Source organism: Macaca fascicularis, chromosome 1, assembly GCF_037993035.2.
Source record: "Macaca fascicularis isolate 582-1 chromosome 1, T2T-MFA8v1.1".
NCBI classification, from domain to species: Eukaryota; Metazoa; Chordata; class Mammalia; order Primates; family Cercopithecidae; genus Macaca; species Macaca fascicularis.
The window spans coordinates 198,417,602-198,523,581 of NC_088375.1; the positions used below are offsets into that span (position 1 = coordinate 198,417,602).

At 47.6% G+C, this 105,980-nt stretch overlaps 3 protein-coding genes and 2 non-coding genes across 33 annotated transcripts; all 5 read left to right on the forward strand.

Annotated features, from left to right (window-relative positions):
- The first annotated feature begins 22,260 nt into the window (after positions 1-22,260).
- On the forward strand, positions 22,261-38,681 carry CSF3R (colony stimulating factor 3 receptor). Of its 20 annotated transcripts, none has more exons than XR_012422505.1 (19): positions 22,261-22,366; positions 23,613-23,675; positions 25,048-25,141; positions 25,409-25,698; positions 29,114-29,410; positions 30,892-31,015; positions 31,157-31,344; positions 32,085-32,254; positions 32,380-32,533; positions 32,632-32,705; positions 33,142-33,355; positions 34,797-34,845; positions 34,938-35,126; positions 35,519-35,620; positions 36,556-36,702; positions 36,814-36,954; positions 37,125-37,218; positions 37,465-37,546; positions 37,947-38,681. XR_012422505.1 is itself a non-coding variant. In XM_065524953.2 (19 exons), exons 5-19 carry the CDS (start codon positions 25,635-25,637, stop codon positions 38,415-38,417), a joined length of 2,511 nt encoding a protein of 836 aa, XP_065381025.1. In that variant the 5' UTR covers positions 22,261-22,366; positions 23,613-23,675; positions 25,048-25,141; positions 25,231-25,362; positions 25,459-25,634; the 3' UTR covers positions 38,418-38,681. The 20 variants fall into 20 exon arrangements, 16 of the variants coding, with proteins under 16 accessions (XP_065381025.1, XP_073868082.1, XP_065381033.1 ...); XR_012422509.1 differs by having other exon boundaries at positions 37,468-37,546; XR_012422507.1 differs by having other exon boundaries at positions 25,615-25,698.
- Positions 38,682-41,045: 2,364 nt separating this feature from the next.
- MRPS15 (mitochondrial ribosomal protein S15) lies at positions 41,046-50,911 on the forward strand. Of its 5 annotated transcripts, none has more exons than XM_045374441.3 (8): positions 41,046-41,268; positions 41,570-41,609; positions 43,246-43,321; positions 44,085-44,133; positions 44,607-44,691; positions 48,036-48,094; positions 50,304-50,495; positions 50,760-50,911. In XM_045374441.3, exons 1-8 carry the CDS (start codon positions 41,149-41,151, stop codon positions 50,895-50,897), a joined length of 759 nt encoding a protein of 252 aa, XP_045230376.1. In that variant the 5' UTR covers positions 41,046-41,148; the 3' UTR covers positions 50,898-50,911. The 5 variants fall into 5 exon arrangements, with proteins under 5 accessions (XP_045230376.1, XP_073868246.1, XP_005544005.1 ...); XM_074012145.1 differs by having other exon boundaries at positions 41,046-41,266; positions 41,565-41,609; positions 44,085-44,198; XM_005543948.5 differs by having other exon boundaries at positions 41,046-41,266; positions 41,565-41,609.
- A 5,285-nt stretch (positions 50,912-56,196) lies between these two features.
- On the forward strand, positions 56,197-89,107 carry OSCP1 (organic solute carrier partner 1). Of its 6 annotated transcripts, XM_005543951.4 has the most exons (12): positions 56,197-56,387; positions 59,048-59,122; positions 62,535-62,564; positions 67,542-67,696; positions 73,979-74,146; positions 74,997-75,077; positions 82,935-83,038; positions 83,808-83,936; positions 84,475-84,544; positions 86,077-86,216; positions 87,650-87,713; positions 88,758-89,107. In XM_005543951.4, exons 2-12 carry the CDS (start codon positions 59,095-59,097, stop codon positions 88,872-88,874), a joined length of 1,086 nt encoding a protein of 361 aa, XP_005544008.1. In that variant the 5' UTR covers positions 56,197-56,387; positions 59,048-59,094; the 3' UTR covers positions 88,875-89,107. The 6 variants fall into 6 exon arrangements, 5 of the variants coding, with proteins under 5 accessions (XP_005544008.1, XP_005544009.1, XP_005544006.1 ...); XM_005543952.4 differs by lacking the exon at positions 62,535-62,564; XM_005543949.4 differs by lacking the exon at positions 59,048-59,122.
- On the forward strand, positions 88,432-88,560 carry LOC123571072 (small nucleolar RNA SNORA63). The gene has a single exon (XR_006695245.2). It is a non-coding gene; the product is annotated as a small nucleolar RNA SNORA63 (small nucleolar RNA).
- Positions 89,108-102,177: 13,070 nt separating the features above from the next.
- On the forward strand, positions 102,178-102,316 carry LOC141409388 (U4 spliceosomal RNA). Its single transcript, XR_012429873.1, has one exon. It is a non-coding gene; the product is annotated as a U4 spliceosomal RNA (small nuclear RNA).
- The last annotated feature ends 3,664 nt before the right edge of the window (positions 102,317-105,980 follow it).

Sequence of the window (105,980 nt, forward strand, 5' to 3'; positions counted from 1 at the left end):
TCCTCCTCCCTCCCCTGCCCCACGAGGTCAGAACCTGTGACCCCTGATTCCTCCCCTTCCATGCCCAGAAATAGCTCTTGCCTAAGTCACCTGCTCCTCACCAAAGGCTTTCTCTTTGTCTTTAACGTCCTTTGCTTCTCTTCAGAATTTTAAGAACTTATTTTACTAATGTGCTGAGGCCCAGAGGGGGCTGCGACTAGTTACTGGCTCCCTGGTACATTAACTGAAGGGCTGGGGCTCCACCAGACATTTGCACACAAGCCCTAAGTGAGTGAAGGGCAGAGCTAGGATTTGCACACAGGCAGTCTGACTCCAGAGCTGCAGCTCTCAATAGTATCCTACATGGCTTCCATTGACCATGCCGTTGTCATAATTTCGAAACACATGCCTGCTTCATTTTTTTCCCAAAAGGAGATGAAATAGCATTACAATGGGAAAGATTATTTCATTCAATGGATTCTTATAGCTCAAGAGAAAAAATGGCAATCTTAAGGGTTGCCATAGATGCTGTGATTAATCTGGAAATTTGGATTTGAGCTTCCTGGCCGCCAGTGTAAAAACTGAAACACTCTTACTATCAGAAAAGAGGAAGCAGATCAGTTCCCCCACAGGGACAAATATTTCCAGGAACAAATTCTGAAAGAAGCTTCTCACATGGGGCTTCCCGTCGGGACATGGTGTGACATCATAAAATCTTCTAAATCTTCTAAACAATTTGAAAACAAGAACAGATGGAGGATTTTCAGCATAAGCAGAGGGTAGGCACTATGTCAGGCAACCTTGGAGATAACAGACTCGGGGACCCCAGCATATGGACTGCCTGTTAGCTAGAGCTCAGAAAAGCTAGAATTTTCTCTACATGTTTCGGTTCTTGACTAGATTTAATCTTTTGAGAATAGACAACTGTAGTTGGTCTTCTGACAGCTTTCAAAGTACTGCCTGGGACAGGGTGAGGGGCTGCAGAGCCCCAGGCTATGGAAACAAGAGATGCTCCAAGAAGGGTAGTTCTGTCTGGAAAGGTGAGATGTCATGTACACATCCACTTATCAGATCTCTGTTAAAGGTCCCTTTGTGCCAGATGTTGCACTAGGTGGAGTGGAGACCAGCGAAATAAATAACACAGGATTCCGGCCAGGCGCAGTGGCTCACAGCTGTAATCCCAGCACTTTGGGAGGCCGAGGTGGGCGGATCACCTGAGGTCAGGAGTTCAAGACCAGCCTGGCCAACATGGGGAAACCACGTGTCTACTAAAAATACAAAAATTAGCAAGGCGTGGTGGCGCGTGCCTGTAATCCTGGCTACTCGGGAGGCTGAGGTGGGAGAATCACTGGAACCCAAGAGGCGGAGGTTGTAGTGAGCCAAGACCACGCCATTGGACTCCAGCCTAGGTGACTCTGTCTCAAAAAATAAAAATAAATAAAAAATAAAAAATAACAGGGTTCCTAACCTCAAAGAATTCAATCCTGAACAGAAAAAAAAAAAAAAAAAAAAAACATATTTTTTGAGCAGCTACTATGTGTAAGGCATCAAGCTGAGTACTTTGCATCTGGTATTTCATTTATTATTTATTATTTCTTTCTTTTTTTTTTTTTGAAACAGAGTCTCACTCTGTCACCTAGGCTGCAGTGCAGTGGTACAATCTCTGCTCACTGCAACCTCCACCTCCCAGGCTCAAGCAATTCTCATGCCTCAGCCTCCTGAGTAGCTGGGATTACAGGTGTGCACCTGTAATTAGCACACTCGGCTAATTTTTGTATTTTTAGTAAGAGATGGGGTTTCGTCATGTTGGCCAGGCTGGTCTCGAGCTCCTGAGCTCAAGTGATCTGCCCTCCTCGGCCTCCTAAAATGCTGGGATTACAGGAGACAGCCACCGCACCCAGCCCCACTTAATATTTCTAACAATCCTATATAATAAGCACTATTATTGCTACCCACAACATGCACCAGGCAGCAAACAAAGCCTCTCTGAAGGATAGCATCCCCAACTTAGGCACTCAAGATTGCCAAAGAATATACAGTTATCCCCTGGTATCCATGGGGAATTGGTTCCAGGACCACTACAGATACCAAAATCTGTGAATATTCAGGTCCCTCATCTTAAGTGATATAGTGGACTGGGCATGGTGGCTCACGCCTGTAATCCTAGCATTTTGGGAGGCCAACGTGAAAGGATGATTGAGCTCAGGGGCTCAAGACTAGACTGGACAACATCGTGAGACCCCCATCTCTAAAAAGAAATTAAAAATTAGCTGGATGTGGTGGTGTGCACCTGTGCCCCTGTAGTCCCAGCTATTTGGGAGGCTGAGGTGGGAGGATCACTTGAGCCTGGGAGGTAGAGGCTGCAGTGAGCAACTGGATTGTGCCACTGCACCTCAGCATGGGTGACAGAGTGAGACTCTGTCTCAAAACCAAACAAAACAAAAAGCCATAGTATTTGCATGTAACCTACATACACCCTCTCATATACTTTAAATTGTCTCTAGGTTACTTATAATACCTAATACAATGTGTACATATCACTTTGTTCTGATGGATTCAAAATAGTACTTGGCACACAGCAAATTCAAGTTTTGGTTTTGGAGACTTAGTGGAATTTTTTTCCAAGTATTTTCCATCCTCGATGGGTTAAATCCAAGATGCAGAACCCACAGATACAGAGGACCAACTATACGTGTAAATCCACAATTAAAAAAAAAAAACACCAATCGCACGAGAGACAATCCTTAGCAGAAACAATATACATTAGATACAGATCCCTAAGGATAACAGAAATTGTACTTATTATCATTACAGTAAATGAAATAACTATAATTGAAGTTTTTAAAGAAATAAAAAATGAAATCACAAAAGTGATCGTATCACAAGAGATAATTTTTTAAAAATAGATCTGGAAAAGAACAGCATAGAACTTTTAGAAATGAAATAACTTGTTGAAACCAAAAATTCAACAAATGGGTTAAACAGCATTTTAGACACAGTTGATGAGACAGAGTGAGCTGGAAGATTAATCTGAAGACATTATACAATTTTCAGCACAGAGACAAGCAAATGGAAAACATGAAAGAGAGGTTAAAAGCAATAGCAGGTAGAACAAGTCCCAGAAAGAGGATAGAGAGAGAAAGAGGGAGAGGCAATATTTGAAGAGATAATGGCTGAGAACTTTCCAGAACTGATGAAAGGCATGACTTCACAGACACTGGGAACGTAATATACATCTAACAACATAAATAAAAGGAAATCCACAGCTAATCACAGTGTGGTGAAACTGCATAACACCAAAGACAGAGATCTTAAAAGCAACCACATAGAAAAGACATGCCTCCCACAAAGGAAGGATAATTAGATGACAGCACACCTCTCAAAAGCAACAGTGAAAGCCAGAAGACAGGGACGAGCTTCAAAGTTCTGGGAGAAAATAACTGTCAACCTAGAATTGTGAACTTAGCAAAACCATCTTCCAAAGCTGATGGTGAAATGGAAACCTCTGGATTTTTTTATTTCAGAGAAAGAAAAGTAAAAAGCATTTACCAACAACAAATCTTTACTGAAGAATGTGCTACAAGAAAAAGGGAAATTACCCCAGAAGGAAAGACTGGCATGCAGAAAAGAATAGTAAGCAAAGAAATTGACAAACAGATAAATCTATACAAATATTATGTAAAATAGTGACAAGAGGTGGGAACAGTAAGGAAATATTTCAAAAACTGCACCAAAAAGAGAGTATGTAAACCTGTAGAGGAAGATCACAGCCAAAGGGTTCAAAGGTCCTTCTATTATTTAGGAAGGTGGTTGAGATACTAATAACCTGAGACTTCTTTAGGTATGCAGGATGGAATTTCAAAAGCAATCAATAGAATCTATCTATCTCAATAGAAATATAGAAGCAATCTATCTATTTCAATAGAAATATACAAGTAGGGTATATAAATTCCAAATCAATAAAGGAGGTAGAAAAGGATAGAGTAAGAAAATAAACAAACTCAATAAATCCAAAGGAAGGAAGAACAAGTAGGAAGAGAAAGAATAGGAGCAGAGGGAATAGAATAAGAAAGATAACAAAAATAACTCAAGATGTATCTATAATCACAATAAACTAAAAGTCTATGTGCGCTATTTAAAATACATATTGTTAGACTGGATTTTTAAAAATCCAGCTCTATGCTGCATATGGTGGCATATCTAAAACACTGAAACATAAGGAGATAGATTGAAGGACCACACAAACACTAATCAAAAGAAACTGGAGGTCGAATGCGGTGGCTTACACTAGTAATCCCAGCACTTTGGGAGGACGAGCTGGGAGAATTGCTTAAGGCCAGCAGTTTGAGGCCAGCCTGGGCAACATAGCAAGACCCCATCTCTACAATAAAAAATAATTAGCAGGCATAGTGGTGTGTGTCTATAGTTCCACCTACTCAGGAGGCTGAGGTGGAAGGGTTACTTGAGCCAAGAAGTTCGAAGCTGCAGTAAGCGATGATCACGCCACTACACTCTAGCCTGGGTGACAGAGCGAGCGAGATCCTGTCTCTAAAAAAAAATTAAGGAATTTTTAAAAAAAGAAAGCTGGGAGAGCTACACTAAAATCAGAAGAAAAACAGTCTTTAAGATGCAAAGCATCTTAAAAGGGATAGAAAAGTTAGCTTTTTCTGGAAAACACAACAATTCTTAATCTACATGTAAAGTAGCCTCAAAAATTAGAAATCAGCAGTTGATGAGACTGCAGGGAAAATACAAAACCCACTCTCATGGAGAGAGATTTGAATACTCACATCTCCATAACTGGCAGGTCAAGCAGACAGAAAATTAGTCAAACAGGATTTGAATAATATATAACAAGCAAAGTGGAATGGAAGCTTATGGAATGCTGCATCTAGAGACTAAACTTCTCAAGCACACATTTTTTAAAATTTTTTTTAATTTTTTTTTTTCTTAGAGACAGAGTCTCATTATGTCGCTCAGGCTGGAGTACAGTGGCACAATCATAAATCGCTGTAACCTTGAACCCTTGGGCTCAAGCAATCCTCCCACCTCAGCCTCTCGAGTGTCTGGGACTACAGGCACACACCACCATGCCCAGCTAATTTTTTTTTTTTTAGAGACAGGGTCTCACTATGTTTTTGTTTTTGTTTGTTTTTGAGACTGAGTCTCCCTCTGTCGCCCAGGCTGGAGTGCAATGGCGTGATCTTGGCTCACTGCAACCTCTGCCTCCTGGGTTCAAACAATTCTCCTGCCTCAGCCTTCCAAGTAGCTGGGATTACAGGCACACATCACCACGCCCGGCTCATTTTCACATTTTTAGTAGAGACGGGGTTTCACCAGACTGGTCTCGAACTCCTGACCTCATGATCTGCCCACCTCAGCCTCCCAAAGTGCTGAGATTACAGGCATGAGCCACCATGCTTGGCCAAGGTCTCACTATGTTGCCCAGGCTGGTCTCAAACTCCTAGTCTCATGGGATTCTCCCACCTCAGCTTCCCAAAATACTGAGATTATAAAAATTATTTTAATTGACCATGTGCTAGGTTATAAAGCAAGACTCAATTCCAAAGAATCATCATCACACACATCATTTTCTCTAACTGTGCTGCATTTAAATTAGAACTCAGTGAGAAACAGATAAATTTAAAATTCACATACATTTGAAAAGTTTAAAGCTTTCTTCTGAGTAATTCATAAGTCAAAGAAATAACTATATATTTTAAGGCACTTAGAGCAGAATGATAATGAAAACAGTGCTTATTGGCCAGACGTGGTGGCTCATGCCTGTAATCCCAGCACTCTGGAAGGCCGAGGTGGGCAGATCACCTGAGGTTGGGAGTTCAAGACCAGCCTGACCAACATGGAGAAAACCTGTCTCTACTAAAAATACAAAATTAGCCGGGCATGGTGGCGGACACCTGTAATCCCAGCTACTCAGGAGGCTGAGGCAAGAGAATCACTTGAACCCGGGAGGCAGAGGTTGCCGTGAGCTGAGATCACGCTACTGCACTGCAGCCTGGGCAATCACAGTGAAACTCCATCTCAAAAGACAAAAAAAAAAAAAAAGAAAGAGAGAAAGAAAACAGTGCTTATCAAAACAAAGAGAGCCAAAGCAGCACTTCTAATAAAATGTTGAACCTTGAAAGTTTAGCCCAAAAATTGATCAACGAAGCCCCAACTTAAGAGCTTATAAAAAGAACCATAAAATAAGTCCACAGGAAGTAATAATAAAGCTAAGAAGAAAAATTAATTATATCAAAGCAAAGATGCAGTAAAAAAAATGTACACACACAACAAAGTCAAAAATTGGTTTCTTGAAAAGGCTAATAAAAGACAGACCTCTGGCAAGATTGATGGAAAGTAAAAGACAGAAGTCACCAAAAACTCTTATTAAAAAATTTTGAGGCAACATATTTACAGATCCAGAAGATATTAGAAAGATAGAAAGTGAAATACTGTGATCAACTGTATATCAAGGCACAGACCATTCCAACTTAAAAAGCCCTTACAGAGAATAGAAAAAGACAGAGCACTCCCCAGCCCATTCCACGAGGACAGTATAACCTAGATTCCAAAATCTAACAAAGAGAGTGTGAGAAAGGAAAATTACAGGCCGATTTTACTCAGTAGCATAGACACCAAAGTCTTAAACAAGATAATAACAACTTGAATCCACCAGTACATAAAAATGACAGTATTTTATGGCTAAGTTGGGTGTACCCTAGAACTGCAAGGAAGTTTCAATATTATAAATCTATAAATGTACTCATCACATTAACAGACTACATGAGAAACACTACATTTTTTTCTTTTTAAAAGTTTTTTAAATTTTTTATTGTAAATTGACAACTTATAATTGTATATATTTATGGAGTACAAACTGATATTATGATTTATAAATATAATATGAAATAATTAAATCAAGCTAATTAACATATCCATCACCTCAAATACATATCATTTCTTGTAGTGAGAACATTGAAAATTTACTCACTTAATGTCAGGAGTTCAAGACCAGCCTGGCCAACATGGTGAAACCCCATCTCTATTAAAAATACAAAAATTAGCCGGACATGGTGGTGAGTGCCTGTAATCCCAGCTATTTGAGAGGCTGAGGCAGGAGAATCGCTTGAACCTGGGAGGCAGAGGTTGCAGTGAGCCAATTTTGTGCCACTGCACTCCAGCTTGGGCAACAGAGTGAGACTCTATCTCAAAAAAAAAAGAAAAGAAAAGAAAAAGAAAAACCCCAAAATCTACAAATAAAATGTTAGAATAAGAGATTAAACAATGTTACTGGATGTTAAAAACAACATAAGAGGAAAGGAGAAAGATACCTTTAATTAAAGCAATTATATTTAAGAGATGCATTTTTTTTTTTTTTTTTTGAGACGGAGTCTCGCTCTGTCGCCCAGGCTGGAGTGCAGTGGCCGGATCTCAGCTCACTGCAAGCTCCGCCTCCCGGATTTACGCCATTCTCCTGCCTCAGCCTCCCCAGTAGCTGGGTCTACAGGCGCCCGCCGCCTCGCCCGGCTAGTTTTTTGTATTTTTTAGTAGAGACGGGGTTTCACCATGTTAGCCAGGATGGTCTCGATCTCCTGACCTCGTGATCCGCCCGTCTCGGCCTCCCAAAGTGCTGGGATTACAGGCTTGAGCCACCGCGCCCGGCTAGATGCATTTTAAAAATACATATCATCTACAATTTCAAAAAAATAAAAATAAAAATAACAAAAGATACGTAAGACCTGGAAGGAAAGAATTATAAACCTTAAAGACACAGCTGGGCGCAATGGCTCACACCTGTAATCCCAGCACTTTGGGAGGACAAAGAAGGCGGATCACTTGAGCTCAGGAGTTGGAGACCAGCTTGGGCAACATAGTGAGACCTCATCTCTAAGCTGCAGTGAGCTATGATTATGCCACTACAGTCCAGCCTGGGCGACAGAGCAAACCCTATCTCAAAAAAAGAAAAAAGAGAGACAATAAATAATAACTTTTTAAAATCCTTCATGAATAAGGAGACTCAATATTTGGAGGTATCTATTTCCTCTAAATTGATCTATAAAATCAATGCAACTCCAATCAAAATCACAACAGAATTTGTGTGGATCCTGACAAGTTCATTCTAAAATACCTTAGGAGAGCAAAGGCACAAGAACAGGCAAAACTGGGGAGAAAAACAAGGTGGGATAGCATGCCCTATCAGATATCAAGACTTATAAATGTAATGTAACTGAGATAGAATGAGATTGACACAGGGATGATTAAGTAGACCAATGGAATAGAATGAAGAGCCTCAAAATGAGCCACAAATATATGGAAATGTGATATATGACACTGAGGTAGCATTGCAGATCACTGGGGAAAGGAAGAGCTATTCAATAAATGAACAGCTCAATATCTACACAGAAAAGCATAAAATTGAATCCTTTCCCCAAATCATAAGTGATATCTATTCCAGTTGGATTCAAAACTTAAGCAGGAAAGGCAAAATCTTTAAACTCATAAAAGAAAATATAGAAGAATATCTTTATGACCTCAGAACAGGAAAGGCTTCCTTCAACAAGATCAAAAGTACCAACCATAAAGAATATATTCATAAACTTAATTACGTTAAAACTAAGCAATTTTCTCTATCAAGACATAATAAAATGAAAAGGCACGCCACCAACTGGGAGAAGTTATTTGCAACACACACAGCTGACAGCCCAGCTGAAAACCTGAGCAGAAGACATGAACAAGAGCATTTCTCCGAAGCGGAACACAAAAGACCAATCAACACTTGAAAAGAAGATCAACTTCATTAATAATCTGAAAAATGCAAATTAAGACAACACGAGATATAATTTTACACCCACTAAGTTGGCAAAATGAAGAAGGCGCCGACACCACCAATGGCTGGCAAAGATCCGGATCAACAGGAACTTTTACACTCTGCTTGGTGGGAACATAAATAAGCATAAACAAACATCTTGGAAAACAAGATGGTAACATTTGTAAGCCTGAACATTTGATATTCTACTTGCCTAGCAATTCTTCTTCTAAAGAAATTCATGAACTTATGGCACCAGAAAAAAATGTACAAGAATGTCCCCAGTAACAAAAAATGAAAACCATCCCAACAGGCATTAACAGGAAATGGGTAAAACTATATTTTGGTATATAGTTTTGGTATAGGTACGCAGTGAATCATACAGAGAAGAAATATGAATAAGCTTCCATTACCCATCACAAGATGGCAGAAATGTAAGTCAGAATGAAAAAAACCAAGTTGCAAAACACTAGATACAGAATGATAGCATTTTTATAAAGTTCAAAAACAAATGTGATAATTATATGTTGCAATAGAAATGGAATGATAAACACAGAACTCAAGAGAGTTGCTGCCTCTGGGAGTGAGGACACAGGGAAGTAGAATAGGAAGGAGTTTACGAGTGGATGATACAAGTGACATTCTCGAACTATGCTTTCCGATATGGTAGCATTAGCCACATGTAGACATTTTGACTTAAATTTACATTAATTGGCCAGGCATGGTGACTCACATGTGTAATCCCAGCACTTTGGGAGGCCAAAGTGGGAGGATCACTTGAGTCAAGGAGTTCAAGACCAGTCTGGGCAACAGGGTGAAACCTCACCGCTACAAAAAATACAAAAAATTAGCTGGGCATGGAGGCACATGCCTGTAGTCCCAGCTACTGGGGAGGCTGAGGTAGGAGGATCAATTGATCCTGGGAGGTCAAGGTTGCAGTGAGCCATGATGGCGCCACTACACTCCAGCCTGGGAGACAGAGCTCAACCCTGTCTCAAAAAAATTAATTAATCAGTCAATTAATTACTCTAAATTAATTAAAATTAAATACAATTTAAAATTCAGGGGCAGGCATGGTGGCCCATGCCTGTAATCCCAGCACTTTGGGAGGCCAAGGCAGGAGGATTGCTTGAGCTCAGGAGTTCAAGACCAGCCTGGGCAAGACAGTGAGACCCCCCCATCTCTATTTTACAAATATAAAAATTTTTTTTTTTTTTTTTTTTTTTTTTTTGAGATGGAGTCTCGCTCTGTCACCCAGGCTGGAGTGCAGTGCCCAGATCTCAGCTCACTGCAAGCTCTGCCTCCCGGGTTTACGCCATTCTCCTGCCTCAGCCTCCCGAGTAGCTGGGACTACAGGCGCCTGCCACCTCGCCCGGCTAAGTTTTTGTATTTTTAGTAGAGACGGGGTTTCACCGTGTTAGCCAGGATGGTCTCGATCTCCTGACCTCGTGATCCGCCCGTCTCGGCCTCCCAAAGTGCTGGGATTACAGGCTTGAGCCACCGCGCCCGGCCAAATATAAAAATTTTTAAACAATTTAAAAAAAAAATAAAACTCAGTTCCTCAGACACGCTAACCACATTTCAAATGCTAGTCACACGTGGCTAGTGGCTACTGTATTGGACAGCACAGATTTATAGAATATTTCCATCATCACAGAAAGTTCTACTGGACAGCTCTGCTCTAGACCAGAGGATGGCAAACTTTTTTGTAAAGGGTCAGGTGGCAAATGTGTTAGTTTTATGGAACATAAGGTCTCTGTCACAACTACTCAACTCTGCAGCTTTGTACCTCCAAAACAGCCATAAACAAGGTGTAAATGAATGGGTGTGACTGTGCCACAACACCAGGCAGCGGGCGGGATTTGGCCTGCGGACCATAGTTTCTTGACCTTGTTCTAGAACTTAAGTTTGGTGATTGGTTGACAGATGACCATTTTGTTATTACATTTCATCGTTTTCAAGCATTCTTACATATCAAATGTTACATAATACATTTTAAAATCTATATCTATGACAATCTGAATAAGATCTGAAATCTGAATAAAATCTGTAGATTAGCTACCGTTGTAACAATGGTAACTTCCGTACTGTGGTCATATGTAAGATGATGTCCTTGTTTTTTAGGAAACACGCAACGGAAGAACTTGGAGTATAGGAGGATCACATATACAACTTACTCTCAAACAGTTCAGAAAACAATCTTTACCTGTGAAGGCGTGTATACACACACAGAAAGAGAGAAAGGAAATTTGATACAATGTTGATAACATTTTAAGAATTTGGGTGAGGGGTATACAGGAGTTTTCTCCCACGATTCTTGCAAATTTCGTATAAACCTCAGTTATGTCAAAATTAAGCACTTAAAATCATATGTGTATATAGTTATATACACTTATGGTAAGGTTAAAAATTGCAATTAGAATTTTATAATGGTCTATACATTATTCGTCAATAAAAAGTTTACCTTAAGAATCCAATCCAGGCCGGGCATGATGGTTCACACCTGTAATCCCAGCACTTTGGGAGGCCAAGTAGGAGGATTGTTTGAGTCCAGGAGTTTAAGACCAGCCTGGGCAACGTGGCCAGACTCCATCTCTACAAAAAAAAATTTTTTTAATTTAGCCAAGCATGGTGGTGTGTGCCTGAAGTCCCAGCTACTCAGGAGTCTGAGGTGGGAGGATCACTTGAGCCAGGGAGGTCGAAGTTGTAAGGAAGCATGTTTGTGCCACTGCACCCCAGCCTAGGCGACAGAATGAGACCCACTCCAAAAAGAAATACTCCAACCTGTGAAGCTCTGCTGGGCAGGGAGATGGATGGAGAGGACTGCACAAATCCTGGAGCACAGGTAAGAGAATCTTCAGTGAATTAATGCTGGGATCCCGGCGGGGGGGAAAAAAGGAAGGGAAGTGAGGAGGAGGTGATAGATGAGGAAATAGTGGGAGCAGAGCCTGGAGGCCTCTCTGAGTTTAGAGAGCAGGAGCTGTGGGGGTAAGGGGGTGAGAGATGGACAGAGGGAGGCCTATGGTCAAAGAGGAGGTGTTGGATGGAAGGTTCTAGAGGTTGAGCAGATCCAGGTGATGGCAAAGTCCCTGATGTAAACAAGATATTGTGTGTCTAAAATGGAAAAGCCCTTAGAGATAACCCAGTCAAGGAATTGAAAACCGGTGTGTGAGCACAGCACTCTTGTGGCCAGTACAGTTCCCCCAGATGGTGGCAGGATGGGAATAGAGAGAAAGACTATGAGGGGTACCCATGTCAAGAGACAGAGGCCGGCCAGGCACGGTGGCTCACGCCTGTAATCCCAGCACTTTGGGAGGCTGAAGCGGGTGGATCACCTGAGGTCAGGAGTTCAAGACCAGCCTGGCCAACATGCTGAAACCCCATCTCTACCAAAAATACAAAAATTAGCCAGGCGTGGTGGCAGGCGCCTGTAATCCCAGCTGCTTGGGAGGCTGAGGCAGAAGAATGGCATGAACCTGGGAGGCGGAGGTTGCAGTGAGCTGAGATCATGCCACTGTACTCCAGCCTGGGTGACAAGAGCAAAACTCCATCTGAAAAAAAAAGAAAAAAAGAGACAGAAGCCAAGTAACTGGAGGCCAGCAGGAGGGTGATGGGGAGCCATAGAAGGTGGTACAGCTTCACAGGGCAAGAGCCTTAAATGAGGGTACTGGAGTCACATCTGCATATAACACATCTGGAATCAAGAGGAAATCCAACCACATTTCTGGATCCTGTCATTTCTGGTTCCTGGAGTTTGGGAGAAGGAGTTGCCTGCATTCATAAGGGCTGCACAGAGAGAGTGTGGCATCCTTAGGGATGGCAGGCATTCAGAGGTCCTGTGAGAAAGTTTGCTTGTCACAGACCATTACAGCCTGGGGTTTTATTCACACACTACCCTAAGGTCCAAGTGCAGGACCTGATTGGTAATAGGTGCTCAAAATTTTTTACTGGATTAATGACTGGATGGGTGGATAGGTGAGTGCATGGGTGGTGGTTGGATGAATGGATGGATGGGTATGATGGGTAGATGGATAGATGGATAAGTGGTGGATGGATGGACATATAGACGGATGGATGCATGGATAATGAATGGATGAATTAGTGGGTGAATGGATGGATAGTTGGGTGGATGGATATATGGATGGACAGATGGATGCAGGGATGGTGGATGGATGGCTGAGTTGGTAGTTTTGATGGATGGATGGAAGGATAGATGGATGGGTAGATGGATAGATGCATGAATGGGTAGATGGGTGAATAAATGGGTGAGTGAGAGAATGAATAGAAAGAAGAGCTCATGGGGTATGGAGTGGGTGAATAAATAAGTGCATGAATCGAATAAACTGGACATTCCAGGAAACATATAATAGCCTGGGAGGTCAGAGAGGTGATAGAGATAACACATCCAGCCTCGCCTCAGCAGTCTAGACCACTCATAAGAACAGTATAACCACAAGGAGGTTGCAAAAGCCACCATCCCTCTGCTCCCTGGTGCCCCTAACCCAGAGGCTTATCTATGGGCAGGAACCCCCATCTGTGTCCCCTGGTTCCAGACTGCAGTGGCAGAGGACATGGGACCAAGGGAGCAGACTGGCTACCTCTGGGAACCCCTCTTCCTTCTCAGGATCCAGGTCAGACTCCCCAGGAAGTAGGGGAGAATGCAGGCCTTAGGCTCTGATTCCACAAGCTCTGAACCTGCCTTTGCCTCTCTCTGTCCTTACACAGGTCATTTGACTTATCTTGGCCACTCTTCCTGGCAAGAATTTTAGGAAAAATGGCCCTGTCTTCTCCCCTCCCCACTGCCCACCCAGTGCTGTGGGGACATAAACCAGCTGCCTGATGGGGAAGGGGGCCTCAGACCCTGGAAAGGTGGGTCTAGCTCCCTCACCCAAGGAAGCCCATGAATAGGGCAGAAGCTGGCCTGGCCTAGGGACTCTTTCCTGCACCCAACCCCATCCTCCAGTCACAGGGTTGTAGAGGGAATAGGTTTCCTCCGAGCCAAGATAAGCATCTGAGCTTTATCTCCTTTCAGTCTCTGATTCCCCATCACCCCGACCACCAGGACCATGCCCCTCCCCAGCCATACCATGGCAGGCCAGGCCCGGAGAGCAGAGATAAGGCCTGCCTGGCCAGAAGACCACAAGCAGGGGATAAGAAGGAGGGGAAGTCTTCTCTTCTGCCCACTCCAAGCTAGAATTCTGCTTCCTTCCCCAGAGGCAGGCCCCAAGAGAGCATCTGGGCAGCCATCCCAGCCTCTCTGCAGCCTGGGGAGACAGCCTGGGGTGTTTTGCCCACTGGTATTCAGTGTCAGCGATGTCCTCATTAATTCATTTCTCATTTGTGGGCACCACTCAAAGGCAGAAAATCCTGCTCAGCTGAGCACCAGGGAAGCAGGAGAATGCAGTGCTGGCTGCCCCGTGTTGGAAAAGACTCCTCCAGACTTCTCAGTAGGTAACTGGATGGGCCCCCTGTGGGCCCCAAGGCCTGAAAATCCAGGTCCAACATCCAAATTGTACAGCAACCTTTCATGAACACCTCCTCCATGTCAGGCCGCACGCTGGGTACTGAGGTAACGGATCCATCCAAGCCTTCACAGAGCATCCGGGAGCAACACCCAATGCAGTCTGGGAAATCTGGGAAGGCTTCATAGAAGAGGTGACATGCCAGCTGGATTTTGAGGGATGAAAGAGATTTCTTCAGACATACAAATAAGGGAAGGGCATTCCGAAGCAGAAGGAAACTATGGGAAAAGGACTAGAGCCATGAAAAAAGCAGCACATGATTAGCACATGATAACTGGAATGGTTGAAGTGCCAGGTTCATGAAGAGGAAGAGGGCCGGGTGCGGTGGCTCAGACCTCTAATCCCAGCACTTTGGGAAGCAAGTGGATCACCTGAGGTCAGGAGTTCCAAACTAGCCTGGCCAATATGGTGAAACCCCATCTCTACTAAAAATACAAAAATTAACTGGGCATAGTGCCAGGTTCTGTAATCCCAGCTACTTGACAGGCTGAGGCAGGAGAATCATTTGAACCCGGGAGGCGGAGACTGCAGTGAGCCGAGATCGCACCACTGCACTCCAGCCTGGGCGTCGCAGGAAGACTCCGTCTCAAAAAAAAAAAAAAAAAAGGCTGGGCACGGTGGCTTACGCCTGTAATCCCAGCACTTTGGAAGGCTGAGGTGGGCAGGTGGGAGGATCACGAGGTCAGGAGTTCAAGACCAGCCTGACCAACATGGTGAAACCCCATCTCTACTAAAAATACAAAAATTAGTCAGGCATGGTGGTGTACACCTGTAATCCCAGCTACTCAGGAAGCTGAAGCAGGAGAATCACTTGAACCCTGGAGGCGAAGGTTGCAGTGAGCCAAGATCATATTGTACTCCAGCCCGGGCATCGCAGGGAGACTCCCTCTCAAAAACAAAGGCTGGGCACGGTGGCTCACACCTGTAATCCCAGCACTTTGGTAGGCCGAGGCGGGCAGAGCACGAGGTCAGGAGATCGAGACCATCCTGGCTAACATGGTGAAGCCCCATCTCTACTAAAAATACAAAAAATTAGCCCCGTGTGGTGGCACATGCCTGTAGTCCCAGCTACTTGGGAGGCTGAGGCAGGAGAATCACTTGAACCCTGGAGGCAGAGGTTGCAGTGAGCCAAGGTTGCAGCACTGAACTCCAGCCTGGGCAGCAGAGCAAGACTCTGTCTCCAAAAAGATAAATAAATAAACACAAAATTACCCAGGCATGGTAGCACATGCCTGTAATCCCAGCTGCTCGGGAGGCTGAGGCAGGAGAATCGCTTGAACTCAGGAGGCGGAGGTTGCAGTGAGCCGAGATTGAGCCATTGCACTCCAGCCTGGGCAACAAGAACGAAACTCCGTCTCAAAAGAAAATAAAAAATTAATTATTTTTTTTTTAAATGAGGAAAAGGAGTTGGGAAAGGGAGTATCAAGAGATGAGACTCTTGGATCTACCCAGATAATCCAAGATAATCTCCTCATCCCAACCTTAATCACATTTTCAAAGTTCTTTTGACATGTAAGGTGATATATTCACAGGTTCCAGGGATTAGGACCTGGACAGAAAAGAGAGAGAGAGATGAGGCTCCACGGTGAAGAAGGACTCAGGGTCTGGTTTTGAAGGGCCTCAAAGGACATGAAGAAGACTTAGAACTTTAGCCCATGGACAGAGAGGAACCAATGGATGGATGATTTTCTTTTCTTTTTTTTTTTTGAAGGAGTTTCGCTTTTGTTGCCCACACTGGAGTGCAGTGGCACAGTCTTGGCTCACTGCAACCTCCGCCTCCCGGGTTCAAGTGACTTCCCTGCCTCAGCCTCCCCAGTAGCTGCGATTACAGGTGCCCGCCACCATGCCCAGCTAATTTTTGTATTTTTAGTAGAGACGGGGTTTCACCATGTTAGCCAGGTTGGTCTCAAACTCCTGACCTCAGGTGATCAGCCTGCCTTGGCCTCCCAAAGTGCTGGGATTACAGGCATGAGCCACCACGCCCAGCCAATTTTCAGTTGGGTGGTGACATACTGGAATTTGCAATTTGGAAGAAGCACTCCAGCTAAGTATAGCAAGGGTGGTATCCCAGGAATGAAGTCAGGGAGACCAGGACGAAGCCGAGACGTTATCCAAGGAGACAACAATGGTGGCCTGGCTTCCTGCAGGGGCTGTAAGGTGGGAGAGAAGGGGCAAATCCCACTGGAAGGAGCGACAGACCGGATGTAGGGGGTAACCGGCAGGGAGGTGTTCAGAACCAGTTCAAGTTTCTGGATTCACCAGGACAGAAAACCAGGTTTTCAGGAGAAAACATGGAGGAGCTCAGCTGGGAGGCGTGTTTAGTTTGGGGTGTGTGTGGAGCTTCAAGGGGAGCTGGGGGTCTATGAGGCAGGACTATGAGGTGCTGCTCAGGGTCATGCAGCATCAATGCTATCTGTGGGTCTAGAATGCAGGCCTTCCCTCCCCACCACCACCACCACTGCCATTCCCAGGCCTGGGCCACCTTCTACCTCTGTCATGGCACCCATTCCAGCCTCCGTGTCTTGGTTCTCACTGTCCCCCTGCCCAGCATACTTCCCTCCTCCATACAAGTCCCACCTATCCCTCCAGTTCCCACCTCATCCCAGGGGTTAGAGCAAAAGTCCAACGTCAGAGTGGATGAGGCCTAAAAGAGGGGTGGCGAGTGTGGCAGAAAATGCAAAGGCCTGATTTGGAGCCCAGTTCAGCCTCAAAATGGCTGTGGGACATGGGCAGGTCACATTCCCTCTCTGGGCCTCAGCCTCCCAGCCTTTCAGAGGTGAATAAGGAAAGATCCTTGAACTCACGGATCTGGAAAGCACCATAAGGTAAAACAACATCAGGACACTAAAGATATATCACAGGACACACTCTACAAATGAGGGGAAAGCTTATGAAAAAAGACTTAGTGGCCTGGCGCGGTGGCTCACACCTGTAATCCCAATACTTTGGGAGGCCGAGGCGGGCAGATTGCCTGAGGTCAGGAGTTCCAGACCAGCCTGGCCAACATGATGAAACCCCTTCTCTACTAAAAATACAAAAATTAGCCAGGCGCGGTGGCGGGCGCCTGTAATCCCAGCTACTTGGGAGGCTGAGACAGGAGAATCGCATGAACCCAGGAGGAGGAGGTTGTACTGAGCCAAGATCACACCACTGCACTCCAGCCTGGGCAAAAAGAATGAAACTCCATCTCAAAAAAAAGAAAGGGGCCGGGCACAGTGGCTCACGCCTGTAATCCCAGCACTTTGGGAGGCCGAGACGGGCGGATCACAAGGTCAGGAGATTGAGACCATCCTGGCTAACACGGTGAAACCCCGTCTCTACTAAAAATACAAAAAAAAAAATTAGCTGGGTGTGGTGGCGGGCGCCTGTGGTCCCAGCTACACAGGAGGCTGAGGCAGAAGAATGGCGTGAACCGGGGGGCGTAGCTTGCAGTGAGCAGAGATCCAACCACTGCACTCCAGCCTGGGTGACAGAGCGAGACTCCATCTCAAAAAAAAAAAAAAAGAAAGGAAAGAAACAAAAAGAAAAGAAAAAAAAGAGACTTAGTGGCATTTTCTCTGAGCCTTGAAGAATGAGTAGAATTTCAGCAAGTTGAGGTGGAGGTGAGGGAGGGCACTGGACGCAGAGAGAACAGCCTGAGCAAAGGCCAGGAGGCGGAAAGTTCAGGGTGGGTTCAGGGAAGAAGGAGTGTCCAGTTTCTTTCTAAGTCAACAGCTCAAGGGCTTTTTGTAAGCGGACTGCCCAAGCGGAGCAGCCTCCAGTAAACACCTGTTTGCACAATCGAGGTCACACACAGGGGCGCGTTTGCACAATGACCTGTTTGCACAATCTTAGCCGCCTGCTGTATTCCAGCCAACCCTGGCCCTGGCAACTGAGCACCATAGCCTCAACTTCCGGGCACTCACCCCAGCTTGCCTACCTGGCCCCCGCCCCGGCCCCTCTGGAACAAGCTGCTCCTTGACCTACCCAGAAGCCCCACACATCACAGGCAGTAACAGAAACAGAAACATCTCTGGCTCAGTAGCTAGGCTGCCGAGAATAGGGTTCCCTCATCAGCACTCCCTTACCGGGGGTTTCCAACACACAGAGGCCTTGTCTGATGGAGGAGGGGCGGGAGGCAGGACAGCTGGAGGAGGAAGTGTCCACAAAGCCGACACTGGGTGCGGGTAGAGGGGATGACTCCTCGTCTGTCTTGTGCTCTTCAATGCACCATAGTAAACACTTATTAAGCATTTACTGTGTGCCTAGCTGTGTTCCACAAACCTTACAGTCACTGATTTCTCTCAAGAATCCTATGAAGCCAATACTGTTAGCCCCATTTTACAGATGACAAAACCAAGGCTCAAAGAGATTAAACACTTGTTCGGAGTCACACAGGCAGCAAGTGGCAAAGCCAAGCAACCTGACTCCTCAGCTCATCGTCTTAACCTCAGTACACCCTAAAGAAAGCTCTTCCTTAAATCTAACTTTCGTTTCCTTAAATCTAACTTTTATTCCAGCTGCTGCAGCTCCGTTTCCTGGTGCGGGTCCTCAACAGAGAATGGAGCACAAAGGAGATCAGTAGAACCTCCCTCCTAAATATTGAATTATGCAGAAGGGAAAAAAGGAAAGCAACTTTATTGAACACCTACTGTGCGCTGGTTACCACACTAGGCATTGTATTTCTGATAGCTCATTTAATTATCACAAAATCCCTGGGAGGAGTTATTATCGTTGTGACAGATTAGGCAACAGAGGCTTGGAGAAGGTAAACACCATCTCCAAGGTTCTGCAGCCCAACAGATACGCATTGAGTATCCTTTGTGTGTCCAGCACTGTACTGAGGCTGGAGAGGCAGAGGTAAGAATACAGTTTCTACCCTCAAAGAGTTCACAGTATAATGGAGGAGGCAGGCGGCCAACAGCCTACCACAGTATTACAGGATTAATGGGGAGAAGGGCCCTTGATTCAGTTTGACTAAGGTGTGGAAGCCCAGAGGGGTGCTGAGCTCAGGCTGGATGCTCGAACTGGGTCAGGAACAGGACTCGGCCAGCGGGAGGTGACAGGCACTCCACAGAGGAAGGGCAGAGGGTCGTTCCAGAGCCTGGGGCAGGCAGGGAAATACTAGTGAATTTGGCATGACGGGCTGGATCTGAGGAAGCAGGGGCTGGTGAGGCAGGAGAGGGAGGCGAAGGTAACTTGCATGTCTGGTTGAGAAGTTAGGCTGCGATGACAGGCCTCTGAAGAAAGGCAGGGAAAGGAGAAGGATCACACGGCCATTGGCAAGGCTGAGATGGGAGCTCCATAAAGGCAGGAACTAAAACTGTGTCTCACCATTGTGTCACTGCACCTGCTCCAGGAGCAAGTTCTCTGAATGACAAACAAAAGGCCCATTCTTTCATTAAGAACTGACTGGGGCCAGGCGCGGTGGCTCATGCCTGTAATCCCAACACTTTGGGAGGCCGAGGCAGGCAGATCACTTGAGGTCAGGAGTTCGAGACCAGCCTGGCCAACATGGTGAAACCCCGTCTCTACTAAAAATACAAAAATTTAGTCGGGCATGGTGGTGCGTGCCTATAGTCCCAGCTACTCAGGAGGCTGAGGCAGGAGAATCACTTGAACCTGGGAAGCAGAGGTTGCAGTGAGCCGAGATCGTGCCACTGCACTCCATACTGGGTGACAGAGCGAGACTCCATCTCAAAAAAAACAAAAAACAAAAATAAAAAATAAATAAAAACTGACTGGAAGGCCAGGTACAGTGGCTCACGCCTGTAAAACCAGCACTTTGGGAGACTGAAGTGGGCAGATCACTTGAGGTCAGGAGTTCAAGACCAGCCTGGCCAACATGGCGAAACCCCATCTCTACTAAAACTATAAAAATTAGCCAGGCATGGTGGCAGGCACTTGTAATTCCAGCTACTTGGGAGGCTGAGGCATAAGAATCACTTGAACCTGGGAGGCAGAGGTTGCAGTGAGCCAAAATCGTGCCACTACATTCCAGCCTCGGTGACAAAGCGAGACTCCGTCTCAAAAAAAAAAAAAAAAAGAACTGACTAGACATGGGAAAGTGGAGAAGGGGTTGTAAGGAATGACTCCTGAGTCCCTGAGCTGCATGACTAGGGAGAGGAGGGGATGGTGGTTAATTCACCATGACAAGGTACGTGGGGATTAGAGACAGATTTGGTGAAGTGGGGGAAGATTCATCCAGTTGATCATTCATTCAACAAACACGCATGGAGGCCTTACTGTGTGGCAAGCAGTGTTCTAGACACTGGAGATAAAGTTTTGAACAAAACAGATAAAAAATGTTGCTCTTATGGAACTTTCAGTCTAGTGGGGATTGAGACAGCCAATATCAGATGGTGAAAAGGGATACGCGGGAGACAGAGATAGTGAGTGGGAGGGAAGGGGCTTGCAAATTTTGAAAAGGGTGCCCAGAGAAGGCCTCAATGAGAAAGGGACATTTAAGCAAAGACCTGAAGGGGAGGGACCAACCCATGTAGCTATTTGCAGGGGAAACAGTCCAGGCAAATGAAACAGCAAAGGCAAAGGCCCGGAGGCAAGAGATAGCATAACAAGTTCAAGAAGCAAAGAACACAGGGTAGCTGGAGCAAGGCAGCAAAGGGGAGAATAACAGGAGAGGGATCCAGGAGGTAATGGGGATACCAGGTTGTGTAGGGCCTTGTAGACCATTGAAAGGGCTTTGACTTTGACTCTGAATGAGACAGGAGCCATTGGAAAAGTTGGGACGAGGATGGCCTGATCAGACTTCTGTTTGATTGATATCGCACTGGCTGCTGAAGGAACTACAGACAGGTGAGGGAACGAGGATGAAATGGAAGCAGGAGAGCAGGGAGGGGGCTATTGCGATGATCTAGGCAAGAGATGAGGGTAGCTGGGAGCTAGCTAGTATTGGCTTCAGTTATATTTGTATTTTCCAATATATTATCATAAAAATATTTGAACGTAGAGCCAACTTGAACTTTACAGTGAATACCCAGGATTCTGGTTCTATTTTGAAAGAAGACAGTCCACGGGACTCACTGAGTGAGCAGAGCCTGTGGGGTATCTTGGGAGGGTTACAGTGGGCAGTCAGGTCATTTGACCTGGAACTAGAACTGCAGCCCTGGTCTGCAGCATCACACCAGACCCAGACGCCTAAAAATGATTATATGTTAAGGACAATCTGCTGGTCTGTTGGTACCTAATCTTTTTTGGGTTATGAATCCAATAAACTATGAGCAGTTTGAACCTTTCTCAGAAAATACAAGGAAAATTGTTTGTAGTTGCAGAGGAATCATGAATACAGACCAATAAAAGACATAAAATGTAGTCTATTTCACTCAATTACAAAATATTCAGTGTTGCAGAACCATTGTGGGTAAACATTACTAATTTTTAGTGAACATATGAGGACCCCGTGCCTCACCAAGACATCCTCCTGTCTTGCCCCCAGAATACCTGTTTCTCCATCTGCCTGGTCTATGGGCAATGTGCAGAATACGTAATGAAGAGGAGAGCAGTGAGTATTGGGTTATAAAATTCCCTGGAACCTGGAACACACCCTTCTGCCTACTGTGAAGACGTGGGCCCCAAGGCTAGAGCTGAAAAGAGGCTTGGGGCCGGGTGAGCCTTCCAGGCAGGGTCTGCCTCCAAGTGATGCTCCCCCAGGCTGGGGGGCATAGGGATGGAACCCAGCCAGGTGGGAGCCTGGGCCCTGCCCAGCCTCAAAGCTTCGAGCTCAGGAAATCCGGAGGCAGGGGAGGGGGACATCGTTGCCACATTCCCCAGCCCTTTAAGACCCCCAAGGCAGGAAGGCTGCCCGGGCCTCACCAGCTTCCCTCACAGGCTCCTTCCTGGGAGGAAGGGGCTGCCTGTGCCCTCGAAGGCGCAAGGGAGGGTAGGAGGGAGGCTCGGAAGGTGTTGCAATCCCCAGCCCCCGGGCCTGTCAGAGGCCGAGCCATTAACGACAGAGCTCGGGGAGAGAAGCTGGACTGCAGCTGGTTTCAGGAACTTCTTTTGACGAGGAGAAGAGAGACCAAGGAGATCAAGCAGGGTCCGGGCCAGAGGCTCCAACGTGAGTAGGGGATCCCTACAGAGGGGCTGAGCCTTGGGCTTGATGGAGAGCTGGAATCCTGGGGCCACTCCCCGCAGCTCTGCCAAGTGTTCATGTCCGGGGTCCTAGGCCTGGGGCCAAGGATTCGTCCTTTGGAACCCCAGCCCTGGACAGTGAGTCTCTTTTCACAGGATGCCCCTACTTTGGGGGGTATTGCACCAGGGAAGTCACTCACAGCCAAGTAGCTCCTTGGGGACACTGAGCTGGGCTGGGGACAGACATAATCATTCTCCCCTCCCCATGCCTCTGCCTCTCAGGACGTGTGTGTCTGAGTTCCAGCCGCGCAACCCCTCCCCGTCTGGGTCTCTATTTCACTCTCTGTTTCCATCTTTCCTCCTCAGCTTCTCCCTGGCTTGTTATTTCTCTGAGTTTCTCTGTCTCGCATATTTCCTGCTATCTCTTGAATCTTAAACTCTTGGTAACAGACCGCCTCCTGGGCTCCGGGCCTCCGAGTGCCCCCCACTCTCTGGGTCAGTGTACATCGGGCCCTTTTTCTGTGTCTCTCGACGCCTCTCTGGCCTCAGTCATCCTCTTGGTGGGTCTCTGTCATTTTGGTCTGTGCGGATTTCAGTCACCTCCTCACTCTGCCACTCTTTGTATCTCTCTCTCTCTTTTTCTCTATCTGCAGCACATCTGGAAGGGCCTCTCCCCTCTGTTTATTCCCAGCCCCCTCCTCCCTCCCCACCCTTCCCACGGTGAGAGTAGAAACAGCAAGGGGGCCAGGGGTGTGAACTGGGGAAGAGAGTGTGAGGGGAGAGGGTTGAGTGTGATGAGGGAGAAACAGAAGGAGGGGATGTGAGAGCAGCCAGCCCAGGAGGCATTAAGGTGTGCTGAGCCACGGGAGCGAGCACTTGCAGGGCCCAGAGGAGATGGCCAGTGATGGGAGGGCCAGGGGGCCAGGGAGCTAGGAAGAGGGGATCCAGAAATGGGGCTTTGGAACTGTGCAGTGTGGCACAGACAAAAGCAAGGTGGCAGTCCTGGGAGGTGTGACCACGCAGGCTGTGAGGAAGGCAGGGGTGAGGCGAGAACTGAACTGTGCTGGATTCCATGAGCTGCTGACTCGTTTTACGGCTCGTGAAAAGAACCTACGGTTGCTGAGTGCCAACTCCATGCCAGGCACAGTGCTAAGTGCCTTTACCATAATCATCTCATTTCATCCTCACAACAACCCTGAGGAGTGAGTGCTAATGTTCTTTCTTTTCCACAGATGGGGAAACTGAGGCTTGGCTCGGAAAGGTGAAGTAACTTGTCCAAGGTCACAAAGCAGCTGGTAAGTGGCAGAGCTGGAGATCAAGTCAGGTGACCTGAGTCTGAGCTGGGCTCCAAAGCTCTCTGTATATCGGCCCCCCAGAGAGTGAGACTGAACAGGCCCTAGGCCCACTCAACCAGGCTGGGGGATGTCTAGGGCTGCAGTGGAGGACCAGGGACTGAGGCCAAGCAGGGGGAGGATGCCGGGGCCTCTTGGGTTAGGTTGTCTACTCTGGACAGGAGCCAGTGGGGGTGGATATGGTGGTACTGCACGGGGCCCAGGCTAGGCCTGAAGCTGACCCTGGCTAGGGCAACAGGGCTGGGATATGATCAAAAGCACATAGAGATGAAAACCAATGTCCCAAAATCTGGGCCTTGGAGGCTAAATCTTCCCCGACCAGTGTTGGGGGGGATGGATAATCAAACTGGTATGCTGTAGTAAGAAGGTTACCAACCACCAATGGGTAGACAGATGCTCGGGATAGCTGTGCAGGTTTCGCACTGCACAAAACTGAGGAGTAACCAGAGCCGAAATCCAGGCTGTTCCCTAGTTGCCAGGTCCTAGTGTGGTGCTGCATCCGTCCCAAGGATGGGGTGTTTTCTTTCTGATTTGCACAAAGGAGACTTACAGGCTAGCAGTCACTGGGTATTCTGATACTGCACTATACACGAATAGACTGGGGGTTTGGGTAAGGCCCCTGAGAGCAAGAACAGCCTTGGTTATCTGGGCAGTTCTTATCCACACCTCTCTCTGGGAGGGAGAGAAAAGGATTCTCCTACCTTTCTCCCTGCTGAGCACGAGGGACCTGCTGGGACACCACCTGCGTGTATGTGTCCAGATATGTACATGCAAGCTGACCAACAATTCCCACTGATCTGCCACCAAGAGCACCAACTCGTGCTGGAGGATCAGGTGTTGGCCCCAAGACCCCAATGGGAGCAGGGTGAACATGAGGCTGGATACCCACCCAAGTGGTAGAAACCTCTGCATACTTCCTAAGACTGGAGCCAAGGCACCCTCCATCCAGGTGCTATGGCCGCGACCATATGATGCCTGACCCCAGAAGGCCACCAGAGGTCTGTGCCCAGAAGTGGGGGCATACTGGACCCCTCGGGTGCCCCACTTGATATTCTCTCAGCCCACATGGCTGAGGCAGCCAGCTTCCTGCAGGTGTAACCTGACAGCCCCTTGCCTCAGCTGCTCCATAGAGCTCTCCCTTTCATCCAGGGAGTGTGCCTGACAACACTGGCATGGCTTCCCCAGGAGAACCTGCCTAGTACTCATGCATGCCCAACCTGGATGTGCCAGGGAGTGAACACCCCAAGAGGCATCCCTTGACCAATGGGGGGCAGGGGTCAGTGGGTAAATCTTCCCATCTTCCCTCCCATCCAAGGGATAAATTGACCCTCCGGTGGACAGCTCTGAGAAGTGTTCTACATGGCTCTTGGGAAGGTTCCAGCAGGACAGAGCCCCAGTTGTCCATAGAGGTGACCAACATATGATGTAACCTTGTGTTGGCTTTCTCTCTGTCCCTGTTTCATTCTCCCCACTTCATCCTCTCCTTATCTGCTGCTAGGATCTTCTCAAAATAAACCACCAGCATGCAATTCCTCATCTCAGGTTCTGCTGAGGGGAGCCCGGCTTAGATAGCTGGGAAGGGTGAAGAATGCTGTTCCTCACTGCTCCTTTCCCTGCTCTTTCCTGGAAGGCAAGTATAGTAACAGTGGCTGTCACTGTCATTTCCTATGTTCCAGGCGCAGTGCAAAGCCCTTGACTTGCATCATTTTGTGTCTTCCTCCCAAAGTCCCATGAAGTATAGGCTGCTGTTACTTCCATTTTGCAAAGAAACTAAGGCTCAGAGAAGTCAAGCAACCTAGTCAAAGCTGCACAGTGACAGACAAGGATTAAGATCAGCTCTGACTCCAAAGCCCATGGTCTTAAACAAACCTCCTGCCTCCAGGTGAACATCAAGTTGGCACTATGGCAAGGCTGAGAACCTGCAGCCTGACTTGGGCTGCCCTGATCATCCTGCTGCTCCCCGGAAGTGAGTATGGCCAAGGATGAGGGCGCAGTGGGGAGGGGAAGTTACAAGGAGAGATATTGGGAATTTTCTTGCACTGCCACATGGCTACTGGGATTCCCAGAGAATCCCAAAAGACTCAAGACTGAGCCACAGATATGGGGTAGCTGGCATCCCACCCACAGACTTCCACAGGCAAACCACCACCCAAGAGGAATGGTGAGATGACCCGGGCTGGTCATCCTGGAAAAGGCCAGTGGGGAGCAGATCTTGTCCACAAATCTCTACCAAGCGGTCAGAAGGAACCCATGGGTCCTATGTAGCCTTGGTGGGCAGCAAAGGGATCAGGACGGAAGCTACAAGGGGACAGGTTTCATCCTGAAATAAAGAAGCCCAGGCAGAGCTTAGTTACCAACTATGGAAACTCTGTCTTGAGAGGTAGAGAACTTCTCATCCCCAGGGGTATGCAAGCTGAAGCCAGGATTGACAAAGATGCTGTGCAGCCGGGGTTGGCAAACTTTGTCTGACAGTAATGTTTAGGCTTTGCAGGCCACATACTGTCTCTGTTCCTTGTTTGTTTGTTTGTTTTTGAGACAGGGTCTGCCTCTGTTGCCTAGGCTGGAGTGCAGTGGCACAATCACAGCTCACTGCAGCCTCAACCTCCTGGGCTCAAGTGATTCTCCTGCCTCAGCCTCCAAGGTAGTACAGGGCATGCCACCACCCAGCTAACTTTTTTTGTATTTTTTGTAGAGATGTAGTTTTGCCATGCTGGTCTCGAACTCCTGGGTTCCAGTAATCCACCTGCCCTGACCTCCCAAAGTATGGGGATTATAAGCATGAGCCGCCATGCCCTGCCTATTGCATGTTTTTGTTTTTTCAGGGTTTTTTTTGTTTGTTTTTTTGAGATGGAGTCTCACTCTGTTGCCCAGGCTGAAGTACAGTAGCGCAATCTCGGCTCACTGCAACCTCTGCCTGCCGAGTTCAAGCGATTCTCCTGCCTCAGCCTCCCGAATAGCTGGGATTACAGGCGCCTGCCACCAGGCCTGGCTTATTTTTGTATTTTTAGTAGAGACAGGGTTTCACCATGTTGGCCGGGCTGGTCTCAAACTCCTGACCTCAGGTGATCCGCCCACCTCGGCCTCCCAAAGTGCTGGGATTACAGGCGTAAGCCACGGCACCCAGGCCTTTTGCATGTTTTTATTTGGTTTTTGTTTTGTTTGTTTTTAACTCTTTAAAAATGTAAGGAACATTCTTAGTTGTTAGGCCATACAAAACTAGGCCACTCAAGCTCTGCTGTAGAGGGCAGAGCATCAGGTAGAGTTTTGAAGCAAACGACCTGGTAAAGTTCCTTCCAGCCTGAAATCCTGAGTCTGTGAAGCAGTAGAAGCCCTTTGCGAGAATCATGAACTTGCTCTGTGACCCTGGGCAAACTGCTTCTCCTCTTAGGGTCTTCGCATCCCCATCAGTAAAACGGGCCTAAGAAAACCTGAGAGAGGACAGAAAGCATTACAGGCAAAGTGTATGTTTATTTGTTCGTTTATTTATCAAAAAAATATTCATCGACCGGGTGCGGTGGCTCACGCCTGTAATTCCAGCACTTTGGGAGGCTGAGGCGGGTGGATCACGAGGTCATGAGATCGAGACCAGCCTGGCCAGCATGGTGAAACCCCGTCTCTACTAAAAATACAAAAAAAAAATTAGCCAGGCATGGTGGTGCGTGCCTGTAGCCCCAGCTACTCGGGAAGCTGAGGCAGGAGAATCGCTTGAACCCGGGAGGCAGAGGTTGCAGTGAGCTGAGATTGCGCCACTGAACTCCAGCCTGGGTGACAGAGCAAAACTCCATCTCAAGATAATAAATATTCACCAAGGTCCTACTCTGTACTAGGCACTGGGAATACAGTAATAAGCAAACAGCCAAGGTGTGCTGGCCTCACCGAATTTATAGTCTAGCTGGAGTGACAGATAAGTAAATAATCATAAGACTCTATAATTATGAAGGATAAAAAGAGCTTTGAGGAAGCATAGGGACCTTGGCCTCCTCCAGTTCGTTAGTGCCTGGCCTGGTTTCTTCAAGATGCCTAAGCGTTAACCAGGTGAAACAGGGGTGGGAGAGAGAAAGAAGAGTCCCTCCAAAAAGAACAGCAGGCTGGGCACAGAGGCTCACATCTGTAGTCCCAGCACTTTGGGAGGCTGAGGCAGGAGGCCTGCTTAAGCCCAGGAGTTCAAGATTAGCCTGGCCAACATAGTGAAACCTCATCTCTACACACACACACACACAAAATCAAAAAATTAGCAAGGTATGCTGGCATGAACCTGTAGTCCCAGCTACTCAGGAGGCTGAGGTGGGAGAATCACTTGAGCCTAGGAGGTCAAGGGTGCAGTGAGCCATGATCGTGCCACTTCACTCCAGCCTGAGTGACAGAGCAAGACCTTGAAGAAAAAAAAGAAAAAGAAAACCAAAACAAAACAAAACAAACAAAAAAAAAAAAAAACAGCAGGTGCAAAGATCCAGAGATTAGAAAGATTATGGAGTTTTCAAAGAATAGCAAGAATGAGCCAGAATGGCTGGAGCTGAGAAACCGGTATAAGCTGGAACTGAGAGGGTCAGGCAGGGGCCAGGCCACAAGAGCTATGTCAAGGATTTGAGTCTATCCTAATGATGGCAGCACATACTCACATGCCAGACACTGCTCTAAATGCCTTCCATATGTTATCGCATGTAATCCTTCCAGCAACACTAAGGTAGGAACGATTTTTATCCCCATTTTACAGACGAGAAAACTGAGGCACAGAAAATCTCAGAAATATACCAGGATCATGTAATTAATAAGCAATAGAACCAGAATTTAAACCGAGGCAGTCTAGTCCCAACATCCACACTCATCCATCACACCATACTGCCTTTCAGAGCAATAATGTGCCATTGAAGTGCTGCGATGGAGATGGGGTAGCAGAATCAGATTTCAATTGTGAAAAGATTGCTGTGGTTATGGGTTCTTATCACTCTAATCACTGCTTGCACCATCCTTGGGGAGGGCATTGGGGAGTTAACAGTCTCCATCTGGTGGTGTGCTGGTGCTGGCTTGCCAACACTAATTGGGAACATCTCTTCCCAACTGCCCGATCAATGATGTCACTTCAGTAGGCTGAAATCAGCTACGGTGAAAATATTTACACCACGGAAAGGCACACGCTACAAACCAGGGTCTGCTTTTCTCTGCCAAGCTGGCTGATAAACAGTTAGCGGCACATCACTATCTCTGTCTTACCTCCGTAGCCTCTCGAAGTCTCCGTTCACATCCTTCTATTTCCAGCCCCCATGTCTTGAAGGGTGAGAAAGGAAGGTGAGGGCCCTGAGTCTAGGAGTACAAAGGCCTAGATTATAGCCCAGCTCTGCTAGGCAGAGGAGTCGTTCCTGGCCCATTCTCTTCCACCCCAGGTCTGGAGGAGTGCGGGCACATCAGTGTCTCAGCCCCCATCGTCCACCTGGGGGATCCCATCACAGCCTCCTGCATCATCAAGCAGAACTGCAGCCATCTGGACCTGGAGCCACAGATTCTGTGGAGACTGGGAGCAGAGCTTCAGCCCGGGGGCAGGCAGCAGCGTCTGTCTGATGGGAGCCAGCAATCTACCATCACCCTGCCCCACCTCAACCACACTCGGGCCTTTCTCTCCTGCTGCCTGAACTGGGGCAACAGCCTGCAGATCCTGGACCAGGTTGAGCTGCGCGCAGGCTGTAAGTCCCTCCAGCCATCCAACTACTCTGCCTCCAACACCCTCCTGCCAATACTAATAAGAATATTACCGGTCGGGCACGGTGGCTCACGCCTGTAATTCCAGCACTTTGGAAGGCCAAGGCGGGCGGATCACCTGAGGTCAGGAGTTCGTGACCAGCCTGGCCAACATAGCGAAACCCTGTCTCCACTAAAAATACAAAAAATTAGCTCGGCGTGGTGGCGGGCGCCTGTAATCCCAGCTACTCGGGAGGCTGAGGCAGAAGAATTGCTCGAACCCAGAAAGCGGAGGTTGCAATGAGCCGAGATCACGCCACTGCACTCCAGCCTGGGCAACAAAAGCGAAAATTGGTCTCAAAAAACAAAAGAATACTACCTATTGAGCTCTTATCTAATAAGCACTTTATGGGCATGGTATCAGGTAACAGTAGTACAAGTTGGTACTACTGTGTAGCCTCACTTTGCAGATGAGGAAACTGAGGGTCAGGGAAGGTACATGACTTGCCCTTGTCACACATTAATAAGGATGGAGGCAGTGTGGCTTTAAAGCCAGTGTGGTGACCACTACTCTACATAGCGCAAGTCCTCAGCCATCAGAGGGTGTCTCCAGGGAGAACATTCTCTACCAGCTGGGCTTGTCCCGGGCTTCTCCCCCACCCCAGTTTCAAACTTCCTTTCAAACTGAGCAAGATGGAGTTTGTGCCAAGTTGAGGCATAAGGAAAAAACAAAGACCAAGGTTCTTGTTTGAGAATCAGTAACGGGCCGGGCACAGTGGCTCACACCTGTAATCCCAGCACTTTGGGAGCCTGTGGTGGGTGGATCATTTGAGGTCAGGAGTTTGAGACCAGCCAGGCCAACGTGTAGAAACCCCGTCTCTATTAAAAATACAAAAATTAGCCAAGCGAGCCAAGATCGTGCCACTGCACTCCAGCCTGGGCCACAGAGTGAGACTCTGTCTCAAAAAAAAAAAAAAAAAAAAAGCATCAGTAATGGCCACTGCTAAAACTTATGTAGCATTTCCTGTATGTCAGGCACTGTTCTGAGCACTTCATGTAGAGTGAGTCATTTAGCCCTCATGATAACGCTAGGGGGTGGGATTTTACCATTATCCCCATTTTACAGATGAGGATGCTGAGGCACAGAGCAGTTAAATAACTTCAAGATCACAGGGCTAATGAATGGCAGGACCAGGATGAAAACCCAAACACTACACTGTCACTGACAAAGGGTCTGGAGTTGGGGGACTTGGAAGTGGGCCACCACTGGGCTGCTGGGGGTCTGTGAGGCTTGCCCCTGTGCATGCCTGCAACTTAGCTTCCCCCAGGGCTGCCCTTCCAGAGCCACTCTGCCTGGAGACGGGGGGCAGACAAGGTGACAACAGAGGAACCAAGCCAGGGCAAGGCAACACGGCTAGCTAGTCCCAGAGGGCACTTTCTCAGTGGTCCCACCCAAAGTCCTCACACTCTTCCCACCCACATGCAGACCCTCCAGCTGTACCCCGCAACCTCTCCTGCCTCATGAACCTCACAACCAGCAGCCTCATCTGCCAGTGGGAGCCAGGACCTGAGACCCACCTACCCACCAGCTTCACTCTGAAGAGCTTCAAGTAAGGAGGGGCCCCCACCCTGGTCCCCTCCCTTTGGATTCTGGGGTAGGGCATGGGTAGGATGTTGGGCATGCCTCTGGGAGGGAGAAGGGAGCCTCGCTTTCTTCCTCTGCTTGGCACCCAAGCCTGGACTATTGGCAGGAGCCGGGGCAACTGTCAGACCCAAGGGGATTCCATCATGGACTGCGTGCCCGAAGACGGGCAGAGCCACTGCTCCATCCCACGCAGACACCTGCTGTTGTACCAGAATATGGGCATCTGGGTGCAGGCGGAGAATGCGCTGGGGACCAGCATGTCCCCACAACTGTGCCTTGAGCCCATGGACGTCGGTGGGTGATGCAGGGGAGGGAGGGGGTCCCCAAAATGGGCAGACACTGAGAGGAAGGGAGAGGGAAACACAGAACCAGCAACAGACAAGAAGACACTGGAAGACCTAGAGACAGAGGCAGAGGAGAGGGACGGAGACAAAGAGAGGTGCAGCTGGAGACAGAGAAATGGTGACACAGACCCAGAGACAGGAAGAGACACAGAGGCAAGGAGGCACATTCAGTCATGCTTTCAGCTAAAGCACCCACTACGTGTTAGGCACTGCCCTAGGTACTGGGGATACAAAGCATCAAAAATCCTGCCCTCAGAATGTTAGATTCCAGTGGGGGAAAAAATAAGATAGAATTTCAGATGGCAATAAGCAAAAAGGAGAAATTAAAGGAGGGGAAGGGCATAGAGAGAGAGGGGAAGGGGAGCACTGGCTATTTCAATAGGTTTGTCAATAAAGGCCTCACTAAGAGGGTGACAATTGAGCAGATCCTTGAAGGAAATGAGGGAGCAAGCCCTGGATATCTGGAGGGAAAACATTTCAAGCAGAAGTAACAATCAGTGCAAAGGCCCTGGGGCAAGAGCAGATAACAGACACCTAGAGAGAAACAAAGACACAGAAAGAGGAACCACAGAAACCGGCCATTAGCAACGTGGACAGATGGTGAACCGCAGACAGGGAGACAAGAGGGAGCTAAAGCAGAGCCCTCTAGGGTGGGGCAGGGAGACTTTCTGACAGTCCCACTCCTTGCAGTGAAACTGGAGCCCCCCATGCTGCGGACCATGGACCCCAGCCCTGAAGCGGCCCCTCCCCAGGCAGGCTGCCTACAGTTGTGCTGGGAGCCATGGCAGCCAGCCCTGCACATAAATCAGAAGTGTGAGCTGCGCCATAAGCCACAGAGTGGAGAAGCCAGCTGGGCACTGGTGAGGCAGAGGGCAACCTGGAGAGCCTGAGGTGGTGGGGACAGGGGGTAGGGTAAGTTGGGCTTGAGCTGGCCCTAGAATGACCCAGCGATCCAAGGCTCAGGGTCATGTCCACCCCCAACCAGGTGGGCCCCCTGCCGTTGGAGGCCCTTCGGTATGAGCTCTGTGGGCTCCTCCCAGCCACGGCCTACACCCTGCAGATACGCTGCATCCGCTGGCCTCTGCCTGGCCACTGGAGCAACTGGAGTCCCAGCCTGGAGCTGAGAACTACTGAACGGGGTAAGGAGGTGATGAGAGGCTGGCAGCAGCCATTAGTATCCAGTCCAGGTTCCACGGCCTTCCCCAACTGGCACCCCCTCTTCTTGTTCCATCCACAGCCCCCGCTGTCAGACTGAACACATGGTGGCGGCAGAGGCAGCTGGACCCCCGGACAGTGCAGCTGTTCTGGAAGGTGACTCCCTTTGAAGGCCATCCCTCCACCTCGACACCTCCTCCAATCCAAACAGGCCCCTGCAAACCGAGGCTTAGGACTGCAACAGGTCTGGGAGGCGTGGATGCATTTATATGTGATTTGCATGCAATTTGCATGTGCCTAGGGAGCTGAGTTAGCTTTTGGAGAGACCACAACGCAGGTCACAGGGTACTTCAGTGAATAGTTAAGAGCCTGCTGTGTGCACCGACTTGTTTCTTCCTGCCCTCTGGTTTCTTCCTGCCCTCCTTCCTAGAACCTAGCACAAGGGGACAGAGGGAAAAGGGGAGGGGGATGAGAAGCCTGGCCCCAGCCTGGGGAGGCTCCGTTCGTATGATCCATCCACCCCACCTAGAGGCTTTCCTCGACTCAAGATGAACTGCACATCCCCTTCTCTTTTTCCTCCTGTGCCCCACAGCCAGTGCCCCTGGAGGAAGACAGCGGACAGATCCAAGGTTATGTGGTTTCTTGGAGACCCTCAGGCCAGGCTGGGGCCATCCTGCCCCTCTGCAACACCACAGAGCTCAGCTGCACCTTCCCCCTGCCTTCAGAAGCCCAGGAGGTGGCCCTTGTGGCCTATAACTCAGCCGGGACCTCCTGTCCCACCCCAGTGGTCTTCTCAGAGAGCAGAGGTAAAGGGGGCTGGGGGCCAGAAGAACACAGAGGTCAAGCGCATCAATTCGAAGGCTAGACTGCCTGGGTTCAAATCTAGTCCCCTTAGCCGGGGGTGGTGGCTCACACCTATAATCCCAGCACTTTGGGAGGCCGAGGTGGGCAGATCATCTGAGGTCAGGAGTTCAAGACCAGCCTGGCCAACATGGTGAAACCCCCATCTCTACTAAAAATACAAAAATTAGCCAGGCATGGTGGCAGGCACCTGTAATCCCAGCTACTCGGGAGGCTGAGGCAGCAGAATTGCTTGAACCTGGGAGGCGGAGGCTGCAACAAGCTGAGATTGCACCATTGCACTCTAGCCTGGGCAACAGAGGGAGACTCCGTCTCAAAAAAAAAAAAAAAAAAAAAAATCTAGTCCTATCACTTGCTAACAGTGTGACCTGAGCAAGTTACATCCCGTCCCCAGCCTCTGTTTACACATCCAGCAGATGGCGACGATAACAGCGCCTACTGAGGGGTGCTGTGGGGTGTACATGAGTTAAGACAAGTACCTGGCACAAAGTAACTGCTCTGCATGTGTCCGCTGTTGTTATTATCATTAGCCAGAACCAGGTTAAGCTCACACACACAGCCCATTCTGCCAAGAAAGCCAAGAGAGAAAGCCCCAAGCTTTTCCACCTGGAACATGGTCTATGAGTTCATTGCTCATTCTCAGGAGATCAGCTGCCACCACCCATTGCTTTCCCTAAACATGGGTCCTCGCCAGGTGGGACGAATAATCACAATAACAATAATCATAGCTAATATTCCCACTTACTAGCTGTGTGATCTTAGATAAGTTTCTTAACCTCTCTCAGTTTTCTCATTAATAAAATGGGAACAAGAGTAGTACTTCCTGGGTATAACTATTAGAGGACTCAGTGAATTAAAATATATCAAGGAATCCAGTACAGTGGCTCATGCCTGTAATCCCAGCACTTTGGGAGGCTGAGGCAGGCAGATCACCTGAGGTCAGGAGGTCAAGACCAGCCTGGCCAACATAGTGAAACCCCATCTCTACTAAAAACACAAAAATTAGCCAGGCATGGTGGCGGTTGCCTATAATCTCAGCTACTTGGGAGGCTGAGGCAGTAGAATCACTTGAACCCGGGAGGCAGAGGTTGCAATGAGCCAAGATGGCGCCACTGCACTTCAGCTTGGGTGACAGAGCAAGTCTCCGCGTAAAAATAAAATAAAATAGAAAAGAATAAAGTAAGGTAAAGTAAAAAGTAAACTAAAATAAAATATATCAAGGACTACGCCTGATACATACCAAGAACCATAGAGTGTTAGCTATTATCACTAACAAGAACTACTCTGTGCCAGGCACTATGCCGGGCTTGTTTTGTGCATCAAGTCATTTAATCTGCACTGAGACCCTATGAGGTAGGAACTTTTATCATCATTTCCACTTTACAGATGAGGAAACTGAGGCTCAGATGTTGACCTACCAAAGGTCACCCAGCCTGTAAGTAGCAAAGCCAGGATTTGAACCCAGGCTTCTGGCTCCAGGGCCTGCATTCTTTTCACCTTCATTCCACCATTTCCCACCGTCTCCAGGCCCAGCCCTGACCAGACTCCATGCCATGGCCCGAGACCCTCACAGCCTCTGGGTGGGCTGGGAGCCCCCCAGTCCATGGCCTCGGGGCTATGTGATTGAGTGGGGCCTGAGCCCCCCCAGCACGAGCAATAGCAACAAGACCTGGAGGATGGAACAGAACGGGAGCGCCACGGGGTTTCTGCTGCAGGGTAAGGCTGGCCTGGAAAGTTGGGCAGGGCCAGGGACAAAGGGAGGCAGTGCTTGTCTGACAATAGGCATGGGGCAACCTGAACTGCCCAAGAGACATGGATTCTCCAGCCTTTCTTGATCCTTCACTGTTCTCATTTCATATCCTCATAATCAGGAAGTTCTCCTATAGTCCAACCTGATCCTTTTTCTATAGCCCTGACCCTGCCACCCTTCTAGCTCTCTCTTCTACTTTTCTTCCCTAATTTTCATCAAATGATCTAAAGAAGATTGGCGGAGGTTAACCCTGAATCATGAGCCCAGGTTAGCCCTGACTAGAGGTCTGAGGCTAGCTCCGGATCATTAGCACAGGTTAGCTCCTAACAGGAATGCCTACCTCATTTTCTTTCTACAGAGAACATCAGGCCCTTTCAGCTCTATGAGATCACTGTGACTCCCTTGTACCAGGACGCCATGGGACCCTCCCAGCATGTCTATGCCTACTCCCAAGAAATGGGTTCGTCAACCATCAGGCCCCTTTCCAGAATCCTCTCCTCTCTCTCCCAAGGCTCTGCCTGGTCCCCAGCAATCAGCAGTATAGGGAACATTGCCTTCTTACCATACTTCCGGCCCTGGAGAGCATCTCTCCCAATCCCCTGGCTTAACACTGGATCCCTACAGCTGGACAGAAATCAGGTGCTGTGATAGAAATTGAGTAGAGAGTTGGCACAATTCAAGGAGCAAACCTGGCAAAAATCAATCCATTTCCCAGACAAAAATAAGGTGTTATATGTAACAGAAATTGGACAGAGGGGCCGGATGCAGTGGCTCACACCTGTAATCCTAACACTCTGAGAGGCCAGGGCAGGCAGATCCCCTGAGCTCAAGAGTTTGAGACCAGCCTGGGCAACCTTGTCTCTACAGAAAAATAAATAAATAAATCAACCAGCCAATCAACCAAAAATTAGCTGGGTGCAGTGGTGTGTGCCTGTAACCCCAGCTACTTGAGAGGCTGAGGTGGGAGGATCGGATTGCTTGAGCCCAGGAGGTCGAGGCTGTAGTGAGCCAAGATGGCACCACTGTACTCCAGCCTGGGTGACAGAGCGAGACCCTGTCTCAAAAACAAAAGCAAAAGAAATTGGACAGAGGACCTGGCATAAATTCGGAGAGTGAGTGGCAGAAATCAGAGAGTAAATCAGATGAAATCAGGCCTGGTAGAAATCAGAAAGTGAGGCTCCAGAGTCAAGCAGAGCCAGGTTCAAATCCTGGCTTAGATACTTATTAGCAGTAGGTGGAATCTGGATTAAATCCCTGGGAAAATGAGGCTTGGGCATGAGTCCCCTTGGACTCTTTTCTCACCCACCCCACAGTGCCTGAGAAGCTACAAGAAGTCCAATCGGGCTCTTGCTCTGCCCCACTCCCTTCAGCCCCTGCACCTCTCTCTTCCCACAGCCCCCCGCCATGCCCCAGAGCTGCATCTAAAGCACATTGGCAAGACCTGGGCACAGCTGGAGTGGGTGCCTGAGCCCCCTGAGCTGGGGAAGAGCCCCCTTACCCACTACACCATCTTCTGGACCAATGCTCAAAACCAGTCGTTCTGTGAGTCTATCCTCAGTTCCCCACAGCCCCAGAAGGCCCGGGAGGGGGTGCTCAGCCGCCATGGAGGCAGCTTCAGCATCCAGGCCTACACTGACCGTACACCCCTCCCAGCCACCATCCTGAATGCCTCTTCCCGTGGCTTTGTCCTCCATGGCCTGGAGCCCGCCAGTCTGTATCACATTCACCTCATGGCTGCCAGCCAGGCCGGCGCCACCAATGGTACAGTCCTCACCCTGATGACCTTGATCCCAGGTAAGGGGAGACGAGGGCTGGGCAGAGATGGCTATTGGAAGGGTACCCCACCCAAAGGATGCTGATTTTGAGAGTAGATGGGGACTGACTTTGAATCCCCTGGTCGGAGGGAGGAGACCCAGCCTTCCCCACATGCATTCTAACTTCTTCTGGCCCTGCCCTCACTGCAGAGGGATCCGAGCTACACATCCTCCTGGGCCTGTTCGGCCTCCTGCTCTTGCTCTCCTGCCTCTGTGGAACTGCCTGGCTCTGCTGCAGCCCCAGGTGAGTCCCTTTGAGAGACCTGAGATCCTGCCTCCCCCACCCACAGGGAACCTCAGGTCCAGGTGGGCCCATCTAAGTCCCTTCCAACCTTCCCAAACTTTAGGGCCCATGTCTGAGAGTCCCAGCCCCCAGCTTCTTCTCTCTGCACTAAGGGCAGCTGCATCTCTTCAGGTGGGATGGGTGGGACAAAGGATGGAAAGATTGGAGGGTATGTCTGACCCAGCCTCCCCCTGCCCTCCTCTCCAGCAGGAAGAATCCCCTCTGGCCAAGTGTCCCAGACCCAGCTCACAGCAGCCTGGGCTCCTGGGTGCCCACTATCATGGAAGAGGTGAGAATCCAGGAGGGAGCGGGAAATGAGGTGGGGATGTCAGCCCAGGCTCAGTGAAGGGACACCTTCTGAAGCCAAGTACTCAGGCCTTCCTGTCACTTCCGGCAACACCCCCTCCCTTTGGCGTGAAGCAGACCCAAGTTTGAATCCCAGCTCTGTCCATCTCAAAGCCTCAGCCACCTCCCTGTGATATGGAAAAACTGACCATGCTGAGCCTGAACGGTGCATGGCATGTGTCAGGCATGTGTGAGGAACATACCAGTGCTTTGCAAGTGGAACCCTTTGTGTTCCAGCAGTAACAGCAGGAATGTCCCCACAACTGCCTGGACCTAGACAGGGACGGTGGCTGGGGCAGACATCTGAAAGGAGCCGTGCCCTCACCCCACATCCTTGTGTGCAGGAGGCCTTCCAGCTGCCTGGCCTGGGCATGCCACCCATCACCAAGCTCACAGTGCTGGAGGAGGACGAGAAGAAGCCACTGCCCTGGGAGTCCCATAACAGCTCAGAGACCTGTGGCCTCCCCACTCTGGTCCAGACCTATGTGCTCCAGGGGGACCTAAGAGCAGCTTCCGCCCAGCCCCAATCCCAGTCTGGCACCAGCAATCAGGTCCTCTACGGGCAGCTGCTGGGCAGCCCCACAAGCCCAGGGCCAGGGCACTATCTCCGCTGCGACTCCACTCAGCCCCTCTTGGCGGGCCTCACCCCCAGCCCCAAGTCCTATGAGAACCTCTGGTTCCAGGCCAGCCCCCTGGGGACCCTGGTAACCCCAGCCCCAAGCCAGGAGGACGACTGTGTCTTTGGGCCACTGCTCGACTTCCCCCTCCTGCAGGGGATCCGAGTCCATGGGGTGGAGGGGCTGGAAAGCTTCTAGGGCTTCCTGGGGTTCCCTTCTTGGGCCTGCCTCTTAAAGGCCTGAGCTAGCTGGAGGAGAGGGGAGGGTCCAGAAGCCCATGACTAAAAACTACCCCAGCCCAGGTTCTCCCCATCTCCAGCCACCAGCATCCCCTCTCCCGCCAGTCTCCATAGGCTGGGCCTCCCAGGCAATCTTCATACTTTAAGGACCAGATCATGCTCCATCCGGCCCCACCCAATGGCCTTTTGTACTTGTTTCCTATAACTTCAGTATTGTAAACTAGCTTTTGGTTTGGAGTTTTTGTTATTGTTTATAGACACTCTTGGGTGTACCTGAGTCTCTGCTATTTATTTTTCAGGGCCCAGCAGTCAGGGGGAAACTTCTCAGAGTTGGTCCTTCCCCCCTCCCTCCCTGCCTTCCCCCCTCCCTCCCTGCCTTCCCCCCTCCCTTCCTTCCTCCCTTCCCCCTTCCCTTCCTTCCTCCCTTTTCCTTCTTTCCTCCCTTTCCCTTCCTTCCTTCCTTTCCCTTCCTTCCTTCTGCTAGCTCTCAGCATCTAGGCCCTATGCAAATGACTCAGCTCAGTTCACCCTCAGAGGGCTCCATTCTAGTGGTGGGGACTTGAAAACTGATCCTTAGTGCACAGTGGCATGGGTTACATGGGGGGAGTGACAGAGTGAGGTGGGACACGGTGAAGAGACTTTGGAAAAAACTAACCCCTGTTGGGGAAATATAATTTAAGACAAAATCCCCTGCCAATCCAGAAAACCTCTTCACAAGGGTAGAAAAGCAAGAAAACAGTATTATTGAATAAGCATTAAACCAGAATGTGATACACTGGTGATCCACTAAAGAGACTGCAAAGAGAGAAAAATCTTACCCTTTCATGTAGCCAAGTGAATACAATTTATTGTATCCATTTTCTCAAGATAAACAATAACTGGTCCTCAAGCAAGAGGACTTGGCGGCACCCACTCTAAATTTACCTGGTGGCCGGGCGCGGTGGCTCAAGCCTGTAATCCCAGCACTTTGGGAGGCCAAGATGGGCGGATCACGAGGTCAGGAGATCAAGACCATCCTGGCTAACACAGTGAAACCCCGTCTCTACTAAATATACAAAAAACTAGCCGGGCGAGGTGGCGGGCGCCTGTAGTCCCAGCTACTCGGGAGGCTGAGGCAGGAGAATGGCGGGAACCCGGGAGGCGGAGCTTGTAGTGAGCCGAGATCCGGCCACTGCACTCCAGCCTTGGCGACAGAGTGAGACTCCGTCTCAAAAAAAAAAAAAAAAAATTTTTACCTGGTAAGTGGGAAGCCACCTGTGTCTGCTAATTGCCTTTATCCAAAGGAAATATCTATTTCCCCTATCTTTATGACAAGGGGTAGGTTGCAACTAAGAGCTAGGCACCAACTGAAGTTAGGCTCCTACCCTCCCACAGGAACTAAGAGAGAGAGCACTATCCTCCTTAATTATTACATTTCAAAGAGTTGGCTCCCAGGTCCTTGAGAAAAACATTCCGGGGTTGTAAAACTGGCAAGAGGTTTATTTACCTTTTTATTTATTTTTGTTGTTGTTGTTGAGACGGAGTCTTGCTCTGTCGCCCAGGCTGGAGTGCAGTGGCCGGATCTCAGCTCATTGCAAGCTCCGCCTCCCGGGTTTACGCCATTCTCCTGCCTCAGCCTCCCAAGTAGCTGGGACTACAGGCACCCGCCACCTCGCCCGGCTAGTTTTTTGTATTTTTTAGTAGAGATGGGGTTTCACTGTGTTCGCCAGGATGGTCTCGATCTCCTGACCTTGTGATCCGCCCGTCTCGGCCTCCCAAAGTGCTGGGATTACAGGCTTGAGCCACCGCGCCCGGCCTATTTACCTTTTAAGCAGTAGAAAAAGTATTCACAATTACAAGTTTTCTAAAGTAAATGCTTTCAGAAAAGTGAGAAGAAGGAGTCTTTTCCCTTTTTGCTCCAGGGAAAATTAAATTCTCTTTTTCTTCTAATTTGTATTCACCCTTACACCACTGTTTCACAAATAACATCACCGTTAAGATTTACTAAATGCTCACTATATACCATGTGCTCTGCATACAACTGCCTCAGTTAATCCTCTCAACAACCTAAAGGAGAGATATTGTTATTACTACCCCTACAGGGCCCACAAAGGTTAAGTGACTTGCCCACAAGATCACACGTTGAGTAAATGGCCGAGTTAGGATTCCAGACCAGGGCTGTACGATTCCAAACTCAACGACTTTAGTCTCCAGGCTACCAGGCTGCCAGAGACACGGCTGAAATCCAGTATTAGTTCTTACAGGGTCCCATCCTTGACTAAGGGACTGAGGGGTGGGGTGGAGAAGGGATTGGGTTGGGGGTAGAAGGCTACCGCAGGCGCCATGGATCTCCCACAATAACCCCGGCCCGAGGGCCAGGAATGTACTGAGAGATTAAGGACGGGATGCATGCCCTCCAAAAAGTGGCATTTTAGAATTTATACAGCACCCCAACACACTGCTAAACGTGGGCACACAACCATCACGGCCCGATCACGCGCAGCGGGAACCCGGTCTCTGAGCTCCATCCCGTGTGTCGCGTCATCAGAGTCCCGCCGGCCAATCCATTCTCTCGGTCTTCGTCTGCTCCGGTATTGCAACTGCCTCCATTGATCGAGCCTGGGCCAGCATGGCGGCGCCCATGTAACCCGGCCCGCGCCGCAAAGGGAACGACGGCGGCAGCGCGGGCCCCGCGGGGGTTAGAGGTCATCATGCTCAGGGTCGCGTGGAGGGCGCTGAGTTTGATTCGGACCCAGGCGCCAGTCCTCGGGCTGCCGGGCGGTGGAAGCGCCAGGTTTCCTTTCAACCAGCGGGGCCTGCAGCCTCGAAGTGAGGAGCTGAGAAATGGGACGGCGGGCGTAGGGAAACAGGGTTCGGCGGCGATAGGGAATAAGGAAGGACAGCAGTAGGGGAGATGTACAGCGATCAGGATAAGGGGGAAAGGGCGGTTGTTGCGCAAGAGGTGAAACAAGGTGTGAGAGACAAGGAAGGGGTAGGGAAGAAATGGGGCAGCGGTTAGGCCCCGAAGCCCATAAACCGTGGCGGACGGACAATGCGAGAGGCCCAGAAAAGAATTGAGGGTGGACTATTTAAGGAGATGGGCCTCAGCCTTCTCTTTTCTGCGTAGGTCTCCTCCTCCAGGCCGCGCGCGGATATGTCATCCAGAACCCAGGTAGGAGTTCCTGAGGTGGGACTTGGGGCGGAAGAGAGACCTCCTGGAAGGCTGGGGTGGGTAAGGGGACCGATGTGGCGAGTTAGAGCCACTAGATGGGGTGAGCCAGAGGTCCTGAGCAAAAGACTCCACGTCTACCTTATACAAAGCCCTAGGCCTGCTGCCTGTATAGAGAGAGAGGTGTTAAGGGCGGGAGCAGGTGAATGAGTGAAAATGAGCTTGCCAGAGGGAGTGCATGGCTGGCACCACCCAGGCCTACCTAGAGTATGGCACTTTGTGTCTGCGCTTCTGAGATGCAGGATGTAGTTTCCCATTGCAACTCAGTATGTGTAGTAGTTAAGATCCTTCTTATTAGGTAAATGATATGGGGAGAGGTACTTCCTCTTTCTGATTCTTATTTCTAAAATGAGTGTGAAAGTATCGATTTGCAAGGATTGTTAGGATTCAGCGATAATACATGAAAAGCATCCTTAACACTGTGCTCAATTAAACATATTAGTAGTATATATTAGAATTTATTATCCGGGGCCGGATGCAGTGGCTTACGCCTGTAATCTCAACACTTTGGGAGGCCGAGGTGGGTGGATCACTTGAGTTCAGGAGTTCGAGACCAGCCTGGCCAACATGGTGAAACCTCCTCTCTACTAAAAATACAAAAAAAAAAAAAAAGCCGGGTGTGGTAGCGTGCGCCTTTAATCCCAGCTACTCAAGAGGCTGAGGCAGGAGAATCGCTTGAACCTGGGAGGTGGAGGTTGCAGTGAGCCGACCATGCCACTGCACTCCACCCTGGGTGACAGAGCGAGACTCCATCTCAAAAAACAAAAAAAGAAAAAGAAATTATTGGCTGGACATGGCCCCAACATTTTGGGAGGCCAAGGCTGGAGGATCACTTGAGGCCAGAAGTTCAAGACCAGCCTGAGCAACATAGCATGACCCAGTCTCTACAAAAAATAAAATAAGTAGAATTTATTGCTATTAATATGTTTGTGATATAATTTTTTTTTCTGCCTCCCTATCAGAACCAACTTGAGCTGTTACAGACAGAAGAGGCCCGTTAATGTTATTTGCATAGCAGGGTCTGACTGGAGAGGATAAGTCCATCCACCCTATGCCTCTTTCTCATCTCCAAGGGATAGCAGGGGTGCACACACCCAGACTGAGGTTCTCCTGTGATCTCTACCTGGTGCTTACATTTCAGGCATCGTACAGCTAGCTGCCTTTCCTCAACCCCCTTAATTCATTCATGCAGTCAGCCAGCAAGTGTTTGCTGAGTGCCTAGTCTAGGCTGAGCCATGGGTCAGACTATGGTGGATTCCAAAGGAGTCAAACTCTGTCCTGTCTGCAGGAGGACCCATCCTAGTGGGGGATCTGAGAACTGTAGAGCCAGATAGGTGTGTGAAAGGTGCAGGCACAGTGTAGGGTCTTGGGAAAAGCCACCTACTCCCAGCATGAAATATCAAAGCAGGTGCCCACAGAGTTTGCAGAGGAGAAGCTGAGCCCAGAGATATGCAGTGCTTTGCTTGAGACCCTGGATGTCCCTTCTGGAGTTGGAGAGTGGGTGAGAAGAGCCAGGTCTGGGAGGGTGGGCAGCGAGAGTTGACTCTGGGTGTTTTCTATCCCCATATTTATTTGACAGCCCAGCCTGGGCAGAATGATGACCCACCTCCTTCTACACTGCTCAAAGACTACCAGAATGTCCCTGGAATTGAGAAGTAAGCAGGAAGAAACCTAGTAGAGGAGGCAGGGGGCCTGGGAGGATTGTCGGGGAGTGGGAAAGACGGTGGCTTTGAAACTTGGCTTGCTGTAGCTGAAGCTTGATCTAGAAGGAGGCAGGGGCCCAGGTGTGGTGAGGGTGGGTGGTCAGCAAGGCAGATGGCACTCATGAAGCTCGGCTACTTGGGGGTTTTTTTGTACTCTGAACACCCTGTACCACTAGATTCCAAAGAGCTAACATACTTCACAGGTCTTTGTAGAAATCTCTTCTCTTGTTCCTCACAAAAGCTGTATGTCTCCATTTTATAAATTTTCAAGCTGCCCGGTGTCATACAGTTCTAAGGGGCAGAGCTAGAGTTTGAATCCAGGGCTGACTGACACCAAAGCCAGAGGCCCTCTGCTCAGCTCCTGTCCAGTGTGGTGGGAGCTCTTCAGTCCCTCCCACTGTGCAATTTAACTTGAAATGTCTCAAAACAGATCGAACCATGTTGTAGCTAAAATGGAAATCCTCTCCTTGGCCTCCCTATGATGAGACCGAAACAGTCGAGCTGACAGCCCCAATTTCTATAGTTTTCAGCCCAGCAAGCCAGATCCACACTGACTTTTAATTTCTGGGAAATGGCTCCCCACCTCCAGGGAGATTCATTTGCTACAGAAGGAATTTTTCAATCATCTTTGCTTTTCAAACTAAAATGAACCAGCATTGCTTTCCTCTCCCCTTCTCCCCCCTATGTCTGTCTCATTGCTGTGGTTTTTCCACAGGGTTGATGATGTCGTGAAAAGACTCTTGTCTTTGGAAATGGCCAACAAGGTGAGCAGCCTCTGCCAAGCCTCAGCCTCCCGCAGTCTTCTCCTCTGGGACTCCCTCCTACCCTGGTTAGCACCCCCCATCTCATGCTTCTCCAGTCACAGCACTTAGCCCATTGTCATTCTGTGTCCACTTGTCAATATCCCTAGACAGAGCATCTTCAGGGCAGGGACACTTTTGTTCCCCCACCATACCCCTAGCACCTGACAAACAGGTGCTCAGTGAATGAATGAATGAATGAGCAAGCTTTGGGGACATTCATGCAACAAGTCATTTCCCCTGTCAGTGGCTTTGGCTTTGGGCTCACCTGGATGTGGACAGCCATGTGGTTGGTCAAGGCCACAGTGAGCAGAGTGAAGTCAGGCCCTGAGCCTTATGGCCCTAGTTGCTATAACTGTAGCCAGGGTCCTTGAGGGGAAGAGGGCTAGTTCTTAGAGGGTGGGAGACTCCACAAATTTTCTTTGTCTCTTCAACAGAAGGAGATGCTAAAAATGAAGCGAGAACAGTTGATGAAGAAGATTGATGCAAACCCGGAGGACACCAGATCCCTGGAGGCTCGAAGTTGGTCGGGGACCCTTGGGGAGTAGGGGGTGTAGGGAAGCCTGCTAGCTGGGACCTGATCTAGGGCTCTTGTCTACAGCACATGCACATGGGCTTGGGAAAGGGAGAGATATGACCTAGGGCAATGAAAACGACCCTGTATCCCGAGCTCTGATGCTGAAGTCAATGCCCAGTTGGACCTTGTACCTCTGTGTGAGCTTGCGTAAGTCACCAACCCTCTCTCGGAGCACCTGCTTCCTCATCTGGAAATGGGGGAATAAGGGAGAGCAGAGCAGAGGTAATGTTACCCACCTCATGGCAGCACTGTGAGAGGCAGCCAGGGGATGTAAACACACCTTGGAAACTAAAGCTCACGATGTATGATAATAGTAAGACTAGACTGGGCGTGGTGGCTCACGCCTTTAATCCCAGCACTTTGGGAGGCCGAGGCAGGTGGATCACGAGGTCAGGAGATAAAGACCATCCTGGCTAACGGTGAAACCCATTCTCTACTAAAAATACAAAAAGTTGGCCGGGCGCGGTGGCTCAAGCCTGTAATCCCAGCACTTTGGGAGGCCGAGACGGGCGGATCACGAGGTCAGAAGATCGAGACCATCCTGGTTAACACGGTGAAACCTCGTCTCTACTAAAAAAAAATACAAAAAACTAGCCGGGCGAGGTGGCGGGCGCCTGTAGTCCCAGCTACTCCGGAGGCTGAGGCAGGAGAATGGCGTAAAAACCCGGAAGGCGGAGCTTGCAGTGAGCTGAGATCCGGCCACTGCACTCCAGCCTGGGCGACAGAGCGAGACTCCGTCTCAAAAAAAAAAAAAAAAAAAAATACAAAAAGTTGGCTGGGCGTGATGGCTCACGCCTGTAATCCCAGCACTTTGGGAGGCCGAGGCAAGCGGATCATGAGGTCAGGAGATCAATACCATCCTGGCTAATATAGTGAAACCCCGTCTCTACTAAAAATACAAAAAATTAGCCAGGCACTGTGGCAGGTGCCTGTAGTCCCAGCTACTCGGGAGGCTGAAGCAGGAGAATGGCCTGAACCCAGGAGGCGGAGCTTGCAGTGAGCCAAGATCATACCACTGCACTCCAGCCTGGGAGACAGAGCAAGACTCCATCTCAAATAAATAAACAAATATATAAATAAAATTTAAAAACAAAACAAAAAAAATACAAAAAATTAGCCAGGCATGGTGGCGGGCGCCTGTAGTCCCAGCTACCCAGGAGGCTGAAGGAGGAGAATGGCATGAATCCAGGAGGTAGAGCTTGCAGTAAGCCAAGATCTCGCCACCGCACTCCAGCCTGGGCAACAGAGCGAGACTCAGTCTCAAAAATATAAAAAAAATAATAGTAAGACTAACATTTACTGAACCCTCATGTGCCAGACAGACACCATTTTGCATTCCCAAGGGAATAATGTTCCTACTTTGGTTCAGGCTGGAACTGGCAGTAGTCCTCATTAGATGTGAGTGAAAAGCGCCACCATTTCCTTCTCTCGTTGGGTGCAGTTTCTCTTCATTGCCCACTGAGGTAGACTAGTGGACCTGCAGAGGGCCTGCCCACTTTCTTTCCTTTGCTATTGGCTTATATTACAGCCGCCTCCTCCTCTTCCACCCTCCTGCCTTCATTCTTTTCTTCTTCCTGTGCCAGGGATTAAAGTCTGGTGAGTTCATCTTGGATACTAAAACCCCACTGAGAACTGGACTCCAGGGTCCTCCAAAGCCCCTTTTGAGAAGATGAGTTTCAGTCCCCCTTGCCCTGCTGAAGCCCTGGGCTAGGGACCAGCTCAGCCACAAAAGGCCTGCTTATCTTTCCTCATCTGTTTCTTCATTATCACTACTGAAATCCCCAGGTTGGCAGGAACAAATGGCCTGGACTGGCAAGGTGGTTACTGGGGTCCTCTTTAAGCACAGGTTTTGATTCTTTTTTTTTGTTTTTGAGTCTGGGTCTCGCTCTGTCACTCAGGCTGGAATGCCGTGGCAGGCGTGAGCATGGCTCACTACAGCTCGACTTCTGGGGCTCAGCAATTCTCCTACCTCAGGCTCCCGAGTAGCTGGGACCAAAGACGTGCACGACCATGTCAAGCTAATTTTTATGGTTTTGGTAGAGACAGGATTTCCCCATATTGCCCAGGCTGATCTCAAACTCCTGAGCTCAAGCAGTTCACCCACGTCAGCCTCCCAAAGTGCTGGGATCATAGGCATGACCACCACACCAGGCCCACAGGCGTCACTTCTGCCTTTCCATTAATAGTCAGTTTTCTGAATGCCAGTTGCTTCTAGCATAGTGTCTGCTCTAGAGAACCCCTCAGGAACCAAGGCCCATCTTTCTGTGTTATTCCACTCTACACCTAAGTTGTTGTGATGGAGCCATGTGGTCAGAGTCAGGGTTCCCACTGCACTTTCTGCAGTGCTCCCAGAACTCAATATGTGTACTGGGAAGGGCCTGCTGTCGTGCAGCCTCTTTTGGGGCCAGCTTCTGCTTTTGCTCCCATCTTTGCAGTACAGGGGGTAAATTAAACAAGAGGATGCCTGAACGAAGGATATTCTGGGTTCTTGAGAGACAAGTGGGAGCTGATAATTCTGAAAATTCATTAGTCAAAGCATGGAGATAAAGGTGGCAGCAGGAAGGGGAGAGGCAAGGAGTAGACCCGTGACAGTTTTAGAATCTTATTTGCGCCAAAGTACTTTACTGCATTGGCTTGGACCTCTAGAACAATGTTGAATTGTTAACCATGATAGCATTGTATCCTAGTCTAATTCCTTAATTGAATGGCTAGTCTTACCATTAAGAATGCTATTTGCAGCTGGGCATGGTGGCGCACGCCTGTAATCCCATCACTTTGGGAGGCCGAGGCAGGTGGATCACTTGAATTCAGGAGTTTGAGACCAGCCTGGCCAACATGGTGAAACCCCGTCTCTACCAAAAATACAAAAGTTAGCCATGCCTGGTGGCGGGCGCCTGTAAGCTCAGCTGCTCTGGAGGCTGAGGCAAGAAAATCGCCTAAACCTGAGAGGCAGAGGTTGCAGTGAGTCGAGATCGCACCACTGCACTCCAGCCTGGGCAACACAGCGAGACTCCATCTCAAAAAAAAAAAAAAATGCTATTTGCTATGATTTTTGGATGATATCTTTATAATATTAAGGGATGTCCCTTCCTTGGATTTTGCTTTTTAAAGGAAAGGTAACATCTAAGATAAGCCTTTGAAATCTTGAAATTCAGAGTGCTTTGGGATTTATAGAGAGCTGTACAGAGCATTGGTGATTGTTATTCCTTGAGTTCTTAAAACGTAACCCAGGCCTGGGCCCTTCCTTCCTCTGTGCCCAACTCTCATCCTCTGTGGTTTGTGGTTTCAGTTGTTGCCTTGTCCGTCAAGATCCGCAGTTATGAAGAACACATGCAGAAACATCGAAAGGTAAACTCTGGGCGTCATTCGCAGTTAAACAGCAGCAGCCTGGGGGAAAGGGGTCTGGAGGGGAAGGGCTCTGGGTCCAGAGAAGGAGGCTTAGAAGCCAGTGGGCTGTAGCACCAGAGTGCCCACCCCTCAGCTCCTGTGGGAAAAATGCTTCCCTCCTGCCTTCAGAGGACTTGGAGCCTTACAAGACCATGCTGAGTGTCACCAGCGGTTAAGAACACAAACTTTAGAGCATGTTCACTATGTCTGGCACATGCTGAGTGCTCAGTAAATATTTGTTGAATGCATGAATGGAGTCAGATTGCCCTGGGTTCAAATCCCAGCTCTGCCACTTGCACTTAACTAGCTCTGTGATGTTAGCCAGGTCTCAGCCTCAGTTCTCTTTTCAGTAAGATGGAGATCATATGAATACCTGCTCACAGGATTGCAAGGATTATGTGAAATAATAGTAATAGGCCGGGCGCGGTGGCTCAAGCCTGTAATCCCAGCACTTTGGGAGGCCGAGACGGGCGGATCACGAGGTCAGGAGATCGAGACCATCCTGGCTAACATGGTGAAACCCCGTCTCTACTAAAATATACAAAAAACTAGCCGGGCGAGGTGGCGGGCGCCTGTAGTCCCAGCTACTCGGGAGGCTGAGGCAGGAGAATGGCGTGAACCCGGGAGGCGGAGCTTGCAGTGAGCTGAGATCCGGCCACTGCACTCCAGCCTGGGCGGCAGAGCAAGACTCCGTCTCAAAAAAAAAAAAAAAAAAAAAAAAGAAATAATAGTAATAGCCAATGTGATGCATATAAAGTCTTTAGGCCCTGTGCTAAATACTTCACATGCATGCATCTTCTTTGACTCTCATGACTGTCTTTCTTTCCCATCTTAATGAGGAAGAATCTAGTCATGGAGTGATTAAGTTATTCCTCAAGGTAGACCCGCTGGGAGGTGATGTGCTGAGACCTTGAAACAAGGCAGTTTTGCTCCGAGGCTCATATTCTTTTTTTTTTTTTTTGAGACGGAGCCGCGCTCTGTCACCCAGGCTGGAGTGTAGTGGTGCGATCTCGGCTCACTGCAACCTCCGCCTCCCAGGTTCAAGCAATTCTCCTGTCTCAGCCTCCTGAGTAGCTGGGACTACAGGCACGTGCTACCACGCCCAGCTAATTTTTTGTATTGTTAGTAGAGATAGAGTTTCACCTGTTAGCCAGAATAGTCCCGATCTCCTGACCTCATGATTTGCCCGCCTCAGCCTCCCAAAGTGCTGGGATTACAGGCGTGAGCCACCGTCCCCAGCCATATTCTTAACCATTGTACCATATCTCAGCACAGTGTCTGGCACAAAGCTGCTGTAATTAGGCAAATGTTGTTATTTTCTTTTTCTTTTTTTTTCTTTTTTTTTTTTGAGACCGAGTCTCACTCTGCCGCCCAGGTTGGAGTGCAGTGGCGCCATCTCGGCTCACTGCAAGCTCCGCCTCCCGGGTTCATGCCATTCTCCTGCCTCAACCTCCTGAGTAGCTGGAAGTACAGGCGCCCACCACCACGCCCGGCTAATTTTTTGTAGAGACGGGGTTTCACCGTGTTAGCCAGGATGGTCTCAATCTCCTGACCTCGTGATCCACCTGCCTCACCTCCCAAAGTGCTGGGATTACAGGCCTGAGCCACCGCGCCCGGCCAATGCTGTTATTTTTAATAAACACATGATTGTGAATACCGACTAGTCCAGCACCATGCCTGGCACTTCAGTGTTCCCTGGAGCCTGCTTCTTAGAGATCACAGTTTCGCTTATTTGGGGTGTGGAACAGCAGTCCTGTTGCAGAAGTCCCTCACAGGGCAGCAGCCAGCTGTGGGTAGGCATTTCCAGGAAGAGCACAAGGCCTTCCCTCCTCTCTACCCCAGCTGACAGTTTGCTAAGCTGTGGAGAGTCTGAGTGGGTGGTGTAGGAGAAAGAGCATGAGATTTGAAGTCAGACCAATAGATAGAGATTCAAGACCCTATCTCAGCACTCACAGTTCTAAGGACCTTTTGTGAATCAGATCACATCTTTAAACCTTTGTTTTCTCATCTGTAAAATGGGAATAACATGACAATACCTCCCTCAGAATTGCATTAATATTTGCATAAGATTACTGAGAAATTTCAATGAAATGATAAAATGACCATTGTTTGTTAATGTAAACAATAGTAACACTTATATAATACTAAAAGTAATGCGAATCTCTTACAGGACAAAGCCCACAAACGCTATCTGCTGATGAGCATTGACCAGAGGAAAAAGATGCTCAAAAACCTCCGTAACACCAACTATGATGTCTTTGAGAAGATCTGCAGGGAGCTGGGGATTGAGTACACCTTCCCTCCTCTGTATTACCGAAGAGCCCACCGCCGATTCGTGACCAAGAAGGCTCTGTGCATTCGGGTATGAGTCAGAATTGCTGCTTTGCTTGGCCCCACTCAGGAACTGGGATGGAGGAAGCAGACGGGAGGGGTCATCTGTTTCTGTTAGAGGCATGGAACTGGTCCCAGGCCCTGGAATGGATCCAGGGAGGTCACAGGAGGCCACCAACCCCATGGAGAAAGGCTGGGGTTACCATCTGGGGGAGATAGTTCCCACCCCACCTGTTCCAAGTCTGAGGTTTTGCACAGGATTACAAGGTCTTTTTCTGCCCCTTTTCACCCCCAGGTTTTCCAGGAGACTCAAAAGCTGAAGAAGGAAAAAAGAGCCTTAAAGGCTGCAGCAGCAGCCCAAAAACAAGCAAAGCAGAGGAGCCCAGACAGCCCTGCCAACACTGGACCAGAGACACTCAAAGACAGCCAATAAATTCTGTTTAATCATTTCTGTCTGTCTTGAAGAATGATAGGAGAGATGATGGGGCTCTTTTTGGCCTGAGGAGGAGGAGGAATTTATTCTTTCATTCAGCTCTGAGATCCCAGAGTTGTCTGAGGCAGAGTCCCTGCCTCACCCACCAGAGGACACACACTCATGACATGCTTCCCACATACTCATACAAACAAGTACCTGTCATCCAGGTGACGTGTGTCAGTGAGGCAAGACAGAGCACTTGACAGCAAAATGGAAGTGTGGCCGGCTGGGTGGGAAGAACTGCTGTAGGAGCTGCCTTCTGGACTGGGTCCTAAAGGATGAGTAGGAAGGAGTTCACTATATAGAGACAGAAAGGGAAGGCCTCCTGGGCAGAAGGAATTGCAAGTACAAAGGCAAGGAAGTCTAGAGAGACATGCTGTATTCAGAGAACGGGGAGAATGAGAAATAAACCTTGAAAGGTAAGCTGAAGCTGAGGTGTGAGAGGCTTTATATGGTAAGCTGAGAAGATTGTACACTGTCCACTAGGGAGTGAGGAGACAGTTCAAGTTTTAAAACTGAAGGAGTGATGGTAGTAACACATCTGTGTTTTAGATAGTTAAGCAACAGCTGTGTGGAAGGTAGGAGGAGAGATCACAGCAGTGTACTGGGGCTGGGGGATATCAGTGTTCACATAGAGAATCTGATCAAAACTACAAGTCCTATCCCCAGGAAACTGTACATATGCAAAGCATTGCTTATAAATTCTAGGGAGTTACGGATAACCTCTTCCCCATAAAGCCCATCCATTTATACCAGTTAAGTGCCAACGCCTTGAAGCCTGAGCATGCTTGGTATGTCTGAAGAACCTAAGGAAGACAGTGTGTCTAAAACAGAACAAAGAGAATAGAAGACATAAGATCAGAGGGGTGGGTAAATACCAGGTGATGTAGAGCTTTCTGGGTGTCTCAGCCTGCCATAACAAAATACTACAGGTGACTTCAGAGGATTTTTATCGAGTTCATTTTTTCACCGTTCTGGAGGCCGGGGATTCTAAGATCAGAGTACCAGCCAATTCAATTTCAGGTGAGGACTCTTCCTAGCTTGGAAAGGCCACCTTCTCAATGTCATCGCATGGCCTTTCCCTTGGTCCATGCACTGGGGAGAGCTCACCCTCTTACAAGGCCACTGATCCCGTCATGAGGGCTGTACTCATGACCTTATCTAACCCTAGTTAACTCTGAGAAGCCCCATCTCTAAATACTGTAACATTGGAGTTAGGGCTTCAACATATGAATTTGGTGGGGGACACATTCGGCCCATAACACTGGAGAAGTACGTTGGACCTCACTCTGGGAAGGGAAGCCACTGAGGAAAGCCAAAAGGAGAAAGGTGTGTTAAAGTGCTATCCAAAAAGTAGTTGGAAGATTAGATCTAGGACTCAGTAGAGAGGTCTGGACTGGTTTGCGAGTTGTTGGGTGGTTGAACCCATGGGTATAAGTGAAACTACAGGGATGGAGTATATAAGAAAAAAGGGCCATGTCTGGATGAGAAGGATGATCCCTGAGAGCTTAGCCTAAGAAGGAGCAGCTGAGCTGGAGGAGAAGGTGAAGTAGGGGTAGAACAGAGCCTGGGTGTCTGCAGAAGCAGAAATGAGAGGCTCAGAACTGAAGATCCACTATTCAGATATCACTTCCAGGAATTGTAGGGAAGGCCTTTAATGGGGCAGGACTTCCAAGTGGCCACGGCTGCTTGGAGGTACTGTGTCAGAGGGCCAGGTGCTAACAGTTAAGGGGGCTAGCCCAGGGAAAGGAAAGAAAAAGGAACACGTTTTAATGGATCAGGCCCTACTACAAAGGCATTTGTGTGTTTCTGTTGGTTTGGCTGGTTGTTTTTTTAGAGACAGGCTCTTGCTCTGTTGCCCCGACTGCAGTACAGTAGCGATCATAGTTCACTAACTTCAAATTCTTGGGCTCAAGCAATCCTCTTGCCTCCTCCTAAGTAGCCAGGACTATAGGTGTAAGCTAAGTGCGCTTGGCTAATTTTTTTATTTTTTGTAAAGACAGGGTCTCACTATGTTGCCCAGGTTACCCAAACTCCTGGCCTCAAGCAATCCTTGGCCTCCCAAATGCCTTGGCTTCCCAGAGTGCTGGGATTACAAGTGTGAGCCGCTGCATCTGGTCAAAAGGCATTGTTTTAACTGCTGCCTTAAGCACATTATCTAATATTCACAGCCACCTTTACTCTGCACGCTGGCTAATTATCCTCATTTTAGCCATGAGAGATGAGTCATGAGAGAACTGAGACTCAGAGAGGTTAGGTAACTTGTCCAAATTCCTATAGCTGGGAAGAGAAAGGTCTAGGATTCAAAGCTGGCTCTGTCTTTACTCCAGAGCCTATATCCTGTTCACTATACCACACTGCTTAGGGACCAAGAAAAAGGTCTGAGAAGCAAAGGGAAGAGTCTACACTATAGCAAACTCAAATGCTTTTAGGAGCAAGGCAGGTAACAAAAATGCATGAAGGCCTAACATGAAGTAATGATGCTAAGGTGTTTATTACATTCCTATCCTAGTTGTATTCCCTTTTATTTATTTATTTTTATTTTTTTGAGACAGAGTTTTTGCTCTATCCTCCAGCCTGGAGTGCAGTTGTGCAATCTCGGCTCACTGCAACCTCCCCATCCCACGTTCAAGCAATTCTCCTGCCTCAGCCTCCACAGTAGCTAGGTTTACAGGTGTGCGCCACCACACCTGGCAAAGTAGAGACGGTGTTTCACCATGTTAGCCAGGCTAGTCTTGAACTCCTGTCTTGAACTCCTGACCTCAAGTGATCCGCCGGCCTTGGCCTCCCAAAGTGCAGGGATTACAGGCGTGAGCCACTGCACCTGGCCTGTATTCCCTTTTAAAACAGAGCACAGAGCAGGCAAAATAACCAAATTAAACAAAGCCCTGGGCCGCCAGCAATGGGATACTGTATAATCCTGATGCTGAGATATCAGTTAAGGGAGGACCAAAAAGTATTCATGGTGAAGCAGTTTCAGTGAGGTTCAGGGAGCATAATACCAGTTGCAATGAGGTGGGGAGTGAGGATGTTAAGGAAGTTCCAGTTGTGAGTGTTGTCAACTCGTTCAAAACACTTCACTGGGAAGGAAAGGAAGGAAAACAGACTAGCAGAGATATGAGATGGAAGGAGAATGTTAATATAGGAAGGACTTGAGCTCAGTTATGGCAGGGCAAGACTTTCCAGTGGTGTGGTTATGAGGAAGAGGCAGCCTGCTGATGAGTTCAACTGGACTGGGGGCGAGGAGGTGGCCAGGTGCAAGAGATGGCTCTAAAAAGGTAGTTGGCCGGGTATAGTGGCTGTAACCTGAAATCCCAACAACTAAGGAGTCTGAGGTGGGAGAATCACTTGAGGCCAGGAGTTTTAGGTTGCAGTGAGCCACCAGGGTGCCACTGCATTCCAACCTTGGGCAACAAAGTAAGACCCCCATCTTTAAAAAAAAAAAAAAAGGTAGCTGGAGCCAGTGGAGAGCCTGGAATGCCATGCCAAGGCATCAAGGCTGTGATCTGGCAATCAGTAGGAAACCACTGAAGGGATGTGTCATGTTGAAAGTGATGTTGGCCGGGCATGGTGGCTCATGCCTGTAATCCCAACACTTTGGGAAGCCGAGGCGGGCAGATCACCTGAGGTCAGGAGTTCGAGACTAGTCTGGCTAACATGATTAAACCCCATCTCTATTAAAAATACAAAATTAGCGGGCATGGTAGCCTAGCCCATGCCTGTAATCCCAGCTTACTCAGGAGGCTGAGGTAGAAGAATCGCTTGAAACCAGGAGGCGGAGGTTGCAGCGAGCCAAGATCGTGCCATTGCACACCAGCCTGGGCAACAAGAGTGAAACTCTGTCTCAAAAAAAAAAGTGATGTCTTCTGACATTTAGCTTAGCAGCCAGTGCAGGGTAGAAAAGAGAAAAGAACAGTAATACAGAGGAACATAGCAATACAGACAGAAAAACAAATGAAGGGATGAATGAAAAAAAGGTATTGAAGGAAAAAGCATAATATGATGACTGGTAAGGACCCAGGGAAACAGATTTGAAAGCCAAGGCCCAAGTTTCAAGTTTGAGTAGCTGGAGGTTCCGAAAGATAATTAGTAGGTTTTGGAAGTACTGAAACTTACAGAAATGGTTGTTCATCAGAGTACAAATGTACAGCAGATGGCAAAAAGTAATCCTGGAGCTCAAGATGAAGGTGAAGAAGGGAGTCACTGCCCTCAAAGAGAAATGGTTGGGCCGGGCGTGATAGCTCACGTCGAGGCGGGCAGATCACTTGAGGTCAGGAGTTCCAGACCAGCCTAGCCAACATGGTGAAACCTCGTGTCTACTGAAAATACAAAAATTAGCCGAGCATGGTGGCGGGCGCCTGTAATCCCAGCTACTAGAGAGGCTGAGGCAGGAGAATCGTTTGAACCCTGAAGGGTGGAAGTTGCAATGAGCCAAGATCGCGCCACTGCACTCCAGCCTGGGCGACAAAAACAAAACTCCGTATCAAAAAAAAAAAAAAAAAGAAAAAAAAAGAAAAGAAAAAGAAAAAAGGAAAGAAAAGAAAAAAAGAAATGGTTGGAAGGCCTTTGGAACAGCGTCGAGAAGGGAACTTCACAGAGCCCCCAGGGCGCATCCTCTGGGAGCCGGACACACGGGGACGGACGGGACCGGTTTGCTTCATGGAGTATGAAACCAGGAGGGGCTTCACTTCAAGTAAACTTCTGGGAGGCGATGCAAACGACTCAGGACTTCTGATCCTTCCCCCATCTAAAAGAAAAGTCAGTTACCATTTTTACTGAGTGCTTTCGGGGCCTTTCCACGATCTCACTGATTCCTCTCAGCCGCCCTGTGATGTGAATGCCAGCTCCATGTTACGTAAGAGGAAGCCAAGGCTCAAACCCTGCCCGAAGTCACACAGCAAGACATCACGAGCCGTGATTCCAACCCAGGTCCGTCTGACCCGAGTCTGCTCTAATGCCCTTCTGCCTGGGCTTTTCTCTCCTGTAGGCACCTGAGGCCCCGCGCCAGCGGCCGGGGTCCCGAGCTCCGGGCTAGCTGTGTCAACACCACCCCCAGACCATGGCCCGGCCCGGCCTTCGCCCTTCCGAAGGAAAGACCTAGTCTCAGAAGCACAGCTCTCCAGTCACGGCCAACGCCCCCTCGGGAGGGTCCGCCACCCAGACCAATTAGCGCCCGACCTCAGGGCACCTCCCACCAAACCGCCTTCTGATTGGCTAGCTTTTCCCGTTGCGGCGTTGCCCCAGCAACCAGACTATTGGGACGCTGCGGCCTGGCCTCCAGGCCACTGGCTACCTAACCCCGGGGCTCTTCACCAGCCCCGCTCGTTTCCAGCACTATGTCGGTGCGGACGCTACCGCTGCTCTTCTTGAACTTGGGCGGGGAGATGCTTTACATCCTGGACCAACGGCTGCGGGCCCAGAACATCCCGGGAGACAAGGCCCGCAAAGGTGAGAGGCCCCCTGCCCGCTCCGCCAGACCCGCAGCCCGCAGCCCCGCCCTTTCATCATCGCCCTAACACCCACAGCCAGACCTGCACTCCTACACACTTCACTCTTATAACCAGGGACCTTTCTTACAAGCCACATCCATTTGGAGCCCCTCAGGAGTCAAATCCCCCAAAAGCTCTTTTCACAGCAGAAGAGCTTAATACTCCCAATGGACACTAGGGTACCTGATCTACCTAATTTCCCCATTTCTTCAAATGAGAGGTGATTTCCCGGTATCTCTTGTCAATCAGTCCCTTCCAAATGTAGGAGTCCCAGCTGCCCACCATCTGGTATCATACCCGTTGCTAGACCAAGCGTCCTCTTTACTCCCAAGGAACAGGTTCTGATTCTTTTTTTTTTTTTTTTTTTTTTTTTTTTTGAGACAGAGTCTCGCTCTGTCGCCCAGGCTGGAGCGTGTGGCACGATCTCGGCTCACTGCAACCTCTGCCTCCTGGGTTCCAGCGATTCTCGTGCCTCAGCCTCCCAAGTAGCTGGGATTATAGGCATGCACCACCACGCCCAGCTAATTTTTGTATTTTTAGTAGAGATGGGTTTCACCATGTTTCCCAGGCTGGTCTCGAATTCCTGGACTCAAGTGATCCGCCTGCCTCGGCCTTCCGAAGTACTGAGATTACAGGCATGAGCCACCGCGCCCGGCCCAGGTTCTGATTCTTCATTCCTTTATGGTAGTATCTTACCACATAAGCTGGAGATTGGTCTTACTCATCTCAGAAGTACTTCTAGAAATTTGGGATTCTAAAAAAATATAGAAAAATATGAAAAAAATAAGAAAGTTATAACTCTCTCAAGTGTTGGAGGGGAATACAATTGTGAAAATAATATGAGAGCTTCAAAAATGCAAAATCTGGCTCCTATGGACACCACACTAATCCCCAGAAAAATGATGACTCAGAACACTCTGCCACTCTGTTCTTTTTCCTCTTTTCCTCCCTTCTCGGCAAACAACTTGCTTATACCAAATTTCCTAGGATTAATTATGAAGGAAATATTATATTTCAAAGTAGAGGAGGAAAAGTTGAAAAGGCAATTGATATGGCCGCCAGTTAAAACATTCTCTCAGGGCTGGGCGCGGTGGCTCACGCCTGTAATCCCAGCACTTTGGGAGGCCGAGGCGGGCGGATCACAAGGTCAGGAAATCGAGACCACGGTGAAACCCCGTCTCTACTAAAAATAGAAAAAATTAGCCGGGCGCAGTGGCGGGCGCCTGTAGTCCCAGCTACTCGGGAGGCTGAGGCAGGAGAATGGCGTGAACTCGGGAGGCGGAGCTTGCAGTGAGCCCAGATTGCGCCACTGCACTCCAGCCTGGGCGACAGAGCGACACTCCGTCTCAAAAAAAAAAAAAAAAAAAAAAAAAAATTCTCTCCATTAATCTTTGTATGCTCAATTGATGTTCAACATACATATTCAGATGCTAAGCATACATATTCAGATATTAACTATTGTGTGTATGTGACTGAGTCCAAGTCCATGCATAAAAGCTAAAAATAACTCCCTATAACATAACCCCCCATTCATTCTGCACATTGCTGCCAGTGAGTTTTCTAAAATGCGTATCTGTCCATGCTTGCCCCTGCCTAAAACCCTTTGTCAACTTTCCACTGCCGTCTGGGTTAAGACCTTTTTGCACAGGCCATTTCAGGGCCCTTCCTGATCTGATCTCTGTCTTCCTCTGCAGTCCCTTCTTCTACCACTGCCTGCCTCCTGTTTCCCAGTAATACCAAACGGCTCATAGATCTCCGCTTAAACCATGTTTGTTCGTGTTTCTGTGCTAGTAATTCCCATCCCTACATTCTTCCTCTTCGATCTTGCATTATTCGGCTTAAGAATCATCTCCTTCAGGAAGCCCCCCCATATGCAGAAAGGGCCTGCGCATGCTCTCATAGCACCCTATGCTCCCATAGCACCCCATGCCTGCTCCTTGCTAGCTTATCACTGGCCATACTATACTGAAATGATCTGTGTATATGTCTATCTCCTGCTTGATTGTCTTATTCATCTTTGTACTCCAGCACCTACCATAATTCCTAGACCAGAATAAATTAGTGATCAATAAATGTTTGTTGAACTGATTATCTAAATTGGCAGTTTTATATAGCATTGTTATTTTTTCTGTGAGAGGGTTCTGTTTTCCTTGGTGCCTGTGTGATCAGATTTCATTCAGGCTAGTGGCACCAATGAAGTGACATGCTGGAGTCCTCAGACTGGTAGGTAGTCTGCATCTTGGAAGATAGTGTAAATTAGCAATTAAGAACATACTCTCTGGAGTCTTATAGACCTGGGTCCCAATTCCAGCTTTACTGTTTAACTAATTGCACAACCTTCGGGTGTAACCTCTATAAACCTGTTTCTCCATAAAATGGTAATAATATATATACCTTAAAGCAAAGTTGTAAGGATTGAATGAAATAATGTACTTATTATGTTTAACACAATGAGTAATAGGTATCTTTCAACAGGAAGTCTGAGCAAGGCCCTCTGAATACTAGGGGACAGCTTTACCTTTAGGAGTTATAGCCTTTATTCTGGTTTTGCTAAATATGATTTTAGGGAGTTTCAGCCATCTTTAGTAATTTACATTCGCACACTCATTCATTCCACAGATTTTGACTGAGTGTCAAACACTATGTGAGCTACTGTATGGAGCCTGATGCAGCCCTTCTGGACATTCACTGGAGGTAGGGCTATTGATCAGTCCACTCCAGTAACTGATTCCGGTGACAACAATCAACAATAAAACAATGAAAAATCAAGCACTTACTTTGTACCAAGGGCTTCTCTTAAAAACCTTAATCCTCCCAACTATTGTAACACGTATGTAATATTACTATCCCCATTTTACCGATGGAGAAACTAAGACTAATTTGCCCAGAGTTACATGGCTGATAAGAGGAAAAGTAAAGGATCTGAGCCCAAGGCATCAGGCTCCAAAGCTCATACTGAGCCAATGTCCCCTTAACCACCACTCTACTCTGCTGCCATACCTTGGGGACTATATCAGAATCTTTGTGGGGTTGGTAGGTCAGGAGGAGAGGGAGGAGTTTGAAAAATATATATCCAATATACCCACTGATTTTTATCAAAGCAACGACAAAGTAGTTGGCAGCTGGACATCTGTAGAAGATAGAGTGAGAAAGCAGGGTAGAGAGCATAGGATTCAAAGGACTGAGAAACACTCATGTCTTCCACCTATTCCACCATTTAAAGTTGGTGTGGCTGCAGGAGCGGGAGCCCCTGTAACATATCCCTGTACACAGGAGCCTATAAAACATAGACTTGGTAAACTAGTCCTCTTCGAAGCTTTGAATGGAAATCATATTTCTTCTAGATGTTTTCATTATCTTATATGACTAATTGGTCTCCTGGAGGCCTTCCCAGTTCCCACAAGGCCAAGGCAGATGTTGCAGCTTCCCCTACAATGCAGCCTCTAGTTTAGCATTCAACAGAAAGGAAGTGCTCTCTCTATGGGGCAACTATTGAGTGTTGCATATTGAATGTAGTCTCCTGTTTTAAGCAATGGCGAGAATAATAAAAGCTACCTTTGCCTCTTAAAAAATTGATAAATAAGACCTTATTATATTTTGCTTAAATTCCTCATTTTACAGGAGAGGAAACTGAGGCATGTGGCCACAAAGTGATTTTTCCAAGACAGGTCAATCACAGTGTAGCAGGAGCAACAAAAGGGCAATGGGACTCTGGTTTTATTTTTCTAGTTCCAGTTTAACGACTAGCTCTGCATAGCCGTGGGCCTGCCCCACTCAAAATAGAACTAAAGTGGAGTTGTCACAAATAAGTCATCTGGAGAAATAATAGAAAAAGAGGGTGTTTCTCTTCTCTGGATTCTCAGGAAGAAAGGAGTGGGGGAGCACATAGCACTACAGAGACCCCTGCTGGCGCTCAGCCTGCTTGCCTTGGGGAGCATCTGCCAGTTCAATTTTATCAGCAAGAGTCACTGCCCTTCAGAGATGACCCCCTTGCGGCACCACTATTCCCAAACACACCTGCAAGGGGATTAAAACGCCACCTCCTTGAATTCCCACAAGTCTGTGCCACTAGACAACCAGTTAAATAAATGCTGCAGAGGCCAGGCGCAGTGGCTCATGCCTATATTCCCAGCATTTTTGGACCCCGAAGTGGGGGGATCACCTGAGGTCAGGAGTTCGAGACCAACCTGGCCAACATGGTGAAAACCCATCTCCACCAAAAATACGAAAACTACCCGGTCGTGGTGACAGATGCCTGTAATCCCAGCTACTCAGGAGGCGGAGGCAGGAGAATCCCTTGAACCTGGGAGGCAGAGGTTGCAGTGAGCCGATATCACGCCACTGTACTCCAGCCTGGGCAACAAAGCAAGTCTCCCTCTCAAAATAAACAGATAAAAAATAAATGCCACAGAAAGATAGATGTGGACATTGTGCCAAAGAAAACAGTATCTGCCAAACTCTTGGTGCTGCTCTCCCAATATTGTCTTTTCAAAAGCCCATGACTCTTGGTGGGGAAGATGGTGAATTGTCCCAGAGGAGTGTGATCTTGTAATGAACACACTTTGCAGCCGGTTAGGATATGGCACTGGGCATGCTTTCAGACTGCTCTCTTGGGAGCTGTTGGTATTATGTGTTGAAGCCATGTATATGCTTTGATTATAACTTCAGAAATCACCCCTCGTACCACAACCTAGTGGCAAATGTTTCCAAAAGAAACTATGAATTACAAAATGGTTTTGGGTTTTTTGTTTGTTTGTTTGTTTTTGTTTTTGTTTTTTGAAACGGAGTGTTGCTCTGTCGCCCAGGCTGGAGTGCAGTGGCGCAATCTCCACTCACTGCAACCTTCACCTCCTGGGTTCAAGCAATCCTCCTGCTTCAGCCTCCCAAGTAGCTGGTACTATAGGCATGCACCACCACACCCGGCTAATTTTTGTATTTTTTGTAGAGATGGGGTTTCACCATGTTGGCCAGGCTGGTCTCGAACTCCTGACCTCAGGTGATCCACCCACCTTGGCCTCCCAAAGTTCTGGGATTACAGGCATGAGCCACTGTGCCTGGCCAAAATGTTTTAAAAATACAGATGTGTATAGAACTTTTCTATCTGGGGGTGGTTCTTCTAGATTGAAATCCCCACCAAAAATTAAGGAAAGAAAAAAAGTCATCTTCCATCCTTTATGGGTATTGTCTAATGTCCCTCAGTAGAGGAAACAGAACTTGAAGGGAAGCCAGCTAAGCATTTGATGTGTGTTATGCATTTATCCCCACAATAGGCCTGTGAGGTAGGTACTATTATGATCCCTATTTTACAAATGAAACTGAGGTTAAACAAGTTGCTTGAAGTTTATGTAGCCAGTAAGTAGAACCAGGTTTCAACCAGTAGAGTCTTGATTCTCACCGATTTCTCTAGCCAACTGCATTTTTCCTTATTTGGTCTCCTCTTGGGATCTCCCCAACTGCCTTTGTCCTCAGAAGCTTTCTTCATAGTGGTCCCATCATTATTCCCTTCTTTTTACATGGAAATCATGCATCTATATATATATATAAAGTAAAACAGAAACAAATGCTGACATTTTCCTTTTAATTCACATTTCAAGTTTTCTAATTTGAGCAGTTCCATCTGTCCTCTAGAAAGGGAAATCTTACATTAATAAAAAGAAGAAGAAGAAGAAGAAGAAGAAAAGAAACCTCAGATTGTACACAAAGAAACTCTTTTCTCTGCCTGTTCTTGGAATTATTCTTCCTCATGGAGGCTAGCATCTTTAAAAGCCTGCTACTGATGATATGTATTCTTGTAGCATTAGAGAGCGGGGCTTCTTAGGCCTTTCAAGATGAACCACAGGATAACTAATCCTCCTCCGTTTACTCTCTTCTTAGGCCACTCTCCATAAGACATAGCCTTTCTTGGGCTTTTTTGAAATGTGTTGTTATCCATCATCCTTTTAAAGGTTTCAAATAGAAGGCAGTATGTTCACAGTAGACATTAAATGCCAACATGAAAAGTAAAGTTTCATAGATAAGATCATTGGAATTAGTATGTTTAAAACCTCCTCGAAAATAATGTTCTTGCTTCATGAACTGGTGTTTTCTTTTTGTATGCTTCATGTAGATGAATGGACAGAGGTGGACAGAAAACGAGGTATGCTATCTCTGGGCTGCATGTGTTCAGTGTGCATCCACAGGTTCACTCAGGCCTTTATCAGCAGGGCTTAAAGTGGGACCGCTTGAAACATTTCAAAGTCAAAGTAAGAAAATAGGCATGAGTTTGTCTTTAGCTGAAATATTGGTTATACATTTGAATCTTTTACTTAAGAGGAATAAATACAGCACGTAAGATGGAAACTAAGCAAACTCTGACCAAAAAGCCATACTGTACCTGAGGGATCTGTCTCCTTTTCTCAGTTCCAAACTTTGCAGGGACAGCTGGGGCAATAGCTATACTTTTGGGTATGTCATCCTATTTGATAGTCCTTAAAACAACTTTGTTAAAGTGTCATGCAACCAAAGAATTGTGCTTCAACATGAGTGACCCTCCCTGAGCCATTCTCCTAAGCTCACAGACCAACCAAGAAAAATTGAAGCATGTAACTGCATGGCTGCCAGGACTGTGGGCAGAAGGCATGACATCATGCATGCAGTGTGGCCTCATCATGCAAAAGCTTCAGTTTCCCCTTACCTACTATAAGCAGCAAACCTGAAAAAGTTGTCAACTCCTCAGAATAAAGCCTTAGACTTTCTCAGCCTTTAAATATCTCAGGTACCTTCTGTCATTTGACATTTGGGTGTGGTGTGTACCTATCATCAGCCATCCTCCTCAATATTTTAAATGCTCTCACCACACCAAGTATGCTGAGAAGATAACATATATATTTAACAGGCCAGGTGAGTGACTCATTCCCAAAGTGATTCCCAGCACTTTGGGAATCCGAGGCAGGAGGATCACTTGAGGTCAGGAGTTTGAGACCAGCCTGGCCAACATGATGAAACCCCGTCTCTACTAAAAACACAAAAATTAGCCGGGCATGGTGGCGGGCGCTTATAATCCCAGCTACTTGGGAGGCTGAGGCAGGAGAATCACTTGAACCTGGGAGGCAGAAGTTGCAGTGAGCCGAGATCATGCCACTGCACTCCAGCCTGGGCGACAGAGTGAGACTCCACTTCAAAAATAATAATAATAATAATATTTAAAAGCACAGGCATTAGATCAAACAGACCTCATTTTAATTTCAGCTCCATCACCAGCTGTGTGGCCTTGCACTTTAAACTCTCCAATTCAGTTTCCCTCTTTAATAGAATGAGGATAATATAAAACGATAAGTGGTCTGGCAGGGGAAAAAAAAAAGGAATGAGGATAATAATTCAGAGTTGTCTTGGAGTTTAAATGAGATAGTGCATATAAAGTTCTAAGCCCAGTGCCTGGGACATAGAAAGGATTCAAACATGGTAACTATTCAGGAGGGGTTTCCTAGCCTCTCTCTAAATTCTTGGCTCCAAATTTCATATTCCCATAAACAAGTCAATTTAGAGCAGAGGTAATTGGTAAAAACTTGATTGCTTTCATCAAGATAATTACTTCATCAGACCAGGCTCAAAAAAAAGCCCAATTGAAGTGCTTGATACACTTTTATTATATTTCACAACCATCCTTTGACACTTCTCCTTGAGCAATTTTTTTTTTTTTTTTTTTTTTTTTTTTGAGACTGAGTCTCGCTCTGTCGCCCAGGCTGGAGTGCTGTGGCCGGATCTCAGCTCACTGCAAGCTCCGCCTCCCGGGTTCACGCCATTCTCCTGCCTCAGCCTCCCGAGTAGCTGGGACCACAGGCGCCCGCCACCTCGCCCGGCTAGTTTTTTGTTTTTTTTTTTTGTATTTTTTTTTTAGTAGAGACGGAGTTTCACCGTGTTAGCCAGGATGGTCTCGATCTCCTGACCTTGTGATCCGCCCGTCTGGGCCTCCCAAAGTGCTGGGATTACAGGCTTGAGCCACCGCGCCCGGCCTCCTTGAGCAATTTTTGACCCATCCTTCCCTTGATGCATGGCAGAATTTCAGATATGAAGTGTGGATTTTGAGAGCTTTTCATATACATAATTGAATCATTGAAATGTATTTTAACATAAGTGTTCAAAAATAATGAACAGAAACTGGCTTCATAATCCGAACCCAAGACGAACCTTGCTATGTGGAGAACCCATTTACCAACTTTCTGAAGCTCCTGTGAAAGATCCCTTCCCTCCCCTGCCTTAGCCTCTTCCTGATGAAATTTGGCTCCTAGGCCGGGCGCGGTGGCTGAAGCCTGTAATCCCAGCACTTTGGGAGGCCGAGACGGGCAGATCACAAGATCAGGAGATCGAGACCATCCTGGCTAACACGGTGAAAACCCGTCTCTACTAAAAAATACAAAAACTAGCCGGGCGAGGTGGCGGACGCCTGTAGTCCCAGCTACTGGGGAGGCTGAGGCAGGAGAATGGCGTGAACCCGAGAGGCGGAGCTTGCAGTGAGCTGAGATCCGGCCACTGCACTCCAGTCTGGGCGACAAAGCGAGACTCTGTCTCAACAAAAAAAAAAAAAAAAGAAAAAAAAAAAAAGAAATTTGGCTCCTAGTATATTCCAGCCTCGTGAAAAGTATGCAGAACTCATTTGCATGCCAAAAACCAACACTTAGACTGATGGGTGGGTCTGATTAAAACTATTTATTCGGGGATGTTAGGATGAAGGAAAAAAAATAAAAAATACATTAATTTTTTTAAAAAAACTATTCCTCAGGTGTAACTTAAAGATGATGTGCTGCTTCTCTAGGGCCAGGATAACATCTCCTTCCTCTTTGTGCCTGTGGTGTTTATTTCAGTGTCTGGTACCTAATAGGTCTGCCTCAACCAAGGGCTGGGTGAAGCAAATTGTAAGACAAAAACACGTTAACGTGTGCCTCTATCTTATTTCCAAAGAATGAAACGAGAAGAGGGAGCCCTAGGTGTCCTGGCCCAACCATTAAACTGCCATTTCCTCTTTGGGGGCATTTGTACTCACTGTTCTGCCCACAAGGACAGAACCCAGCAGTTGAATTGTCTGCATGCTCTTCCCAGCAGTTGAACTGTCTGCATGCTCTTGCACCAGGAGCCATGGTGCTCCAGAGCGCTTCACTTCCCACAGGGAAAGACTTCAATTTGCTTTTCACTTTGCCCGAGTAGCTAACAATCACCTTGGGGTATTCTTTCGTCCAGAACTGATTTATCTGGGTCTAAGCTCTTTTCGGAGCTCCTAATAAGGGCTCAAAGACCCCAGAGAAATGACTCAGCACCTAGGTGAATAGTAGCTCTTTGTAAGCATTAACCTAGCCAGAGTTGATGTGATGCTTTAACTTGAATTCTTCTTCGGCACTCCTCCTCCCTGGCTTACATAAGTCTGTGGAAAATTCTTCATATTCTCTGTTTTGAGGACTTACATATAGCTTTTCAGTTGTGCCTGTTTCCTTGCAAATGCTGCATTTTATGTAGGCTATGGTAAGAAAAAGGTTAGAAAACCCAGTTTATTGCAGGTTCTTTCTTGTTTCAGTCCAAGGGAAGTGGTCGGGCATGAGGCAAACCTGACAGAGTTCTATGTCTCTCTGAGCTGTCCACGGTGGGGAAACGTTAGGGCACATTAAGGGCAAGCTGGGATGGTTTGAAATTGTCAGATGTCAGGGACACCCTGTGTTGGTAATCGATTTGGTTCTCCCTCACTGAGTAATAGGATCAAGTCTAGAGTAAAATCTAAAGGTCAAGTGTGAGTTTAGCATTTCTGTATGGAGCCACAGTCAGTTCATTTGTGTCACTGGGGGGGGGTGTGTTGGGAATGTATCCCCTCTCCCCTCTCTCTGTAGCTCTTCCATTTAAGTACAACCAGCCCTCAGCTCCCCCTTCCCCCATAAAATGTGTTGAAATGCTTTAAAATGCTGGTCTGAGCCCTCAGCGTACTTCTGTCAATTACTTACAGGTAGAGAGTACCTAAAATAATAATTTCACTGCTCTCCCTTGCCTCTGCTCTAAAGAGATATGGCCACAGGCAATCATCTGGAGTGTCCTTTGTGTTCAACAAAAGAAGGAGGAATTTCCATATTTCAATAATAACTGCTCATGTTTAATAAGTGATTTTGTATAATTATTTTAAGTAACCCAGTTTTCTTTCAAATTTGAATTTCTATAAGTGTATGTTCTCGGTATCCACATATGCTCACATTTAGGCCAGGATAACTGGTTTAATTAAGGATAATCTTGTTCAACCATATCTGTTCCTATTTCTCATACCTGAGGGTTTTCCTGGCCCTTAACTAGTGATGTTTCATTCAGTAGTGCAAAATATCTAGATGAATGAAGACCTAAAACTATAGACACTTTGGTTTGTACACTTCTTTCTCACCAGAGGGAAATTTTCCATTTGAACAGCAGTGTGAGATATAGCACTACACTGTAGTATCAAGATTATGGATCAAATGTGGAAATTAAGGCATTCAAAAATGGTGCTATTCAAAGTACATGTCTTACAGCAACACTGCAAGTGTTTTCACCTCTAACCAGTGGGCAGACTTATCTGTTTGCATCAGATGTTATTCAGAGTCAATTACCATGGTTGGCCCCATTTTTATAATATTTAATTTTAAGTAAAAATGTTTAGATTTGCTTTTAAAAATCAGATTTATTTTTATTTTTATTTTTTAGACAGGCTCTCCTTATGTGGCCTAGGTTGGAGTACAGTGGCACAATCAGAGCTCACTGCAGTATTGAATTCCTGGGCTCAAGCGATCCTCCTGCTTCAGCTTCCAGGCCTGCCACCACACCCAGCTAATTGCTTTCAATTTTTTGTAGAGGCAGGGCCTAACTGTGTTGCCCAGGCTGGTCTCAAACTCCTGGCCTCAAGTGATCCTCCAGCCTTGGCCTCCCAAAGCTCTGGGATTATAGGCGTGAGCCACCACACCCAGCCAGTAATCTTTTTTAAAGAAAGAAATATTCCTCTTATCATCAAGTGAGATAATATTTACATAAGGAGTTTATAATCTCTGAAGCACAACACATTGGTGCCTCATCGTCATTTATGTCTGCCCTGAAATGGTGTCATAAAGCACTGTGTTCTCTCTTGTCTCTGCAGTTCTGAATGACATCATCTCCACCATGTTCAATAGAAAGTTTATGGAGGAATTATTCAAGCCTCAAGAGCTCTATTCCAAGAAGGCCCTGAGGACTGTCTATGAGCGCCTGGCTCATGCCTCCATTATGAAACTGAACCAGGCCAGCATGGATAAGGTGAGCAGACAGCTGCCTTTGTCATCTTGATTGCATTTTTTGTACCTTTTGTGGATGATCATAGACTGGGGTCACGTGAGATGATGTATGCAGTGGTTCCTTGCAAGAAACAGGCATATGTAAATACTAGTAGTTGTTGAGTTTCAGAGTGGGAAAGACCTCAGAAATCATCCACAACAACCCCTCTGTTGTTTATGTCGTTCCACCTGCCCAAAGAGAGTGCTGGGTTTTATTTGTTTGATTTGTTTTGTTTTGTTTTGTTTTGTTTTTGAGACAGGGTCTCACTCTGTTGTCCAGGCTGGAGTGCAGTGGCACAATCATAGCTCACTGTGGCCTTGATTTCCCAGGCTCAGGCAATTCTCCTGCCTCAGACTCCCAAGTAGCTGGGACTACAGGCACATGCCATCACACACACTGGCTAATTTTTTTTTTTTTTTTTTTTGGAGATGGAGTTTCACTCTTGTTGCCCAGACTGGAGTACAATGGCACGATCTCAGCTCACCACAACCTCCGCCTCCCGGCCCAGCCACACTGGCTAATTTTTAAATTTTTGTAGAGATGGGGTCTCACTTTGTTGCCAAGGCTGGTCTCGAACTCCCAGGCTCAAGCAATCCTCCTGCCTCAGTCTCCCAAAGTGCTAGGATTACAGGTGTGAGCCACTGCACCCAGACAAGAGTGCTGGCTTTCATGCCCATATTTATGAACCCCAGGAATACATGCCTTAACACAGTAAAAGCACTCAACCCTGACTGGGCGTGGTGGCTCACACCTGTAATCCTAGCACTTTGAGAGGCCAAAACAGGCGGATCACTTGATGTCAAGAGTTTGAGACCAGTCTGGCCAACATGGTGAAAACCCATCTCTACTAAAAATACAAAAATTAGCTGGGTGTGGTGGCACGCGCCTGTAATCCCAGCTACTCAGGAGGCTGAGGCAGGAGAATCACTTGAACTCAGGAGGCGGAGGTTACAGTGAGACGAGATCACACTGCTGCACTCTAGCCTGGGCGACAGAGTAGGACTTCATCTCAAAAATAAATAAATAAAATAAATAAAAAATTTTTAAAAAGCACTCAACCCTAAAACTTTAATTCTGCCTCATTCTTCACAAATCTCAGCTCTGCATTGTAGAAACCAGATATTTTTTAGAGCAAGTTCAAAAGCAGTCTTTACTCATAATGTGAACATACCTATTTCTTTGGGAAACAAAGTATTGGAATGCTGTGATTTTTTAAATAATAATTCCTTCAAGAATATATCTACCTCTGAATAATAATAATAATAATAATAATTCCACATGAATAAATGGCAGAGGACAGACAAGTCTGTTTAGAAAAATTCCAAATGATTTATGTAGATACTCTGTCCTCAGGGAGGGAGAGTGTAACTCCCCCTCCTTAGGTGGGGGCTGCACTTCAAAGAGTCCAGTATGGAAAGGAGGGATGAAATAATTAGCTTTACAGTAGAGAAACTTGATAAACTACCCCAACCAGATGGTCAAGGTAACGTCCACAGTGATGAGTCACGTTGCCAGTATGTACCCTGCCATGATGTGATGAAAATGGCACTTCACCTCTGTGGTCTTCCTCCCTGAAACTCCAAACCCCAGGCTAACCATAAGAAAAACATCACACGAATACTGTTTGTGGGTCATGCTTAGAAAATACATGACCAGTACTCAAAACTGTCAAGGTCACCAAAATCAAGGAGAGTCAGAGAAATTCACAGCCGAGAGGAGCCCAAGGACACAGGACAGTGGAATGGAATGTGGTGTCCTGGATGGTTTTTCAGAACAGAAATAGGATGTTAGGGGGAAACTAATGAAATCTTTAAAGTTTGGTCTTTAGTTAATGTAAAATATAATTATAATTCCTTTACAACTTCCTCCATCATGCGAAAGAACTACCAGGCACAGTGTCTTGTGGCTCTAATATCAGTGCTTCGGGATTGAGGCCAGCAGTTTAACACCAGCTTGGACAACCTAGCAAGACCAGATCTCTACAAAAAAATTTTTAAAGGTCGGTGCAATGGCATATGCCTGTAATCCCAGCACTTTGGGAGGCCAAGGCAGGAGGATCGCTTCAGCCCAGGAGTTCAAGACCAGCCTTGACAACATAGCAAGACCCTGTCTCTAAAAAAATAGAGAGAGAGAAAGAAAAATTTTAAAAATCATGGTGACTGGGCCGGGCGCGGTGGCTCAAGCCTGTAATCCCAGCACTTTGGGAGGCCGAGATGGGCGGATCACGAGGTCAGGAGATCGAGACCATCCTGGCTAACACGGTGAAACCCCGTCTCTACTAAGAAATACAAAAAATAGCCGGGCGAGGTGGCAGCACCTGTAGTCCCAGCTACTCGGGAGGCTGAGGCTGGAGAATGGCGTGAACCCGGGAGGCGGAGCTTGCAGTGAGCTGAGATCCGGCCACTGCACTCCAGCCTGGGCTACAGAGCGAGACTCTGTCTCAAAAAAAAAAAAAAAAAAAAAAAAAAAAATCATGGTGACTGATGGTGGAAGTTAGATTTGCAGAGTCAGCACTCACTTATTACTGGTACTTAGAAGACGCAGGGAGACAGACTGCCTTTAACTGTGCCCTCTTACCTCTTGCCATTTACCTTTGGAAAGTTACTTGAATTCGGCCAGGCACACTTTAATTCGGCCAGCCACTGCTCACGCCTGTAATCCCAGCATTTTGGGAGGCCGAGGCGGGCAGATCACGAGGTCAAGAGATCGAGACCATCCTGGCCAACATGGTGAAACCCCGTCTCTACTAAAAATGCAAAAAATTAGCCGGGCCAGGCAGCACACGCCTGTAATCCCAGCTACTTGGGAGGCTGAGGCAGGAGAATTGCTTGAACCTGGGAGGCAGATGTTGCAGTGAGCTGAGATCGCGCCATTGCACTCCAGCCTGGGCAAAAAGAGCGAAACTCTGTCTAAAAAAAAAAAAAAAAAGTTACTTTAACTCTGAGCCTCCATTTTCTCATCTGTAAAATGGGGAAAATAAATGCTACTTCATCAGTTATTGGGAGGATTAAATGAGAACATACCTAGGCCTGGCATATAGCTGTTCAATAAATATTAATTATCTTTTCAGTTCTGCTTGCTTTTCTCTCTCTGCCTTTAAAAAAGTTTAGAGACTGAGCACAGTAGCTCACACCTGTAATCCCAGCACTTTGAGAGGCACAGGTGGAAGAATCACTTGAACCTAGGAGTTCAAGACCAGCCTGGGCAACATAGCAAAAAACCATCTCTAATATTTTCTAACATATTAGTAAAAACCCTAGTGAGACCTCATCTCTACTAAAAGTTGGAAGAACTAGCTGGGCACAGTGGCACACAGCTGTAGTCCCAGCGGCTCAGGAGGCTGAGACGGGAGGATAGCTTGAGCAGGGGAGGTTGAGGCTTCAGTGAACTGTGTTCATGCCACTGTACTCCAGCCTGGGTAACAGAGTGAGACGCCTATGTCAAAAATAAAAAAAAGAAAAGAAGAGGAAGTTTAAATGTCCATAGAGGAAGGACACAGAACTTAGAATCAAAAACCCTGAGTTTAAGCCTTAGCTCTACCAGTTACTAGCTGTGAGACCCAATTTACTGAATTACTCTGAACTGTCATTCCTTCCTCTTGCACCTGTTTTTATCCTTTATTTCTAGCATGGTTTCCTATATACGAGCACTTAATGTTTGATCATGATGGCAGAGTCTCAAATATGTATCTCCAGTATTATACTTTCCCAACCCCCATGCACACACACCAGGCTATTCCTGTTTTCTGGGGGTTGTTTTATTTTTATTTATTTATTTATTTTGAGACAGAATCTCACTCTTTCACCCAGGCTAGAGTGCAGTGGCACCAACTCGGCTTGCTGCAACCTTTGCCTCCCAGGTTCAAGCAATTCTCTTGCCTCAGCCTCCCTAGTAGCTGGGATTATAGGCACACACTACCACGCCTGGCTAATTTTTGTATTTTTAGTAGAGATGGGGTTTCACCATGTTGGCCAGGCTGGACTCAAACTCCTGACCTCAGGTGATCCACCTGCCTCGGCCTCCCAAAGTGCTGGAATGACAGGCATGAGCCACCGCTCCTGGCCAGCTATTCTGGTTGTATGCCACCTTCTAAGTGGAAATGTTTGACTGCATGTAGGAGAAATGGGATTGTGTAGCAGGGTCCTGGCAAGTGCCTTAGAATCTGATAGTCTTGAGGTCAAATATCATTCTGCACTTACCAGCAATGTGAAATTAGGCAAGTTTCTTCATTTTTAAACTGGGCTAATACCTACCTCGTAGAGTTCTTGTGAAGAATAAATGGGATCAAATGAGGTAATATATATACACGTGCTTGGCACGACACTCAGATGGTAGTTGTTTATAGTTTCAATCCTGCCCAGACATGTCCTTAAGTTAACTGTCCATCTTCTCTCTTGGCTCCTCCACTCCCACATCCCCCAGATGTCCTTTCCTCCATCAATAGCATCATCCCTCCCCACCCACACTAGGCTGAAAAGGCTGCAGTCCTTCTGGACCACCCTGATCATCATCCCTCAAATCTAGGCAGTCACCACCTACTGACAGCTTTTCCTTCTAAACAGCACATGGTCTTCCTTTCCCTGACTTCTCTGTTCCCACTATCTTTTTTCCAGGCCTTAAGTCTGGATTACTCCAACAACATTTCTTTCATTCATGCAATCAATAGATATTTATTGTAATCCTTTTAGGAACCAGGTGCTAGCTACTCCCCCTAACTAGTCTCTCCCATCTCTCACAACTCATCGTTGCCAGATCTCGTTCAGTCACCACTTTGATCATGTCAGCTCAGCAAACTTTAACCCCCTAACTTCTACTACAGCCAGTCTAAATTATATTGTGTATCTCCCCAAAAACTTGATTCTGTTTTAAATAATTCAGCTTTTATTTTATATTCAGGAGGTCCATGCACAGGTTTGTTACGTGGGCATATTGCATGATCCTGAGGTCTGGGGTCCAGCTGAGCCCATCAGTCAGGTAGTCAGCATAGTACCCAATAGTTAGTTTTTCAACCCTCGACCCCTTCCTCCCTCCCTCCCCATTCCTGCAGTCCCCAGTTTCTATGGTTGCCATCTTTATTTGCCATACTTACCCAACTTTATTACCTGCCATCCCCAACACAAACTATCCTCCGGCCATTCTCCTCTTTCTCCCAGAAAAATAACATACTCATTGCTGCCTCCAGGCCCTCACATGTACTGTTTCCCTCAACTGAAATGCCTTTCCTCTGCCCTCAGCCAGTTGAAATCCTGCAGCTGCCTCGAGGGCTATATAAGGCCACTTGTGCCACGAAGCCTGTCTTCACCACTTTGGTACTCACTGTTCCTCCCTTCTGATCTTTCGTGTATGCTCATACCACACCTATGTGGAGATGGCTTGTTGATATCCACATAGTTCATCATTTAAAATGATTCTTAGAAAGCTGTAGAACTTGGCCGGGTGCGGTGGCTCAAGCCTGTAATCCCAGCACTTTGGGAGGCCAAGACAGGCAGATCACGAGGTCAGGAGATCGAGACCATCCTGGCTAACACGGTGAAACCCCGTCTCTACCAAAAAAAATACAAAAAACTAGCCGGTTGAGGTGGCAGGCGCCTGTAGTCCCAGCTACTCGGGAGGCTGAGGCAGGAGAATGGCGTAAACCCAGGAGGCGGAGCTTGCAGTGAGCTGAGATCCGGCCACTGCACTCCAGCCTGGGCGACAGAGCGAGACTCCGTCTCAAAAAATAAAAAAATAAAAAAATAAAAGAAAGCTGTAGAACTCTATACTTGCCACTTGCACACATATTGCCTCATTTATTGCTCTCAGCACCTCTGCAACATTGGAAAATTAGAGAGTATTTTTTTACAGATGAGAAAACTCAGGTCCAAAGAAGTTAAGAAACTTGGCCAAGGTTATACAATAAGTTAGGAAGAAAGGAGTACTTAAATTTGCATTTTCTTTCTCCAGGTCCAGTGCTCACTTTGGGACTCCACAGCTGCCAATATTATTTCTTATGTATCCCATTAACAATACACATCCAGTGACCAGAAATCCTGGTTTGCCCAGGAATGTGCTGGCTTACTCATGTTGTCCTGGCTTAATTATTAAAAGCACCCGCTTTGACTTTCAGAAGTGTCTTGGTTTGAGTGATAAGTGAGACGGTCACCCGAGCTGTATGGCAAGCCCAGAGCTGGTTTTCAGTAAATGCTTGACTGAATCACTGTTTGGAGATTCTCACACCTGATTTTGATATGATCCCATTTCTTTTGCTTGTGTGTGGGTTGGCAGCTCTATGACCTGATGACCATGGCTTTCAAATATCAAGTATTGCTGTGTCCCCGACCCAAGGATGTGCTGCTGGTCACTTTCAATCATTTAGATACCATCAAGGGATTCATCCAAGACTCTCCAACCATCCTGCAGCAAGTGGACGAGACTTTCCGGCAGCTGACAGAAGTAAGAGCGCCATCAGTGTCTCACCTCTCAGCCCTAGTACTTTTTCTCATCCCTCTGTTAAGAACAGGTAGATTATATGACAGAGAGAACAGAATGAGGAATGGCAAAGCCTGCCACTCTCCCAGAACATTCTGAAAAGCTCTCTGTGTCCATTTTGGTAATATAATAGGGATCATCATCTTTTTTTGTTTGTTTGTTTTGTTTTTGAGACGGAGTCTCGCTCTGTTGCCCAGGCTGGAGTGCAGTGGCGCGATCTCGGCTCACTGCAAGCTCCGCCTCCCGGGTTCACGCCATTCTCCTGCCTCAGCCTCCCGAGTAGCTGGGACTACAGGCGCCCACAACCGCGCCTGGCTAATTTTTTGTATTTTTAGTAGAGACGGGGTTTCACCGTGGTCTCGATCTCCTGACCTTGTGATCCGCCCGCCTCGGCCTCCCAAAGTGCTGGGATTACAGGCGTGAGCCACCGCGCCCGGCCGGGATCATCATCTTAAGTCCTCTTACTGATGCCTTCACAATTGGAAAAGCAATCATACAGAGCATAGCCATTTTCTCCTCACTTTTCTGAAAGGGAGTTCGTAGTGGATGTTCTGCTAAATCTTGGGGAACAGCCTCTCCGGCCTCTCCAGGAGAATGGGAGAGAGGAAGCATACCCCTGCTCATGTGTGGGGTAACAGGCTTTGTCACCGTGGAGAGGGAGCACTGCTGGTCTCCCTGTTGCCCTTCCTGCCCAGCAGCCCAGTCCTCTCCTTACCTATGTGGCTCCCATCCCTGAGCACCCACCTGCCCTGCCTATGCGTACTACTCATCCCTCTTTGAAAGTGAAGAGCTGCTTTCTGCTTGCCTTTGGCAGATATATGGTGGTCTCTCTGCAGGGGAGTTCCAGCTGATCCGGCAGACGCTCCTCATCTTCTTCCAAGACCTGCACATCCGAGTAAGTCAATGGGCAGCCCTGGGAAAACTCAGGAGCTGCTGTACCAGGGAAACAACGCTGGTAGTCATCAGGGCAGACAAGGGTGGAGATTTTGCCCAGTTAGTGATGTCCTCAGGGTTTGCCCCTCTAATGATAAAGATGTTGATAATGCATCTCAGCAGTTTTTAAATGGACCAAGGAAGGCAGTGAGGCTGCCATTTTCTGATTATCTTGTGAGCTTCTTTGAAATATTGTTTCTTCTGTTAATTCTCCAGAGGAAATATGCTCTCAAGTCACCAGCCTGATCTCAACTGCAAAACCTTTTCTTGAGTTTTATCCTCCTTGACCTCTCCAGCATCTGACACTGTCAGGAGGCTGCCCCTACTCCATGGAACTCTCACCCTTCCAGGTCTTTCTTTTTTTTTTTTTTTTTTTTTTTTTTTTTTTTTTTTTTTGAGACGGAGTCTCGCTCTGCCGCCCGGGCTGGAGTGCAGTGGCCGGATCTCAGCTCACTGCAAGCTCCGCCTCCCGGGTTCCCGCCATTCTCCTGCCTCAGCCTCCCGAGTAGCTGGGACTACAGGCGCCGCTACCTCGCCCGGCTAGTTTTTTGTATTTTTAGTAGAGACGGGGTTTCACCGTGTTAGCCAGGATGGTCTCGATCTCCTGACCTCGTGATCCGCCCGTCTCGGCCTCCCAAAGTGCTGGGATTACAGGCTTGAGCCACCGCGCCCGGCCCCTTCCAGGTCTTTCATGGCTCTGTACCATCCTGGGCTTCCCTTCCCTTCCCTCTCCCATCTCAATGCCTTTTACTCCTTCCTCTCCCTCCACCTGTCTCCAAACCTTCCTCCTGTCTCTAGCCACCTCCTGCTAATTAGGCATCTCCTTCCTCACCCTTTGTCTACCAGCTCCTCTGCCTGTGACTCCTGAGTCTAACCTCTGCTCTACCCTGGCCCCACCCCTGCCCTCCAGACTCACATCTCCAGCACCTTGCTGGAGCTTCCCACCAGGATGCCCACCAGTGTCTACAACTTGATGTCTGTAGCTAAACTAATCTCCACAGTTCAGGGGCTACCCTGACTTTCTCATTTCTTTTGAGGGCACCACCACCATTCTCCCACTCACTTGACTCAGAACCAGAATGTCACCTTTGATTCCCCTTCCCTGATCTTCCTCCAGTTGCTTCTAAGACCCATAGAGTCGGCTGGGCACAATGGCTCACGCCTGTAATCCCAGCATATTGGGAGGATGGGGCAGATCACCTGAGGTCAGGAGTTCGAGACCAGCCTGGCCAACATGGTAAAACCCCATCTCTACTAAAAATATAAAAATGAGCCAGGCATGGTGGCAAGCACCTGTAGTCCCAGCTACTCAGGAGGCCGAGGCAGGAGAATTACTTGAACCCAGGAGGCGGAGGTTGCAGTGAGCCAGGATCGCACCACTGCACTCCAGCTTGGGCAACAGAGGGAGAATCCGTCTCAAAAAAGAAAAAAGACCCATAGAGTCAGCCTTGTCAATATCTACACCCTCATTTCCTTTTTTATTGAGACAGTGTCTTACTATATTTCCCAGGCTGGTCTCTAACTCTTGGGCTCAAGTGATCTTCCTCCCTCAGTCTCTCAAAGTGCTAGGATTATAGGTGTGAGCCACCGTGCCCTGGCACACCTTCCTCTCCATCCCTATTACCACCATCCTGGCTCAGGTCGTCATACTCTTGTGGGCTATGCTTCCCAACTGGGCCACACTTCCCAACTGGGCCACTCTCCTCCTGCCATGCCTACATAGCCAGGCAGTTCTACACCATAACTTTTAAAAACACATTTTCTAGCCAGGCACAGTGGCTCACGCCTGTAATCCTAGCACTTTGGGAGGCCAAGGTGGATGGATCACTTGAGCACAGGAGTTTGAAACCAGCCTGGGCAACCTGACAAACCCCCTCTCTACCAAAAATACAAAATAAACTGGGCATGGTAGTGCATGTCTGTATTCCCAGATATTTGGGAGCCCAAGAGGTCAAGGCTGCACTGAGCCAAGATCATGCTAATAGGCGGGGCGCAGTGGCTCATGCCTGTTATCCCAGCACTTTGGGAGGCCGAGGTGGGTGGATCATGTGGTCAGGAGTTTGAGACCAGCCTGGCCAACACGGTGAAACCCCATCTCTACTAAAAATACAAAAATTAGCCAGGCGTCTGTAATCCCAGTTACTCGGGAGGCTAAGGCAGGAGAATCGCTTGAACCTGGGAGGTAGAGGTGGCAGTGAGCCGAGATCGCGCCACTGCACTCTAGCCTGGGCGACAGAGCAAGACTCCATCTCAAAAAAAAAAAAAAAAAAAAAAAAAAAATCATGGTACTGTGCTCCAGCCTGGGCTGAGACCCTGTCTAAAAAAAAAAAAAAAAAGAGGCCGGGCGCGGTGGCTCAAGCCTGTAATCCCAGCACTTTGGGAGGCCGAGACGGGCGGATCACGAGGTCAGGAGTTCGAGACCATCCTGGCTAACACGGTGAAACCCCGTCTCAACTAAAAAAATACAAAAAACTAGCCGGGCGAGGTGGCGGGCGCCTGTAGTCCCAGCTACTCGGGAGGCTGAGGCAGGAGAATGGCGCAAACCTGGGAGGCGGAGCTTGCAGTGAGCTGAGATCCGGCCACTGCACTCCAGCCCGGGCTACAGAGCGAGACTCCGCCTCAAAAAAAAAAAAAAAAAAAAAAGAGGCCGGGCGCGGTGGCTCAAGCCTGTAATCCCAGCACTTTGGGAGGCCGAGACGGGCGGATCACGAGGTCAGGAGTTCGAGACCATCCTGGCTAACACGGTGAAACCCCGTCTCTACTAAAAAATACAAAAAACTAGCCGGGCGAGGTGGTGGGCGCCTGTAGTCCCGGCTACTCGGGAGGCTGAGGCAGGAGAATGGCGTAAAAACCCGGGAGGCGGAGCTTGCAGTGAGCTGAGATCCGGCCACTGCACTCCACCCTGGGCGACATAGCGAGACTCCGTCTCAAAAAAAAAAAAAAAAAAAAAGATAGAAATAAAATAAAAACACATTTCTGAAGCCTGGTCAACATGGTAAAACCCCATCTATAAAAACAAAAATTAGCCAGGCATCGTGGTGCACGTCTATAGTCCCAGTTACTCAGGAGGCTGAAATGGGAGGACGGCTGCAGTGAGCCATGGTGGATCCATGATTCAGACCAGGTGTCAGAGTGAGACCATGTTTCCAAAAAAAAAAAAAAAAAAAAAATCTGAGCTTCTGAATTTTGATCTGTCTCTCTTGGACAGGGCTTTGTTTCTTGCCACAATTTAACCAACTGATGTGGGAAAGATGGTATGATATGGTAAAACAAGCCCAGGCTCTGGAGCCAGACGTGTTTCTCTCTTTTTTTTATTTTCTGAGACAGGTTATCATTTTGTCGCCCAGACTGGAATATGGTGGCACAATCATGGCTCACTGCAGCCTCAACCTCCTGGGCTCAAGTGACCTTCCACCTCAGCCTCTTAGTCCTCTCAGTCCACCCAGTTACTCAGCTGGGACTACAGGAGCATGCCACCACACCTGGTTAATTTTTTGTATTTTTTGTGGAGACAGAATCTTGCTATGTTGCCCAGGATGGTCTTGAACTCCTGGGCTGTAGTAATCTGCCTGCCTTGGCCTCTCAAATTCCTGGGATTACAAGTGTGAGCTGCTGCGCCCAGCTTCACCTTTCTCTTTGAATCTCAACTCCAGAGCTAGGCACAGTGGTGAGTGCCTATAGTCCGAACTACTTGGGATATTGAGGCAGGAAGATCACTTGAGCCCAGGAGTTCAAGACCATCCTGGGCAATATAGTTAGACTCTGTCCTTAAAATAAAATGTTTTGTTTTTGATACAGAGTCTCACTCTGTCTGGAATGCAGTGGCACGATCTTGGCTCACTGCAACCTCCACCTCCTGGGTTCAAGCTATTCTCCTGCCTCAGCCTCCCAGGCAGCTGAGATTACAGGCGCCTGCCACCATGCCCAGCTAATTTTTGTATTTTTAGTAGAGATGGGATTTCACCATGTTAGCCAGGCTAGTCTCAAACTCCTGACCTCAGGTGATCCGCCCGCCTCAGCCTCCCAAAGTGCTGGGATTACAGGTGTGAGCCACCATGCCCGGCCAAAATTTAAAAAAAAAAATGTTTAATTAAGAAAATGAATCCCAACTATAGGACTAGCCCCATGACCTTGGGCAAATAACTTCTCTTAAGTCTTAGTTTCTTCATCTGAAAAATGAAAATTATAATACCTAATTTTGTTGGGAGGATTAACTGAAACAGCATATGTAACATATATGTATTTGTTTATACATACATAGAGAGAGTGCTTCTGGAAGCATATGCAAGAAACTGGTCACAGTGTTGCCTTCCGGGAGTGGGGAACTATATGGAGGACAGGAGAAGGAGAGAGGCTGACTTTCCCTTATGTATACCCTTTTGAGACTTTTGAGTTTTGTACCTGGGCAAAATAAAATTTTAAAAAAGGGGAAGAAATTCATTATATTTAGTGCCTTATTGTATTTCCCTTCCATGGACAAAGGAAGATAAATAGATTTCAATTCTGATGCCAAATTTTTCATTTTTCTTTTTGTTGTTGTTGTTATTGTTTGGGTTTTTTTGTTTTTTGTCTTTTGAGATGGAGTCTCGCTTTGTCACCCAGGCTGGAGTGCAGTGGCACCATTTTGGCTCACTGCAACGTTCACCTCCCTGGTTCAAGCAATTCCCCTGCCTCAGCCTCCTGAGTAGCTGGGATTACAGGTGCCTGTCACCACATCTGGCTAATTTTTTTGTATTTTTAGTAGAGACGGGGTTTCACCATGTTGGCCAGACTGGTCTCGAACTCCTGACCTCAGGCAATCCACCTGCCTCAGCCTCCCAAAGTGCTGGGATTACAGGTGTGAGCCACGGCACCCGGCCTTATTTTTAACTCTCATGAAGAATTGTATTTGCTATGGATGAAGCAATAATAACATCAATATAAATTAAGATCTCTGTCACTGATTAAAATAAAAAATGAAAGTACAGATAAGATTAAGTTTTTCATTAAATTTAAAATAACAATTTTGAAATATTAAAAATTTCGTGTCATATTGTTATCAGGGCTGCATATTTGGGTATTGTTTTATGGATTGGTAGTAACATAAACAGCCATATTGATTTCCCAGTTCCCACAAGATAAAATTCATTATAATGAAAAGGCTTTCAGCTGGGCACAGCGGCTCACGCCTGTAATCACAGCACTTTGGGAGGCTGAGGCAGGCGGATCACAAGGTCAAGAGATCAAGACCATCCTGGCCAACATGGTGAAACCCCGTCTCTACTGAAAATACAAAAATTAGCTGGGCGTGGTGGTGTACGCCTGTAGTCCCAACTACTTGGAAGGCTGAGGCAGGAGAACCTCTTGAACCCAGGAGGCGGAGGTTGCAGTGAGCCGAGATCACACCACTGCACTCCAGCCTGGGCGAAAGAGTGAGATGCCGTCTCAAAAACCAAAAAAAAAAAAAAATAGAAAAGCCTTTCCTGGTCAGGTGCAGTGGCTCACACCTGCAATCCTAGCACTTTAGGAAGCCCAGGCAGGCCAAATACTTGAGCCCAGGAGTTTGAGACCATCCTGGGTAACATGGTAAAACCCCGTCTCTACAAAAAATTTGCCGAGCATGGTGGCACACACCTGTAGTCTCAGCTACTCAGGAGGCTGAGGTGGGAGGATCACCTGAACCTGGGACGTCGAGGTTGCAATGAGCTGTGATTGCACCACTGCATTCCATCCTGGGGAACACAGCAAGACTCCATCTCAAAAAAAAAAAAAAAAAAGGCTTTTCTAATAATAACTCTGTATTAGAATTATTAAAATTTATTTATTTGTTTATTGAGATGGAGTCTTGCTCTCTTGCCCAGGCTGGAGTGCAGTGGCATGATCTCAGCTCACTGCAGCCTCCACCTCCTGGGTTCAAGCAATTCTTCTGCCTCAGCCTCCTGAGTAGCTGGGATTACAGGCACACACCACAATGCCCGGCTAATTTTTTGTATTTTTAGTAGAGACAGGGTTTCACCATGTTGGCCAGGCTGGTCTTGAACTCCTGACCTCAAGTGATCCACCTGCCTCGGCCTCCCAAAGTGCTGGGATTACAGGCGTGAACTACCACACCCAGCCTAAGATGCTTATTCTTGATTATATCACTAATATAAACTTTAGAATATTAGAGTTGAAGAGATCTTCGAGCTCATCTCTTATTTTACAGATAGGGAAGCCAAGACCCAGTAAAACTGATTAACTGCTACAATCTTTATGAGATTTAATCTGTGAGTGACCGAAACCTCTATACAGAGTACACAAACCCAGGAGAAGGAATAAGTGTAACGTGTTTTCAGTCACATAAAAGACCCTCAAACTTAAATGCCAGCTGGATCCCCCTGCCCCAGCCCCATCCTCCTTTCTAGTCCAGCATGTGGATAAGGCTCGGGCTCCAAAGTCAGAATCACAGGAGTTTGAATCCTCAGCTCTGCCCCTTACCAGCTGGCTGACCTTGAGGAGGTGTCTTAACCTCTGAGCTGCCTCATCTAGAAAGTGGCCATATGAGGTTCTTACAGCTCAAGGCCTGCAGCTGCATGGAAAGTAAGCAGGGAACCAAGGAATAGGGGTGGAATTTGGAGTCACCCTTGATTTTGAATCCTGGCCCTGCCTCTTACTGCTCTCTTTGGGCAAGTCACTTCACTCTCTACTTTAGCTTTCGCGTCTATAAAATGGGAGTAATATGACTCACCTGGAAGGTTTGCTGCGCTGCTCAAAAGTAGTTCTGTTTGTAGCTGAGCATGGTGGCTCATGCCTGTAATCCCAGCACTATGGGAGGCCGAGGCAGGCAGATCACTTGAGCTCAGGAGTTTAAGCCTGGCCAACATGGCGAAACCCCATCTCTACAAAAAAATATAAAAATTAGCCAGGCAGGCCGGGCGCAGTGGCTCACGCCTGTAATCCTAGCACTTTGGGAGGCCAAGGTGGGCGGATCACGAGGTCAGGAGATCGAGACCATCCTGGCTAACATGGTGAAACCCCGTCTCCACTAAAAATACAAAAAAATTAGCCAGGCGTGGTGGTGGGCGCCTGTAGTCCCAGCTACTCTGGAGGCTGAGGCAGGAGAATGGCATGAACCTGGGAGGCAGAGCTTGCAGTGAGCCGAGGTCACGCCACCGCACTCCAGCCTGGGTGAGACTCCATCTCAAAAAAAAAAAAAGAAAAAAAATTCGCTGGGCACCATGGCTCACACCTATGGTCCCAGCTACTTGGGGGGCTAAGACAGGAGGATCACGTGAGCTGGGGGGCTGAGGTGGCAGGGAGGCAAGATCGTACCACTGCAGTCCGGCCTGGGTGACAAAGTAGTCCCTGTCTCAAAAAAAAATAGTTCTGTTTGTTAAAATACAGTTAACTCTGCAAGTGTAATTTTTTTCTCCCCCTTTTTTTTTTTTTTTGAGATGGAGTCTCACTTTGTTGCCCAGGCTGGAGTGCAATGGCACGATCTTGGCTCACTGCAACCTCCACTTTCCAGGTTCAAGTGGTTCCCCAGCCTCAGCCTCCAAAGTAGCTGGGACTACAGGCAGGCACCCGCCACCACACCCAGCTAATTTTTTGTATTTTTAGTAGAGACGGGGTTTCACCGTGTTAGCCAGGATGGTCTCCATCTCCCAACCTCATGATCGCCTGCCTCAGCCTCTCAAAGTGCTGGGATTACAGGAGTGAGCCACTGCACCCAGCCTCTCCCTTCTTATTGTTATAAACTCATAGGTAATGTCCCCAAACCATTACACACTTTTCACCCTCAGAATATTGATGTCTATGAAAATATACCAAGAAAAATGACAATAAATGTATTTTTTTCCAGGTATCCATGTTTCTAAAGGACAAAGTTCAGAATAATAATGGTCGCTTCGTGTTGCCGGTGTCCGGGCCTGTTCCCTGGGGAACTGAAGTTCCCGGACTCATCAGGTGAATTCTCAACAATGGTCAGAGCTATGTTTGGGGTGCTAGGAAATGCACATGGGCCGCAGACAGAACGCCGCACTGCTGAGCCGCTCGTGGTCCGCCCAGCCCTTCTCTCTCTTTTTGTTTGAGACAGAGTTTCGCTGTTGTTGCCCAGGCTGGAGTGCAATGGCGCCATCTCAGCTTACTGCAACCTCCGCCTCCTGGGTTCAAGTGATACTCCTGCCTCAGCCTCCCGAGTAGCTGCTGGGATTATACACATGCACCAGCACGTCTGGCTAATTTTGTATTTTTAGTAGAGATGGGGTTTCTGCACATTGGTCAGTCTGGTCTCGAACTCCTGACCTCGGTTGATCCACCCGCCTCAGCCTCCCAAAATTACAGGCGTGAGCCACCACGCCCGGCCTCCAGCCCTTCTCTTTCTTTAGTAAAATAGCTATTGAAAAAGTCAGGTTCTAATCCCCGCCTTGTCGCTTAGCAGAGGGACTTGAGGCAAGTTACCCAGTTCCCCAAGACTGATTTCCTCATCTGTTAAATGGTTACTGTGTGGATGAATAAGATAACAGTGATCTAACGTGCTTACAAAGCAATTGGCGTATACATATGCTCAATAAATATTATTATTGTATTATTATCATTATTATTATTACAACCAGCACCTTTATCTTGAAGGAGAGTATGTATTCCTTTTTGTTCTGTAGTACAAAGAATAAAGAAGCCTCCAGGACTACCTAAGCTTGGAGAGCATTCCATCATGTCATACTTTGTATTGTAGAATGTTCAACAACAAAGGTGAAGAAGTGAAGAGGATAGAATTCAAGCATGGTGGAAACTATGTCCCTGCACCCAAAGAAGGTTCTTTTGAACTTTATGGAGACCGAGTCCTGAAACTGGGAACTAACATGTAAGCAAATTCTTCTCTGAGTGAATTCAAGTCCAAGGGAGGTCACTTCATTAAAAAAAGCAGCCTGACTTCTGTTATGAAAATCCTGCCGACAATAGGAGTAATTTCCCCTTAGGTACACTGCATACAGAGGCCTGACATTTCAAAGGGCACCCAAGAACGCCAAACATAAGGCAACTCAGCAGAATGAAAAGATACATGATGTTCCATAGCCATGGAAGAGAACTAGCCAAAATCTGTGTTGCAGTGGAAATCCAGAAAGACTTACCCTTTCTGTAAAGCTGCATGTCTTTTCAGTGATGCATGTTACTCTTCACAAGAGGAGGCATTGCCACCCAGTCTCCCCGGGTGTTTTTCTTTGGGAAGAAGTGAAATGTGAGGGGTTATCACTCACTCACCCATTGCATTCTGTACCCACAGCACCTTTCTGGATGCTATTTAATGTCTCAGAATAAAAGCTACAAACTATGCTTACAAGTTAGAGGGAGGTCCGGGGAAAGGGGCTGGATAATGTCACCATTTTCTGTTGACACACCAGGTACAGCGTGAATCGGCCTGTGGAAACCCATATGTCTGGATCATCAAAGAACTTAGCCTCACGGACCCAGGTGAGCTTCTGCCTTCCTTGCCTACTCTCACAGCTTCTCTCTAGATACAGAAGTCTACATAAAGAGAGGTGGGATCGCTTTAGATTTTGGATCTAGCCAACATTTCCCTTGTTTTCAATCTTCTCCCTTCCACCTTATGAGTACACAGGTTTTAATTGTAGCTTTTCATGGAGACTTCCAGTGATCTCACTAATTAGGTAATTTTAGGCTTGGCTCAGCCACCATAATTAAGAGGAACCACCCACCAGGACATATGCAATAGCAGAGTACCAGTGCCATTAGGTCCATGATTGCTGACGTCAGCACTCGTGTGTATTCTGATCATTAAAACATTTCTTTGTAACGTTTCCCCCTACAGCACCACAGTAGCTAAGTCAGAGTCGGGGGTTTTAGTTTCTCTGAATTCCATCCTTACAAGTTTTCACTGAACTAGCTCCCACCTAGCTGTAGGAGAGATCACAGAATATTAAATTATTCAGCAAACATTTATTAAACTGCTTCTATGGGCTGGGGACCCAGGGACACGAAGCTGACGTAGATGTGGTCCCATCCTGAAGGGGCCTCTGGTACCCTGGGAAAGACAGCGAAACAAACAACTAAAATGAGGTGGAGGAAGGGCTGGCTGGGGATCCTGAACAAAGTGCTGTAACAGAGGAACTCACGTCTGTCCAGTGGACAGGGATCACAGGGATCAAGAAGGCGTTTCAGAGGCAGGGATATTGAAGTGGGGCTGTAGAGTAGGTAAACTATGAAACAGCAGAGAGAGAGAAATGAGCACACAGACCAAGGTGACAGAGGAGCAAGAGTGTTCCCGGGAGGAGGATGGCAGCGTCTCCCATGAGGCTTACGTAATGGATCACAGCATCATGGAGGCTTGCTGGCAGAGACTCACCTGGACAGGGACACTGAGGCCTGACCAGGAAGGGGCATAAACTATTTGGGCTTTGTTCTTTCGAAAGGAAGCAGAGGGGTTTGTTTCAAGCCAGGGAGAAATGAGACGAAAACTGCATTTAGTTAACTAGTGGCGGAGTGAGGGGAGAGGCAGAACAGGGGAGGCCAGGCTAGAAGGAAGAGGGGTGCAGGATGAGGCAGGGTGAGAACTGAGAGAGGAGGGAATGGACTTGCGGGTGTGTTCCCGGCCATCACCACCTGAGGGCAGTGTGGCAGCGCCTCTGGAAGGAGACTGGACTGAGGCGACTTGTAAATACTGAGGAAACCCGATTGACAGAAAAGGAAGCCATACACTTCTTCAAGGAGGAAGGTAGTGAGAGGAGAAATGTGGATCCCTGGGGCTTCCACTTATGCGGACAGTATGAAAATCTCTGGTTTGCAAAGTTGCTACATTCCCTCTGCTTCTGATGTGATTGTTTTTCTTTTGGTTAAGCCTGCTTTCTACACTTTATTTGGACCTAGAAATAATTTAAATAGCAATTGTTTCACCTTATTTTATAATACCTACCTGTGTCTCTGAGGTTTTAGCAGGAAATGTGATTGCCTTCCTGTGGCTAAAAATCATGCAATTGTTTCTGCAGGAAAGCATTGCTCCAAACCCTCTTGCTAAAGAAGAGCTGAATTTCTTGGCCAGGCTGATGGGAGGGATGGAGATTAAGAAACCCAGTGGCCCTGAGCCTGGATTCCGGTTGAATCTCTTTACCACCGATGAAGAAGAGGAGTATGTTTTAAACCTGTTTCGTTAAAGACATATAAATATCCCAAATGTAACAAGAACCCAAAATGACCATTACAAACCGGTGGCACTTATAAATATTTGTGTAAATATCACAAACAAAATACCAACAAAGTTAATAATCTAGTTAAATAGCCCATCCATACCAGGATGAAATGGCCTGAACCTTCCGGAGTCATTCAAAAAAAGAGATGCAGCCGGGCACCGTGGCTCACACCTGTAATCCCAGCACTTTGGGAGGCCAAGGCAGGCAGATCACGAGGTCAGGAGGTCGAGACCATCCTGGCTAACATGGTGAAACCCCGTCTCTACTAAAAAAAAATAAATAAATACAAAAAATTAGCTGGGTATGGTGGCACGTGCCTGTAATCCCAGCTACTCGGGAGGCTGAGGCAGGTGAGCCAAGACTGCGCCATTGCACTCCAGTCTGGGAGACACAGCAAGACTCCATGTCAAAAAAAAAAAACAAAACAACCCAGAGATGGTGTGATGGTGCGCACCTGTAGTCCCAGCCACCCAGGAGGTTGAGGCGGAAGGATCACTTGAGCCCAGGAGTTTAAGGTTAAGCAAGCTGTGATCGTGCCACTGCATTCAGTCTAGGAGACAGAGCAACACCCTGTCTCTAAAAAATAATAATCAAGAAAACAAAAAAGAGTTATAATGTTTTACTTATCAGAGCACAGCTGAATAAGCAGTGTTAGAAGCCAGGATGACCAGATTAAGGCAGTGTGTTAAGAAACCAGAGTGAAGTTGGAGCTTGATTTCCCTGTGTTTGACAGTATCACCCAAAACCAATAACAATAGTAAATCACCCACGGTGATTTATAGTGCTTTACAGTTTACAGAGCACTTTTTCAAGCATTATCTCATGTGATCCTCCTCAAAACCAAGTATTTGGCGTGAGTGTCACCTTCTATTTCCCATTCATTGAACTACTAATAACTTCTTTTGTTTACTTCTGTGTGACCAGTACTATGTAAAGTCCTGGGGATGCAAAGATGGAGTGTAAGACCTAGAGCCTGTCCTCAGGAAGCTCTCAGCTTAGTGGGAGAGCAAACATGTACGTACATAAGTTATTTCAGTGCCGTGTCATGAATGCTCTAATTGAGGACAGTGACTGACTCTGCACTGGCAGATTGAAGGAGTTGGCATTTGATCTAGGTCTTGGAGTTTGCCAAGCAGAGGAAGGGAGGAAACATCCTTGGCAGGGTTTATAATGAGCAAAGTCACAGAGATATAAAAGAACTTGACTTTCTAGATCATAGGGTACATTGGTGGGAGATGGGGTAGAAAGTTCAAGAGAAATGGCAGAAGATGAGGCAGAAAATATAGGCTGCCAACTTATCAAGAGCCAGTTTGCCATGCTGGCAGGGAGAGAACCCTAACCTTGTACCCCTTTTCTTTACTATCTCATCCAGACAAGCAGCGCTAACCAGGCCAGAAGAGTTATCCTATGAAGTTATCAACATACAAGCCACTCAGGTACGTACAGGGGATTACACAGGGTCCAATCTTATTCCCTTCCTCATCTTTTTTTTTTTTTTTTTGAGACAGGTGTCACCCAGGTGAAGTGCAGTGGCTCAATCTCAGCTCACCGCAACCTCCACCTCCCAGGTTTAAATAATTCTCACACTTCAACCTGCCAAGTAGTTTGGATTACAGGTGCCGCCACTATGCCCAGCTAAATTTTTTTTTTTTTTTTTTTTTTTTTTTTTTTTTTTTTTTTTTTTGAGACGGAGTCTCGCTCTGTCACCCAGGCTGGAGTGCAGTGGCGCGATCTCGGCTCACTGCAAGCTCCGCCCCCCGGGTTCACGCCATTCTGCCTCAGCCTCCCGAGTAGCTGGGACTACAGGCGCCGCCACCACGCCCGGCTAGTTTTTTGTATTTTTAGTAGAGACGGGGTTTCACCGTGTTAGCCAGGATGGTCTCAATCTCCTGACCTCGTGATCCGCCCGTCTCGACCTCCCAAAGTGCTGGGATTACAGGCGTGAGCCACCGCGCCCGGCCTTTTTTTTTTTTTTTTTAGTAGAGCTGGGGTTTCACCAAGTTGGCCAGGCTGGTCTTGAACTCCTGACCTCAAGTGATCCACCCACCTCGGCCTCCCAAAGTGCTGGGATTACAGAGGTGAGCCACCGCACCCGGCCTCCCTTCCTCCCTTCCGCATCTTACGTAATGTTGAACTTCAGAGACCCTCTTTTTCAAGCAAGACTCAGGCTACAATATAGCTGTTAAGTGCTGTGTTGTCATTCCCTCTGCTCAAATTAAAGTTGTTTCTTCACTATACCCATCTGCCATTCTGGAGCAGCCAGGGATGCTTGGTTACATACATGTTGATTAAGAAAAAAAAAAAAAAAGACCCCCTTCTTCTCTCTGATCAGCCTGTAACTACAGTCCCTTTTCTGACAAACAGGTGCACAACTGAAACATATCAGTGGTGGGACAACAAACTAAGAGCCTACTGCACAAAGAGGCGGCCTCTGCCAGCACAGCCTCTTCATGCCCTTTTACCTCTCATTTCCCTCATAGGACCAGCAACGGAGCGAGGAGCTGGCTCGAATCATGGGGGAGTTTGAGATCATGGAGCAGCCAAGGCTGAGCACCAGCAAGGGGGACGATTTGCTCGCCATGATGGATGAGTTATAGCTGTTCTGACCAGGCGTCTTCTGCCCCCAGGGAGAGGCTGCTGGATGGTGATCCCTGGGGAATGCCCCATGGCCCAAAATGATGCTGCTAGTTTTCTACTGAGTGAAGCCATTACGTCTAGTTCTTGTTTATGTTGTAAGGAACTGTGTGAGCCTCCCTCGGGGAGCACTCACTCTTGAAAGCACACACATACACATATTTTCAGTGAAATACATTCTGACTTTTAAACGTGACCTTTCCCATTTTATTCTTAATTCTGTGGCAACCACCGAAAGCCTCCTGAGCCATAGGTTTGGGCCCCAAAGTGGGTAAGGGGTCACCCCTGCTGTCATTTTCAGGATTACTATTTTAGCTTTCCTGTGGGGATCTACAAAGGCATGTAAACATTAACAAAATACTCAGTTTTCTGGGATACATTCTGCCTGTAGGCAAGTTTGAAATCAAAGACTGTTCCAGGCAGTTGCCATAAACAGTGAGGGCTCCGTGTAGAAGACCCTTTTCACCCTGGCGCACTAGGAACTGTAACCTCAGAGGCAGGGTAAGCAAGGCCACGGCGGGGAACACTCAGCTGGCCCCAGGCAGGACATGCCAGCGTCTGTACTTCCCCGCACGTCCATCTATCCATGCGGTGTCAGTTTATCCCATACTGAGATGTATACCAAGAGAATATTTTCTTCTTTTCAGCATGACATGTACTCCTTACCCCCAGGGTCTTCCTCTACCCCTGAGTGTGCTTGTCTTCTAAAGATGCCCAGCAGGATGTGCTGTGACATCTGTCTCCTCTGGGTCACCGTGAGTCACCAAGCAGTACCCTAGGTTGGGTGCATGGGAGGCACATGTGGTATGCGCCTTTCCCTTCTGCTTTCCCGCTGAGCCGCTTCCCTGGGCAGGAGTGGACTTTGCAGGATGCAGCAGGAGGCCAGGTCTCACTGGAATCCATGTAAAATGTCTCCAGCCAGGGCTGCCGTTATTGCTTCAGAAAGGCGTGGCAGCCCTCTGCCATAGGCTCCCTCCCGGGCTTGAGTAACTGGCATGTTCAGACCCATTAAATCCTATGGAAGGAATATCCAGAATGCCAAAAGGCTGGAGAGAAACTAAGTTGAGCTGGTCATTGCCTTAGATTGGGCCAACTACAGGAACCTCTCCATCCCCACACCTGGGACAGATCAAGGTGAACATCATTCTAGAATGTAATGGAATCACCATTTTCAAGCAATTCTCCTGGTGATTAATTCCATGTAACGGAAGCTGCCGTTTGGCTTTTCCAAAGGCAAAGGTTTTGGATACAGAATGTAAATCAGTGAAGGCCGGGCATGGTGGCTCATGCCTGTAATCCTAGCACTTTGGGAGGCTGAGGTGGGCAGATCACTTGAGGTCAGGAGTTCGAGAACAGCCTGACCAACATGGAGAAACCCCGTTTCTATTAAAAATATAAAATTAGCTAGGCCTAGTAGTGCATGCCTGCAATCCCAGCTACTCAGGAGGCTGAGGCAGGAGAATCGCTTGAACCTGGGAGGCAGAGGTTGCAGTGAGCCAAGATCGTGCCATTGCACTCCAGCCTGGGCAACAAGAGCGAAACTCCATCTCAATAAAAAAATCACCAATTAAATGTTAATTGCTCCCTACTCATCAAAGTTACACTTCCTTACCTATAAAGACACCCTCCCCCTCCACATACTCAGGAAAAGTCTGTTGGGGAGGAGAAGCATATTGTGCTATAAAACACCTGTTGCATCAGATGTACAAAGTGCCTTTGGTTTTAGTCTCTTTTAAGCAATCTGGCCACCATTCAGGGGAGCCTGACTGGGTGACAGATGAATGGGAAAGTTCTGACCTGTTTTGAGTCCGGCTCCCACCTTGCTGTCACATATCAGAATGTCACCGCTCTGAGTGTGTCCCAGGGCCTTGGAGGTGGGCCGTGAGATGCCGAGAAGCAGCCGCAGCCTCCTCCCTCCACCTATCCCAGAGCGATGCTGACGATTTCAAACGTATCTGTCCTATCAGTAAATAAACAAGATACAGATCTCTGGTATGACAACTCCACGATGAGGCAATCTGTGAGTTTCATGTCTCTAGACTTGCACAGATATTAAGAAAAGCAAGTTTATTTGCATGGTGGTTCAGGACTATGAGAGAAAGCATGGGAGTCGGTAGGAGGCAAAGTAGATAAAAAGTAGGAGGTCGAGGCTGCAGCGAGCCATGATTGTGCCACTGTACCCTAGCCTGAGTGACAGAGTGAGACCCCATCTCAACAAAAATAAAAAAATAAAAATTCTAAAAAGATTTTATTTTCTGCATAAAATATGGATAAAGTACTAAAAACGCATGTATTCATTTAAAACCATGGCAAAGGGGCATAAGCATGTAATTCACCAAGACCCAGTGAACTTAAGGGGAAGGCATATGGTCAGAATCACAACACTGCACTCTGGCCCCATCCCTGCCCCCAATTCACCATGTCATCTTGGACCACTCACTAACCCTCACCAAGGGTCTCTCATCTATTAAAAAAGAAAAAGAACTCAAACTCAGCTTGCCCAGATAAGTTCCCGAGTTTATAGCTTCCTGGGCCCTGCCCCAGGCGGGACCTGAGAATGGGAGTCTTACCCAGGCTGCCCTCCACCCGCTGCTTTGGGGTATATCTGCTCTCTTTCAGCTCTTCTGTGACTGTAGCCTCTTCTCAACTAAGTTTCAAACCATCCCACTCTTGTTCTTAGGGTGTTAGAATGCCCTGTTGATTAAGTAAAGCAATGCTGTAGAAAAGCCAAAAACCAAAGGACGTTAATGGCTCCCAGAAGAAAGAAGTAATAAAAATTCAGAGCGGAGGAGGAAGAAAAAAGGAGGAAAATGTATTTATCTCTGAATTCTAAGAAGAAAGTCATCGCATTGTTCCTGAAACACCAGGCGTTTGGTCTAGGTCCTGCTGCTCACCGCGCAGAAAGCCAATCCCTGAGATAAGTATTGCCAAGGAAGAAGGCTTTCATCAGGTGCTGCAGAGAAGATGGGAGCTCAGTCTCAAATCCATCTCCCTGATTGACTAAAACTAGGGGTTTACATAGCAGGGAAGAAATGTTACAATGTGTAAGAAAATAAGAACTAGGGAGGGGCAAGGGGGCATCTGGTGCCCCTATCTGATGAGTTTCAGTTCTCTGATCCCATTTTTTAGAGGCCTGAAGGTCCTTTCCTGAGAAAAGAACTTAGATAAAACAAATACAAATTTCAAGCTTTAACAGCAGAAGGATCAATGTCTATGTTTATCCAAAAGAACAGTCTATGGGCCCATTTCACCATAGTCCCCATAAGTATCTAACAATTTTTATTTTATTTATTTTTGAAATGGGGTCTCATTCTGTCACCCAGGCTGAAGTATAGTGGCACAATCACAGCTCACTGCAGCCTCGACCTCCTCAAGCGATCCTCCCACTTCAGCCTCCCGAATAGCTGGGACTACAGGCATGTGCCATCACACCTGGTCTCACTATGTTGCCCAGGCTGATCTCAAACTCTTGATCTCAAGCGATTCTCCTGCTCAGCCTCCCAAAGTGCTGGGATTACAGGTGTGAGCCACCACGCCCAGTCTTCTAACCTTTTTTTTTTTTTTTTTTTTTTAGACGGAGTCTTGCTTTGTCGCCCAGGATGGAGTGCAGTGGCAAAATCTCGGCTCACTGCAACCTCCACCTCCCAGGTTTAAGCAATTCTCCTGCTTTAGCCTCCCAAGTAACTGACATTACAGGCATGCACCACCATGCCTGGCTAATTTTTGTATTTTCTTAGTAAATATGGGGTTTTGTCATATTAGTCAGGCTGGTCTCGAACTCCTGACCTCAGGTGGTCCACCCACCTCGGCCTCCCAAAGTGCTAGGATTACAGATGTGAGCAACTGCACCCAGCCCTTCTAAGAATTTTTAAAGGTAAAACTCACTTCTTCCCTCAGCTATCCCAATAGGAGAGAATAGACTTCAGCATGATAGCCAGATGCCCAGATCTAAACTGGATCAGATTCCCTCATCCACATCCATCTAGTCTATAACCGCCTGGTTTGTCACTCTGGATTACATTCAGTATAGAACCACACTGTCCATTTTGGAACCATCTCAAGCCACAGGAAACCATAGAAAGACAAATGCAAATTTTAGAAAATATATATTTAGCATAATACCTAATCTTAAAGACCCAAATTAAAATCAGAAAAGTAATACCACCTTTACCTACCTCTTATTCTCTCCAAATTGTGCCCTGGATAACTCCTTTTCAGCTGCTAAATTCCTGGACAGCTGACAGAAGAGGGAATTACAGGACAGGCTTGGGATAAGGAAACCTCCACATTGAATCTTCCCTGCATAGCTTCCTGATTTGGTGTGAAGTAAATTCTCAGATCATAACTTACCCCTTTGCAAGTGAGAATGTCAAGAGTCATTCCAAGGGCCAATGGAAATTATTTTTGATTATTTGATTACCTTAACACTTCCACCACCACCACCTCCATACACGTGTACATTCTAGATTCTTTTTGTTTCTAGCCAGTGGTGCCTCTGCTGACAAAAATAACATTACCTTTTCTCTTAGTTCCTAAGACGGCATGAAAACTCAACTGCATGGCCAGGCGTGGTGGCTCACACCTGTAATCCCAGCACTTTGGGAGGCCAAGGCAGGTGGATCACCTGAGGTCAGGAATTCAAGACCAGCCTGGCCAACATGGTGAAACCCTGTCTCTACTAAAAATACAAAAATCAGCCAGGTGTGATGGCACATGCCTATAATCCTAGCTACTTTGTGGGGGCGGAGGCTTAGGCAGGAGAATCACTTGAACCCAGGAGGCAGTTTGCGGTGAGCCGAGATGGTGCCACTGCACTCCAGCCTGGGGGACAGAGCGAGACTCTGTCTCAAAAAAAAAAAAAAAAAAAAAAAACTCAGTTGCATTAGGCCTGATGGAGCCACACACCACCAGCAGTGCCAGCAGTGCAAGGGGCAGGCCCCAGGGCCTAGATGTGCACAATCACCTCAGATCACTGTGCCCTTCATTCTCTTTATAGAGCTCCCTCACTCCCTTTTGAAACACTGAGGCCAGCAGGTTTCCCAGCGGGGGGCCCCATGTCAGCAAAGGACATTTGACCCGTTTTCTGGATATCCTCAAGACTCCTCAGCTTAGGTTACAACTGACAAGAAGCTAATATTTGTTTTATATTGATTAATATTTAATGTGTCCCTCATATCTCCCCCCTACCTCAAATATATTCTGCTTCAGGTGTTTATCTGAGTGGCTGCTAAGGCTCTCCTCCTCCTGTAAAAACGTGCCCAGCTGAGGCAGGAGAACAGGGTCTGGAGGCAGGAACCTAAGGCCAATTTGCACTGACTTCCTAGAACTGAATCAAAAGGAAAACCCCACCTCTCCACGCCCAAGTAAGGAAAGGATCAGAAGCTACTCCCTTTGCAACCCCCACTTTCCACTGCCTCACAGATGAAAAATGGAAAGTACCTCTGACTGGTCCCTCCCACAACCAATCTGACTGGTTGTGGGGCAGGTTTTCATTTGCATAGGGTGTAACCAAGTAACCAACGGGAAACCTCTAAAGTATTTAAACCCCAGAAAATTCTGTAACCAGGGCTCTTGAGCTGCTTGCTCGAGCCCACTCCCACTCTGTGGAGTGTACTTTTGTTTCAATAAATCTGTGCTTCTGTTTTGCTTCTTCTCTCATTGCTTTCTTTGTGCATTTTGTCCAATTCTTTGTTCAAAATGCCAAGAACCTGGACAACTCATAGTCAAGACTGTCAACCAGTAACACAGCTACTCCTTTGGCCCCTGCTTCTCCACGGGCTGCTTCTCTCCATCTTCGTTGTTCTAGCCATTCTGCTCTGTTCCTCACCATGTAGTCATCAGCTTCTTAGCTATGGGGCCAGCACTGCACTGCACAGATCTCAGCTCTCAGGTCTCCAGGTGCCAACATTGCTATTAATAGATCCAAAAGCCTTTTCTCATCCCCATGCTCCTTGGCTTTTTGGTTTTCTGTTTTGTTTTTGAAACAGGGTCTCACTCTGTTGCCCAGGCTGGAGTGCAATGGCACAATCATAGCTCACTGAGCCTCCAGACTCCTGGGCTCAAGTGATCCTCCCGCCTAGGCCTCCCAAAGTGCTGGGGTTACAGGCATAAGTCACCACGACTGGCTCCTTGGCTTTTTGAAAGCTCTTGGCCCTGCTCAACACCCTTTTCTTCCTAAAACTCTCTCAACCGTTCACCTCTGTAGCTCTAATCACATCTTTCTGACCATACATCCTCTCTCTCCCTCAGTGCCTTCTGACTGAGGACTGCTCTGTATGATACAGAGTTCAACACAGCCATTTTATAAAGTCTGTCAAAATAGCCAAGTCAATGGCACAGGATCATTATTTCATCCCTGGCTGTCTTTCCCACTCCTTCTCCTCATCTCTCACTCTGACTCCTTCTCATCCTTAGCCTATTCCTTATTCTCATCCCATTGCTGATTCCAGTGTCTGATGTGCCCACAGGGTTTAGTTTCCACCCTTTCTGAAAGTTGCTCTGCATTACTTATTTTTCAAAAATGTCACTACCTTCAACCCTTACCTCTGTGTTGTCACCCCCAGGCCCACCTGTGCTGCAGGCTCTTTCCCTGGATGGTCCACATCACCTCACACTCCAGTGTCTGAAAATGCAGTCATTTTCATTGATTTAGTACATTTACTTCACTTTCAAAAGGCATGAAGAGGGCCGGGCGCGGTGGCTCAAGCCTGTAATCCCAGCACTTTGGGAGGCCGAGACGGGCGGATCACAAGGTCAGGAGATCGAGACCATCCTGGCTAACATGGTGAAACCCCGTCTCTACTAAAAAAATACAAAAAACTAGCCGGGCGAGGTGATGGACGCCTGTAGTCCCAGCTACTCGGGAGGCTGAGGCAGGAGAATGGCGTGAACCCGGGAGGTGGAGCTTGCAGTGAGCTGAGATCCGGCCACTGCACTCCAGCCTGGGTGACAGAGTGAGACTCCGTCTCAAAAAAAAAAAAAAAAAAAAAAGGCATGAAGAGGTCAGGCATGGTGGTTCATGCCTGTAATCCCAGCACTTCGGGAGGCTGAGGCAGGCGGATCATTTGAGGTCAGCAGTTCAAGACCAGCCTGGCCAACATGATGAAACCCCGTCTCTACTAAAAACACAAAATTAGCTGGGTGTGGTGGTACACACCTGTAATCCCAGCTACTGGGGAGGCTGAGGCAGGAGGATCACTTGAACCCAGGAGGTGGAGGTTGCAGTGAGCCAAGATTGCGCCACTGTACTGTAGCCTGGGTGATAGAATGAGACTCTATGTCCAAAAAAAAAAAAAAAAAGGCACGAGGAAAATTTTTTAATATAATACAAAATAAGACAGTTTTCCATAGAAAAAAACTAGAAGTGGCTGCCAGAATAAGTGTCTTTCCCCCTTCTTAGAACAAAAAAAAGACAATGCTCACATTTGACATTTGTGCACTGGATTCCCTTCTGAATGAATAAAAAGGAAAGGGTTTGGTATAATTCCTGATGGGCGTGTCTTGTTTTTCGTGCCACCGTTTGTCATTGTGGTTTCCCATTTTACTGTCATAACTGGACAGACATTTTTGTAAATTCAATAAAAATACAAAAAAAAGGTTTAAAAAAACTGGAAGCACATGGGTAGAAGTTACCAAAAGCTTCCTGACCGTGAAGTGATCAGCTGGCAAAGAAGTCAGTTGCTGTCACTGGAGTGGTTCAGATAGAGGTTAGGGGAGCATCAGAGAATGTCATAAAGAGTATGTTGGCACTGGGTGGTAAATTGGAGCAGGTGACCTGGGAGTCGACCCTAACTCTCAGGATTTTGTGATCCTCTGACAATTGGAAACAGAACCACAACAGAGCTCACCTAAAGAGAACAGAGAGGCTGGGTGCGGTGGCTCACGCCTGTAATCCCAGCACTTTGGGAGGCTGAGGCGGGTGGATCACGAGTTCAGGAGTTCAAGACCAGCCTGGACAAGATGGTGAAACTCTGTCTCCACTAAAAATACAAAATTAGCCAGGCACAGTGGTGGGTGCTTGTAATCCCAGCTACTTAGGAGGCTGAGGCAGGAGAATCACTTGAACCCAGAGGGCAGAGGTTTCAGCAGTGAGCCAAGATTGCACCACTGCACTCCAGAGTGAGACTCTGTCTCAAAAAAAAAAAGAGAGAGAGAGAACAGACAGGCCGGGCGTGGTGGCTCACGCCTGTAATCCCAGCACTTTGGGAGGCAGAGGCAGGCAGATCACCTGAGGTCAGGAGGTCGAGGGCAGCCTGGCCAATATGTTAAACCCTGTCTCTACTAAAAATATAAAAATTAGCTGGGTGTGATGGTCTACGCCTGTAATTCCAACTACTTGGGAGGCTGAGGCAGGAGAATTGCTTGAACCTGGGAAGCGGAGGTTGCACTGAGCCAAGATCACGCCACTGCACTGCAGCCTGGGTGACAGAGAGAGACTCCATCTCAAAAAAAAAAAAAAAGACAGAACAGAGAAATTCAAGGCTCCTGGAATGAACTCATTTCAAGTGCACCTTGTACTAGTTAGGGTTTTGGCTACAAAAAAACTGAAACCAGTCCTAGCTATTTCAATAGAAAAGGAATTTACTGAAAGGACATCAGGCAACCCAAGAGTTGTCAGGAAGACGGGAGAACCATCAAAAAATGGCCAGGAACCAAGGAAGGGCGGGCAGTGGAGGAAATAATTCCAGCACTGGAACCACCATCGGGAATGCAGCTCTGGATGACGCAGACACCAGGACAGAGCCTAAACAGTTCCTGCTGGTTTGTGTCACTTGCTCCCGATGTAAACTCTGATAATGCTTGAATTTATGTCACAAGCCCACATCACAGCCGACAAGAATCAAAGACAATATCTGGCCTTTAAGTCATCTGTTGTGATGAGATTCCCCCACTGAAGTCCATGGAATGTCAGATTTCCCCAAACATAGGGAAGGAGTTCAGTTGCTGAGTAGCCAAACAGTGAGATCTCCTCCACGGGCAGCAACCCCAAATCCGCCCCTCTTATTATTAACGATCTCTCCAGATACCCAGTGTTAATTTTTTTCTCTCTCTCTTTTTGAGATGGAGTCTCTCTCTGTCGCCCAGGCTGGAGTGCAGTGGCACAATCTCAACTCACTGCAACCTCCGCCTCCCAAGTTCAAGCGATTCTCCTGCCTCAGCCTTCTGAGTAGCTAGGATTACAGGTGCATGCCACCACGCCTGGCTACTTTTTGTATTTTTAGTAGAGATGGGGTTTCACCATATTGGTCAGGCTGGTCTCAAACTCCTGACCTTGTGATCCGCCCACCTCGGCCTCCCAAACTGCTGGAATTACAGGTGTGAGCCACTGCGCCTGGCAATTTCTGTTTTTTTGAGACAGAGTCTCACTGTGTTGCCTAGGCTGTAGTGCAGTGGCACAATCTCAGCTCACTGCAGCCTTGACCTCCTGGGCTCCATCAAGTGATCCATCTCAGCCTCCTGAGTAGCAGGGATGCCCAGCTAATTGGCTAATTTTTTAAACTTTTATAGAGATGGGGTTTTGCCATGTTGCCCAGGCTGGTCTCAGCCTCCTGGGCTCAAGCAATACGCCCATGTCATCGTCCCAAAGTGCTAGGATTACGGGCATGAGCCACCATGCTCAGCCTCAGTGTTAAAATTGATTCCTCCTTCCTCCTCCTTCCACCCACATTCCAGATGTAATCAGCCTCCAAGATTCCGACTGGCTCTTGTCATGGGTCTTTAACATTCATCCCTCCCTTCCATTCCCACTGCAACTGACCATCTTCATTTAGATCCTGATCACCTTCACATTCATAAAACTAGTGTTCCTCATATAATTGCAGTTTACAGTGTGAAGCATCTGGGCCTCCTAAGGTCTTCTCCCTGACCAACATTCAGGAGACTAGCAGGGGAGGTATGATTTATGTATTAGCTGGGCATAGTGTTGCCTGCCTGTAGTCCCAGCTACTTGGGAGGCTGAGGCAGGAGAATCACTTGAACCCAGGAGGCGGAGGTTGCAGTGAGCTGAGATCACAACACTGCACTCCAGCTTGGGTGACCCAGCAAGACTCTGTCTCAGGAAAAAAAAAAAAAAAAAAAAAAAGAAAGAAACACTGACTGGGGAGTTTGGGCAGAGAACCTAACAGAGATCCAGCTAGAAGATCAAATCAAATTATAGAAGGCTTACTTAAATGTCAGCGTTGGAATCTATGCTGCTAGTAAATTGAAAGTGTTCTTAGAAGGTAAATGATAAGATCAGAACTGGGTTTTGAATCTGTTGGCAAAAAAATTGAAGCGACACAAAGACCAGTGAGATGGTTTTGATAATAAATTAAGGCCAGGCATGGTTGCTCATGCCTATAATCCCAGCACTTTGGGAGGCCAAGGCAGGTGGATCACCTGAGGTTGGGAGTTCAAGACCAACCTGACCAACATGGAGAAACCCTGTCTGTACTAAAAAATACAAAATTAGCTGGGTGTGGTGGCACATGCCTGTAATCCTAGCTACTTGGGAGGCGGAGGCTTAGGCAGGAGAATTGTTTGAACCAGGGAGGCAGAGGATGCAGGGAGCTGAGACTGCGCCACTGCACTCCAGCCCGGGCGACAAGAGCAAAACCCCCATCTCAAAATTAGCCAGGCATGATGGTGTGCACTTACAGTACCAGCTACTCAGGAGGCTGAGAAGGGAGGATCATTTGAGTCCAGGAGTTGGAGATGGCAGTGAGCTGTGATCACTCCACTGTACTCTGGGCTGTGCAGCAGAGCAAGACCCTGTCTCTATTAAAAAAAAAAAAAGTAAGGAAATGATGGCAGAGATACTTCAAAGAATTTGCAGGGCTAGTGACTGAGTGATTGTGACAGCTGTGGGGGAATCAAGAAATTATAGAAGTTATCGGCTGAGCGAGGTGGCTCATGCCTGTAATCCCAACACTTTGGGAGGCCGAGGCAGGAGGATCTCTTGAGCTCAGGAGTTTGAGACCAGCCTGGGCAATGTGGTGAAACTCTGTCTCTACTAAAAATACAAAAAAATTTAGCCAGGTGTGGTGGTGCATGCCTGTAGTCCCAGCTACTCTGGAGGCTGAGGTGGGAGGATCACTTGAGCCTGGAAGGTGGAGGTTGCAGTGAGCCAAGATCATGCCCCTGCACTCCAGCCTGTGTGGCAGAACAATAACTTGTGCCCCCCCCCAAAAAAAAAAAAAAAAAAAGCAAAGAAGAAAAAATTATAGAAGTTATCAAGGTTACTCAAGGTGCCCAACTTAGGTAGCTGAAAAATGGTGGTAGCAACTGCAGAAATGGAAAAATTCAGAGCAGGAGCTGATTTGGAAGGGACTTGATGAATTTTTCTCATAGACCTACTGGGTTTTGAGTAGCAGTAAGACATCTGGGGAACAAGCAATGTAAGACATGGGAAAATGGAGATCCAGAGAGCAGTGTGGGCTGGGGCACAGACCTGGACTCGGCAGCATGGGAGGAGACAGCTCAAGACAGCTACCCTGGCCGGGCGCGGTGGCTCAAGTCTGTAATCCCAGCACTTTGGGAGGCCGAGACCGGCGGATCACGAGGTCAGGAGATCGAGACTAGCCTGGCTAACACGGTGAAACCCCGTCTCTACTAAAAAAATACAAAAAACTAGCCGGGCGAGGTGGCGGGCACCTGTAGTCCCAGCTACTGGGGAGGCTGAGGCAGGAGAATGGCGTAGACCCGGGAGGCGGAGCTTGCAGTGAGCTGAGATCCGGCCACTGCACTCCAGCCTGGGAGACAGAGCGAGACTCCATCTGGAAATACAGCCCCAGAGGAAACACACACATTAGGGGACAGGAGAATGAAGTGGGCTTAAAAAGAGAGAGAGAGAGAAATGGAAAAGAAGCAATCAGAGAAATGGGTGAAGGTAAGTGACACAATGCCCAGAAAAAACAAAACACCAAGGAGGAGGGTGATCAGAATGCTCGAGCACTCAGGGGGATGCCAGAAGTGAGGACTACAAGAGGAGATGTGGGTTTTAGGAACAAGGATATCATTAGCAACCTTTGCTGAAAAAGTTAGTGGGGGCTTGGGAGTAGAAACCAGGTTCCAGTAAGCAGAGCCATTGGTGTGAGAAAGTGGAAGCCTCGCTGTTCAGCAGCAATTCTCAAACTTCTTGGTCTTGGAACCTCTACATACTCTTCAAAATGATTGACAGCTTTTGTTTATGTGGGTTACATATATTATCTGTCATATTGGAAATTAAAATAAAAATAATATTAATTCATTCAGAAATTAACTCATGAACGTAAATTTATATTATATATAAAATAAACTCACTAACATACATTTATATATAAAAATATAAACTCACAAATTTATATACATATATAAAATATATAAACTCACCAGGATAAGTTTATATGTATATAAAATGTGTAAACTCACATAAATTTACATATATAAAATATATAAACTCACTATCATAAATTTATATAAATTATATAAACTCACTAACATAAACTCACTAACAAAAATTTGTATGTATATAAAATATATAAATCCACTATAAAAATTTATAAATTTTTTATATATATAAAATTTATAAACTCACTAACATATATTTATATATGTAAAATATATAAACTCACTAACAAATTTATATATATAAAATATATAAACTCACTAACATAAATTTCTCTCTATATAAAACATATAAACTAACATAAATTTCTATATATCATATATAAACTAACATAAATTTATATATATAAATTATATAAACTCACTAACATTAACTCACATAAATATGTATGTATATAAATATATAAACTCACTAACATAAATTTATATATATACAATATATAAACTAACATACATTTTTATATATATAAAATATATTAACTCAGTAACATACATTATATATAAAAAATATATATTTATATATATAAAATATAGGCCAGGTACAGTGGCTCATGCCTGTAATCCTAGCACTTTGGGAGGCCAAGGCAGGTGGATCACCTGAAGTCAAGAGTTCGACACCAGCCTGGCCAACATGGTAAAACCCTGTCTCTACTAAAAATACAAAAATTAGCCAGGCATAGTGGTACACATCTGCAATCCCTGCTACTTAGGGAGCTGAGGCAGAAGAATCGCTTGAACCTGTGAGATGGAGGTTGCAGTGAGCCAAGATCGCACCACTGCACTAGCCTGGGCGACAGAGCAAGACTGTCTCAAAAAAAAAAATTATATATATAATATAAATTTATGTTAGTTTATATATATTATATATATATATATAAACATAAACTCACTAACGTAAGTTTAAGACTTACGTAAGTAGCAGTATTATCACCAACGAGGTTTATCTGAGGCACAGTTCTCGCTCACTGAAACATCCCAATACCCAGCCATGAAAACTCTCAATATAGTCGGCACTGGCAACTTTTGACAGTCTCTATGGAGACTGAATATTTAAAAGAAGAGAAGCAAATCCAGTCTCAGCTGGAAAAGTGATCCTACTTGAGGAAAGGCTGGCATAAGGGCCTTTTGAGAAGTTTGACTGTGGAAAGTAAGAAAACAGGAGATTGCATGGAGGAGAAAGACAATTTTATTTTTAGAGTAAGAGTAGCCCAACAGTGATTGCTGATAAAAAGGGAAGCCTCCTAGGGGAGATGGAAATCAATCAATGAGAGAGTGAAGGAATGAAAGAAGCCTTTTTTTTTTTTTTTTTTTTTGAGACAGGGTATTTGTCACCCAGGCTGGAGTGCAGTGTGCAGTGGCACAATCATAGCTCACTGCAGCCTCAACCTCCTGGGCTCAAGAGATCCTCCAGCCACAGCCTCCCAAGTAGCTGTGATGGCAGCAGCAGAGGCCCATCTGGAGCAGCCAGCTTCAACCACTTCATGCCAGCTGCAGCAGTGGAGGTGCAGCCGGGGCTGCGTGCTCTGTGGAGTCAGCAGGGGCCAGAAACAGGTGATACCAGCAGGAGCCCCACACCCTACCAAGTTGGCAAGGCATGGAGCCCTCACTCCTGGGCACAGCTGCAGCCGCCCAGCCATGGTTCCAGAGTCGGGCATCCCTGTGCTCTTGAGGGCCCAGAAAGCCCCTGGCCCTGCAGGCTCAGAAGTGCCTGCTCCCACTCCCCGGCCTCTCCCCACTCCTGGCGCCCACTCCAGTGCAGAGCAAAGTTGTGGCTAAGCCCCACCACTGTTGTGACCCAGCTTGGTGTGCGTGCACTTGGGGTGACACTGACACACCAATCCCTGCTGCCTCAGCACCCCCCCGCCAGACTTTGGGCACCAATAAGCTTGGGATGGAGGCCAAGGGACTGAGGGTGGCTTGGTGCAGGCCTGCAGGCACCTCAGCCCAGGAAACCTGGGCACCAGCAGACGGCATGTTAATAGTGCCAGGAGGCAGTCAGGTTCCTAGGCAGAAGGGGCAGATCCCCATTGAAACCCCACCTTCAAGCCAGGGGTGGCCTGAAGCCTGAAGGTGGGGCTGTTCCAGGTGGAGTCCAGGACAGGAGTAAGAACTTCATTGATGCCTTCCAGCCAATTGGATGGTACTTTTTCCAGGCCCACCCATGGCCACCCATGGGCCAACCAGCATGCACTTCCTCCATTCTGAGCACATGAAAACCCCAGACTCAGCCAGCCTCAGACACTCCACAGGACCTGCCTGCAGAAAGGAGCTACCCACTTCAGGCCTCCCGAGAGCTGTTCTGTCACTCAGTAAAGCTCTTTCCTGCTTGCTTACCCTCCAGTTATCCACATAATCTCATTCTTCCTGGATGCGAAACAAGAACTTGGGACCCGCCAAACAGCGGGAGTGAAAGGAGCTGTAACATATTCCTGGCCAGCTCAGCTGAGCTGCGAGTGGTAACACACTCCCAGACTGCAGGAGTGAAGAGTGGGGACCCTTCTGGGGAACCACCCTCCACCAGCGGGTAGCTGCGCCACATGACAGGAAGCAGTGGCGGGGCCCAGCCAGCCCAGGAGCCACGGGCCAGAGCCGGGCCGCACAGGGCGGTAGGACTGAAAAAGCTGTAACATACATGGACTGAAACACGCCCCCGCCCCCAACATGCCCCGCCCCTGCTCCTCGGGAGGTGAAAAGCAGCAGCCCTTTTTGGGACCCAGACCTCGGGGCTCCCCAAGCCAGGGCGGTGACACACTGTAACACCCTCTATGGGGCTCTGTGGTTCCTGGTGTCTCTGAGCTTTCGGCCACCACTGTGTTCCCCTTGTCCAGATGCTGGTGCCCAGAGCAGAAGCCACTTGCGGTATGTCTGGTCCAGCTGCTGCCTTGCACAGAGCCAAAGCCTGTGCCGGCGCCTGGAGCTGCCCGTGCCGGGGCTTGGAGCTGCCCACCCGCTGCAGCAGCCAGCATATCTGGCTGTGTGTAGTGGTCGGACCCTGTGCTCACTCACACACCCCTCACGGCTCCACACCTGGCACGCCTTTGGCAGGCGTGGTATCCGGGCCCGTAGTGCGAGCTGAGCTCAGCCTCCAGACTGAGCGGGCAGAACGAGCCCAGCAGGCACAAGCAAAAGTCAAGCACAGGCGCTCCTAGCCACAGAGGTTTCCGCATGGCAAAGTGACACCCTAAGGTTCTTGTGACAGCTGGGACTATAGGCGCACCCACTACACCCAGCTAATTTCTTAAAACATTTTTGGCCAGGCTCGGTGGCTCATGCCTGTAACCCCAGCACTTTGGGAGGCTGAGGAGGGCAGATCACCTGAGGTCGGGAGTTCAAGACCAGCCTGATCAACATGGAGAAACCCGGTCTCTACTAAAAATACAAAAATCAGCCAGGTGTGGTGGCACATACCTGTAATCCCAGCTACTTGGGAGGCTGAGGCAGAAGAATCACTTGAACCCGGGAGATGGAGGTTGTGGTGAGCCGAGATCGGGCCATTGCACTCCAGCCTGGGCAACAAAAGTGAAACTCCGTCTCAAAAAAAAAAAAAAATTTAGAGATGGGGTCTCACTATGTTGCCAAGGCTGGTCTCAAACTCCTGAGCTTGAACAGTCCTCTTGCCTTGGTCTCCCAAAGTGTTGGGATTACAGATGTGAGCCACCCTGCCCAGTCAAGAAGCCTAACTAACTGAGCTGCTTCTCTGTGCCAGGTGCTTTCACACATTAATGAAAGTCACTCAAATCTCCCAGTTCTCTGAGAAAAACCTTATTTTTTGTTTTCATAATAAGGAAATTGAGGCTGAGGAAGAAAGTGATTTTTCCAAGGCTATACAGAATGACTTTTAAAAAATGTAAATCAGGGGCCGAGAGCGGTGGCTCAAGCCTGTAATCCCAGCACTTTGGGAGGCTGAGACGGGCGGATCACGAGGTCAGGAGATCGAGACCATCCTGGCTAACACGGTGAAACCCCGTCTCTACTAAAAAATACAAAAAAACTAGCCGGGCGAGGTGGCGGGCACCTGTAGTCCCAGCTACTTGGGAGGCTGAGGCAGGAGAATGGTGTGAACCTGGGAGGTGGAGCTTGCAGTGAGCTGAGATCCGGCCACTGCACTCCAGCCTGGGCGACAGAGCGAGACTCCGTCTCAAAAAAAAAAAAAAAAAAATGTAAATCAGGTAGGGCACAGTGGCTTGTGCCTGTAGTCCCAGCTATTCTTGAGGCTTGGGCAGGAGGATCACTTGAGCCCAGGAAGTTGAGGCTGCAGTGAGCTATGATCACATCACTGCACTCCAGCCTGGGTGACACGGTGAGACCCTGTCTCTACAAGTAAATCAAATCACGTTGCTCCCTTTCAATAGCCTATCATAGCACTTCTAGTACTAGTTGAGAAGACGGAAGCACAGAGAAGATAGCTAACTTGCCCAGTCACAGCCAGGAGCAGATTTGAGCCTAGGCACTGTATCCGGAGGCTGCACTCCTAACCATGAAATCTAAACTCCTTACCTTGGCTCACAAAGTCCTATATGCTCTGGCTCCTGCTTCCTCTCTGGTCTCTTGTTATACCACTCTCCCCAGCTTCCCTGGCCTTTCCTGTGTTCCTAAATTGTCAAGGTCATTTCCCCCAGGTTCTTTGCATGAATTGTGAAAAGAAAAAAATTGACTTTTAATTGGTGATTTGGCTTTTATTTGCTAAATTTGTTAAATTTGGGTTT

Excerpts from the sequence above, each read along its gene's own strand:
- MRPS15 (XM_005543948.5), top strand. The coding sequence starts at position 41,149 with ATGCTCAGGGTCGCGTGGAGGGCGCTGAGTTTGATTCGGACCCAGGCG. Across the intron at positions 41,267-41,564 it reads GCGGGGCCTGCAGCCTCGAA|GTCTCCTCCTCCAGGCCGCG; the intron begins GTGAGGAGCTGA and ends TTTTCTGCGTAG. Across the intron at positions 41,610-43,245 it reads ATATGTCATCCAGAACCCAG|CCCAGCCTGGGCAGAATGAT; the intron begins GTAGGAGTTCCT and ends TTTATTTGACAG.
- OSCP1 (XM_005543949.4), top strand. The coding sequence starts at position 56,276 with ATGTCGGTGCGGACGCTACCGCTGCTCTTCTTGAACTTGGGCGGGGAG. Across the intron at positions 75,078-82,934 it reads TCCAAGACCTGCACATCCGA|GTATCCATGTTTCTAAAGGA; the intron begins GTAAGTCAATGG and ends ATTTTTTTCCAG. Across the intron at positions 86,217-87,649 it reads ACCACCGATGAAGAAGAGGA|ACAAGCAGCGCTAACCAGGC; the intron begins GTATGTTTTAAA and ends TATCTCATCCAG.
- CSF3R (XM_065524953.2), top strand. The coding sequence starts at position 25,635 with ATGGCAAGGCTGAGAACCTGCAGCCTGACTTGGGCTGCCCTGATCATC. Across the intron at positions 33,356-34,937 it reads GGTCTTCTCAGAGAGCAGAG|GCCCAGCCCTGACCAGACTC; the intron begins GTAAAGGGGGCT and ends CACCGTCTCCAG. Across the intron at positions 35,127-35,518 it reads CACGGGGTTTCTGCTGCAGG|AGAACATCAGGCCCTTTCAG; the intron begins GTAAGGCTGGCC and ends TTCTTTCTACAG.